The 144,179-nt window shown below is 39.6% G+C and overlaps 3 protein-coding genes and 1 pseudogene across 4 annotated transcripts; 1 reads left to right on the top strand and 3 right to left on the bottom strand.

Annotated features, from left to right (window-relative positions):
• Positions 1-13,820: 13,820 nt before the first annotated feature.
• LOC138070734 (large ribosomal subunit protein P1-like) lies at positions 13,821-14,171 on the bottom strand (annotated as a pseudogene).
• Positions 14,172-28,350: 14,179 nt separating this feature from the next.
• On the top strand, positions 28,351-51,141 carry PGK1 (phosphoglycerate kinase 1). The gene is made up of 11 exons (XM_068961948.1): positions 28,351-28,499; positions 34,804-34,854; positions 37,423-37,578; positions 37,689-37,833; positions 41,072-41,175; positions 41,820-41,939; positions 47,824-47,938; positions 48,187-48,366; positions 49,545-49,722; positions 49,987-50,085; positions 50,454-51,141. The coding sequence occupies exons 1-11, from the start codon at positions 28,435-28,437 to the stop codon at positions 50,492-50,494; spliced, it is 1,254 nt and encodes a 417-aa protein (XP_068818049.1). The 5' UTR covers positions 28,351-28,434; the 3' UTR covers positions 50,495-51,141.
• Positions 51,142-54,016: 2,875 nt separating this feature from the next.
• On the bottom strand, positions 54,017-64,143 carry TAF9B (TATA-box binding protein associated factor 9b). Of its 2 annotated transcripts, XM_068962303.1 has the most exons (8): positions 64,030-64,143; positions 63,100-63,181; positions 62,339-62,475; positions 62,129-62,263; positions 60,233-60,308; positions 58,019-58,129; positions 56,546-56,705; positions 54,017-55,406 (listed from the first exon to the last, which is right to left on the bottom strand). In XM_068962303.1, exons 1-8 carry the CDS (start codon positions 64,078-64,080, stop codon positions 55,256-55,258), a joined length of 903 nt encoding a protein of 300 aa, XP_068818404.1. In that variant the 5' UTR covers positions 64,081-64,143; the 3' UTR covers positions 54,017-55,255. The 2 variants fall into 2 exon arrangements, with proteins under 2 accessions (XP_068818404.1, XP_068818405.1); XM_068962304.1 differs by having other exon boundaries at positions 55,276-56,705.
• Positions 64,144-74,915: 10,772 nt separating this feature from the next.
• LOC138071759 (fibronectin type III domain containing protein 3C1-like) lies at positions 74,916-130,845 on the bottom strand. Its single transcript, XM_068963193.1, has 26 exons — positions 130,765-130,845; positions 128,649-128,768; positions 128,270-128,345; positions 124,349-124,425; positions 117,741-118,032; positions 116,307-117,161; positions 115,740-115,792; positions 115,260-115,402; positions 113,474-113,533; positions 112,987-113,125; positions 112,400-112,453; positions 112,173-112,294; positions 111,914-112,088; positions 111,093-111,179; positions 110,729-110,867; positions 110,060-110,128; positions 109,536-109,654; positions 109,242-109,347; positions 105,970-106,076; positions 105,652-105,765; positions 104,504-104,653; positions 91,064-91,338; positions 90,484-90,696; positions 89,869-90,035; positions 75,722-75,843; positions 74,916-75,254 (listed from the first exon to the last, which is right to left on the bottom strand). Exons 1-26 carry the CDS (start codon positions 130,843-130,845, stop codon positions 74,916-74,918), a joined length of 4,254 nt encoding a protein of 1,417 aa, XP_068819294.1.
• Positions 130,846-144,179: the final 13,334 nt, after the last annotated feature.

Below are 144,179 nucleotides of genomic sequence, written 5' to 3'. Positions count from 1 at the left end.
GGACCCCGCTGCCGCTTTAGATGAGATGGTCCAGACAGCCACCAATACCTTTTATAACAGAAAAAAGAGGCCAAGGCCCAGGAGAAGGAGAGAAAAAGAGACAAGGCATGCCCAGATGCTGGCCGCCCTCCAGAGAAGCCCTATGGCAAACCCCGAGGCCTTGAAGGACAAGGCATGAGACAAATGCCTGATCTGTAGACAGGTGGGGCATTGGGCCAAAGAGTGTCCAAACCATGACAAGTCTCCTAAAACGGCTTGCCACAAATGCCATCAACTGGGACATTGGGCAGCACTCTGCCCTGGGGACCCAAGAGCCTCAAGGTCAAGCGCCAAGCTTACCCTCATGATGGTTCAAGAGGCCTGAAGCGGCCTGCTCCAGCCAGCCCACCTGTCACAGATAACCATCATGGGGCTGGAGCCAAGGGTGCAACTGGATGTGGCAGGTAGGTCTGAGAATTTCTTGGTTGACACAGGGGCTACCTACTCTGTCATGATCTCCTACTCCGGACCGTTCTCCCAAGCCGGTACCATTTTGGGTGCTACAGGAAAAGCAACTACTAAAAGATTCACCGGAGCACTTCTTTGTTGCTGGGATGGACAAATATTTTCCCACCAGTTTCTGGTGGTCCCTGAGTGCCCTACTCCCTTATTGGGAAGAGATATACTCACTAAACTGGGGACCACCCTTGTGATGGGAAGTTTTTCACTCCTAGAGCCCTGCAGCTCCTGGTTACTACTGAAAAACCCATTGCACCTTCAATAGAGAGGGACCAAAAACTACAGGAGGACAAAATTAACCCCCAGGTGTGGGACCAGGGGATTCCTGGATGAGCTCACCAAGCTGAACCAGTCATCGTTGTCCTCCGAGATCCCACTCAGTTTCTTAACCGGAAACAATACCCTCTCAAAAGAGAAGCTTGGGAAGGACTACAGCCTTTAATAAATAAATTCCTTGCTTGTGGGCTATTGGTCCCCACCAGTTCACCATGTAACACCACAATCCTCTCAGTAAAGAAAAAAGACGGGACCTGGTGAATGGTTCAAGATCTCTGGATCATAAATGAAGCTGTAGTCCCCCTCCATCCCACAGTATCCAATCCCTATGTAATCTTGGGAGAAATCCCACCCAGTGCCAAGTGGTTTATAGTCTTGGATCTCAAAGATACATTTCTTTTGCATACCACTGGCTAAAGAATCCCAATATCTTTTTGCTTTGGAGTGGGAGGCCCCAGGAGAAAAACACCAACAGATGACTTGGACAGTATTACCTCAGGGGTTCAGAGATAGCCCCCACCTGTTTGGACAGGCCCTTAGCCAAGATCTCCTAGATCTGGACCTGGGACCTAATGGGAAAATATTACAATATGTATATGACCTACTAATCTGCTCTCCAGATGAGAAAAGTGCCCAACAACATGCAATTCAGGTTCTAAACTTCTTGGCGGAAAGAGGATATAAGGTCTCCCGTGCTAAGGCACAGATGGTCGAGACAAAGGTCACTTACCTGGGAGTTCAGATTACACATGGGTCCAGGAGGCTGTCCTCTGATCGGGTACAAGGAATCGTCCAGTTGCCCTCCCCTATGACTCGAAAACAATTGCGAGCTTTCCTGGGGCTAACTGGATATTGTAGAATCTGGATACCCAACTATGGTCTAATTGCCCAGCCCTTACATGAAAGCTTAAAGGAACGAGATGATTCAATCCCACTGATATGGGGAACTCCTCCAAAGAAGGCAGAGGCCACACTAAAACAGGTCTTAACTCAGGCACCTGCTTTGAGGTTACCAGGCCCAGAAAAAGCATTCCAACTTTATGTCCATGAAAGAGAGGGAATAGCCTTGGGAGTGTTAACTGAAAGGTTGGGATCTGAGCCCCAGCCTGTAGCTTACTTATCCAAAAAGCTCGATCCAACTACCCGAGGCTGGCCCCTCTGCCTTTGAAATCTTTCAGCTATTGCAATCATGATAGAAGATGCTTTAAAACTCTCCTTTGGGGGCAAACTAACTATTTTTACCAGCCATCAAGTAAAATAACTCCTAAATGGGAGAGGCCATTTATGGCTGTCTGATCAAAGAATCCTCAGATATCAAGTAATGCTGATGGAAAATCCAGGCCTCACTATATCCCCTTGTGAGGTTCTTAACCCAGCCACCCTCCTGCCTACCCCCGAGGGCTCTCTCCCCTTTCACTCTTGTCTGAAAACCTTGGACCACTGGACAAAACCCCGAGAAGGATTGTCAGAAGATCCTCTGACCAATCCTGAGGAAATCTGGTACACTGATGGAAACAGCTATGTCTTGGATGGAAAAAGAAGAGCTGGGTATGCAGTAGTCTCCAATTTTGAGACCATAGAGGCTAAGCCTCTGCCACCAGGTACTTCAGCCCAATTAGCTGAGCTCATAGCCGTGACTCGAGCTTTAGAGCTGGGAAAAGGAAAAAAAATAGCCATTTACACTGATTCCAAGTATGCCTTTCTGGTGCTACATGCACATGCTGCTATTTGGAAAAAAAGGGGCCACTTGACCACCCAAGGGTCCCCAATCAAATATGGTGATCAAATTCTTCGACTCTTGGAGACAGTCCATCTGCCCACTGAGGTTTCAGTCTCCCACTGTAAAGGACACCAAAAAGGGAGCACAGAAGTGGCACGAGGGAACCGAGCAGCTGATCAGGCAGCTAAGAAAGCAGCATTACAGAACCATGACCTAATAGGGGTTGCCACCTTAGTTCCACAGACTAATTTGCCAGAAACTCCTTCATATACTGAAGGTAAGATTCTTAAAGCTAAGAGCAAGGGCTTTCAAGATCATATGGGGTGGTTCCAAAAGGAGGGACTCCTTTTTCTGCCTGGGAATCTCCAATGGAAGTTGGTTAACTCCTAACATGCCACTACTCATTTAGGAGAAAAGGCCCTCCAAAGATTACTAGAAAGGTCCTTCAGAGGAACAGGCTTCCAAACAACTATAAGACAGGTGGTCTCCTCTTGTCCCACTTGCCAATTAAACAACCCCCAAGAAGCTCGAAGACCCCAGCTGGCCCAGCCCATCCAACGACGTGGGACCTACCCAGGAGAGGACTGGCAGATGGACTTCACCCAGATGCCAGTTTCTCAAGGGTATAAATACCTATTAGTCATGATAGATACATTCACAGGATAGATTGAAGGCTTTCCCACCTGGACTGAAAAGGCTGAGGAGGTGATAAAGAAACTGCTTCAAAATCATTCCAAGATTTGGTCTGCCCATGTCATTACAAAGTGACAATGGGACGTCATTTACTTCTAAGGTCACCCAAAGGGTCTCGAAAGCATTGGGCATTACTTATCTCCATTATGCCTGGAGGCCTCAATCTTTGGGAAAAGTAGAAAGAGCCAATCAATTCTTAAAATCAGCAATAGAAAAGATAACCCAGGAGACCTCCCTGGGATGGAAGGAGGTTTTACCGATAGCTCTCCTCCGCACCCGCATTGCCCCTAAGGAACAGCTTGGTCTTAGTCCTTATGAGATGCAATATGGGAGACCTTTTGTTTATGTCAATGACCTCTTCCTAGATCCAAGGGTCAGACCCTCCAGTCTTATACCATGGCCATTGGGCAATTCCAACAGGATATACACTTGTGGGATATAAACCAGGACCCAAAAGATTCTAAGGAGTCACCACTATATGCTCCAGGGACTCAAGTCCTAATTAAAGTCTGGAAAGATGGGTCCCCAAAAGTTAAACTCCAGCCCACATGGAAGGGCCCCTACCCTGTAATACTTTCTACCCCCACAGCAGTCAAGGTACAAGGACATGACACCTGGTTCCACTACTCACGAGTCAAGCTGTGGAAGAAAACAGAAGAGGACACTCAACACACCTGTGAGCCCCTGGGAGATCTCAGATACCTATTCAGGACTACCAATGAGTGCCATTCTAATAAACACCCTCAAAATCTAGTTTCTGGGGATAAGATTTCTCAAGATAGCTCTAAAGAGCCAACACAGCTTGACAGAGATTATACTCCAAAACAGACAGGAGATAGATCTTCTGATCCCTGAACAAGGAGGGACTTGAGCCATCTTGGCAATGTAAATTTACAATTGACTAGTCCTTGTTATGCTATATTGATGATGCTTATGATTATTCCATGTACTGTCAATTGTCTAACCTGTTTTGTCTCTGCCCAGGTCAACAAGCTACAACATACAGTGCCAGTTCAACAAAGATGTAAAACTACAGCCGACCATGAAAATATCACACACCCTTAGATGGACGCCGCTATAAGGACTCTGAGGCTTGAGACTAGCAAGAGGCGGAGGCCCAATACCCCTCGCCCCCCCCAGTTCAGCAGGAAGTAGCCAAAAAGACCTCGACGCCCCTATTCCCAAAGAACTGGGCCTCCCATCTCTTGAGGGGGGAATGTTAGGTAGGTAGAACAGGGAAAAGGAGTCCAAAATGGTGGTGGCTACAACACAAGGAAGGGAAAAGCCCTCAAAAATGAAACAAAAGAAGGTCTGAGGACTGGAGTGAGGACCTCAGGTGAAACAAACAACACTCCTGGCTGGCCCAGTTTACATAGGACAGGCCCAGGGAGAGATAAACACGTAAATAGAAGAGCCAAAGCCAGCTTGCTCGCTCGCTCGCTCTCCCTCTCTCTCTCTATCTCTCTCTCTTGCGCGTGCACGAGTGTTGGGGCGCTCTTCTCCTCGTGTCTTTAGATCGACGCGCCCTCACGCCTCAAAGATGGATTTTCCTGCTATCTTCTAAAGCAAATAGAGCTGTAACACTGAGCTGTCTAAGAGTTGATTTGTCTAAGAGCTATAACATGGTCCATTCGAGACCTGAGAGCTATAACACGGTCTATCCAAGACCTGAGAGCTGTGACACGCCTAGGGGGCTTTAATGTCTGTCACTCCAAATCTTTGTTGTGACGAGACAAAGAATCGAGGAACATACACTCGCGTGACATTATCATCTGAATTTTGATACATATTCGCTTTTGAGCACATTTAAAAAATATATTCTACAGCCAAACTGTGTGTGTTAATCTTTCAGTTGTGTCCAACTATGTGACTCCATGGATTGTAGCCTTCCAGGCTCCTCTATCCATGGAATTTCCCAGGCAAGAAAACTGGAGTGGGTTGCCATTTCCTTCTCCAGAGGGATCTTACCAACCCAGGGAACGAACCAAGGTCTTCTGCATTGCAGGCAGACTCTTCACTGTCTGAGGCACAGAGTGGTGAGCTTTAATTATGTGAAAGCTTGAATTATCTCTAAATATATATAATGTATTTTTCTTTATATTTCATGATAATATGGCTAATAGAGAAATGTAGTTGATGATTCATTGTGTGACCAATCATTATTTTAGTACTATGCATGTGTGAACAGTATCCTTCAGTTTGTAACTATAATAGTGTTGTAGCCACACGTTCCAGAAAACAAACTCACTCAGAAGGACGATGCAGATAGTGGAGTGCAGTTTATTACACTGGCAGGCCCAAGGAAGAGTCTCCTCTTAGCCAAGGACCCTGACCAGTTTTTGTGAAAACCTTATATGCCCTAAGTGTATGAGGACAAACCCACCTCCCCAAATTCGCTGACAATCAAAGTTAACCCGTGATTCATGTGCCTTAAACCTAGGTAGTTAACAGCGAACAGTTATCAACAGGCCTGTGGTCATACCCCAATAAGGATAATAGAATGAATAGAATAGAATAGAATTCTATTTGGTTACACAGATAATTAAGGTATTCTTTTAGGCGATGGAGAGCCCTGGGATTCTTCCTTCTGGGGGCCTGGTTTTCCAGTTGGTATGTCGTTTCCATAGATACTAGGGATATAGCTAAAAGTCCACAGTCCGGCCCAAGATGGAGTCCTGCTTTCAAGACAGAGCCTTTTCTGTTTCCTCCTTCATAGAATCTGTTGGCGTTTGTGGGTTTGTTGCTTCATCTTACGATAAGGCCAGTGTCTGCTCAAGTTTGGCCTGCTTCAAACTTTTCTTAAAGTGTTTCTTTTCCCTCTCTTTTTTTCACTTGCTTTAATTCCAGTCTTTGATCATGAACTATTAGAGTCCCCTAAAGTCACTGAGGCCTTAGGCATGTCCTAGGGTTGAATTCTTGTAGAATTGTCCAACCCTCCCCCCAAACCAAATTTAATTATTCACAATGACAGATACAACTACCATAGTGAATAGATTCCAGAAAACTGAAATTCTAAAATTTCATTGTGCATTAGATTCACCTGGGGTACTTGATAAAATTTTATAGCTCCTCTTTCAATTTGTATTACATTTTTGTATTGTATGAAGTTTCATCTACCATATAATCTAGTAAACCTTGGAGGAGCTCAGACATTTGTGTGGAACTAGACTGATTTTTGTCCTGGCCCATCCATTTCCCTGTCTAACTCCATTTTCTAAGCTCTCATGTTTCATCTTTTCCTCACAATCCCTATTATTGTGACTCACCCAAGCCTGCCCTCTTCTGGGTTCATTGCATCATTCCTTTTAGCTTTCTTTTCAGAATGAAAATAATAATTTCTTGTTCTCATTTTTCAGAACTCTAGTTTAATTCTTAATAAGATATTACTAGGTTCAGTTTAGTTGCTCAGTCATGTCCGACTCTTTGTGACCTCATAGATTGCGGCACACCAGGCTTCCCTGTCCATCACCAATTCCTGGAGCTTGCTCACACTCAGTTCCATTGAGTCAGTGATGCCATCCAACCATCTCATCCTCTGTCATCCGCTTCTCCTGCCTTCAGTTTGCCAGCATCAGGATCTTTTCCAATGAGTCAGTTCTTTACATCAGGTGGTAAAAGTATTGGAGGTCCAGCTTCAGCATCAGTCTTTCCAATGAATATTCAGGACTGATTTCCTTTAGGATGGACTAGTTGTGTCTTCTTGCAGTCCAAGGGACTCTCAAGAGTCTCCTCTAACACCACAGTTCAAAAGTCCAACTCTCACATCCATACATGACTACTGGAAAAACCATAGCTTTGACTATATGGACAAAGGTATAGTTAAAGGGTAGGTAAATGAAAATTGAGACACTAGCTTTCTCCTACCAATGAGTCTCATCACTGGCATCTGCCTACTTCCTGGTTTATCCCAAATGTAAATTGAATATTTGATGAAGTCTTTGTACTATCATGGAGAGACTTTAACATCCATGAAGATAAGTCATACAGAGCACCACTTGGCTCAACTTCAGAGACTTCCCCTGCACTTCAGTTGTCCACACTCATGGGCACATCCAGGGTCTTTTAAATCACTCATTACTGTTCCACTTCTAATATCTTAAATTTGTATTTGCAACTCTGGCTACTTTTTTTTTCCCATTTAAGGGATTATATTTCCTTATTCTTACTACTCCTAATCTTTGGTCTCATGTTTCCTCCCAATTTATCAGTCTCTTCCAGACTAATTTTCTTTCCTAACTGGCCTGGGCCCTACAATCCATTACTTCAACCACTATTTTCCATATTCTTGACTCACCACATTTTGATCTGATAACACCCAAAAAGTTTATAGTCTCCTGCTTCAATGAAGTTCTCAGTGCTATACCTCAATCTTTCCAAGAATTCCTGGCCAGCTTTATCTCCCATCCCTTCCTATTATCTTAGAAATCTCTTTCCAACAATCACTACTCTTACTTTGAATCTTTTCCCCTTCCCTCTCTGATGGTTCTTTCTCCTCTGCACAATATTAGGTAATCACCTAATACAACTCTAACTCCCTAGTTAGCCAAGGTTGTCCAAATTTTACCCAACATTGCCTTAAATGATTTAAGAACTTGTTAGTTTCAGTGTACCCAGAAATCTAAGCAAGGTGGCCACTTGAAGCCATTTGAAGATCCTTATCAAATCTCTCTGTTCATATAGCTATCTTTGTACATGACCAAATGGCTAAATGATTCAATAAAAATTCCTTGCATGCTGTGATCTCATTGTTGCTGATCCTCTCTGCCATTTTCCTATGTGACCTAAAGGGACTTCTCTTGAAACCATATGTGATGACTAGAAGAAGGACAGGAAGAAGTCTAACTGCTATATAGAATTCTGCACACATCACCTTTTCTGTGACTTCTACTGTAGTTTCATGGTATTTGGATTCTCGAGCCAATTTGCAGCCCAAAGACACACCAGTTTTCTTGATTTTGTCTTCTATAGGTATACTAGTAGCATGCTGGTGTTCACTGAATATGTATGTAGCAGGATTTAGTGATGGCTTTGGCATCTGAGTAAATGAAAACCTTGGGCTTTCATGATGCAGTTGATGGATGACTTTGTTTTCCTCACCCTAATTTTTTTTTCTTTGAAATTTATATTTGTTTGTTTAAAATAAGTAATATATCAGCATAGTTCAAAATGCAAATAATACATTTACTTATATAATAATACTTATTAATACTTGATAATAGTAATAATTATTACTTCAGTTCAGTTCGGTTCAGTCACTCATTTCATGTCCAGCTCTTTGCAACTCAATGGACTGCAGCGTGCTAGGCCTCCCTGTCCATCACCGACTCCCGGAGTATACTCCAACTCATGGTCATTGAGTCGGTGATGCCATCCAACCATCTCATCCTCTGTCACCCCCTTTTCCTCCTGCCTTCAATCTTTCCCAGCATCGGGGTCTTTTCAAATGAGTCAGTTCTTTGCATCAGGTGGCCAAAGTATTGGAGTTTCAGCTTCAGCATCAGTCCTTCCAATGAATATTTAGAACAGATTTCCTTTAGGATGGACTGGCTGGATCTCCTTGCAGTCCAAGGAACTCACAAGAGTCTTCTCCAACACCACAGTTCAAAAGCATCCATTCTTTGGCACTCAGCTTTCTTCACAGTCCAACTCTCACATCCATGCATGACTACTGGAAAAACCATAGCCTTGACTAGATGGACCTTAGTTGGCAAAGTAACGTCTCTGCTTTTCAATATGCTGTGTAGGTTGGTCGTAGGTTTTCTTTCAAGGAGCAAGCATCTTTTAATTTCATGGCTGCAGTCACCATCTGCAGTGATTGTGTAGCCCCCCCCCCCACCAAAATCAAGTCTGTCACTGTTTCCACTGGTTCCCCATCTATTTGCCATGAAGTGATGGGACCAGATGCCATAATCTTCATTTTCTGAATGCTGAGTTTTAAGCTAACTTTTTCAGTCTTCTCTTTCACTTTCATCAATAGGCTCTTTAGTTCTTCTTCGTTTCTGCCATAAAGGTGGTGCCATCTGCATATCTGAAGTTATTGATATTTCTCCTGGCAATCTTGATTCCCGTTTGTGCTTCATCCAGCCCAGCGTTTCTCATGATGTACTCTGCATACAAGTTAAATAAGCAGAGTGACAATATACAGCCTTGACGTACTCCTTTCCCTATTTGGAAACAGTCTGTTGTTCCATGCCTGGTTCTAACTGTTGCCTCTTGACCTGCATACAGGTTTCTCAGGAGGCAGGGAAGTGGTCTGATATTCCCATCTCTTTCAGAATTTTCCACAGTTTATTGTGATCCACACAGTCAAAGGCTTTGGCATAGTCAATAAAGCAGAAGTAGATGCTTTTGTGAAACTCTCTTGCTTTTTTGATGATCCAGCAGATGCTGGCAATTTGATCTCTGGTTCCTCTCCCTTTTCTAAATCCAGCTTGTACATCTGGAAGTTCACAGTTCACGTACTGTTGAAACATGGCTTGGAGAATTTTGAGCATCACTTTGCTAGTGTGTGAGCTGAATTATTACTTACATAATACTCAAATTTAGAACTCACATAACCATTCCTGTTCCCATCTACCCCACTCTTTCTACTCTCACAACTAACCATTTTATTAGTTTCTAATATGTCCTTTTAGTGTTTTTTAGTGGCTCAGAGGGTAAAGAATCCACCTGCAATACGTAAGACCTGGTTTCGATCCCTGGGTTAGGAAGATCCCCTGGAGAAGAGAATGACTACCCACTCCAGTATTCTGGCCTGGAGAATTCCATGGACAGAGGAGCCTGTCAGGCTACAGTCCATGGAGTTGCAAAGAGTTGGACACAGCTGAGTGACATTTCCTTTCACTTTCACTCTTGTACAGATATAAGCAAAAATAAATATATATTTTAATTTCTCCCCTAACTTTTACAAAAGGTACCTTATTACTATATACTATTCTGCATCTTGCTTTCTTCACCTAAGTACATCCTGAAGATATATCAGTGCTTACAGAGCTTTCCCATTCTTTCTTAAAACTTCATATATAGTATAGCATTCTATTGTATACTATAGTTTTTAAAATTTAATCCCCTATTGATAGACAGTTAAGTTTTTTCCTGTATTTTGCTATTATAAACAATGAGAAAATGTACAGACATTATCCATAAAATACAGGAGTGTCTTTATTGTGAATAAATTTGCATAAATAAAGCTGTTGGCTCAAAGGGTAAATCCATTAACTCTTTGTTCCACTTAGAGTTTTAACCCACCTTATAGTGTGAGGAAGGATTGAACTTTATCTTTTTCTGTAGTAACAGCTACCTGCTAGTATCAACACCATTCATTCAAAAAATAAAGTCCATGCTTACTGCACTGATTTGATTTTGTACTAATTTTCTCTATGTGTTTGGTTCTATGCTGGACTTTCTTTTTTGTCCCAGTGGTCTGTCTCCTCATATTGTAGTGACTCAGTGCGTACTTTTTAAATTTTGCAAGTTCAGCTCAGCATGGTTTTATTAAGGAGGGTGCAGGTACTGTAACAAAGAGACCCAAGACTGAACACAGGTAGTTTAACAAGATAGAGGTTGGTTTTTCTCATGTTAACAGTGTAGAGGTAAGTGGTCCAGGGCTGGTAAAGAAGCTCTGCCATGTGTGAGTCCAAGGTGGCTGCTTCATCTTTTATCTCCCAGCCAGCAGGATGGGGGAAAGGGCCAAAAGAGAACATGAACTTTCCATTTTAGTGTCATATGTGGAATGGCTCACACTGATTTTTCAGAACTTAGTCACTTGGCCACTCCAAGTGGCAAGGGAGATGAGGAAATGTAGTCTCTTGCTGGATAGCCATCTAGGTGGCTAAAATTTAAGAGTTCTATTAGTAAATAGGGGGAAATGGTTTCTTCTACAATGGTGACCTAATGCTAAGGACTGACATTGAAGGTATAGAGGCACTGTAACCTGAAGAATGGCATAAATTCTTCCCTTGTAGGGACCAGTGCAAAGGCGTCTAGGGTTCCTATAGGCTTTACTTACCTGCCCTCACAACATTGGTGCTTTTTTTTTCCATCAGAATCATTTACTATTTGCTAGGGCTGCTATCTCTGTGTGTGTGTGTGTGTTCTCATATGTGTGTAGGCTTTTTTCTTTTGCTTGTTCTTTTCTTATTGCTTTACTCACATGTACTTGGAGATAACAATTGTTTTCTGAGGCAACTCATGGGACTTGTTAATGAATTAATTGGCATAAAGTGGCCTCCCAGAAAACAAAAACAAGAACCTGTTTATATCTCTAAACTTTCCACATCACTTGAATGTGAAAAAGAATGGGTAGCTTAAGCGACCCAAATAAGTGACCCTTTTATATTTGCAGAAGGTGAAATTTACATATGACATGAGATCTGGGTTATAGAAACTGCCATGCTAAAGGATAGGGATGAAAACAAAAAGAAAGATCCTAAAGCCTTAGAGACCATATTAACTAGACTGGGATACTTTAGAGAGTGAAAGGAGGCGCTAAAGTAATTCAATATATATGAAATATTTACCTATTTATCAACAAATTGGCTTTATTATATTGGTAGACTGTAAAACAGTACTGTTAAAAACTAATTTCAAAAATAAAATTCTTTCTAAAAGTAAAAACATATGTCACTTCACATTAAAGCAAAAATGCTTATTGTATTGATTATTTGAACATTAAAAAGTAATACAAGCAGAAGAATTTTTGGTATATATCCACATACTTTAATTGGTTTCTTAGCCACACCTGTCTCTAACATCACACTGTCAATATTTCTCTGAAAATGTATTTTTCCATATGGTTGTGGTATTTTAATTTTTTTAATAAAATTGTCTGCAATTTGTTTCACAGTTGCATTTTTCATAAAATTGCCTGCAGTTTGTCTCATAGTTGCAAATTTTTATAAATTTGAAATGGCAAACATCTTCAATTGACTCTTCTCATCACAATGTTTTTATATGAGAAAACACCCTCCACAGAAGAAAAAAAAATTCTACTAAATGGAAGACATTCTCAATACTAATATTTTTTATTAGAAAAGGATATATACTTTAACTCAAATATATTCATAGGTTCTGTCTTTTTCTTCCATTCAGAGTACATTTCCTTGACTAATGTTTTTATAAGATAAAATCTTGTCCAATAAGTTATCTCTACTTTTAATTCCTTTGACTGTTTTGACAAATTTAGATACTGAAAAATTTTAGAATGTCTCAATTTCATTTCATTCTGGAGCAGATATCCATTTACCTAATTAAAAATATAATCCTCCTTTTTGTGCAAAATCTAAAAAGAAATTATACAAATGAACTTATTTACAAAACAGAAACAGACACAGACTTAGAGAACAAACTTATAGTTATTGGGGGGAGAGTAGGGGGAAGGGATAGTTAGGGAATTTGAGGTCTATATGTACTCACTCCTACAAAAACAAAGAATCCTTAACAAAAGATCTTCCCTACAAGTTGAGATATCTATAAGAAAAGTTACATAGTTTCAAAATCAAATGTTGAAGGGTTGTCAGTCTCCAGTCTTCCTTGACTGATTGTCAGTCTCCATACCTTCCTTTCTACAAGGTGTATGTATTATTTTTCTATTGCTGTGTAACAAATTTAACTGTTTAAAGCAACATCCATTTATTATCTTATAGTTTCTGTGAGTTAGGAGAATGGGCTCATCTTGGTTGGATAATCTGCTCAAAGTCTCATTAGTCTACCATCTAGGTGTTGGCCAGTCTCACCAAAGGTTCGGCTAGGAAAAGATTCACTTTTCTCAGAATGGTGGCAGACTTCATTTCCTTACAATTGTAGTACTGAGGTTCTTGTTTTCTTGCTAGCTATTTACCAAGAGCTTCTCTCAGCTCCTAGAGGCCACTTGTAGATCCTTGCTATATGGCTCTTTCCATAGTCCCTTTCACAGCATGGCAGTTACTTCAAAGCCAGCAAAAGAATCTCTCTGGTGTATGCCTGCAAGAAGCACTCATATCTACCTTGTAATCTAATTATAGGAGTGACATTCCATCAACTTTGGTGTATTCCATTGGTGAGAAACAAGTTGCAGGCCCTACTCACTCAAAGGGATAGGATTATATAGAGACGTGAATTCCAGAGGGTGAAGATCATGAGTGCCATCTTAGAATTCCTCCCAAGTTTCCCTGGGAAACACTCTGAGTTTGAGATTTGTGGATAGGTGGATTACTGGGGACTGCTTTTGGGAACAACTGTAAAGGAGTGAGGAGTAATGACCTATATGGAAAAAGAATCTAAAATAGAGTGGATGTGTATATATGTGCAACTGACTTACTTTACTGTACTACTGAAACTTAACATTGTAAATCAACTATATGCAAATAAAATTTTTAAAATTTTTATATATAAAAAAAGATTGGATAGAGAGGAAAAAGGTGCAATTTTGAGGTTGCAGTCTCACAGAGTAAGATAGTCCTTCATAAGTGCTCTGAAATGAAGCAAAGGAACTAGGCCTTTGTGACTTTCACTGAGCAACCACTGCATGTGGGCTGCCCCTGAGAAGGGGGCATAACCTTAAGCAAGGCAGGTTCAACACAGGACAATTTCTTTCTTTCTTTCTTTTTTAGCAGCAAAGAGCTCAGGATTTTATTGAATGTGTTACTAAAGAAGTTTAGTCAAAAAGACCAAAGCCCATGTCATCATCAGACTCTTAAATTTTTTCTTTCTTTGCTTCTACTTTCTTGTCCTCAGCTGGGGCAGCAGTGTGGATTGGGCAGGACCTCCTATGGGTGCAGCACCAGCTGCTGGCATCAAGTCCACCAGCCCCCATGTTGCAGATGAGGCTCCCAGTGTTGACATTGGCCAAAACCTTTGCAAACAAGCATGGCCAGAAATGTTCAACATTTACATTGGCTGCTTTAATGAGGGCATTGATCTTATCCTCAGTGACCTTGACCCTCACCTCATCACCACACAGGATGAGGACCGAATAGATGCAGGTGAGCTCCAAGGTGGAGGCCATAGTGCAGGCAAGTGCTAGATGGGGGCTGCTTGAAGCGGCGCTAGTCACCCAGATGAAGTGAGGTTCTCACCACAAAATGGCCTTAGCTCCCTCAGAAGGACCAAGCACCTAAGCAGCAGCAGAGGAAAGGGCAACGCAGGACAATTTCTGAGGAAGTACTCAGTCATGAGTGGTCAGCAACCAATATTTCCAGCAGCTAGGAATAAGTGTCTCATTTCTAAATTGGGAGATGAAGAGGTGAGGGATGGGGGTGGTGGTAGTTCTAAGTGACGTGTCACATGGCCACTACACTTGTTTAACCATAAAATCTCCTTAATTAGTACATATATTTCCCAAGTACTTTTAATAAGATTTAATTGAATTTATAACAATGGAAGTATTCTAAGGCTTCAGAACTCTATTGGTAGGTGGGTCAACAAGGGAAGGGCTACTCAGAAAAAAGTGGTGGTTTTGATATATGATGTCAAGGTTGGGTGAAGGGGATAGAGTTTGGTGGATGAAAGCTCTTTCATACCTTTTATTTTTTTAATCTCAGTTCAGTTCAGTCACTCAGTCCTGTCCAACTCTTTGCAACCCCATGGACTGCAGCATGGCAGGCTTCCCTGTCCATCACCAACTCCCGGAGTTTGCTCAACCTCATGTCCATCGAGTCGGTGATGCCATCCAATCATCTCATCCTCTGTCACCCCTTCCTCCTCTTGCCTTCAATCTTTCCCAGCATCAGGGTCTTTTCCAATAAGTCAGTTCTTCCCATCAGGTGGCCAAAGTATTGGAGCTTCAGCTTTAGCATCAGTCGTTCCAGTGGATTTGCAGGACTGATTTCCTTTAGGATTGACTGATTTGATTTCCTTGCAGTCCAAGGGACTCTCAAGAGTCTTCCTCAACATCACAGTTCAAAAGCATCAATTCTTTGGTGCTCAGGTTTCTTTAGGGGTTCCCTGGTGGCTCAGAGGTTAAAGCGTCTGCCCGCAATGTGGGAGACCCTGGTTCGATCTCTGGGTTGGGAAGATCCCCTGGAGAAGGAAATGGCAACCCACTCCAGTGTTCTTGCCTGGAGAATCCCATGGACGAAGGAGCCTTGTAGGCTACAGTCCACGGGTTCACAAAGAGTCAGACATAACTGAGCGACTTCACTTTCAAGTTCAGCTTTCTTTATGGTCCAACTCTCACATCCATTTTTAAACCTGGGGTGTATTTATTTATTTTTGGCTGTGAGTGGGGTTTCTCTAGTTGGGGCAAGCAGGAGCAACTCTCCTGTGCAGTGCCTGGGCTTATTTTGAGGGCTACTCTTTGTTGTGGAGCATGGGTTCTAGGGCATATGGGCTTCACTGGTTGTGACTGGAAGGCTCAGTAGGTGTGGTGCACTGGCTTAGTTGCCTCTCAACGTGTGGAATCTTCCCAGGCTGGGGATGGAACCCATGTTCCCTGCATTGGCAGGCAGTTTCTTTACTACTAGACTACCAGGGAAGTCCTCATACCTTTTAATAGCATGCAAAATATCATGCAGGTCCAGGCTAAGATATTAAATTTCCAAATCCAAAGATACATTTCAGTAAAATAGAATAGAATAAGAGCAGAAGCAGGATGAACTTTAATAGGGGGGAAAAATCTAAAGTCCTGTCTAAGCTTAGAAATTACTTGTATATATGAAGAAAAATGTTGCTATGTGTAAAAAGCAGTTCATGTGAAAAAATATCTAAGTTTAATTTACCACAGTTTTATCTCTATGACATGACTGAGAAAAATGATCATGTAACCTTTAAGCTGAATTAAGTCTATGCTACTGTAAATGACAGTTCTAGTGTATCTTGTGTTAACTAGATCTCATCTGTGCTCAGTTCAAAGTATTTTATAGCACACATATAGAAAAATGCATGAATCACAGCTCAATACAGCTCAATGAATTTTCACAAAGTGGACATGCCCACTGGAGTGACCAAATGTTCCAAATTCCCTAAAAGTGTCTTGGTTTCAGCACTGAAAGATTTGTTATTTTGAGAAATCCCTCTGTTCTGAACAAACTAGGTGGTTGGTTACCCTAATTCACTCAGATTAAAAAACAGAACATTATCAGCACCCTAGAAGCCCCCATATGGATTGTCAGTCACTACCCACCCCTCTTCCCCAAAGGAAATAACTATCCTGACTTCTAACACCATAGATTATTTTGAGGTCCTCTATTTTAGTATGAGCACTCCAAACTAAAGAGCAGAGGTTAAAACCTCATAGCTAATGGGCTGAATCCAGCTGGTAGATGTTCTGTTTGAGTTATGCAATACTGGCCTTTTCTTTCCCTCCACATACTTTATTTGAGGGACAGTGCTAAGAGTTTTAATACAAGTATAGATTCATGCAACCCCTACCACACTCAGTATACAGTGTGTTCGATTGTCACAAAAATCTTCCTCATGCATCTCCTTTGTAATCACATATTCCACTGGCTTTTAGTCCTTGGCAACCAATGATCTGATCTCTCTAGTTGTGCCTTTTCCTGACTGTCATACATTTGGAATCTTACATACCAGGTAACTGGTGAATGTGCCTTATTTCATTTAGCAAAATACCCTTGAGGTTCATGCAAGTTGTTACTTGTATCAGTAGTTCATTCCTTTGTATTGCTGGGCAGTATTTCATTGTATACACATACTTCTGTTTGCTTATCCATCCAAAGACTTCTGAGTTGTTTACAATTCTGAGCAATTATGACTAGAGCAACTATAAACATGTGTGTACAGGTTTTTTTCTGTGTGTGTGTGTGAACATGAATCTTCATTTCTTTAGTGAAGGAGTCTTTGGGGCCTAGGAAAGAAAACAACAGTTTCAAAGGCCCTTGCTGAATCATCTAACTTCGGAGAAAACAAAACAGAACTTTAGGTCCCGCCCTGATGCTCCAGGCCGGTTGCATCTATCTGGGACTTATCACCCCTTGTCCAGAAATCTTCCACCCCCTACACCTGCCCAGAAGACTTATCACCCCCTGCCCAACTACAAATGCCATCTCAACTAAAGAATACCCCAAACATCCTGCCTGATTAACCTTCGCTTTATCGCTTCCACAAACCTCCCTATAAATATGGAGCCTCCCTAATCCCTCTCCGTGCTCAGCCTGGTCGTTAGGCCGACTGTCGCCCCTCCTTGCCTGAATAAAGGTAACCTACTTCTGTTGAGGTCGTCTTTCCTCTTTCTGCCTCGGCCCAACTATGCCTTACATTCTTGGTGCCGAAACCTGGGAAGGGGCGAGGCATTCGTCTCACTCTCTCTCACTCTCCCTCCCTCTCATTGTTTTCCCTTTTCCTGGAGTCTGGGAGCGTGAACACCAGCCGAGCTCACTTTTCTGCCAGGGCTCAAGTTCCCCTCGGGGACGCCTAGTGTCTTCGTGAGCGGTGCAAGCCTTGGGGTAAGGCTTTATTTACGCTTTGTGTACCCCCAGGCCTTGGCTCTACCCCCTCTCCCTCTCTCTCTCTCTGACGACCTCTGGAATGGGGAACTCTCACCATTCGACTGCTCTACATGCAACACTCCACTCAAGCCGGCCCCTAGATTAAGGTAAGATACGGACGGTGTTCTAGAGGCGCGCTAGAACTCAGTCCTCTCATCCCAGGGCCACTCTTTAGGCAACGGTGGGGAACGCTCCACCTCAACACAGAGCTCTCTTCTCATAACTCCTATTGCGGCTATGGGTGATGATGACTCGAACTCTCAATGGGAGCCTATGCTTGCCTTTCAATTATGGGGTCTGGCCAATCCGTCCCAAAAGATTCCCCTCTGACCTGTTGTTCTCAAAAATTTCAAACCACTCTCACTCACTGAACACAGATTTGGCCTCAATACCAATTAGACAATCAAGACCGCTGGCCTTAAGCCGGCACATTTGACTTTAACATTCTTCAAAATCGCACCGACTTCCTTAAACTGAATGGCAACTGGTCGGAGGTCCCATATGCCCAAGCCTTTTGGGCCCTTCGGAGCAGGCCCTCCCTATGCAAGGCCTGCTCCACCCACGAGGTCCTTCTATGCACCTTGCCTCCCAAACAAAAGGGTTCTTCTTCCTCAACTAACCGCAGACTGCGACCTTCCACACCCCCAGAGTTTGACTCCTTCCACACCCCCAGAGTTTGACTCCATGGACAAGCCTTCTCCCTACCCGCCACCCAGCCAACCCTCTCCTTCCCCTTCATCCAACTCACCTACTGGTTCTACCTCTCCTAACTCCCCCTCAACCCTGCTACCCCATCTCCCTGACTCCCCCTCCCCCTTCCTCCCCCCCCCCCCCCGCCACGTGGTCACGTACCCAACACATGTTTCCCCTGAGAGAGGTGGCAAGACCAGAGGGCCCCACCCGAGTCCATGTGCCATTTTCATAGTCAGATATGAGCCAGATAGAAGAAAAGTTAGGATCATTTTCTGAAAATCCTACCAGATACAGAAAAAAATTCCTGAGACTCTCCCAGGCCTATAACCTCACATGGAGTGCCGTATATTATATCCTAAATGCCACTCTCACCCCTGACGAAAAAGACCATATCTGGCAAGCGGCAAAAGCCCATGCTGATCATTTACATAACCAAGGCCGGGATAGCCCAGTTGCTGAAGAGGCGTTGCCTCAGTTAGATCCCCATTGGACTTACCAGCCTGGTGACCCAGGTATCAGGAGACTCAATCATATGATTACCTGCATTCTAGAAGGAATGCAGAAAAATACTCATATCCATGTCAATTATGATAAAGTCAGAGAAATCACCCAAGGGGCAGACGAAAATCCAGCCTTATTCTTGGCACACCTCACAGAGGCAGTCCAGAAGTATACCAACCTAGATATCACCACCCCTGCTGGATTACTCTACCTTCACGTTCATCAGCCATTCCGCCCCTGACATCAGACGCAAGCTTCGACAACTAGAAAAGGACCCTGAGACCCCTCAAAGAGACCTTCTAGAAATAGCCTTCAAGGTGTTCAATAATAGGGAGGAGGAGGCTAGGAGAGAAAAAGAATGTGAGAGAAAAGCTAAATATGACTTTTGGGCGGCAGCAATTAAGGGAAGAGATCAGCCTGGCCCAAGTCATCCCAGAACGGGGCTTAGGACACCCCCCTCCCCAGACCCTGCTTCCAATGCAACCAGTCAGGACACTGGACAAAGGCATGCCCAAACTCATGGCTCCCACAAAAGCATGCCCAACCTGTGGCCACTGGAAGATGGACTGTCCCAAGGGACACCCTGGCACCCCTGGGGAGGTCCCCACTTCCCAGACTTGGAGAGTGGAATGTCCACAGGGATGCCCTGGCACCTCTGGGGAAATCCCCACTTCTCCCCAGAACCCAGCCCAACCCTACAAAAGTTGTTCCAATGACGGGGCCCAGGTTCCAGACCCCTGGCCCGTGTCCCAAACATGAGCTCGGAACTTAGGGTAGACGGGGTAGTGGCTGGAAAAAAAGACCTCTTTTATAGTAGACACTGGAGACACTTTCTCTCTCTTAACTTCCTACTCTGGCCCAACTCAAGACTCAGAACTCACAATCAAGGGGGTCTTTGGAGTTCCCCTAAGGCCAAAAATCAGCCCTCCATTACTCTGTCAATTTGGAAAACTGACCCTTATACACTCATTCCTCATAATGCCTCAGTGCCTGATTGCACTCCTAAGGAGAGATTTATTATCCAAATTGGGGGTCTTTATTATCATACCCCCCCCCCCCACGATACAGTCTCTATATTTTGCATGCAGATGGCACCTGGACGGTTCCTATCCCTCACCCCTGATCTTCCCTTGGATCTACCTGCCTTAGACCCCCAAGTCTGGGACACTGATCACTCTTCCATAGCCAAACATCATCCCCCAGTCCACATTACCTGAAAAGACCCTTCGACTATAATCACCCAACAACAATACTCTCTCACCCCGGAGGCCCACAAGGGACTTAAGCCTATCATAGACTGTCTTCTTCAAGCCTCTATCCTAATTCCTACCCATTCACCACAAACACCCCTATTCTGGCAGTAAGGAAGGGACAAAACTCTTGGAGACTGGTCCAGGATCTGCGAAAAGTCAATGAGGCCATCACATCAACATTCCCAGTAGTCCCTAACCCTTACACCCTTCTGTCTACCATACGCCCGACTGCAACCCACTTCACAGTATTAGATCTCAAAGATGCCTTTTTCACCACCCCTCTCCACCCCTTCTCCCAACCCCTTTTCGCCTTCACCTGGCAAGATCCCGAGACTCAAGTTTCCCAACAACTAACATGGACAGTTCTCCCCCAGGGGTTCAGAGACAGTCCTCACTTTTTTGGACAGGCTTTACAAAAGGACCTACAGACACTCGACCTAGCCCTGAGTCATCTCCTCCAATATGTAGATGACCCCCTCCTTTGTAGCCCAACCCGAAAACTCTGCCTCCAACATACTGCCAAATTCCTTGGGCCCCTGGGATCCTGGGGTTATCGGGTATCCCAATCTAAGGCCCAAATAGCCCAGACAAACGTCACCTACCTGGGGCTCTCCATTTCCCATCAACAAAGAACTATTCCCCCAGATAGAATCCAAGCCTTAATTAACTGTCCACTTCCAAAAACGAAAAGGGAACTCTTGTCTATCCTTGGCCTCCTAAACTTTTTCCGTATCTGGATCCCTAACTTCTCCTTCATTGCAAAGCTGCCCTATGAGGCAACTAAAGGATGTCTGGATGAACCCCTCTCTAATCCCTCCTCCCTGGCCAATCCTCTTCGCCAGCTCACCCAGAGCCTCCTCCAAGTGCCAACTCTCCACCTGCCAGATCACACCAGACCATTCTTTCTCTTTGCACATTCCAACCAAGGACAGGCCCTGGGACTTCTGTGTCAGCGGGCTGGAGACACCTGGGCTCCCATAGCCTATCTATCAAAACAGCTTGACATGGTGACCAAGGGGTGGCCTCCCTGTATACAGGCCATGGGTGCTATTGCAGCCCTCGTACCTGAAGCAAATAAACTCTCTAGACATGCCCCTTTAACAGTCTGTTCACACACCTTCCGAGACTTAGTATCACATCGGGCTTTCCTCTCCCTTCCCCCTTCCAGGGTACAGGTCCTACATGCCTTTCTCTTCGACCCTCAGCTCTCATTCTCCCCCTGCTCTTCCCTTAACCCCGCCAGCTTATTACCCATGTCCTCTACAGCAGACTCCCTCCTACATAGCTGCAGCCTAACAGTATATCTTACCCAAAACCCCTTCCAACATTTAACAAATCAGCCCATCCTAGACCCAGACACCCCACACTGGTTCGTTGATGGCAGCTCTCAAAAATCCCCACCCTTTGCCGCAGGATATGCCATCATCCAGGGGACCTTTGTCACAATCATGAAACCCAGACAATTGAAGCTTCACCTCTGCCACCTCACACCACCTCCCAACAGGCAGAACTGATAGCTCTCACCAGAGCTTTAACTCTGGCTAAAAATCTAAGGGTTAACATCCACACAGACTGCAAATATGCCTATAACATACTTCACTCAAACATCCTAATATGGAGAGAAAGAGGTTTCCTAACCCAAAAGGGATCCCCCATTATTAATTCAGACCTGATCCACAAACTTCTAGAGGCAGCACTCTTACCAAACAAAGCCGCCATCCTCCACTGTAGGGGACATCAAAAGGGAAGTCTCATATCAGCCTACAACAATGCTGCAGACCAGAAGGCAAAGAAGATAGCCCTGTCCCATCCCTCCCTCCAGTCCCCTGTCATCTTAGCTCTGACTCCACCTGACCCTCCCACCACCAGAGAAATCCTCTCTTTTCTACACTCACTTTTTCATCCTTCATCCAAGACACTCCAACAGTTCCTCCGTAACCACTTCCCCATATCCAATGCTGACCAACAATATTTAGATAACCTTACCCGCTCCTGTCAAACATGTCAACGTACTAACCCCAGTTCCAACCTTAAACCGACATCCTTTCCAACCCATCAAACACGAGGCAGCCTCCTAGCACAGGATTGGCAGATAGACTATACTCATATGCCCCCGGTCCGGAGAGTCAGATACCTCCTGGTCCTTGTGGACACCTTTTCGAGATGGGTAGAAGCATTTCCCACTACAAACAAAAGAGCCCACACCGTGGCCCAAATCCTCCTCACAGAAATTATCCCCAGGTTTGGCCTGCCTTCATCCTTACAGTCTGATAATGGCCCAGAATTTACATCCAAGGTCACCCAACAACTTGTCCAATTCTTACAGATACCCTGGAAAATTCACATTCCATACCATCCCCAGTCCTCAGGAAAGGTAGAAAGGATGAATAGAAAAATCAAAGAAACCCTTACCAAACTAACCCTCAAAGTACATCTGGATTGGACTAAACTTTTGCTAATTGTTCTCCTCAGAATATGGGCTTTGCCCAGAAAGCCTCTGGGGCTGAGCCCCTTTGAGGTGATGTATGGAAGGCCTATGCTCCCTCCTGGACTCCCCCCTGAACGTCCTCCCATACCAAGCTTCTTATACTCCCCTCTGCTGGCAGAACTCTGCAATGCCTTCTGGAAATACGTCAACCACAACTTGCCTGCCCCTGACCCCCAAGCCTCCCTGCCCCCTTTACAAATTGGGGACATGGTCTATCTGTCTGATAATCCCCAGGGTGACCTAACCCCAAAGTGGCAGAGACCATTCAAAATCATCCTCCTTACCCCAACTGCAGCTAAACTTGAGAAGGTCACCTCCTGGGTACACCTCTCTCACCTAAAACGGGTCACCTCTGATCCTGCGCTGCTCTCCTTAACTGACACCTATCAGGTCTCCCTCACAGGGCTCACCTCCTTAAAATTCACCTGGTGACAACCTCTGTCAACCATTCAAGAAGACACTGAATGACCTGGACTCTCTTCAATCTACGACTGTTCCTGACCCAACTACTACAAGACCTCTGGACCAGTGCCCCGACAGGAACCTCCTTCAAAGACCTGACTACACTGGTGTCTCAACTGTGGCTCCAGGGAATCTTCTATAACCTGACTCCAGACGAAATTGATTTCTTTACTCTCATTCTCTACATCATTCTACATCCTAAGGAACACTGTTCCTCCTCAGATTCAAACAACCACCAACTTGGGGCCTTTTCCCCCTTGCCCTGATTGGCCTCTCCCTGTCTCTCTAACTATAATAGCACTCTTAATCTTAATCCTTGCTATAGGCCTAGTAACTGTATCCCCTCAGGACTGGCCACCTATCCTTCGTCTTTCCATGGGTATTGCCTACATTGCTAGCTGGGTTCTACTCCTAGGGCGCTACTTCCTCTGCACTGCCTAACTAACAGCCCCATGACTCCTCTGTTCTTTATCCTTGCTGCACTCCCCAGCCTTCTGGCTACTCCCTGCCCCTGCTCTGACATTTATTCCTGTGTACATTCCTCATGTTATAATACAGCTCCAAAACCATGCACCATGAACCTCGGGGGTGGGAAGTCCAAATCCCTACTCACTGTTAAAGTACAAAAGAGAGGGAGTTTCCTGAGTACCTGCCATAAGCCAAATGGAAGAAACATATGATTCTATCCATTAACCACTGGGGGTACTCAGAGGGGGGCGGGGTACTAGATCAAAATCGGGAAAAGAAACAAGAAGAAGTCATAAAGAACATAATTTCCTGGTTACAGGCGACCCCTGAGCTTTATAAATGCCTAGACCTTCTTCCCCAATTACGGGCTCTCCTAAAACCTCCCTCTGGCAACCAACACCTTACCCGCCTTCTCAACTCTTTCTTCCAATTCTTCCAGTACACACAACACACATCCCAGTGTTGGATATGCATGTCACCGTCTCCTTTACTGCACATAGCAATTCCTTTACCTTCAACCTGGCTGTTACAGGGCAACAATACCCCCCTTTCCCAACAAAAAACTACACAACTCATTGGGCCAGTCTCTGACAATGTCCTACTCTCAGCCTCTTCAAACCTAACCTGTATTAACTACTCTAGTCCCAACTACACTGGTCTTACAAACTCTGCTCCATCCTTCTGTTCCACTTGGGTTTTCTGGAACAGGACAAATAATTGCACCAATCCGGGAATCTTTATTCTCTGTGGGACCTATGCATATTCATGTCTCCCGTTGGACCCGCCTGGACCTTGCATCTTGGTCTTCCTGACCCCAGGCCTAACATTCCTCAAAGAAGAAGAGGTAGAACAAATATTCTACCCCTAAGGGGAAATTTCCCATAGGAAAAGATGAGCTGTCATAGCCCCCCTCGTGATTGGGACTGGCATAACAGCAGCCCTAGGCACTGGGATTGGAGGCATCTTGACCTCTGCCCATTCCTACTACAAGCTGTCCCAAGAACTTAATGAAGACATGGAACAGGTAGTGGAGTCCTTCGTTTCAATTCAAAGACAAATTAACTCATTAGCTTCTGTGGCCCTTCAAAATAGGTGAGCCCTGGACCTTCTCACGGCAGAAAAGTGAGGGACCTACCTTTTCCTAGGAGAAGACTGCTGCTATTTTGTTAATGAAATGGGCATAGTCCAGGGCAGAGTCAAAGAACTTAGAGACATAACTGAATGCCGCTGAAAAGAGTTAGAAAACCTTTACAGTCCTCAAAACCTGTTCCAACAGGTCCTCCCTTGGTTGCTCCCTTTTCCTGGGACCACTGGTACTTATCATTCTATTCCTCTTATTTGGACCCTCTCTTTTCAATTTCAAAGGTTTCTCCAAGAATGGATTCGGGCCATCTCTCGAGATCAGGTCAAGACCACTCTTCTCAAGAGCCTCACCCCAATCTCAGGAAAAGGAGACCCTGGGCCCTGGGATGATCCTCCATTCCAGACCCAAAATTGTTGCCCTTATCTAGCAGGAAGTAGCCAGAGAGATACGGTGCCCTTCTCCCCATTTTTTTTTTTTTATGATTTCAGGGTCTGGAATAAAGGAGTCTTTGGGGCCTAGGAAATAAAACAACAGTTTCAAAGGCCCTTGCTGAATCATCTAACTTCGGAGAAAACAAAACAGAACTTTAGGTCCCGCCCTGATGCTCCAGGCCGGTTGCATCTATCTGGGACTTATCACCCCCTGTCCAGAAACCTTCCACCCCCTACACCTGCCCAGAAGACTTATCACCCCCCGCCCAACTACAAATGCCATCTCAGCTAAAGAATACCCCAAACATCCTGCCTGATTAACGTTTCCCTTATCGCTTCCACAAACCTCCTTATAAATATGGAGCCTTGCTTATCCCTCTCCGTGCTCAGCCTGGTCGTTAGGCCGACTGTTGCCCCTCCTTGCCTGAATAAAGGTAACCTACTTCTGTTGTCAGGGCGGTGGCTACAGACAAGGAAGGGAAAAGCCCTCGAAAATGAAACAAAAGAAGGTCCGAGGACCAGAGTGAGGACCTCAGATAAAACAAATAACACTCCTGGCTGGCCCAATTTACATAGGACAGGCCCAGGGAGAGATAAACATATAAATAGAGGAGCCAGAGCCAGCTCTCTCTCTCTCCTGCGTGCTGGGGCACTCTTCTCCTCGTGTCTTTAGATCGACGTGCCCTCACGCCTCAAAGATGGATTTTCCTGCTATCTTCTAAATAAAATAGAGCTGTAACACTGAGCTGTAACACTGATTTGTCTAAGAGCTATAACACGGTCCATTTGAGACCTGAGAGCTATAACATGGTCCATCCAAGACCTGAGAGCTGTGACTCGCCGAGGGGGCTTTAATGTCCGTCACTCCAAATCTTTGTTGTGACAAGACAAAAAATCGAGGAACATACACTCGCGTGACAAGGTTGTCTTTCCTCTTTCTGCCTCGGCCCGAACTATACCTTACATCTAGGGTGAATACCTGGGAGTGGGATTGCTGGGTCATATGCTAAGTATAGGTTTAATATGATAAGAAACTGCCACACTGTTTTCTAGAGTGGCTGTACCATTTTATTATTATTATTATTATTTTACAATATTGTATTGGTTTTGCCATACATCAACATGAATCCGCCACAGGTATACACGTGTTCCCCATCCTGAACCCCCCTCCCACCTCCCTCCCTGTACCATCCCTCTGGGTCATCCCAGAGCACCAGCCCCAAGCATCCTGTATCCTGCATCAAACCTGGACTGGCGATTCATTTCTTATATGATATTATACACGTTTCAATGCCATTCTCCCAAATCATCCCACCCTCTCCCTCTCCCACAGAGTTCAAAAGACTGTTCTATACATCTATGTCTCTTTTGCATTTCTACCAGCAATGTAGGAGAGTTCCAGTGGCCCTCCATCCTTGTCAACACTTGGTATTATTATTTTTATTTTAGCCACTTTAATAGATACAAAGTTGCATCTCATTGTGGTTTTAATTTGCATTTCCCTAATAGCAAATGATATTAAACATTTTCTTATGTGCTAATTTGTTATCTGTATATTGTATTTAGGGAAATGTCCATGAACACAGGAGCCTGGTGGGCTACAGTTCATGGGGTTGCAAAGAGTTGGACAGACTGAGCAACTAAGCATGCACACACTAAATCCTTTGACCATTAAAAAAAATTGTTTGTTTTCTTAACATTGAGTTTTGAGAGTTCTTTATATACCACGAATTCAAGGTAACAGTGGTCGCAACAAATAGCTTCTCATAGCTCTTTAGGATAAAAATCACATTTTTATCATGTTTGTTAAGTCCACGGGATCTGGTCTCCCTTTGCCTTGCCTCATGAGTATAATTTTAGACCTCTCTTCCTTCAACTCTATTTTCCAGCCACGTTGGACTTTTTATGTTGTCTCATGCTCTTTCCCATTTTAGGATCTTTGCCTATTTGATGGTCCTTCAAATCTGTAGTGGAAAAAGCTTCCTATCTTTTTTCAGCTTCCGTGTTCTCATCTGTAAAACAGAGATAATAACAGTACCTACTTCAGAAAGCTATTGTGAGGAGTAAATGGGTCAGGTATGTTCAATCCTTAGTACAGTGTCTGGCATAGAGCAAGTGCTCAATAATTGGGAACTGTTATTAAATTCAGCCTGTCAGATTATATGCTTTAGTTTCTTTGCTGATACCCTTGGTTGCTATTCTATCTTATGCAAAAGGAATTGCTTCCGACTACTACAGCAACCCAGGTGGAGTGAAATGAGTGCTAAACCTATGCAGAGCTGATAACCAGGAGGCCAGCAGGCTCATCTGGGTCTCAAATTCAGACTCAGTTAGAAATAACTCCATGGAGATTTCCCAAATATGCATTGACAGGATTGAAAGAAATGCATGCTTATAACTTTGAACTTGTGTCTTAGTACCAGTGCACTATGAATTAATATTTCCTACATCTTACCCAGATCTTGAGTGCCATGTGGAAAATTTTTATGTTTCTGACTCAGATTATTTCATTCCAGCCAACTCTGTAAGTATGTTGGACCTCAGTGCCTGGTCCTGAGCAGTGGTATCTGTACTATACTATAGTTAGGTGTATGAACTCTACATCTTAACTGTCTAGGTTTGAATCCACCATTTACAAGACCTGAAACCCTAAGCAACCTCTTTGTGCGTTAGTTCATTCATTTGTAAAATGAGGATTGAGAGTTTGTGAGCAATGTGAGTTAATATGTGAAAAATGTTCTATGTGTTTGCCATTAGCTTTGCGTTGTAATCAGATCACTGCACTTATTACAAAAAAAGGTAAGCAGGGGAGGAAGGGAGAAGCAGGGCCTTTCCCAACTTCTGAAAGGTCTCAATTCTTAAAGGCCCTTAGCAGTCTTATGGAGAATTCCTTTTGGGGGAGCCAGGAAAACAGAAAATTTCCACAAGGAGGTGTCATTTGCATCTATCCTGAATAGGGTTGCCGGGAATTCCATGGGGTGTGGGGTGACGTTTTCCCCCAGGCTGCCGTGGGTTTGCGGGGCTCTGCAGCTGCCCTCGGTATGGCCGCAGGAACCCGAGCCGTGTTCGCCCCTCGGCACCAACCGGCTTCCGATCCCGTTGCCGGCTCGCTACGCGGCACCGCTTCCGGCCTCTCGTCACGAAAGTTTCCAGCCGCTCGCTGCGTGCTGGACGTGACTGGCGGCAGCTGCACGTCCCACAATCGCGCTCGCTGACTGACAGCGCCTCGGTGCAATAGCAGCCAGCTGGCGCCTTCGGGCCGCGTTCTAGAGCGGCCACTGGGCGCCGAGAGCAGGGCGCAGCGGCCGGAAAGGGGCGGGGCGGGAGGAGTGGCGACCGGGCCCGCGAGGTGCTAGGCGTTTTCCACGCGTTCGGACGCTGAGTCGGTCTCATTCTCTGCCGGTGTCTCATCCTCTGGCCTCTCGCAGCAGCTGAATTACCAAGATGTCGCTTTCTAACAAGCTGACTCTGGACAAGCTGGATGTGAAGGGGAAGCGGGTCGTCATGAGGTAATCCTTGGGGTTCTCCCGCAGCCTCTCTGGCCGGGGCCGACTTCTTTCCCTCCTGCCTCAAGTGACCTTTAGCCCTACTCTCGGCCCCTAGGGCTCTCGCCCAGCAGGGGGAGGCTGGCTACCATTGTGGCTGGAGTTTTGCCCGGGTTTAACGGTTTCTGACCTCATTTCCCCAGCCCAGAAACTAAGCCGAATTTGCTCTTTGCAGGGGTGGATCCTCCATGGGAGGGTCAGATTGCGGGGATCCATTTTGCCCTCTTCTTATTTCTGAAGGGCAGTTCCGTCGCCTACAGTTCTCAGTTGGTGAGGTGGGACCTGATGCCTGCAGATCCCTAGGCCTCCAGTGAAGGGACCTTGAAAGGTCCTTTGGATAGTTTTCCTTCCTCCACCACCCTAGACCACCCAGACAAATGAGAAACGACCCACATTTCTAAGGTCCCTGCCCAAAGGGATAGCTTTCCCAGAGGATGTTGATTCCATTGTTCAGGAGTAGAGTCCACTAAAGCGTTGAGGGTAGGAGGGTGAGGTAGGGTGGGGCGCACCGAAGGAGGCCCTGCAGAGCTTATGTAACAGGCCTCTGCCGCCCTGTAGTGTCTTCAGAATACAGGCCTTGGGTTTTGCATCAGGATTGTGACACATACTGGGTAATGGTGGAGCAGGGTGTGGCTGCTCATTCTTGATGTTCTCTAACCTCACTCCCAGAGGTGGCTAGAGAAGCAGGATATTAGACTATTAGAAGTGGGGAAGGCTAGCCACCTGCCTTGGGGTCTCTTACTACAAACATGTGGATCCCTGGCCACATGGCTTCTCCCTTGTTTGCCAAAATTACTAGTATGATGTATGGAGTATTTACATTTCTCCTTTTTGTAACGTGTACATTCGTGTATGGCAGGAGCTAATTGCAGGAATTCAGTTAGGTATGTAACTGACTTGACCTTGATAGGATCCAAGGGTGGTGCTTTTGCCAGCTTAAGGGCTTGACAGCATTGGGTAGTCTTGTCCTTTTAGGGAAGTGGTTGATTGATGGGCAGGCATGTGAATGATGTGATCCTTTCCCAATTTGGGCTGGTTCAAGAGAGGGCAACTTTTCTATATTAACGGATTCAGAAAGCACTGGGGGATCTCCCTTTACTTAAGGCTTAAACTAGGTAGGTGCTGTGAATTGGTGTACTTTGTGGATGCCCTAAAAGTTAATGTAGCTCTCCCCTTCCCTCTAATTTCATTATGGCCACTATTAGTTTACAAGTGGCCTTCTCCGCCCTGCTATGGCAATAATCAGAAGAACCCAATGGCTTATGGCCATGAAAAACACCTGGTGTCCCCTTTTGCTAAATCACCTAGTCCTTTGCAATCTGAACAGAGTAGGAATCACAGCCATCCTAGTATTAGGTGATGGCCCTGTCTGTCCCTCAGATGCTTTTAAGAAAGATGGATAGACCTTATGAAAAACAGGACAAGTGGACAGTGGCGTGCAGCTAGATCTTGGCTGCTAAGTCACTTCAATCGTGTCCGACTCTGCGACCCCATAGACGGCAGCCCACTAGGCTCCCCCGTCCCTGGGATTCTTCAGGCAAGAACACTGGAGTGGGTTGCTATTTCCTTCTCCAATGCATGAAAGTGAAAAGTGAAAGTGAAGTCGCTCAGTCGTATCCGACTCTGTGACCCCATGGACTGCAGCCTACCAGGCTCCTCCATCCATGGGATTTTCCAGGCAAGAGTACTGGAGTGGGGTGCCATTGCCTTCTCCAATATCTTAGAGAACCTTCCTACAATTGCAGTCTGGGGCTTTATCTCCTCTTTTCCCAGGTTTGAGGAATTATCTGAGCTGGCTGAGAGTGAGACTGGAGGAGGTGCTTATCTTTTCTCCCTCTGGACCTAATCTGAAATATGTTTCTGCCTCAGGGCTCAAAGTTTCATTTAACACAGATTAACTGTAAGCCTTGAAATGATTGGCTAGTCCTGTTTTGCTGGTGGAAAATGACCTAATCAAGGTCACTGAATTAGCAAGTTGGTGGCAGAACCAGAACTAGAATCTGGGTCTCCTTGGCTTCCAACCAGATCCTCTAAATTCTTGGATGTAGTGAACAAGGACAGGTTAAAATAGACCTTTTGTCGGCTGAAGGTTGCAGTCAATAGTTTCCTCCTGTAATCTGGATAAATTCTACTTATCTGATTTGAGGACCGGAAGTTGCTTTTTCCCCAGATTATTAATGTAGCTCTTGAACATTGTAGGATTGCTTTTTGCAAGAGTCTAGGTAGCCTTGCATGTCAGCTCAAATTTCTTTTTGTTTTAATGCCTTTATGTAGTGGTTGCTGGCAGTGTTCCGGAAGTGGAGCCTCCAGAGTAGTGGCTGCTTCACTAGCCTCCTTTCTTTGTCTTGCAAAAGGGAGCTGTGATGTTTAGGGCCCCTGCTTTGAACTGCCAAGGGAAATTGACTGATTTGTTGAGGGAACTTCCTGATAGCCAGAAATTTCTGACTAGATAATTACCAGGTTGTACCTCAGTTTTTTAGGATTCCATTTGACTTTATAGACGTTGAGTAAATTTCGTGTTTAATTTTGTTGTGTCATTTCCTTTCTTCATAGGTTGCCAGTCATACTCCTTTGCTGACTGGTGAAGCACTTCCCTTTTGCTTGCTCTCCCTCCTCCATTTTTTAAAAACCTCACAGTTTTTCTCTAACCTGTTGTAACTTGTTAAGCAACAGCTACAAGTTGGTGTAGTGGAAGAAGAAACAGGGAGGAAAAACAGCAGAGAAGAAAAACAGTCTCTGAGAGAGTCAGTTAGTTATTAGTCGCTCAGTCGGGTCCAACTCTTTGTGACCATGTGGTCTCCCACGAGGTTTCTCTGTCCATGAAATTCTCCAGACAGGAATACTGGAGTGGGTTGCCATTTCCTGCTCCTGGGGATCTTCCTGACCCAGGGATTGAACCTGGGTCTCCTGCATTGCAGGCAGATTCTTTACTGTCTGAACCACCAGGGAAGCCCTCTAAGAGAGCCATAATACCCCTATTTCCTGATCAGGGACAGTGAAGTAAGGGTGGGAATGGTTTCTTGGAGAGCTTTTAATGGAACTGGGCCTGGACTTCTGAGATTTCAGGTGATAAAAATTTGATATCCTCATTACAACTAAATTAATATTTTTAAGATTCATTCTGAAATAGTTATATGTTCATAGAACATTGCAAAGATAATATAGAGAGGCCCTGTGTTCACCCAGTTTTCTTCATTGGATACATCTTACATAATTACAGTACAATATCAAGAGTAGGAAGGAAGTTGACATTAGAATAAAGCATATAGTTCTTTGCTGTTTTATAACGTGTAGATTTGTGTAACTCCCACCACTATCCAAGATACAAAACTAATTTTCTTTGAGCAGCACCAAGATCTCCCTATGTGTCATCCTTTAGCATCTTGGCCCCTCTCCCTCCATTCCTAAACTCCTGGTAACTACAAATCTGTCCTGCATTTCTATAATTTTATTTCAATATGTTATATAAGTGGGATCACACATGGCATTTTTTCACCCAGCATAATACCCTTGAGATTTATCCATATTGTTGTATGTATCAGTCGTTCATTCCTTGGATTGCTGAATAGTAGTTTTTGGTATGAGCTTCCTGGGTAGCTGAGCTGGTAAAGAATCCACCTGCAATGCAAGAGACCCCAGGTCGGTTCCTGGGAAGGTCCCCTGGAGAAGGGATAGGCTACCCACTCCAGTATTCTTGGGCTTCCCTGGTAGCTCAGATAGTAAAGAATCTGCCTGCAATGCCAGGGACCTGGGTTCAGTCCCTGGATTGGGACGATCCCCTAGAGGAGGGCATGGCAACCCATTCCAGTGTTCTTGCCTGGAGAATCCCATGGACAGAGGAGCCTGGCAGGCTGCAGTCCAGTGGGTCGCAAAGAGTCGGACATGACTGAAGAGACTTAGCACACATGCTTAACCTTTTGAGGAATTTCCAGACTGTTTTCCAAAGCAGCTGCATCATTTTACATTCCTACGGGCATATGAGTGATCAGTTTCTCTGCATCCTCACTAACGCTTGATGTCATTTTTTATTTCATCCATTATATGAGTGGTGTGTAGTGATATCTGACTTTGTTCCTGAGGCTGAGCTCAGGATTAAGAGAAATAGAAAAGGAAAGGGTGCAGATTTTACACAGGATAAGTGAAATGTGTAGGCCAGAGCAGTTTCTGTGGTGGAGTCCTCAGAGGGGAGATGTTAAAAGCAGAGTTGTTGTTAACAGTCTAGGAGATGATGGGGGAAGGTAATCCACAAGCAATGAGAAGAAAGTATAAGTCCTTTTCTCATCAGTAAGCTATGCCATGGCAGCATGGATAGATGAGATAGATTCTTGAGTGTTTCTAGAGAATTTCTTCTGTGTCATGGCTCTGGGATAGGGAACAGCACTGAAGGGGTGGCTTGTGCTCTGCCACTTGCTGTTAACCCTTTTGAATGTGGCCTTCTTGGAGGCTGCAGAGGGTGGGGGAAAATGATCCATGGTAATGAGATACTCTATCCTCTTTGGAATGCTCAGAGCCTTGCTCAGGATATTTAAAGAAGATGCTTAGAATCAGAATCAAGTAGCTTGAAATTAAGTAGACTGTTTCTTTTTTCAGAGGCCTACTACTTTTATTTTTCAAGATTTTAAATAAAATATTTGAATATAGAATTAATCCTTCAACTCATCTTTGGAAAGGTTATTCTTCAGTGAAGTAGAGTACAGGCCTAGGGGACATAAGGAAATTGGTGGTCTTCTTAGTTGGTTTAGGATTTCGTAATTGTCTGCCAAGCCTCAGCCTAAGAGAGGAAGGACTAGTGATGGAGCTTTATGGTCAGACGCAGCAACAAGTCTTTTTGAATCAGTCATACCTTCACTGTTTTCCTTTGGTGCGTGCTGCTAGCTGTTTTTAGTAATGGTTGATGTGCCTTTTAGATCACAGAATCATGTTTTGGAGAAGTCCTCACATGAATAATAATAGTTAGCACTTTTATGGCACTGTTTATCCGTTACTCTCCTAAGCACTTTGCAGATCGCTAACTCATTTAATTCTCACAATAACTGTGAAGTAGATACTATCATCTTCATTCTGTAGATGAGAAAGAAATCAACTTAAAAAGGATCTTGGCAGGTGAAACCTTACAGATAGCTAGCCACCACACATCATTGCTTTCTAGGGGATTGAGGTTCTAGTCTGTCTGGAAGAAGGGGGAAGGAATGACAAGTTCTTAAAAATGATAAAGCAGCAAGAAGTTGCATAAGAAAGGAAACTGCAGTAAATTGCTATCTTTTCCCCTGCCCTGGCCGTGCCGTGCCCTGTGGCTTTTGGGATCTTAGATCCCCAACCAGGGATTGAACTTGGACCCTTGGCAGTGGAAGCGCTGAGTCTTAACCACTGGACTGCCAGAGAATGCCCTGCCTGTGCTGTCTTGATCACTTCTCTTCTGATTGCCTGTTTGTTAGGTGGGCAGGGTCACATGTTCCATCCTCTCCTCTCAGTTTTTTTTTTAATTAAGTTTTTTTTTTAAAAAAATTGAAGTATAGTTGATTTACAATATTGTGTTAGTTTCAGGTGTACAGCAAAATGTCTTATCAGGCTTTTAGAAAGAAGCTATCTTATGGTTATTGACTGTGTTTTGCTTGAAGGATACTGTGTGAACTTGGTCTTGGACACTGGGTTTCTTTCTGGTCCTGAGGTCCCAGACTTTCTCCAAAAAGAATGATACCCTCTTGGTGTGTTTTATTTTTCCAGTTTTTTTTTCTTTTGAGAAATGTTTGCTTCATTTGGACCCAGAAATAATACCAGGGAAATCAGAATCCAGATGTGTTCTTTATAAACTTACCCTTCAGGCTACCACCATTATTAGATAGTAGCATGCTGGGCCCATATAGAAATCTTTTTAGATGGAACTAGTTTCAGCTTTCCAGGTCTTCAGGGCTTGTTCCTGTGATTTTGTATTTTTTAAAATTTCTCTCTTAAAAAGTGTGAGATACATACCTAAAAGGGCACAAATCAAAAGCTCAAAGAATTATCACAGAAAGAGCACATTTGTCACCAACATCAAGAAATAGAACAATATCAGAACCCCTGAAGCTCCCTCTGGTGTCCTGTCTAAGTCACTACTCCCGCTCTCTTCCGCATGGCTAATCACTATCTTCTAATACTGCTGATTATTTTTAAGGTGACTTTTGAACTTTCACTTATTTAACTGGTTCACTAAAAGTGCCTCTCATAATCTTTGAGGGAATGATAATTTGATCGTGGCTCTGAACTTGATGCTTTGTGTCTTTTTCAGAGTAGACTTCAATGTTCCTATGAAGAACAACCAGATAACAAACAACCAGAGGTAATGTCCCTGCTATACCCTGAGCTCGGTTTAAGATGTACATGGGTCTGAGTATATGTAATGAAATGGTTTTCCATTCTTATTGTAGAATTATGGCACCTTAAGCTGCATGATCTTGGCTTTCAACCAACCCACCATCTGGTTTGCTTTCTTATGACAATTTAGAAATTGAAAAAAATTCATTTTAAGAAGGTGATTTTTTTCCTCCTCTTTTTTTAATTTGAAGAATTTGGAGTTGTACATTTTAAAAGATTATCAAGGTTTAAGGTTACTTAGCTTTCCTGCAAAATGAAGAACTGTGCATGTAGTTTTACAAGCCCCTATTCTAGCTGGCCCCCATAAAATCAGTTTTTGAGAATTCTGATTTAAGGGAAAAGACTTCAGAAGTAATACTTTCAGTCAGTTTAGGCTCTCCACATGTCTTGTTTAGGCTCTCCACATGTCTTGGCTCCTAGATTCAGAAGCAGAAATTTTAAGTGATAATATTGTTCTTGCTTTTGATTAGATTCTAAAAGATTTTTATTTTAAATGAAGGGTTTGAGCTGGAAAGGTATGTTCTAATGATCTAGGCCTGTGCTGTCTAATAAAAATATAATAAAAGCCGCATGTAATTTAAGATTTTCTAGTTGCCCCATTAAAAAGTAAACAAACAGATTAACTTAATTTTAACATATTTAATCCAGTAAGTCCCAAATAATCATTTTAATATATAATTAATTAAAAATTAATGAAAGGAACATTTAACTTTTTTGGTATTAAGTATTTGAGATCCAATATGTATTTTACTCTTAGACAACATACCAATCTGGGTAACCACATATCCAGTATTCAGGAGGTCCCGGTGGCTAATGGCTACCATGTTGGACAGTGCAGGTATAGACCGAGAACATTTTTAGATATTGGCCCCAGAATAGAGCCTGGCATTCTGTCAAGCACATCCCTCCTGCACCATAGTGGAAGGTATAAGCCATCTCTGACACTTCTTGGCTTTTTTGTTATTTTCTGCAGCATACATAAAAGATTAGAAATATGCCTATCAAGGTATTTTATGAGTAGAAAGCAGAGAAACAAGTCTGAGTAGATCTTCATTTTCAGAAATCCATGGAGTTGATAAATAAAATGAAGCATTAGAAATAATAGAACTTGGCTGTTAAGGGAAAGTGCCAAAGATTAATTTGGTTTCATTGGGCAAATGTACCTGATGAAGGTTTCTTGTTTATTTGGTATAATTGAGTTTTTATATCTGCCAAATAGCATAAGATAGTTAGAAATATAACTTGGCTTTTTATTATTCCATTCTTTGCTGAAATGTCATCTTATTAGAGAGACCTTCCCTGGCTACCCTCTCTAAAATCCCCTCCACCACTATTCTCCAGTCGTTCTTGTCACTGTACCTTGCTTTATTTTCTCCATAGTTCTTATCACTTCTGTGAGAGCAGAAATTATTTTATTTACTGTTGTAGTCTCAGAATCTGATATAGTAGCTGCTACAAAAAAGTAGCATTCAATAAATATTTGTTGAATAAATAAATATTTTCTTTGTTATCAGGTTTAATTTCTTAAATACTGCCAAGAATGGAAAGTTAGTATTGGGTTTGTAACAAAAATTGAAGTGTTTAAAAAAGTTAAATAAAATTTTGATTAAACTGTAATTTAGTAAACAATGCATTATGTAAACCACATTTATATAATTTATTTATTTTCTCCTACATAAAAAGTGACTTAGGATTTTGTAATGGGTACTGAAAAGGTACGTTTTTTCAGTTTTCCCAAAATTTCTTTTAATGGTTTCAAGATTTGAGAATTTTATATTTCTTCCAAGGTCAAACACTTAGGATGTTTCAGGGGTCCCTAAAAGCACCCACATGTTTGATTCACTAGGATTCACTGCTAAAGTTTATTCAAGTGAAAGGATGCATGACAGGATCAGCAAGCGGAAGAGACACAGGCAGAATCTGGAGAAATCCATGCTTAGGTTTCCATGTTTTCTCCCTCTCATGACACTAAGTGTGCTCCTTTCTCCAGCAGTGACAATGCAGTAATTGTGTGTGATATCTTTGCCCAGAAAAGCCCTTCAGAGACTCAACTCCCAAGATTTTTACTGGGAGTTGATCACATAGGTACCCTCTGCCCAGCAGCTACCAAAATTCTTTACTCCTAGAGGGAAGCAGGTGTTGAATATAAACCTATTTGTATAGATGATCTAGGAACTGTGAACAGCCTTTGTCAGAACTGAAGGACCAGCTCAAAAGCCAAGTTCCCAGACACCATCCAAGGGCCAACCTTGCAAGCAGATCCTTCTGAAGACAGCAGTTTCAGTCCTGCTATATTAATTTTTTTCTGCACAAGGTGCAAAACATGATGAGATTGTATAACCCTAGATAGAGGGTTGACATCCTATTAATTTCTTCCCTTACATATGAACCTGAGGACCATCACTGAGTTGCTGACAGATTTGAAGGAATTTGGAGAAGAAAGGCTTTATATTTTATGAGGCCATGAATAAAATAGTTCTCACTAATTCTTAGGAGTAGCCTTGTTCTACTTGCTGTCTCTTCTTGGTTGCAGGATCAAGGCTGCTGTTCCAAGCATCAAATACTGCTTGGACAGTGGAGCCAAGTCAGTTGTTCTTATGAGCCACCTGGGCCGGCCTGATGGTGTCCCCATGCCTGATAAGTACTCCTTGCAGCCAGTTGCTGTAGAACTCAAATCTCTGCTGGGCAAGTATGTTTCAGGCTCTTGTCAACTCTGTGACAGGAGATGTTGTCAAGTATGTTGTTGCTGATTCTTAACTTTCAGACTGTTCAAGTGTTTCTGTGTCATAATCTCTCCAGGGATGTTTTGTTCTTGAAGGACTGTGTGGGCCCAGAAGTGGAGAAGGCTTGTGCTGACCCAGCTGCTGGGTCTGTCATCCTGCTGGAGAACCTTCGTTTTCATGTGGAGGAAGAAGGGAAGGGAAAAGATGCTTCTGGGAACAAGGTAGGACCTGTGATTTTGACATTAGTAGGGTGAGGAGGGCTGAATATATGAGGCTGTGATTGAAGAATAGAAGAAGCTCATGTTTATTTTGACACCTTTTTATTGAAATACATATAGAAATGCACAGCTTGATGAATTATCACAAAGTAAGCACACCTGTGTAACCACCACCGAGGTCAGAGAATAAGATATTGCCAGCCCTGGAAGCCCTCCTCATCATGCTTAAGTGGTTTTTGAAATAGCTTGGAAAGATGTGAACACCATTTGGGTGTAAGAGTATTTGGTGAACATGCTGCTTCTAATTGTCCCTTTGTTACACACCTGGCCTTTGATATATGAAGATGTATTTTTCTAATAGTATATGATAATATCCTATCAGAGTGTAGGCTGTCGTTCCCAAGTGCTGAGAGCAGACATTCACAGGTGATTGTGGGTAGTGAGTATCCATGATATACCAGGTGTTCCTCCAGCAGAGCCATTTCTAGATTTTTTTTTGTCAAGGCTAGAACAGTTTTTATAAGCAGCAGGCCCTAGTGTATTATGGAAGAATAATCTGTATTCTTTTTAGAAGGGGAATTAACTTAAAGCTTGAGCTTGGTACTTTTAAGACAGTAAATTAAATTTGATATCATTGGGATTTTCTTATAAAAGAATCATGTGACCAGAAAAAGTACTTTTCGTAAGTCAAGTGGAAAGGGACTATTTGGAACATTTGATTGAGTTAGGTAGATGATGGTCATGATATTACCTTGCGTTTAAGGCACTTTTCTTAAGTGTAAAGGATCTTTCTTTGAATTTCTTAAGATAAGGAATGACACGTACCTTCATTTTTTTTTTTTAAACCTAGGTCTCAGAAAGGTAGTTACTTGACTAAAGTTAGAAGTAGTAGTACTGTTGCTGGGCTTGATATATAGCTCAGTCCATCAATAAGCAAACTTTATGTAAAGGGTCAGACAACAAATATTTTAGGCTTTGTGGGTCAGACGGTCAGTCACAACCTTACATGGTCTCTGTTGGAACTGTTCAACTCTGCCATTGTTGTACAAAAGCAGCCATAGGGGAAAAAACCAAAAAAAATTTAAAAGGCAACCATAGATACCTACAAAGTAGATTACCGTGACCTGACAACCAGGATTTAAATATTAAATGATAGAGCTGGCTCTTTTGAGGATGATTTTGAAATTGCCTATTCATAGAAAGGAAGCTGGGCTTCTCACGTGGCTCAGTGGTAAAGAACCCACCTGCCAGTGCAGGAACCTTGGGTTTGATCCCTGTGTGGGGAAGACCCCCTGGAGGAGGGCATGGCAACCTACTCCAGTATTCTTGCCTGGGAAATCCTGTGAACAGAGGTGCCTGGTGGGCTACAGTCCATAGGGTCACAAAGAATTGGATACAACTGGGCATGCATGCTACTGGAGATCAGTGGAGAAATAACTCCAGAAATAACTGCCTTTCTGAGACCTAGGTTTTTTTTTTTTTTTAAATATGAAGGTACCTGTCATTCCTTATCTTAAGAAATAAGAAGGGGATCAGAAATCACCTTTTATACTTTCTACTCTTAATGTCTTTAGTATCTTGGGGAACAAGATGCTCTGAGGCAAGCATCTCAATCTCCTGTTACGCTTCTGACATTTCTTAAGGTCATCAGAGTGCCTGCTTTCAAGCAGTTTCTTTTCTTAGCACTGCAGGCTCAGGTCTTGCCATATCTTGCCTTTGGCATGGTCTTGCTACAGTAGTAGAAGTTAAATGCTGACCTAAAATTTGGTGCCCTTTTAGACTGAAACTCAAGCTGTTCAACTCTTAGGCTTAGAAATGGCAGGAAGCAAGTTGAGGCAAAACATTATATACAGTAAGTGATGAACCAACTGTGCTAGTCTATGTCTTTGTGGGTAGTTTACTTTACATTTAGTGTTCAGTGGCTTTTCATGCTTGAAATTTTTGGAACCAGCCATAAGTTCAAAGTGAATAAAAAACAAAGTGAGGCATGAAATTTTTCCTTTATGCAGGATACCTGCATTATCTTTTAGGAGCATTCTCTTCCTTCTGGTTCCTGGCAGATAAAAAATGAGAAATAGGTTCTGATTATTATTAATTTTTATAATACCTTTTTCATAGATAGCTTTTAATTTGTGTCATTTTCCCATGAACAGTTCTTAAATAGAGAAGTTATCTTCCCTTTTTAATAGATAGGAAAGGATAGAGAAAAACTTGACAAAGGTTACACAGTAAATTAGTGTCAGACGTGGGCCTAGAACCCAGGTCTCCTGCCATTTGGGCAGTGTTTTCATGACTACACATCTTGCAGTCACCGTTGGCAGATAATATTCCATTCTAAAGAGATTATGGGGGCTCTACACTTCAGTTTTAGCATTAGTGCCCCTGTATTCTTTGGGCCCCTAGAGGAAAGTCCATTCTTTGTGACAGCCTCCTTCACTTCAATGTATAGGAGAATGAGAGTGGACAGTGACTAAACATCTGCTTTGACACTTCTCTGCCATAATCCCCCTCATCTGGCTTTCTATGCATCTTTGCTTTGTTTCCTACTGGAGACTCATTGTTTATTCTGCTGTCCTGCTTTCTTTCCCCTATGAAAAGGGTAGTATCCCTGGATAGTGAGCTGACATTCAAAGCCATATGTTTGACATCAACTTTCTATCCCTCTATCTTTTTTGTAGAAGTGTATTGTTTTCTCAGATGCCTAACTTCCAGGGAAAGCTATATGAATTACCTCCTTTTTCTGAGGTGCTTTTCTGTTGTCAGGTTTCCATTTGCCTTCTCTGTCCCAGCTTGTCCTTGTTGCTTTCATGAGAAATATGTATGAGAGCTTTTTTCCGTTTGCAGAAAGGTCTTGGCAGCTAGCAGCTTGACTCAAGTATAATCCTAAATTTTACAAGGAGAATGTGTTAAAATGAAGCAGTGAGTCAAAGAGAGAGAAGGATAATTTGTATTTTGTCCTAGGAGCTGGAGAGAGACCAGTGGGATGTGATTAGAGGTTAAGCTGTGATTCAGGAATCTTAGGCTTGCAATTTGAGGGAAGGCAAAGGAGAGCAAAAACATACAGAAATGAGCAAAAGGTCTGGAATATTTGGAAGAAAGAACAGATCCTGTTGCTAGTTTTGAAAATTGCTATCCTGCCAACTCAGGGTCTTTAGATATGTTGAAGAGGACTCTTGGTATGAAATGCTTTTACAGTTTCTTTGGAATCATCAATGTCTCCCTGTTTTGTTTTTTTCTTCAGGTTAAAGCTGAGCCAACCAAAATAGAAGCCTTCCGAGCTTCACTTTCTAAGCTAGGGGATGTTTATGTCAATGATGCTTTTGGCACTGCTCACCGAGCCCACAGGTACTAAAAGTTTTTTGTTCATCGTCAAACTGAGAGCGTTATTTCTCTGTTTACTTAAACAGCCAAAGCTCTGGAATGGTTTTGGAAATTTCTGTGTTGTATTGTGATCTTTTTGGATTCTATCTCTAATTGGAGCTACAAATAAAACTGTGGTTCTTGTTGGGTATCCCTGATCTAAAGATGAAATAAAAGTAAAAAATGTTTAGGATTGTGGAACATTTTGTCGAGCTTTAGGAAGATGTTGTTCTGTCTTACTTCGGATATTTCATGGAGAGCTCTCTCCCTTTGTGATTGCTGTGGGAGCAGAGTCTTAGGCTATCAGTAGGAAGCAAACTGAGGAATCCTTCCCTGTTGTCATCGCCCAGCTGATAATTTATTGTGGTTAAACCCTTGGCCTGAAGACTATTAATTGGGTATCTTAAATTCTACTTGAGGTAATTGCTTTTCACTTGTTCTCCTTTATCCTGCATTATTAGCCAGAAACCTTATCTTGTACTTAGGTGTTTTGTTGTAGTTTGGGGATGAAAACCATGGTGTCCTGGAGTCTCAAAAGTGAAAGTATTTTAGTGATAAGGAGAAGGCCTCTAGAATTGGGAGAATTGCTAAGGATTGACTAAAATTTGAATGTCTCTGTTCCTTTCTAGCTCCATGGTAGGAGTAAATCTGCCAAAGAAGGCTGGAGGTTTTTTGATGAAGAAGGAGCTGAACTACTTTGCCAAGGCCTTGGAGAGCCCCGAGCGACCCTTCCTGGCCATCCTGGGCGGGTACAGAGAACTCTTCAAGATCATGCTTTAAGTAGTGTTTTATACCTGGTTCAGTTCAGTTCAGTTTAGTTACTCAGTTTTGTTCGACTCTTTGCAACCCCATGGAATGCAGCACGCCAGACCTCCCTGTCCATCATCAACTCCCGGAGTATACCCAAACTCATGTCCATTGAGTCGGTGATGAAACCAACCATCTCATCCTCTGTCGCCCCCTTCTCCACCTGCCCTCAGTCTTTCCCAGCATCAGGGTCTTTTCAAATGAGTCAGCTTTTTGCATCAGGTGGCCAAAGTATTGGAGTTTCAGCTTCAATATCAGTCCTTCCAATGAACACCCAGGACTGATCTCCCTTAGGATGGACTGGTTGGATCTCCTCACATTCCAAGGGACTCTCAGGAGTCTTCTCCAACATCACAGTTCAAAAGCATCAATTCTTCAGTGCTCAGCTTTCTTTACAGTCCAACACTCAAAACCATACATGACTACTGGAAAGACCATAGCCTCGATTAGACAGAGCTTTGTTGGTAGAGTAACGTCTCAGTATTTAAATATGGTATGTAGGTTGGTCATAACTTGCCTTCCAAGGAGCAAGTGTCTTTTAATTTCATGGCTGCAGTCACCATCTGCAGTGATTTTGGGGCCCCCCCAAAATAAAGTTAGCCATTGTTTCCACTGTTTCCCCATCTATTTGCTCTGAAGTGATGGGACCGGATGCCATGATCTTCGTTTTCTGAATGTTGAGCTTTAAGCCAACTTTTTCACTCTCCTCTTTCACTTTCCTCAAGAGGCTTTTTAGTTCCTCTTCACTTTGTGCCATAAGGGTGGTGTCATCTGCATATCTGATGTTATTGATGTTTCTCCCAGCAATCTTGATTCCAGCTTGTGCTTCCTCCAGCCCAGCATTTCTCATGATGTACTCTGCATATAGGTTAAATAACCAGAGTGACAGTATATAGCCTTGACATATCCCTTTTCCTATTTGGAACCAGTCTGTTGTTCCATGTCCAGTTCTAACTGTTGCTTCCTGACCTGCATATAGGTTTCTCAAGAGGCAGGTCAGGTGGTCTGGTATTCCCATCTCTCTCAGAATTTCCCACAGTTTATTCGGATCCACACAGTCAAAGGCTTTGGCATAGTCAATAAAGTAGAAATAGATGTTTTTCTGGAACTCTCTTGCTTTTTCAGTGATCCGGCGGATGTTGGCGATTTGATCTCTGGTTCCTCTGCCTTTTCTAAAACCAGCTTGAACATCTGGAAGTTCATGGTTCATGTACTGTTGAAGCCTGGCTTGGAGAATTTTGAACATTACTTTGCTAGTGTGTGAGATGAGTGCATTGTGTGGTAGTTTGAGCATTCTTTGGCATTGCCCTTCTTTGGGATTGGAATGAAAACTGACCTTTTCCAGTCCTGTGGCCACTGCTGAGTTTTCTAAATTTGCTGGCATATTGAGTGCAGCACTTTCAAGCATCATCTTTTAGGATTTGAAATAGCTCAGCTGGAATTCCATCACTTCCACTAGCTTTGCTTGTAGTGATGCTTCCTAAGCCCTACTTGACTTCATATTCCAGGATGTCTAGCTCTAGGTGAGTGATCACACCATTGTGATTATCTGGGTTGTGAAGATCTTTTTCGTATAGTTCTTCTGTGTATTCTTGCTACCTCTTCTTAATATCTTCTGCTTCTGTTAGGTCCCTACCATTTCTGTCCTTTATTGAGCCCATCTTTGCATGAAATGTTCCCTTTGTGGCTCTAATTTTCTTGAGGAGATCTCTAGTCTTTCCCATTCTGTTCTTTTCCTCTATTTCTTTGCACTGATCCCTGAGGAAGGCTTTCTTATCTCTCCTTGCTATTCTTTGGAACTCTGCATTCAGATGCTTATATCTTTCCTTTTCTCCTTTGCTTTTCACTTCTCTTCTTTTCACAGCTATTTGTAAGGCCTCCCCAGACAGCCATTTTACTTTTTTGCATTTCTTTTTCTTGGGAATGGTCTTGCTCTCTGTCTCCTGAACAATGACATGAACCTCCGTCCATAGTTCATCAGGCACTCTGTCTATCAGATCTAGTCCCTTAAATCTATTTCTCAGTTCCACTGTTTAATCATAAGGGATTTGATTTAGGTCATACCAGAATGGTCTAGTGGTTTTCCCCACTTTCTTCAATATCTGAGCCTACCTGCTAGTAAGGCCATAACTTGGGCTTCCTTGATGGCTCAGTGGTAAAGAATCTGCCTGCAATGCAGGAGCTTCAGGAAATGTGGGTTCAATCCCTGGGTGAAGAAGATCCCCTGGTGAACAGAATGGCTTAACCACTCCAGTATTCTTTCTTGGGAAATCCCATGGACAGAGGAGCCTGGTGGGCTACAGTCCATAGGGTCACAAAGTGTCAGACACAACTGAAGTGACTGAGCACAAGCATGAGGCCATAAATTGGGTGGTTTATTGTCATTAGCACAATCAAACTGGGTGACTGAGGAAAATTTAATAAAGGGAGTATCTGCAAAGGTGTGGTTGGGGTTTAGGGAAACACAAAACGGATAGTGCAGTCATCTGAGGAAACCATCATCACCATCCTTAGACCTGAAGGGCAAAAGGGAAGTGATGGTTACCAGAATCCAGAGAGGGTAGTTGTGTGGAGATGGACCTCTGATAAGAACTGTATAGCCTTTGGTCAAAGGATGGAGGATAGTCATCTAGCAGGGAAAGAGCCAGGGAAATAGATACTCTGATCTCATTTTAATGTCCTATTGACATATCCCCTCTTACCCACAATGGGCTGTAACCCAGCTGGACGTCAGAGGGCAAAGGACCTCCTTGATGCAGTCTATGCAGGTCAGCCTCCTGGGACAGAGAACAGGGCCAGAAAGGATAGAAAATGGTTCTGGGGGGAAGAATTGGAAAGATCCACTATTGCCCACTATTGCTCATCTAACAATTTTTTTGAAGCACTTGAGCCTTTCAGATATGAAAACCTCCTTATATGTGTTGAATATATTATTTGGAACTCATTTTTTCAGATCCCATACCTTTTTATATTTTTTCCTATGGGGAAAAGTACTCTGAATAGTGATATGCTACTGGCTTAGTTAAAAGTAGAAATTTCAGAAGTGTAGGTCAAGAGACTAGGAGGATACATTTTAGGTGATAAAGTAGGGACAGAGACCTGGGACTTCTTGGATAAGATCTTGTCACTTGGCATGACTATCTAGATAGCAGCCTCTTTATGGCTAGGTGCTCCTGACCCTTTTATGAGCAGGGTATTTTTTTCCCATGGGACTGAACACACTCAGCATTTCCCTATGAAAGCTGACTCTGGAGTTGGGTGTCAATTTCAGGTAGCATAGTTGCTCTCTAGGCTTCATGAGCCCAGTTTGAGGGTCCTAAAAATAGTTAAGGTAGGTACTTGTATCTGTGTCCTGGAAGCATTGTCACTCTTGTGCACTGGATTATAAAGGTCAGCCTCTGATCTTTGCTTCTCTGGAGACTAGGACTTGAGTTTTGTTCTCAGTCCTTCCCTAGACCTGGAATATGGGAGTGAGTGCTACCTAGTGCTTATGATTAGGCTTTGGACTCTGCCTAAAATTGCTATTTGGGGGAAGTTTACACAGAGGGGTTTTTTTGGCCACCTTTCTTGCAATGTAGTGTCCCTGAGAACATTAACAATATAGGGGAAGAATTTACATTTCATTAAAAAAATTATTCTGTTGGGAATTCCCTGGTGGTCCAGTGGTTAGGACTCCTCGCTTTCACTGCCCAGATTCTACCCCTGGTAAGGGAACTAAGATTCCACAAGCCATGCAGTGTGGCCAAAAAAAGAAAAAAACCCAAAACATTGTTGTAGAAACATTCAAACATTATAGAAGTTGAAAGAATAGTATAATAAACTCACAGGTACCTATTACCCTGTTCTAATAATTACTGGCATTTTTGCCAATCCAGTTTCATCGGTCCTCTAATCCTTTTTTTGTCAGCAGTATTTGAAAGCAAGCCTTAGATATCATATAATTTCATTTCTGATACTTCTGTATACATCTCTTAACTTGAGATTTCTTTTAAATAACCACCTGTTACACCTAACAAAATTTAATAATCTTATTATTAATACTGTCATCTAATACCCAGTCTGTATTCAAAAATTCTCCATCATTTCAGAAATGCCTTTTATAGTCAGTTTGTTTGAATAAGGATCCAGATGAAGTCTATGCATTTTTATTAGGTATATTTTATTTTATAATAGTTCCCTTATTATTTTCATTCTATTGATTTGTTGAAGAAACAGGGTATTTGATGTATAGAACATCCCATGTTCTTTAGATGTTGAATCTCTTCATTCTTTCTCTTTCCCTCTCACTCTCTGTGTGTGTATGTGTATGTTTTTGTATGAAGCAGTTAATCCATTTTTACCCTTGGTGGTGATCAGTCTTTACAAGTCAGAGATCAGTAGTCTCTTGCTAACCATTCTCCCACATCACTATTGTTTTGAACCTACATTTCACAAATCCTAGCATAAGGCCTCTTACAGAGTAGATATCATCTTGTTTATTGAATGAAGAGGCAAATAAGTCCAACGTGATTTGCTTATTTAAGTGGGATTTAGATATATAGGAATATTTGTGGAAGGCAAGCCATTACTTATGTGAAGGATTTTAAAGGTGCTTCAAGTGAGTTTGTTATTCTTCTGTTTAGATATGTATATTTCTCACAGGGAGGTGAAAGGTATATCTGTGTTTATTATCTTATTTCCCTTTTGTAGAATATAAGCTCCAAGGGGGTGGGGATCTTTGCTTTTGCCCAGTGATGTTTATGTTTCTTAAAGACCTAGAACAGTGCTTGGCACAGAGTAAGTATTCAGTGTTTTTTAAGATTTTTTTTGATGTGGACCATTTTCAAAGTCTTTATTGAATTTATTACACCATTACTTCTGTTTTACATTCTGTTTTTTTGGTAATGAGGCATGTGGGATATTAGATCTCTGACCAGGGATCAAACCCACACCCCCTGCATTGGAAGGCAAAGTCTTAGGCACTGGACTACCAGGGAAGTCCCACAACCAATATGTTGAATCAAGTGGTCCAATAGAATAATGAATGCCATAAAGCAAATGTTCCAGCAACTAAACATGGACCTAAGAGTGTGAATATCTTGTCTATTTTTGCTCAGTGTATATTTGTTTGGTATGTAATTTGATACCTGCTTTAGGGTTAGGACAGTTCTCAGTGAGCTTAGGGATCCCACAATTAGCAGCCTTTCTCAAGTATAATTACTAATCTTGACCTTTGATTTGGGGGCATAAGAGGGACAAAACAGATCTGTTTGGAACTTGTGATTTCTTTAGATGATTGCAAGTCTTCTAAGCCCTTCCTGGCCAAAAGCCACACCTTAAAAAGATTTCTTAGTAATGGATTGGCTTTTTGGTGTTGGAGAAACATAGGGCAAAGCTAGCCAGTACTTTTTAAAAATATTTTTTTTAAAAAATTGGAGGATAATTGCATAACAGTGTTGGTTTCTGTTGTGCAACAACATGAATCAGCTATTGCTGCTGCTAAGTGGCTTCAGTCGTGTCCGACTCTGCAACCCCATAGATGGCAGCCAACCAGGCTCCTCTGTCCCTGGGATTCTCCAGGCAAGAATGTTGGAGTGTGTTGCCATTTCCTTCTCCTGAATCAGCTATAAGTATACATATATCCCCTCCCTCTTGAGACTTCCTCCCACCACCCCCCCATCCTACGCCTATAGGTCTTCACAGAGCACCAGGCTGAGAGCCAGTACTTTTGTCACTTTGTGGGACATTTCTCTGTTCCTGTCCCTTGATATAAAACCTCAGGCTTTGTGTAATACCAGTTCTTTAGTCCTTTGTTCTTTTGGTGATGATTCTTGCTTTCCCTTCCAGAGCTAAAGTTGCGGACAAGATCCAGCTGATCAGTAATATGCTAGACAAAGTCAATGAAATGATCATTGGTGGTGGAATGGCCTTTACCTTCCTTAAGGTGCTCAACAACATGGAGGTAGGAAACCGATGCCAAGTAGATGTGAAATAGCTCTCCATGAGAAATAGGTTATGTAAATTTAAAAAGGAAATTAGCTTATGGCATGAGCCCTAAAAACTCCCATTTTTATTTATTTTGCAAGTTGTTTTTCTTTTGTCTTAGAATTATTCCTTTATATTGTGCTGTATTTCATACTGTCTGCTTTGTGAGGTAACCACATTCTTAGTATATAGGCTGATCTTCATCATCTTGACTTCCCTATATAGATTGGCACTTCTCTGTTTGATGAAGAGGGATCCAAGATTGTCAAAGACCTGATGTCCAAAGCTGACAAGAATGGCGTGAAGATTACTTTGCCTGTTGACTTTGTCACTGCTGATAAGTTTGATGAGAATGCCAAGACTGGCCAAGCCACTGTGGCCTCTGGCATACCTGTTGGCTGGATGGTGAGTCACTTGGGTGGTTGGTAGTATGAGAGAACAAATACATTTTGGTATCATTCATTCAACCAATAAAAAATTAAAGGAAGTGCTCCAAATATGGCAGTGAGCCCTTCTTTCAGGGAGAGTCCATGGGGCAAAAGCAGTGGTATCAGATTGCTGCTAAGACTTTTCATTTGAAAAGTGAGGGCAAAACTGCTTTTTGTTTCTTCATCTATTTAATGTTTATTAAGTACTTAACTGATTGCTGTGAATGATGCTATGTACTTTCATAGTTTGGGCTGTTCTGTTGGATTATGTTGGATTAAATATTATTATTTCTGTCTAGAAACTTGTATAAGAAATTTTTTGTATATGAAAACATTAAGGTAGTACAATTATTATAAGTAGGGAAAATCTATGTATATTCAGGACTTATTTAAATAGCTGATTGTAGTACTCTCCATTTGTTATCGTTCTAATATCTGTAGAAAATTGTTAATGTTGACATACTGCTTTGCTTAGTCATTGTCCTTTTGTTAGGCATGTGGCTTTAAGTGTGCTTCCAAGAACCGCAGCATCATTTTGAAGCTTGTTAAAAACTGAAAATTCCTGCCCCCTCTCCCAACCTGCTGAAGCAGAAACTCTGGGAGTAGGGCCCAGAAATTAGTGCTTTAACAAGCCATCCTGGTGATTCTGATGCACCACAAGGTTTGAGAACCACTGATCTAGTTTAGTGTTTTTCAACCTTGGAATTATTGATATCTCAGGTAGTTTTAGTTATGGAGGGCTGTTGTTGCATTGTAGAATGTTTAAGGACTGTTTGCCCACTAGATACCAAGTAGCAACTCCCTACCACCTCTAAATCATGACAGCCAAAAATGTTGAGATATTACCATATGTTCCCTAGGGAGGGGTGGAATTGACCCTAGTTGAAAACCACTGAACTAGTTAAAATCATAAAATAATGTGGCTAAAAATGTTTTTATCAAATAACTTTTGAGGTTTTCCCTTAGACTTGATCTTCCATAAAGGATATGAACAAGTTTGTAATTTTAAAGAATGAAATAAATCTTGTATCTTTTAGTTCTAGAAGACACTCTGGTATTCAGCCTTGAGTTCTGGTCTTGGTGGAGGTGTGGTATTTGTTCCTCTAAGTAGCTTTTCTTGGTAGCTCATCCTCTCTTTTTAAATCTGCCTCTTAGGGGTTGGACTGTGGTCCTGAGAGCAGTAAGAAGTATGCTGAGGCTGTTGCTCGGGCTAAGCAGATCGTGTGGAATGGACCTGTGGGTGTATTTGAATGGGAAGCTTTTGCTCGAGGAACCAAAGCCCTTATGGATGAGGTGGTGAAAGCCACTTCCAGGGGCTGCATCACCATCATAGGTAAAGGGTACAAAGCTAATGCCATGCGAGCTGGCAGAAGATCAGAGGAAAGTAGAGGAGAGATACTTAACTTTTCCTAGGTTCCTTGGTGCTGGGTGGATCTTGAGAGCTAAGTGGGTATATGATTCATGGAGAAACCTCTAAATGAGATGGAGTTGGGGGGTTATCAGCTTTTGGGCTTGAGAGCACAGTGCCTTATAATTTTGGTGCCAGTCTGTTTTCTCTTCTCTCCTTTCCCCTTTTTATTTGGCTTTCGTTCAACAGGTGGTGGAGACACTGCTACTTGCTGTGCCAAATGGAACACGGAGGATAAAGTCAGTCATGTGAGCACTGGGGGTGGTGCCAGTTTAGAGCTCCTGGAAGGTGAGGATCTTTAATGTTTTTGGCTTATTTGGAGGAATGACAGGGTTTATGCAGTAAGAGTTAAGTAGAATGGAGTGGAGACAGTAGGTGGTAGTGTTGTCATTAGAAGTCATGGGCAGTACAAATGGAGGAACGTCCAGTAAAGCTCCTGGGTTCCATTTGATGTGGGGAGGGCCAGATGGGAAGACCTTTATTCTCAAAGAGGTTGCACACTAGTATACCTGGGGCCCAGAATGTAGAAGTTACTCAACTCCTGGCCATATATCCTAGAGAAGAACTGCTATGTTATTAGGAAGATGGGAGGGAACAGATCTGGCTTAGTGGATCTTATAGTAATGCTGACCGTGTGTGTGTTCTCTCAAAAACAGGTAAAGTCCTTCCTGGAGTGGATGCTCTCAGCAGTGTTTAGTACTTTTCTGCCTTTTGGTTCCTGTGCATAGCCCCTAAGTCAACATAGCACTGTCTGCATCTCTGCTTGGCATTAGCTAATGTCTTCCCCTTTGTCAAGAATCAGCTAGTAGCCAAGGGATGTAGCGCCAGGAACCCTCAAACAGTTGCAGAACATCTCAGCTCACCTTTGCTGTACCTGGAAATTGCCTACATTCTTCAAGATCCCATTTGAATTTCTTAGAGACTAAACCGTTATGCATTCTTGAGTACATATATTTATATTACGCCTGTTAAAACAAAGTGGGCTGTGTTAGCTTAGTTCTCTTTCTGAAGTAGCTTATTCTGATTCGCTTTGTCATTGTTTCACCACTCAGCATGGAAACAAGATGAAATTCCAATTACTGGTACGGAGGGAGATGAAGTTGGTGATATATTAAATAAATAAAAAGATCCATTGAAACTGGATTTTTTTTCCTGTCCTATTTTGTTATTTAGGATGAGAATAGCATCTTGAGGAAGGGATCAGGTCATCATGTCCATGTTTCTAAGTAACATGCTTAAGCTGTTAACATCTCGATTTCCTAAACAAGGTATCTGTTAATTTCATACATGGGGAGATTTAGCACCCTTATAGCCTTTGTTCCATATATACTTCCCCTATTTGATTCTCCCAGTATAGTTTTGTCATAATTTGAGATTTAATTAATAGAGCCTACAGTGTGATTATAACTACAATTCACAGCTGAACTATGCCATGATTATTTTTCCTTATAAAGCTTTTTCTTTGGAGTTAAAAAATAGTTTTAAAAATTGGTGTCTTTTTTTCTGTGTATCTATCACTGATTCATTCCCAACATACTCAAACATACCAGTTGGTTCTTTTTTTCTTTTGGCCGCACTGTGTGGCATGTGGAACTTCCTAAGCAGGGATCAAACCTGGGCCCCCTGCAGCCAGAAAAGTTCCAGTTGGTTCATTTTTATTAGAGATGTCCCTTCTGGAGTCCTTTGTGTTCCTGTTCCAGTTTGTCCTGGATGCCCCCTAGATTGACTGTATAGCTGTTGCCCTGGGGTTTCTTCTTTTCAGAGGAAATCTCTCTGGGGTAACTATTGGGGATTCCTTTAAACTCCTGTGTTGGGCCTTCCCTTTCCTGGATCTCTTCCTCTCCCCACCCTTTCTTCTTTTACTCTTCCTTTTGTGAAACACAAGACACCACTAGCTTTATGAGAAATTGAGTGCCTAGGAGGTAAAATTTTTATATTTCTGAAGATATCTTTATCTAACTCTTATATTTGCCTATTTGGTTATATGTAGAATTTCAGCCTACACAGCAGTTTCTCAGAATTAGAGGCTTTGATTCATTGTCATTGCTGAAAATCTAATGACACTGTATGAAAAGATCAAAGTAATTCCAATGACATGATTCTTTTACTGTCCTTGTAATTGTCCCTCCTTTCTTGTTCCTGTCATTTTAATGGAATTTCAGGAATTAGCAGAGGTAAACATGTATTTTCAACAGGTCGTGTTTAACCAGAATTTTTCTACTGGGTGTTTTACATAGTAGAGTATATATTTCACCTTTATGGATAAAGAGATAGTTAAAATATTGGCCACAATCACAGAGCCAGTAAGTAACAGTAGGGATTAAAATCCAGGTTTGTCTGACTCCAAAGGCTGGTGATTTTTCATTGTGCCTCTCTGAGATGATTACTGTAGACTATTTTATTAATATTAATAAATATTATTTATTCTACCTTTCGCTTAACTCTGGAGAAAACAGCAAAAGAACATTTTGGTGGCTGCTTTTAAACAAATTTTGAAGGCTTGAATTTTCTTCTAAAAGCTCATTTGTATTTTAATACTGTTCTCATAGCTGTAGTTAATCTTAAAAAACACCATGTTTCTATATACCTCTAATAGTATGCTATAACCTTATTTGAAAAGCAGGAATTCTAGTACAATCTTTTTGTTGGTGAGGCCTAGTGATACTACCCATTGATCCAGTGAATTAATGTCATAGCAGGGCCAGAACTTCAGCCTACTGATGACTTTTTTCCCCTACTGATTACCTTTCCCCCAACATTTTATTTCAGATGTACAGAGGAACTGAAAGAATTGTAAATGCCCATAAACCTAAGACTCTACAACTGCCAATTCATCCATCCATCAACCCAATTGTATGAGTACTTTCTACTAGACTCTGTATCCAGGATCTTTCCCCATTTATTTCAGTCATTAATCCAGAAAATGAATGGGGAAATGCCAACAGCCAAATATTTCAGTACCTGCTATATGCTTAGGACATAATGGAGGCAATATAACACTTATGTCCTAAAGGAATTTACAACTGAGTTAAGGAAGGCAGTACATAACAACTTATGAGTACATAAGGTGGAATTGAACAAAGATGTGCTTCCTGGTTTAATATAGAGTTAGGAATTATTGATAAAATCACTGCAAAGGTTTAGGCTTAAGTGTAGCAAATTCACTTTTAACGTCCAGAAAACATGTAGGGTGGTATATAGAAAAAAAAAATTATGTCATAAATGAGTTCAGTCTTAGTTCAGTGTTTCCAGCTTCCCTTATTTTCCATTTTATGTGTAAAACTTCCTTCTAGTACATGATACGAAAGTCAAAAAGGGGCACACAATGAGAAGACCCCTTTCTACCCTAGCTGCCAGTTTCCCTTCTTAGAAACAATCAATCACTGTTAAGACTGGTTTCCTTCAATCTAGAGCTACTTAATGCATATACAACAGGTGTGTATCTGTGGGTTATGTATGGTGGTATGTTACACACTGCTTTGCACCTCTCCTGACTAGTTTTTTTTTCCTTACCTCTTGAGTACTTCTCTTCACTCTGGACCCCTTAGGCCACATCTTCCATTCCCTGAATTCTGACTGTATCCCTATATTCTTATTCCAATTAAAGACACTTGTTTCCTACTTGTAGAAGGAAGACTTAGGATGACAGTTACCTAATTTACTATAGTACATCTTCATCTTTAAAAAAATTCCACCTAGAAGTGCTTGTCTGATGTCATTCTTGATGCTGGAATGGGTGGATATAATTAGGAAAGGGAGATCTGCAAGATAAAGCAGTCTTTATCTGAAAGAGCAAACCACCCACTGGCTGGCTCAGTTAAATGTATAAATTCCCATTAAAGACAGCATGTGTAAATGGGAAGGATTAAAAAGGGAGATTCATTGCTGTGCAGCAGAAATACAACATTGTAAAGCAACTATATTTCAATAAAAGTAATTTAAAAAGAGCATGTTATGTTATTAACAGATTTAAACCCATATTTTCTTTCACATTTATTTTGCTTTCATTATGACGAGTCACATGCTGATTCCAAATAAAAGCAAGCTATTCCTTGATTTATAATTAACTCATCATTAAGCAAATCTTGTCTTTTGGATTTCAGAATTAATGGGCCTTGTTCAACCTCTTTGAATCCCTTCAATAAAATATGAGAAATAAGTTCAATTTTTTATTAATAATCTTAGAACAAATATGTTCACAATTCCTCAGAGTTATATAGCATTTTTACAATTTTGAAAGAACTTTAACATATACCAATTAAACCTTCACAACATCCCTGTGAGGTAGGCAGGGTTGGTGTCAGTTTCCTATTACTAGTGAGAACAAGGCTCATGGGTGAAATAAGGTCACACAGTTGGTTAGTGATGGAGCCAGGACTAGAACCTAGGCCTTTGACATGCTGCCTCCCTGAGAACATTAAAGTAATGACATCCTACGCTACATAATGAACATTTCTCCTATGATGATCAGATCTAATTTTATAAGTTTGATATCACCTTTTCCTATTATCCAAAAATACTGAATCACAGTTTTGATGAGACATATCTTCCATGTTATTGGACTATTTTTCTTTGATGTATCAAGCACCATCCTTAGATGAAATTTCACCTGTGTCTTAAGTTTTGAGGATCTTTGGCTAAAAGTTCTAAATTGTGATATGAAAACTTACTGTAGAAGTTTTACAAAAGTATTCCTATGTTGAATATATCAACTTACTTAACAAAAACAACACAAGCCTGTTTATGTTTTTGAAAGCTTTGTAGTTTTTCCCAATAAGGTGTTTAGATGTGTACAAATGGAAAGTAGGGAAAGGTGTTTAGCAATGGTATTGGGAAGCCTATACAGAGTACACCTGAATGCAAGTCACATCACACTAATTTGTTTGCTTTGGCCTTCTATAGGAAGGAAAACCATTAGAAAATGTTCAGGTGTGATCCCATCTTATGTGTGACATTCTCAGCGACAAGCTGAAAATTGATCTGCATTATACACAACATTCAGAAAACTAAGATCATGGCATCTGGTTCCATCACTTCATGGCAAATAGATGGGGAAACAGTGTCAGACTTTAATTTTGGGGTCTCCAAAATTACTGCAGATGGTGACTGCAGCCATGAAATTAAAAGACGCTTATTCCTTGGAAGGAAAGTTATGACCAACCTCGATAGCATATTCAAAAGCAGAGACACTACTTTGCCAACAAAGGTCTGTCTAGTCAAGGCTATGGTTTTTCCAGTGGTCATGTATGGATGTGAGAGTTGGACTGTGAAGAAATCGGAGCGCCGAAGAATTGATGCTGTTGAACTGTGGTGTTGGAGAAGACTCTTGAGAGTCCCTTGGACTGTAAGGAGATCCAACCAGTCCGTTCTAAAGGAGATCGGTCCTGGGTGTTCTTTGGAAGGAATGATGCTAAAGCTGAAACTCCAGTACTTTGGCCACCTCATGCGAAGAGTTGACTCATTGAAAAAGATTCTGATGCTGGGAGGGATTGGGGGCAGGAGGAGAAGGGGACGACAGAGGATGAGATGGCTGGATGGCATCACCGACTCGATGGACGTGAGTTTCAGTGAACTCCAGGAGTTGGTGATGGACAGGGAGGCCTGGCGTGCTGCGATTCATGGGGTCACAAAGAGTTGGACACAACTGAGCGACTGAACTGAACTGAACTGATACCAATAGTAGGGTTCAAGCAGTAGTGATCAAAAAACCAATACAGTATTGTAAAGTAAAGTAAAAAAAAAACAAACAAACATATATGCGAGTGGTAAAAAGGAAGAAAACACTTGCTCTTCAGTGGTTTTGCCTAGGTCCAGTGTAAATATACTTATCAAGGCAGATTTTATATTAAAAAAAATATACCATCTTCTGTGTTAAATTTTGAAATGTGAAATATGGTGGAGTTATCAACTTGGAATATATGGTTGAAACTGAATATAACTGACCCAGAAACTACCTGTCAAAAGCAGAGGAATGCTCAACAGGCATAAAAGGCAAGGGATAAAACAACTGCTCTGATATGGAGAGAAAAACAGCAAATGTAAACCTTCCAGTTAAAGTAAACCACAGACCATTAGGCATGTGAAGCAGGTTTTAAAAATGACACAACTATATTATCAAGAATTATATTCCTAACAGTCCAGTTTTAACCTTTTAAATTTAAGAGCAATAGGGAGAAACCTAAGCCTGTGGAGAGGAGGTAGTGCAGAAAACGAATAGGATGTAGAAATGGGGCTGAGGAGGTGAGAGGTTACAGTTTAAATATATTCAAAATGAATTCAGAATCCCTCTAAATCCATCCCCTCCAAAAAATGTTTGCTAAATTAAGAGATTTGATCAAAAAAGCTGGTGACGACAGAAGCGACTATTTTATCTTCAAAAGAACTATTTAAATATAGATTAGAAATTAGGTTGTTAAAGATTAGTCCATTATCAGGCTTAGAAACTGACATTTAAGTGCTACATCAGATACATTGCAGAAAGCTGTTTCCAAAAATAGAATTACTGTGGCAGGAGTCGACATTAATGAAACCATTAAAAAACAAGCACTTAGCTTTTTATATTTTAAGCCTAGTGAAAAAACATTGGTACCCTTAAGAAATCTAACAGTTTAAACTAACATGAAAAATACTGCAGTTACATTTAAGTTTTCTAAGATAAAACTTGAGATCAAGAATGTTCTAGTTCGGTATATGGATTCAGAACCAACTACAAGTTTGAAATGCATAGAGACTACATTGTATTTCTTACATAGTATTATTGTCATCATCATCTTCATGTTTTCTCTTCAGTGGGTTTGATTCATTGGCCGTGTTCTGTGATGAAACCATGTTGGTGGTAATAAGAATATTTTTGGGCCCAATCATTGAAGGATTAAGCAGAACATTTTGAACTGCAGTTGTTGCAGGAACTGTAAATAGGAGAAAACACACCCAAACTATGAACTACATAGAAACATATGGTAAAAAGTATTCAACAAAGCTGAATGTAATTCTCATAATGATTTCTTTTTTAAAAAAGGTTTTAAAAATAACATTTCTTAAAAGTTAACGTGCATAAAAGAAAATCAAAAAATGCAAGACACAAAAAACCAAGTCATCCATAATCACAAGCAGTTTACTGTTTGTGTCCTAGGTCTCGTTTGTGTATCTACAAAATTAAGCATCCACTTTTATATAATTAAGATACTAAAATTATGTATATGTTTCTTCATATATCATGAATATTTACCATTTCAGCATCCAAAAGCTATGAGTATTTTGATAACCAGGAATATACTATACCAACTCAATCTGGAAGGAAAAAATGTAATCCTGCTTTTCTTGGTGACAAAAATTTCATAAAAGATAAAAATGGCAACAGGCCTCTAGATAAAAATATTGGCAGAGTTATGATTAAAATACTACATTCCCTTAATGTTCAATTAAAAAATGAAACACAGAGCAACAGAGTACATTAAGTATAATGCTTTAAAGAGTAACAAGTATTCCACAAAGCTGAATGTAATTCTAATAATAATTTTAAAAGCATGAAGTAAAACTATCATAGAAGAAACTGAGGTGATATACTGCATTAAGAGTTAAACTACACTTTTTAATGTTTCAAAGTACTTAATATCTAGTATAAGGTGAAAGAAGTTCTGTTAGGTTTTTTTTTTAATTTACCTAAAATTTCAATTAGTACTTAGTCACGGGAAGCAGTAGACTGGATTCATCATGTAACATACTAAAGGCATATGTTCAAGGTCAGGATACATCCTTCCCTTACAGACCAATATTTTATATAAGTAGTTTATGGTACATGGTTAGTTTCAGAAGATGTGAAATCTAAACTTATTCAAGAATAAACTATGTTAGAATTCTACTTATATTCAAACTTCCTATCTATACTTCCATGAATTGAATAAACATACAGTTTTCATTTGATATACACTAAGTTGTATTATTTTCTTGAGATTAAACACTATGTTGTTTGAGAATCTGAGGATCATGTTGAAATCTCTCCCTTTCCCCCCCCAAATGTTACATATATAAAATTTCAATTTTAATGGGGTTACAGACCTCCTCTGATGAACCCTGATTTACCTGTTATGACAGTAAAACAATTCAATTATTGCTATGGGAATACAAACTGTTCAATAATGACAATCACTCACAAATTTTAAAATTCAGGAAAATTTAAAAGAACAACTTTCAACCCCCCATGCCCCATCCATCATGTTACCTGGTTTGACAGGTGTGGACTGAGAAGGTGGAATCTGCACCGTGAATCTCTGGCTTGTCACTGACACTGGAGGTACAACTTTATTTGGGACAGATGCTGTTTGTGGGGTTGCTATAGGTATAATTAACAGACCATGTTAGTTAGATGACTTATTACATAAGTTCAATTATTGCTTTCCTTTAACTTACTAGAAATTACCTTCAAAACACATGGAGTTAATGAAAAGTGAAAAAAAAATCATTGGAAATAAGCAAAAAGTAACTTCAAAAATGTTTACAAGTTCAGTAGTTTAGATGCTAAAAATTCAGGATAGTATAGTGGTAAAGAATGTAGGCTCTGGAGCCTACCTGCTTGAGTTTGAATCCAGGCTTTATCACTGAGTGACCCTGGGCAAGTTATTTAATGTGTTTGTGCCTCAGTTTTCCTATCTGTCAAATGGGGATAACAATACTTATTTCATAGCATTCTTGTGAGAATTGAATAATCCATGTAAAACTCTTCACACAGCATTTGGCACTGAATTTTAGCTACAAGAATTTGTGAAGTTGAGCATTTAAATAAACTGCAGAATTAAAGGCCCAAGTTTTCTATTAATTACCTTATATGGCACTTTAATCTCTGTCATTTGTTGGGTATAAGAAGGTGTCTATTATGCCCATGAAGCTAAATCAACATGCATCTAACAAAAGCCTAACATACCTCCATCTCTAGGCAAGTTTTCCCATATATTGAGGAGTGGCACAAAGACTTTGGTGATGGATAATGAAGCAATATTTCATTTTGTCAAGAAAATTCACAGCAGGTGAATGTTTCTTTGTCTGTTATAGATTATAAAATCTCTAAAACATGTACAATAAATGTCTAGGAATAAAAATCACAACTGATAACTAAAAGTGGTTAACTTGCCAACACATGTAACTGATAACCACAGCCTAGAGTTTTTAAAAAGTTCATATTCACTTTAGTAATATGAACCAACAGATAAACAGTATATGATCAAAAAGTTACAGAAATTATATATGCAAACTCCTGCCTATAAAGGACATGCACATAATCACAAGTGTACAATTAATACTGTACCAGGCTGGTTTTAAATGCCAAAATGTGAATTCACACCTTGAAAATATGAAAGACTGTCTACACATCTCAAAAATCAAATGCTGCTTACCCTACAGCTATACAACATCTATAGGATTCAAGTTATAAGCAATGAAAACCAAGAAATCACTACTGGTCAAAGAGAAGGGGATTTTTTTTCTGAAAAGACTGACTATGAAAGAAATCCAGCAGGAACATAGAACCAAAAAAACAGGAAATCTAGATCCATTATTTATGTGTTTCTTATTATCTAAATAACAATGACATTATGGTTTCTAAATACCATTCTATACTAAAAGGAATGAGGGTTCTTTGGAGAAAAGATGATTCTGGGACTGGCGTAAAGAAAATATAAGATGAGCTTGGAACATCTTGTGTCAGAAAGCAAGAAATGCTCAAAGAATGATGGAGGCCTGTTAAAACTGACATAGGAGACAGTTTGAAGGGGTGCTCACTGACCAATACAGGATAATAGTACTATTTTTGAAAAGGTTACATTAAAAATGATTTTCTTTGATATTCTTAGGGCTTCCCTTGTGGCTCAGCTGGTAAAGAATCAGACTGTAATGTGGGAGACCTGGGTTTGATCCCTGGGTTGGGAAAATCCCTTGGAGAAGGGAAAGGCTACCCACTCCAGTATTCTGGCCTGGAGAATTCCATGGACTTTATAGTCCATGGGGTTGCAAAGAGTCGGACATGACTGAGCTTTGTGTATTTTAAACTTCTTTTGATTGCATCTCTTCCCAATTTACTCAGGAATTTAATTTCTAATAATAGGTAGGCTACTGCCATGAGTGAGTTTGGCAACTTCATTTGTATAAAAGCCAGAAAGAACACAGCTTAAACTTTTGTTTTTGGTACCACAGTTAGTACATACAGTAATGTTGAATAACATCCAATTCTATTCTCATTTGGGATCAGATATTCCTTGTGGCTGTCTCATTTTGAAATCTGATAAAATATATGTTTACAGCTATACTAGAGGATGAGTAAATGTATTAATGGCAACACATATGGGAATTTCTGACTCTATTTTTGACTTGGATTATAGTTCAAAATCAAGTGCTGGGGCACTTCTTTACCAGCCGAAAAGCCATTTTTCTCTCTCTCACTTACATATGCTAGGAGTGGTAGGTCTGCTATTAACAGCTCCAGCACTTAACCGTGGAACTAGTCGTCCTTGGTTAGGTCCCTAGGGGATTTAAAACACAAATTAGTTTTAATGTTGTTCAGACTTGACACCTAAACTTACCCGGAAATGAAATTAGGATTTTTGATGTGAATTATCAATGGATAACTGATGGCAAGAATGCCTTTTTGTTCAGTGTTCTAATGCAACATTTAAACTAGGGGTTTCATAAATACATACACACACACACACACACACACACACATACACACCCACACACTCACATATAAACACAAGTAATAGAAATAATACATATCTATATCAACATGGATATGAATATATATATAATATATAATGCTATATAGTTTTAAAGTTTGAAGTAGAGTCTATTTGGGTATAACAGCTAACTTCTTTATGATTTTTGAATCTTAACTAGTTAATATCTTAATCCAAAAAGAAAGAAACTCCTTATGGTGGAATTTCAGAGGTACAAATGTAGCCCAATGTGGGGAGAACTTTCTCAGTGGTGGGAAAGCCTTAGGTCATATTTTAGAAAGCAAGTCCAATGCCTGATGGTTTATCATTTACTCTATTATGGTGTAGTGTAAAGATTGGGAGTTATGAGACCTGGGAATAAGCACAAAGTAACTTCAAAAATGTTTACAAGTTCAGTAGTTTAGATGCTAAAAATTCAGGATAGTATAGTGGTAAAGAATGTAGGCTCTGGAGCCTACCTGCTTGAGTTTGAATCCAGGCTTTATCACTGAGTGACCCTGGGCAAGTTATTTAATGTGTTTGTGCCTCAGTTTTCTTATCTGTCAAATGGAGATAACAATACTTATTTCATAGCATTCTTGTGAGAATTGAATAATCCATGTAAAACTCTTCACACAGCATTTGGCACTGAATTTTAGCTACAAGAATTTGTGAAGTTGAGCATTTAAATAAACTGCAGAATTAAAGGCCCAAGTTTTCTTTTTTAAAAAATTTGTATTTATTTTTTTTAAAAAATTTTTATTTATTTATTATGTACCAAACATTTAATTTTCCTGTCTTTTAAAACTTAAGAGTTATGAAATTTATATAATACAAGCTTTTATTTATTATTTTTAAAGTATAAATTTATTTATTTTAATTGGAGGCTAATTACTTTACAATATTGTAGTGGTTTTTAGCATACCTTCACATGAATCAGCCATGGGTATACATGTGCTCCCCATCCTGAACCCCCCTCCCACCCTCCTCCCCATCCCATCCCTCTGGGTCATCCCAGTGATGACCCAAGTTTTCTATTAATTACCTCATATAGTATTTTATTCTCTATATATTATTTTCTATATTTTCTATTATATACCTTATAAAGTGCTATATATGACACTTTAATCTCTGTCATTTGTTAGGTATAAGAAGGTGTCTATTATGCCCATGAAGCTAAATCAACATGCATCTAACAAAAGCCTAACATACCTCCATCTCTAGGCAAGTTTTCCCATGTATTGAGGAGTGGCACAAAGACTTTGGTGATGGATAATGAAGCAATATTTCATTTTGTTAGGAAAATTCACAGCAAGTGAATGTTTCCTTGTCCGGAAACATAAGGAAATTGTTAACATTTAAGTAAGCATGAAGTTTAGACTTTAAAACTGAACAGAGTATATGCTTAGGTCTTACACTTTAGAAAACTCGTTTTACTTTTTAAAAAAATTTTAAAACTTCCATCTTTAATAATGGTTTTCAGCAGCTCCCTCACTCTAGATTATAAATTTAGTATTTAACTTATCTTAGCCTTTAATTTCCTGCACTATTTACAGGAATTTGATCTCTACAAATTCCCCTAATGCATCTTACCCTTTTAAAAAACTAAAAAGACGAAAAATTCTTACCTTTTTAATTAAGGACTTTAGCCTATAGTTCGGAGCTGTCAAGCAGTATCTGTCAGGCGGCAGTCTGGGTCCTGCATATGGCTTAATCAGCGGTAAAGGGGTTTGATTTTTCTGCCTTGCAATATCCAGTAAGAACTAAAAAAAAAATGCTTATTATAACAACAATTAAAAACTATAAGTAAAATGAACTTCAAATAAAAGTTTGCTCACATCTCTTGGGGGAGGGGAGGTAAAAGATTGGTCAGCCCGACACTGGATTGCCAGTCTCACATCATCTGCATCAACATTAGGTTTCTTAGCATGGCTTGAATAAATTTTTGCATCATCCAGAATTGAAGTCACGTATCCTTTAACAACAAAACATTATTTTTTAAACATATGAAAATAGCTTCATATTTATGGCCACTTTTCTTAATAAAAAGTTTCACTAATTTCCAGAAAGTTTATGAATTTTGGTTTTAATGTCTAATTGTCCTATCTATACAATCAACTTTAAACAGATGATCACAATATAAATACTGTTCCCTAGCCTGAGCTCCTTTTTATTGCTTTCTGAATTTTATGACATTTTTTTCACATACTTTAAAACTTAATTTTTGTTGAGTAGTTTTAGGTTCACAGGAAAATTTAGAATACAGAGATTTCCCATATACTATCTGCAGCCATATATGCAGCATAGCATCCGCTATTATCAATGTTCCCTGCAGAGTGGCACGTCTGTTACAACTGATAGACCTACACTGACCTATCATAATCACTTGTCTGTTGTTTAGTAGCCAAGTCATGTCCGACTCTTAATCGGTAGTTTATATTATGGTTCTCTCTTGGAACTCGACATTCTGTGGGTTTGGATAAGTGTATATAATGACATGTTATGACGTTAACTGTTAAAAGTAATTTTGTTGAAAATGTTCTTACAATGAACGATTTTTCAAATTCAAAATTTAGGCAAATTTTTGATGTTAACTTACGGAAAGCAAATTCCAACATTTGATTTATAACCCTTGGTTCGTACTCCGTAATTCCCATATCCTTCAGAATCTGTGCCATCACCTGTGAATTCAAATAAAAATGTCAGATGCTTAACTGGGGTATAGGAATCAAGACTGGACCGAAGGTAATAACTATATTTGTGATACAAGGTCCCCCTTCTCTGGGTTCCAAACTTGTACTCATCCTTTTCCTCTCAAGCAAGTGTCATGCATGCATGTTAAGTCGCTTCTGTCTTTGCGACCCCATGGACTGTAGCCCGCCAGGCTCCTCGGTCTGTGGGATTCTTCCGGCAACAACACGTGAGTCGTTTGCCATACCCTCCTCCAGTGATCTCTTAACTCCTGTCTCTTAAGTCTCATGCATTGGCAAGAGGGTTCTTTACCACTAGCGCCACCTGTGAAGCCCCACAAAGACCACACCAAATGCCCTCGGAGTCCTCTTTGCTGAAAACTTTTTTTTTTTTTTGGCTGGGGGTGGGGGCGGGGGCAAAGAGAAGAAAAAGTCCCGGGTTGGCGTTCCCTCCCTAGACAGGGGTGCCTACAGCTGGTTGTCACTTTCAGATGTGGCTACCGGGGAAACTTAGCATCAAAACCCACCCTGGACGTACGAGTCAGGATTCGCAGACGGGGAGGGACGGCTAGGCGGCCGGGGCCCAAGGTCCAGGAGATAAAGCTGGGAGGCAGGCCTGCGCATTCGGAGGGCTCCAGCCTCCCTCCAGCCGGGCCGCCAGGGTGGCGGGAGAGAGCCCCGGGGTCCAGGACACGCCAGTCTACTACTCCTGGCGTCCCTGGCAGGACTGAACTCGGCCTGCAAGCCCATCACCAGGTTCTCCGTACCGACCCACCTCTCGGGCCCTGGAATATATCCTCGCGGAGGCTCGCACCCCGCCGCGCATCCTTCGCACTCACCAAGGCATCTCTCGGAGCGTTCTTGGGAGGCGCCATCTTCCCCGACTCCATGTTATCCTGCAGCTCGTCATCCGGGCGAGAGAAGGCTGCTCTCGGGTTCCTCGCTCAGGCCCCTCCCCTGCGGGCGCGGAAGGCGGAGTTACCGCGCGGGCCCTTGCTCTGCGGGCGGCCGTTCCCTCGCCTCCTCCCCTCCCGCGGAGGCTGAGGGCGGCCGGGCTTGCGGGGAGTCTATGGCGCAGGAGGCTTGAAGAGACGGGGAAGCCTCCCCTGAAGAGTCCTTGCCCAACGCTTGGACGAGCCGATAAGTTCGCCTTCCCAGAGCTGTTCCCCAGAAAAGTGCACAATATGGCCACCCTTGACTTTTCTGGGGCCCCTCGTTAGCTCCCCTGCCGCCACCCTGGCCCCTTAAGTCTTCTTGAAATGTCGGCAGACGCCCCGCCTCCACCTGCCTCTGGTAGGGCTGCCTGGTCAAATGCAGAAAACCCAGTTAAATTTGAATAAACGACGAACACATTTTTAGTCAGTTAGTTCAGTCGCTCAGTCATGTGCGACTGTTTGCGACCCCATGAATCGCAGCACGCCAGGCCTCCCTGTCCATCACCAACTCCTGGAGTTCACTCAGACTCACGTCCAGTGATTCAGTGATGCCATCCAGACATCTCATCCTCTGTTGTCCCCTTCTCCTCATGCCCCCAATCTCTCCCAGCATCAGAGTCTTTCCCAATGAGTCAACTCTTTGCATGAGGTGGCCAAAGTACTGGAGCTTCAGCTTCAGCATCATTCCCTCCAAAGAAATCCCAGGGCTGATCGCTTTCAGAATGGACTGGTTGGATCTCCTTGCAGTCCAAGGGACTCTCAAGAGTCTTCTCCAACACCACAGCTCAAAAACATCAATTCTTCGGCGCTCAGCTTTCTTCACAGTCCAACTCTCACATCCATACATGACCACTGGAAAAACCATAGCCTTGACTAGACGGCAAAGTAATGTCTCTGCTTTTCAATATGCTATCTAGGTTGGTCATAACTTGCCTTGCAAGGAGTAAGCGTCTTTTAATTTCATGGCTGCAGTCACCATCTGCAGTGATTTTGGAGCTCCCCCCCCCAAAAAAAAATAAAGTCTGACACTGTTTCCACTGTTTCCCCATCTATTTGCCATGAAGTGATGGGACCAGATGCCATGATCTTCGTTTTCTGAATGTTGAGCTTTAAGCCAACTTTTTCACTCTCCTCTTTCACTTTCATCAAGAGGCTTTGACTGTGTGGATTACAATAAACTGTGGAAAATTCTGAAAGAGATGGGAATACCAGACCACCTAACCTGCCTCTTGAGAAATCTGTATGCAAGTCAGGAAGCAACAGTTAGAACTGGACATGGAGCAACAGACTGGTTCCAAATAGGAAAAGGAGTACATCAAGGCTGTATATTGTCACCCTGCTTATTTAACTTTTATGCAGAGTACATCATGAGAAACGCTGGACTGGAAGAAACACAAGCTGGAATCAAGATTGCCAGGAGAAATATCAATAACCTCAGATATGCAGATGACACCACCCTTATGGCAGAAAGTGAAGAGGAGCTAAAAAGCCTCTTGATGAAAGTGAAAGAGGAGAGTGAAAAAGTTGGCTTAAAACTCAACATTCAGAAAACGAATATCATAGCATCTGGTCCCATCATTTCATGGGAAATAGATGGGGAAACAGTGGAAACAGTGTCAGACTTTATTTTGGGGGTCTCCAAAATCACTGCAGATGGTTATTGCATCCATGAAATTAAAAGATGCTTACTCCTTGGAAGAAAAGTTATGACCAACCTAGATAGCATATTGAAAAGCAGAGACATTACTTTGCCGACTAAGGTCCGTCTAGTCAAGGCTATGGTTTTTCCTGTGGTCATGTATGGATGTGAGAGTTGGACTGTGAAGAAGGCTGAGCGCTGAAGAACTGATGCTTTTGAACTGTGGTGTTGGAGAAGACTCTTGAGGGTCCCTTGGACTGCAAGGAGATCCAACCAATCCATTCTGAAGGAGATCAACCCTGGTATTTCTTTGGAAGGAATGATGCTAAAGCTGAAGCTCCAGTACTTTGGCCACCTCATGCAAAGAGTTGACTCATTGGAATAGACTCTGATGCTGGGAGAGATTAGGGGCGGGAGGAGAAAGGGATGACCCAGGATGAGATGGCTGGATGGCATCACGGACTCGATGGACGTGAGTCTGAATGAACTCCGGGAGATGCTGATGGACAGAGAGGTCTGGCGTGCTGTGATTCATGGGGTCGCAAAGAGTTGGACATGACTGAGTGATTGAGCTGAACTGAACTGAAGAGGCTTTTTAGTTCCTCTTCACTTTCTGCCATAAGGGTGGTGTCATCTGCATATCTGAGGTTATTGATATTTCTCCTGGCAATCTTGATTTCAGCTTGTGCTTCCTCCAGCCCAGCATTTCTCATGATATACTCTGCATATAAGTTAAATAAGTAGGGTGACAATATACAGCCTTGACGTACTCCTTTTCCTATTTGGAACCAGTCTGTTGTTCCATGTCCAGTTCTAACTGGTGCTTCCTAACCTGCATATAGGTTTCTCAAGAGGCAGGTCAGATGCTCTGGTATTCCCATCTCTTTCAGAATTTTGCACATTTTATTGTGATCCACACAGTCAAAGGCTTTGGCATAGTCAATAAAGCAGAAATAGATGTTTTTCTGAAACTCTCTTGCTTTTTCCATGATCCATCAGATGTTGGCGATTTGATCTCTGGTTCCTCTGCCATTTCTAAAACCAGCTTGAACATCTGGGAGTTTACATTTTTAGTGTTCCCTATTTTTATTTGCTAAATCTGGCAACTCTAACCTATAGCCTGCTCTCTACCCAGCAGGCATTTGGTCAGCTGTTCTCACACTCAAAGCCCTGTCATTTATTATTTTTTTATTTTAAAAATTAATTTATTTTAATTGGAGGCTAATTACAACATTGTGGTGGTTTTTGCCATACATCGACATGAGTCAGCCATGGGTGCACATGTCCCCCATCCTAAACCTTCCTCCCACCTCCCTCTCCACCCCATCTCTCTGGGTTGTCCCAGAGCATCGGTTTTGAGTGCCCTGCTTCATGCATTGAACTTGCACTGGTCATCTATTTTACATATGATAATATACATGTTTCAATGGTATTCTTTCAAATCATCCCACCCTCGCCTTTTCCCACAGAGTCCAAAAGTCTGTTCTTAATTTACATTTATGTCTCTTTTGCTGTCTCACATATAGGGTCATCATTACTGTCTTTCTAAATTCCACATATATGCATTAATATACTGTATTGGTGTGTTTTTTTCCTGACTTACTTCACACTGTATAATAGGCTCCAGTTTCATCTACCTCATTAGAACTGATTCAAATGCATTCTTTTTAATAGCTGAATAATATTCTATATTGTGAATATGTACCACAACTTTCTTATCCATTCATCTGCCGATGGACATCTAGGTTGCTTCCATGTCCTGGCTCTTGTATACAGTACTGCGATGAACATTGGGGTACATGTGTCTCTTTCAGTTCTGGTTTCCTCAGTGTGTATGCCCAGCAGTGGGATTGCTGGGTCATATGGCAGTTCTATTTTCAGTTTTTTAAGGAATCTCCACACTGTTCTCCATAGTGCCTGTACTAGTTTGCATTCCCACCACAGTGTAAGCGGGTTCCCTTTTCTCCACACCCTCTCCAGCATTTATTGTTTGTAGACTTTTAAAATATAAATTTATTTATTTTAATTGGAGGTTAATTACTTTACAATATTGTATCGGTTTTTGCCATACGTCAACATGAATCTGCCACAGGTATACACGTGTTCCCCGTCCTGAACCCCCCTCCCTCAAAACATGTATAATATCATATATGAAATGAATCGCCAGTCCAGGTTTGATGTTTGTAGACTTTTTGATAGCAGCCATTCTGACCAGCGTGTGATGGTACCTCATTGTGGTTTTGATTTGCATTTCTCTGATAATGAGTGATGTTGAGTATCTTTTCATGTGTTTGTTAGCCATCTGTATATCTTCTTTGGAGAAATTTCCATTTAGTCCTTTGGCCCGTTTTTTGATTGGGTCATTTATTTTTCTGTAAATGAGCTGCAGAAGCTGCTTGTATATTTTTGAGATTAATTCTTTGTCAGTTGCTTCATTTGCTATTATTTTCTCCCATTCTGAAGGCTGTCTTTTCACTTTGCTTATAGTTTCCTTCGTTGTGCAAAAGCTTTTTTTAAAAAATTTTAATTTATTTATTTTTATTTATTTTAAGTAGAGGCTAATTACAACATTGTAGTGGTTTTGCCATATAGAAATGCAAGAAATTTCTGTGTATTAATTTTATATCCTGCAACTTTACTATAGTCATTGATTAGCTCTAGTAATTTTCTGGTGGTATCTTTAGAGTTTTCTATGTAGAGAATTATGTCATCTGCAATGCAGACAGATTCTTTACTGTATGAGCCACCAGGGAAGCCCGGTCATATAGTAAGGTTGTTTGTAAATAACATTTTGAGGTGTAATTTACATAACATAAAATTAACTCATTTTAAGCATACAGTTCAATGTTTTTTAAGGTTTATTTTATTGAAGTATAGCTGATTTACAATGTTGTGTTAGTTTCTGATGTACATCAAAGTGATTCAGTTACACACATATATATTCTTTTTCATATTCTTTTCCATTATGGTTTTTCATAGGATATTGAATCTAGTTCCCTGTGCTATACAGTAAGACCTTGTTGCTTATTCATTCTATATATAAGACTTTGCATCAGCTAATCTCAAACTCTCAATCCATCCCTACTGCATCCAATTCAGTAATTTTTAATAAACTTACCAAGTTATGCAGTTATCACCTTAATACAATTTTGGAACAGTTTCATCACCCTAGTAAGATCTGTTGTGCCTGTTTATAGTTAACCCAGAAAGTGGGTTTTAATCTAAATCTGGTACATGTATTAAAGGGGAAGCAATGCATATCTGTGGGACAAATGTGAGAACCCCCAAGGGGCATGAACATGTGCTTGAGTTGGTTGTTGACATCATCTGATTTCTACCAAGAACTACTTTTCATGAGCTTTTCTTTGCTCACATCTTGGGCAATTATGTGCTTTAAGAAGAAAGACATTCACTGATGGGATCTCTTCACACTTCTATTTTCTCAGGTAGTGAGCAGTAAACAGTTCTTAGACAATCAAGAAGCAGCTATAGGTTTGCTGCATGGGTAAGAAAATAGCTGAAATGTTATGGAGATTTTTGGTTTTTCAGTGGTATAGAAGAAAGAAGATAAAAATAGGCAGGGCAAATCTGGGGTCCTCTAAAGAATAGGGACTCCAGTGAATTGGACCCAAGATGGTACCTATTAGGTGTCTACTGTTCTTCATGACTCTGCCTAATTGCTATTTGTCTACCTCTATGTGGGATTACTGACTTAATCTGCTTGAGTTTAGTATACCAGCATTATAGTTGATGTATCAGGATAGACTCTTAGATGTGAAAAGAACTTTAAAGATCATCTACCTGTAAGTTTTATTTATTAATATTTTATACAGTTGATGCTTATAGAGGGGAAAGGGTTTTCTTTTTTCCCTTTTAAAAATCAATTATAGGGACTTCCCTGGTGGTCCAGTGGTTAAGACTTTGCCTTCCAATGCAGGGGGTGCAGGTTCGACCCTTGGTTAGGGAACCAAGATACCACATGCCTTGTGGCCAAAACACCAAAACACAAAACAGAAGCAGTGTTGTAACAAATTCAATAAAGACTTTAAAAATGGCCCACATCAAAAAACTTAAAAAAAAATTGATTATAGTTCCACTGGATCACAAAGAGTCGGACATGACTGAAGTGACTTAGCATGCATACATAGTTGAATTACACTGTTGTGTTATTTACTGCTGTACAGCAAAGTGACTTAGTTATACACATACATATGCATACTTTCTCATATTCTTTTCCATTATGGTTTATCAGAGGATATTGAATATAGTTCCCTGTGCTATGCAGTAGGATCTTGTTGTTATTCCATTCTTTAAAAAAATTTAATTGGAGGATAAATGCTTTACAATATTATGTTGGTTTCTGCTATACAACAGTGCAAATCAGGTATAAGTATACATATATCCCCTCCCTCTTGAGTCTTCCTCCCAACTCCGCATCCCACCCCTCTAGGTCATCACAGAGTACCAAGCTGAGCTCCCCGTTTTATACAGAATCTTCTTCCTAGTTATCTATTTTACACATGGTAGTGTATGTATGTCAGTGCTACTCTCTCGATTTATCCCACCCTCTCTTTCCCCTACTGTATCCACAAGTCCATTCTCTATGTCTGTGATTCTATTCCTGCCATGCAAATAAGTTAATCAGTACCACTACTCTAGATTCCATATATATGCATTAATATACAATATTTGTTTTTCTCTTTCTGACTTACTTCACTCTATAACAGGTTCTAGGTTCATCCACCTCAGTTCAACTGATTGAAATTCATTCCTTTTTATGGCTGAGTAATATTCCATTGTATATATGTACCATAACGTCTTTATCCATTCATCTGACGATGGACATCTAGGTTGCTTCCATGTCCTGGCTATTGTAAATAGTGATGCAGTGAACATTGGGATCAGCTCAGTTCAGTCACTCAGTCATGTCCGACTCTTTGTGACCCCATGGACTGGAGCACACCACGCTTCTATGTCCACCACCAACTCCCGGAGCTTGCTTAAACTCATGTCCATCTACTTGGTGATGCCATCCAACCATCTCATCCTCTATTGTCCCCTTCTCCTCCTGCCTTCAATCTTTCCCAGCATCAGGGTCTTTTCCAAGGAGTCAGTTGTTTGCATTAGAGCCTAAGTATTAGAGTGTATCAAATAGACACATTGGGATGTATGTGTCTTTTTGAATTATGGTTTTCTCAGGGTGTATGCCAAGGAGTGGGATTGCTGGTCATATGGTAGCTTTATTCCCATTTAAAAATTTTTTTTTAAAATTGGAGGAGAGTTGCTTTATAATATTGTGTTGGCTTCTGCCATACATCAATATCCTAGTTTTTAAAGGAATCTCCATAGTGGTTTTATCACTTTACATTCCCACCAACAATGTAAGAGGGTTCCCTTTTCTCCACATCCTCTCCAGCATTTATGGTTTGTAGATATTTTGATGATGGTCATTCTGACCTGTGTGAGGTGATACCTCATTGTAGTTTTTATTTGTATTTCTCTAATAATGAGTGATGCTGAGCACTTTTTCATGTGTTTATTAGCCATCAGCATGTCTTCTTTGGAGAAATGTCTGTTTAGGTCTTCTGCCCTCTTTTTTATTGAGTTGTTCTTTTTTTATATTAAGCTGCATGAGCTGCTTGTGTATTTTGCAGATTAATCCATTGTCAGTTGCTTTATTTCCAAATATTTTATCCTATTTTGATTATTGTCTTTTCACCTTGTTTATAGTTTCCTTTGCTATGCAAAGCTTTTAAATTTAATTAGTTTTCATTTGTTTTTGTTTTCCATTACTCTAGGAGGTAGGTTAAAGGATCTTGCTGCAATTTATGTTAAAAAGTGTTCTGCCTATGTTTTCCTCTAAGAGTTTTATAGTTTCTGGCCCTACATTTAAGTCTTTAATCCATTTGAGTTTATTTTTGTGGGTTTTCTTGAGGTCATACAATTTGTTAGTAGCAGAGATGAGACTAGAACCTTATTCTTCTGATATTCAGAATATACAATGCCCTAGAATTAGAAAGAAGTCAGAAACAAGATTTATAAAACAATGTTGTAACAGCCAGTTAAAGACATCTAGATATATATGGACTCTAGAAAGATGGTACTGATGAACCTATCTGAAGGGCAGCAATGGAGATGCAGACAAAGAGAACAGAGTTGTGGACACAAGGTGGAAAGGAGAGGGTGGGAAGACTTGAGAGAGTAGCATTGAACAATATACATTACCACATGTAAAATTAGATATCCGGTGGGATTTTGCTGTATGATGCAGGGAGCCCAAGTCCAGTGCTCTGTGACAACCTTGAGGGGTCAGGTGGGTGGGAGGTGGGAGGAGGTTCAAGAGGGAGGGGACATATTTATACCTATGGCTGATTGATGTTAATTTATAGCAGAAACCAACAGAATATTGTAAAGCAATTATCCTTCAATAAAAATAAATAAATTTTTAAAAAGACATCTTGAATTGGTTTTAATTTTTCTAGTTTCTTTGGGTGGAGATAAATATGTAATATCAAGGGGATAATTATTCCAAATAAATAAACTTGTACAAGTCCCATTTCAAAAATAGCAGGGGAACAATTTTGTTATTTTTTATTGGTATTTAAAATTTTTCTTATGATAGTAATACTTTAATAAGTGTAAATTTTAGGTTCTACATTAGTTTGATGAACGTAGGTATATGGAATATACAAGCTGCAAAACATTTACTTTTAGCAGTAAAAAGTGTATTCAGTTTAATTAAAGTGTATTCAGTTTAATTATCAATCTCACAGTTCAATTCAGTTCAGTTCAGTTCAGTTCAGTTCAGTCACTCAGTCGTGTCTGACTCTTTCCAACCCCATGAATTGCAGCACGCCAGGCCTCCCTGTCCATCACCAACTCCCGGAGTTCACTCAGATTCACGTCCATCGAGTCAGTGACGCCATCCAGCCATCTCATCCTCTGTCATCCCCTTCTCCTCCTGCCCCCAATCCCTTTCAACATCAAAGTCTTTTCCAATGAGTCAACTCTTGACATGAGGTGGCTAAAGTACTGGAGTTTCAGCTTTAACATCATTCCCTGCAAAGAAATCCCAGGGCTGATCTCCTTCAGAATGGACTGGTTGGATCTCCTTGCAGTCCAAGGGACTCTCACGAATCTTCTCCAACACCACAGTTCAAAAGCATCAATTCTTCGGCTCTCAGCCTTCTTCACAGTCCAACTTTCACATTGATACACGACTACTGGAAAAACCATAGCCTTGACTAGATGGACCTTAGTCGGCAAAGTAATGTCTCTGCTTTTGAATATGCTATCTAGGTTGGTCATAACTTTTCTTCCAAGGAGTAAGCATCTTTAAATTTCATGGCTGCAGTCACCATCTGCAGTGATTTTGGAGCCCCCCCAAAAATAAAGTCTGACACTGTTTCTACTGTTTCCCCATCTATTTCCCATGAAGTGATGGGACCAGATGCCATGATCTTCGTTTTCTGAATGTTGAGCTTTAAGCCAACTTTTTCACTCTCCACTTTCCCTTTCATCAAGAGGCTTTTTAGCTCCTCTTCACCTTCTGCCATAAGGGTGGTGTCATCTGCATATCTGAGGTTATTGATATTTCTCCCGGCAATCTTGATTCCAGCTTGTGTTTCTTCCAGTCCAGCGTTTCTCATGATGTACTCTGCATAAAAGTTAAATAAGCAGGGTGACAATATACAGCCTTGATGTACTCCTTTTCCTATTTGGAACCAGTCTGTTGTTCCATGTCCAGTTCTAACTGTTGCTTCCTGACCTGCATACAGATTTCTCAAGAAATCAATCTCACAAGGTATTCTAAATTGAGAGAATTTTCCATTTTCCATTAAAAGCAAATTACTATATAGGTAAGATTTTAAATACACCTTTAAAATATTTTCCACTAGGTAAAACTTTAAGGAAATGTTTGCTTGTAGGTGAAGAAAGACTGATAAGATATATTTTTAAAATAGGGTTTAAATATTATTTCTGTGGTATATATAACAAGTTACTACATTAAAATTTTCATTTTTAGTATTCTTTAAAGTTAAAATATGAAGGTAATATTCTTTTAGAATGTGGATTAATATTGTATCACAATTTACTTTTGAAGAAAACTGTTTTATGTTTTTCATATTTAAACAATACATCAAGCTCTAAATTGAACAGCAACCACCTAAATAAATTTTCTGTAACATACCACATATCAGTGAAATGGGTATGCCAAAATTAGCTGATGTGAAAATGGGCCAGCTTATGATTTTCATTTTTGAAACACAAAGAGCAAACTGAAATAGAGATAATGTTTAAACATTTTCAATAAAGGTAAGAAATATTCTTTGGAGAGGGTGGCATCTCCTTTGCAAGATGGCCAAAACAGCTCCTGAAAGATTGTGAGAATAGAGAGAGATGCTTCATTTATAACTAGAAATAAATATGAATGCATCAATTTTGAGAATAAATCATTTAAATATTCCATGTAAAATATGAATAATCATATGTATCATGTTTAATTATTCCAGTTACAGAATAATCAGCACTGGGTATATTTGAAAGAGCTTAGAATGATATAAAATGGCTTCCTACTTCCCTACTTCTACTCCCAAAGTGCTGTAAATTACTACTTTCCCACTATCAAAGTAATTACCAGAGCACAAGCCAAACAGCTGAGTATGTTACCTTGAAAAAATTACAGTACAGTACATAAAGTTGGTAGATACTTTTTATTATTTCAAATGAATGTAAGTTGACATGTAGAATTGATTTTTACAACTTGGTTCTGTATAAAATTCTGAAATGCTTTTATCCTCTCATAACTCTTAAAACTTTGCAAAATATTCATTTGAAAAATTAAGACGGAATAGTTTTCAAGAGAGGTTTTAGGTCATTTTACATAATAGTGGAGTGTTGCTAAAATTCTCAAATTTAAAATATACTTGTTTTCTAAAAATGTCTCTTCTACTGCCACAATGAATTTCTCTTTTTTTTAAATTAAAAATGAATTTCTTGAAGGCAGTTCTTTTGATGTCAGATAAAAATTCATAAGGATTTCTACCCAATAAGATTTACTTTTAAGAACTGAGATGCATCTAGCAATTTCTATATTAGATGTAATTTGTTTTAGAACTTTCTAAAAAAGTAGAAAATGTGTAAAAATAGATTAGTTGATAAACAGGTACTGGATCATAGCAGCACATTGAATGGCAATTAGTGCAAATCCTATCACAAGCATCAGAACCAAGGTATCATCACTCATCTCTATCTTGGGCTTTTCATGTTTCTCTTCACTAGGGCTGCTTCCCTGCCTTCCTCTAACATCTTTGCCAGGCCCTGGCTGTTGCTTATAGGTTGAGAAGAGAGCACTTGGGCTACATTGTCCCCAGAGCTCTTGTATCCCAGCAGAATTCTGATATTGACGTCCAGCGCAGACTTTGAAGCGGTAATGTGAATTTGTGAGAAAGTTGGAAAAGGAGAACGATGTGTTTGGTCCTTTGTAAATCTAAATGAAAAAGACTCAAAATTAAAATTATATTTTCTTACCAAAAACAAAAAGTTTTTGACAACAGGAAACATTGCATGAATATGTTCACAACAAAATAAAAGTTTACTGTTACAGTCTCTAATATCTTGAGAACCCAGTACTATTTAGGTGTAATTTTCTTCAGTGTAACAAATAACAAAGACTTGTAACTGTTAAACTTTAAATTGCAGTTGGTTTGAAATGGCTTGGGCTTATGGTCAGTGGAATCTAAAAATAACTACATCCAATAATATTAAGTTAAATACATAAACAAGTTGTTCCCAAGTAAGTAGAATGTACATAAATATTTAGGACCAGATAGGATTTTTGGATAAGATTTAGTTACTTTCAACATCATAAAAGAATATTGTACTCTTTGACAAGAGCTCAGTCTCCAGAAGGATGTAAATCTACAAATTACAAAGACAAAATTTATAAGAATTTACCAGGTCAGTTCCTCTTCCACTGATGAGCTGAAGACTGTAAACTACGGAATCTCCATTTATTGGCTTCAAAGATTCCCATTTGACCTCACAAGTATTGTTATTCAACTGGTGAAATTTAGGTGCTAGAAAAAGAGAATTTCAGCTTAGATGGTTCCACTTTCCCCAAGTGGTCTTGAAAACGTTGAAATCTCTCATACAGTTCTATATGGTCACCAGGGGCGGCGGCTGGGAGGAGCAACCCCACGACCAAGGAGCGGTGGCTGTACGGGCACAGGAGGGCCTAGAGGAGCTATTCCACGTTAAAGGTCAGGAGGGGTGGCAGTGAGGAGATACCCCTCTTCCAAGGTAAGAAGCAGTGGCTGCGCTTTGCTGGAGCAGCCGTGAAGAGATACCCCATGTCCAGGGTAAGAGATACCCAAGTAAGATGGTAGGTGTTGCAAGAGGGCATCAGAAGGCAGACACACTGAAACCATACTCACAGAAAACTAGTCAATCTAATCACACTAGGACCACAGCCTTGTCTAACTCAATGAAACTAAGCCATGCCCATGAGGCCACCCAAGACAGGCGGGTCATTGTGGAGAGGTCTGACAGAATGTGGTCCACTGGAGAAGGAAATGGCAAACCACTTCAGTATTCTTGCCTTGAGAACCCCATGAACAGTATGAAAAGGCAAAATGATAGGATACTGAAAGAGGTACTCCCCAGGTCAGTAGGTGCCCAATATGCTACTGGAGATCAGTGGAGAAATAACTCTAGAAAGAATGAAAGGATGGAGCCAAAGCAAAAACAATACCCAGCTGTGGATGTGACTGGTAATAGAAGCACGGTCCGATGCTATAAAGAGCAATATAGCATAGGAACCTGGAATGTCAGGTCCATGAATAAAGGCAAATTGGAAGTGGTCAAACGAGAGATGGCAAGTGTGAACGTCAACATTCTAGGAATCAGAGAACTAAAATGGACTGGAATGGGTGAATTTAACTCAGATGACCATCATATCTACTACTGCAGGTAGGAATCCCTCAGAAGAAATGGAGTAGCCATCATGATCAAGAAAAGAGTCCAAAATGCAGTACTTGGATGCAATCTCAAAAATGACAGAATGATCTCTGTTCGTTTCCAAGGCAAACCATTCAATATCACCGTAATCCAAGTCTATGCCCCAACGAGTAATGCTGAAGAAGCTGAAGTTGAATGGTTCTATGAAGACCTACAAGACCTTTTAGAACTAACACCCAAAAAAGATGTCCTTTTCATGATAGGGGACTGGAATGCAAAAGTAAGAAGTCAAGAAACACCTGGAGTAACAGGCAAATTTGGCCTAGGAATATGGAATGAAACAGGGCAAAGACTAATAGAGTTTTGCCAAGAAAATGCACTGGTCATAGCAAACACCCTCTTCCTACAACACAGGAGAAGACTGTACACATGGACATCACCAGATGGTCAACACCAAAATCAGATTGATTACATTCTTTGCAGCCAAAGATGGAGAAGCTCTAAACAGTCAACAAAAACAAGACCAGGAGCTGACTGTGGCTTAGTTCATGAACTTCTTATTGCCAAATTCAGACTTAAATTGAAGAAACTAGGGAAAACTGCTAGACCATTCAGGTATGACCTAAATCAAATCCCTTATGATTATACAGTGGAAGTGAGAAATAGATTTAAGGGACTAGATGTGATAGACAGAGTGCCTGATGAACTATGGACAGAGGTTAGTGACATTGTACAGGAGACAGGGATCAAGACCATCTCCATGGAAAAGAAATGCAAAAAAGCAAAATGGCTGTCTGGGGAGGCCTTACAAATAACTGTGAAAAGAAGAGAAGTGAAAAGCAAAGGAGAAAAGGAAAGATATAAGCATCTGAATGCAGCGTTCCAAAGAATAGCAAGAAGAGATAAGAAAGCCTTCTTCAGCGATCAATGCAAAGAAATAGAGGAAAAGAACAGAATGGGAAAGACTAGAGATCTCATCAAGAAAATGAGAGATACCAAGGGAATATTTCATGCAAAGATGGGCTCGATAAAGGACAGAAATGGTGTGGACCTAAGAGAAGCAGAAGATATTAAGAAGAGGTGGCAAGAATACACAGAAGAACTGTACAAAAAAGATCTTCATGACCAAGATAATCATGATGGTGTGATCACTCATCTAGAGCCAGACATCCTGGAATGTAAAGTCAAGTGGGCCTTGGAAAGCATCACTACAAACAAAGTTAGTGGAGGTGATGGAATTCCAGTTGAGCTATTTCAAATCATGAAAGATGATGCTGTTAAAGTGCTGCACTCAAAATGCCAGGAAATTTGGAAACTCAGCAGTGGCCACAGGGCTGGAAAAAGATCAGTTTTCATTCTGGTCCCAAAGAAAGGTAATGCCAAAGAAATGTTCAAACTACCACACAAGAGCACTCATCTCACATGCTAGCGAAGTAATGCTCAAAATTCTTCAAGCCAAGCTTCAACAGTATGTGAACCATGAGCCTCCAAATGTTCAAGCCAGATTTAGAGAAGGCAGAGGAACCAGAGATCAAATTGGCAACATCCATTGGATCACCAAAAAAGCAAGAGAACTCCAGAAAAACATCTACTTATGCTTTATTGACTATGCCAAAGCCTTTGACTATGTGGATCACAACAAACTGTGGAAAATTCTTAAAGAGATGGGAATACCAGACCACTTGACCTGTCTCCTGAGAAATCTATGCAGGTCAAGAAGCAACAGTTAGAACTGGACATGGAACAATAGACTGGTTCCAAATCAGGGAAAGAGTACGTCAAGGCTGTATATTGTCACCGTGCTTATTTAACTTTTATGCAGAGTACATCATGTGAAATGCTGGGCTGGAGGAAGCACAAGCTGGAATCAAGATTGCCAGGAGAAATATTAATAACCTCAGATATGCAGATGACACCACCTTTATGACAGAAAGCGAAGAACTAAAGAGCCTCTTGATGAAAGTGAAAGAGGAGAGTGAAAAAGTTGGCTGAAAGCTCAACATTCAGGAAACTAAGATCATGGTATCCAGTTCCATCACTTCACGTCAAGTAGATGGGGGAAACAATGGAAACAGTGACAGATTTTATTTTCTTGGGCTCCAAAATCACTGCAGATGGTGACTGCAGCCATTAATTAAAAGACGCTTGCTCCTTGAAGAAAAGCAACGACCAACCTAAACAGTATATTAGAAAGCAGAGGCATTATTTTGCCAACAGAAGTCCATCTAGTCAATGCTATGGTTTTTCCAGTAGTCATGTATGGATATGAGAGTTGAACTGTAAAGAAAGCTGAACACCGAAGATTGATGCTTTTGAACTGTGGTGTTGTCAAAGACTCTTGAGAGTCCCTTGGACTGCAAGGCGATCCAGCCTGTCAATCCTAAAGGAAATCAGTCCTGAGTATTCGTTGCAGGGACTGATTCTGAAGCTGAAGCTCCAATAGTTTCACCATCTGATGTGAAGAACTGACTCTTGGAAAAGACCTTGATGCTGGGAAAGATTGAAGGCAGGAGGAGAAGGGGGCAACAGAGGATGAAATGGTTGGATGGCATCACTGACTCAATGGACATGAGTTTGAATAAGCTCTGTCAGTTGGTGATGGATAGGGAACCCTGGCATGCTGCAGTCCATGGGGTCAGAAAGAGATGGACATGACTGAGCTACTGAACTGAAGTTTACAACTTTTATTACTCTGGTTGAATCCCTACTGATATAATCTCTTGCACTGTATTTACATGATGTATCATACATTTGGAAGAATCCTCACAGTCATTAATAATTTTAAGATCACAAAAGTGTGTGAGGAAAGTAGGATGGAAACTGACTTAGGAAAGAAAAACAGAAACTTAGTAGGAATGTAGCATCTTTATTCCATGTTCTTAATCTTTCTATATTTGAGGAAAATGGGGCTTAAATATATAGAAAGAGAGCAAGGTATTGTTATCTAAATCATGTTTAATTGCAATATGTTCCAGTTAGTTTTACAGTGAAAACCATTTCATAACAGTGCTTGGACTCATGTGTGGATGGATTAAAGCAACTGAACTTCACAACTGGAAAGGAAAAAATCCTCAAAGCTTGAGCTTTCATGACTACTCGGCCTCGTTATGTATTACCGACAACACTTTATTTTACTCCTATAAGGAGAACTAAATTCAGAGTTTGAGAAATTATCAAATATGTTGTGTTTGTTTAGTCATTAAGTTGTGTCTGACTCTTTTGCAAACTCGAGGATCGTAGAATGCCAGACTTCTCTGTCCACGGGATTTTCCAGGCAAGACTACTAGAGTGGGTTGCCATTTCTTTCTCCAGGGGATCTCCTACAGTGGCAGGCAGATTCTTTGCCACTGATCCATCAGGGAACCCCTATCAAATATGTATTAATTACCAAATATGAAGCTAAAAAATTTGTACTAAATATGTACAAATATGTACCTAATACTAAATTTATGTGGGCTTTTCTCAGCTGTAATCAGTATAACCATGCCTATTAGTTGATGAACTTTGTGTACTAACCCATTTGAGAAAGTATAGATAAAATGGAAAGGAAACTATGATGGGAATCAGTAGCCTACAGTACTAATCTTGCCTTAGCCACTGGTTCATAGTGTTCTTTAGCTAAGTTACCATTTGGGGGACTCAGCTTCTCCCTCTCAAAATGGCACTAGTTGTAGTGTGATTGGCTGGATTAGTTTATCTCAAAATATTAAGAAAAATGTGATTCTGAAGAAGTAAAACTGTCACTGTTTGCAGATGACATGATACTATACATAAAAAATGCTGCTAGAAAACTACTAGAGCTCATCAATGTACTCAGTAAAGTTGTAGGATACAAAATTAATGCACAGGGGGCGGTCCTAAGATGGCAGAGGAATAGGACTGGGAGACCACTTTCTCCCCCACAAATTCATCGAAAGAACATTTGAACGCTGAGCAAAATCCACAAAACAATTTTTTAATGCTGGCAGAGTACATCAGGCACCCATAAAATCAACCCATTGTCTTTGAAAGGAGGTAGGAAAAATATAAAAGATAAAGAGAGAGACAAAAGAGTTAGGGTCAGAGATCCGTCCCGGGAAGGGAATCTTAAAAGAGGAGAAGTTTCCAAACACCAGGAAACCCTCTCACCGGCAGGTCTGTGGGGAGTTTTGGAATCTTGGAGGGCAACATAACCGAGAGGAAAAAAAATGAAGTAAAATAAACCCCACAGATTACATGCCTAAGGGCAACTCCCAGCAGAGAAGTACCCCAGACGCTCGCATCTGCCACCAGCAAGTGGGGGCTGAACGGGGAGGAGTGGGCTGCACTGCTTAGGGTAAGGATCAGACCTGAATTCCCTGAGGGCAATCTGAAGGAGCTAACATGAGATAGCAACCTAAACTGTGGGATAGCCAGAGAGAGAGAGAGAAAAAAAAAGAAGGGAGAACTATCTTGCAAAAAGCCCTAACCTAAGACACTGTTGGCCAGCTCACAGAACAAAGGACTGAGCAAATACCAAAGGAGAGCTAGAAGGCTGCGACCGGCCCATCCCCTGCCGGAGGCAGGGGGCAGGCGGTGCCAGCCAGAGCCGGAAAGGGGCAAATTTGGCCCCAGAGACGGCATCCCCTACCAAACTGAACGGGCTTGCAGTTTCTAACCAAGACTTCCTGGGATTCTGGATGGTTGATATCCACCGGGAGGGTCACAGTCAGAGATCAGCTTCCAGGAAGAGACACACAACACACCAGAGATGGGTGCGCCTGCTGCAACCCAGGAATCCGAGCGGCTGGGACTAGGGAGATAATGAGATAATAAGACGCACTCGTTGCTTGCGCTTGCCAAGCACCTGGTTGCCTGAGCTGCTCGGACCAGGGAAGGGCACAAAACGCAGGCCCAACAGAGTCTGCACCTTTGCGGAGTACCCGATAACCTTAACCTGGGAGTGGCTTAGACCTGGGAAGTGCATGCAACCCAGGCGGCACCCCCCCCCACCCCCGCCCCCGAGAGCAACTTGGAGCCTGAGCAGTGTAGACTGGGAAAGCACACAGGCCATGAGCGGGGGCATACCCAGTGTGGCCGAGACACTGCAAGTGCTTCCCACACACGCCAGTGATATTTGTTTGCCGTGTTCCTCCCTCCCTACAGCACAACTGAATAACTGAGCCTAAACAAGAGGCCACTTTTGCCCCCTTGTGTCAGGGCAGAAATTAGACACTGAAGAGACTTGCAAACAGAGGAAGCCAAAACAAAGAGGGAACCGCTTTGGAAGTGACAGGTGCAAAAGGTTAAAATCCCTGTAGTTAACACCGACTACATTGGAAAGGGCCTATAGATCTTGAGAAGTATAAGCTGGAACAAGGAACTATCTGAAACTGAACTGACCCCACACTGCACACAATAGCTACAGAGAAATTCCTAGATATATTTTTTACTATTATCTTTTTTTTAAATTAAAAAATATTTTTTCTTCTTTAAAGTCCTTTATTACTCCTTTAATTTTCATTTTTATAACCTACTATTACCTGGCAAAAACCCCCCTATCTTTAAAGCAAACTTCATATATATTTCTTATATTTTTGTAATTTTTTTTAATATTGTATTTTTGAAATTCTAAACTCTACTCTAGATTTTTAATCCTTGATTTATGGTATTTGTTATCAATGTTGTACATTTAAGAATCCAACCTTCAGTACCCATTTTTACTTAGGAGTGTGATTACTGGCTTGATTACTCTCTTCCCCTTTTGACTCTCCTTATTCTCCCCCAGGCCACCTCTATCTCCTCCCTCCCCCTTCTCTTCTCTACCCAACTCTGTGAATCTCTGTGTGTGTTACAGGCTGTGGAGAACACTTAGGGAACAGAGTCCTGCCTAGATCTATCTCTCTGCTTTTGACTCCCCCCTTCTCCTGCTGCTCACCTCTATCTCCTTCCTCCCTCTTCTCTTCTCTATGTAACTCTGTGAACCTCTCTGAGGGTTCCAGACTGTGGAGAGCACATAGGGAATTATTTACTGAGATATGGAGGAGATAGCTAGATTGCTCTCTCCCCTTTTGATTCCCCCTCTTCTCCTCCTGGTCACCTCTATCTTCCTCCTCCCTCTTCTCTTCTCCATGTAACTCTGTGAACCTCTCTGGGTGTCCATCCCTGTGGAGAATCTTTTTACCATTAAGCTAGAAGTTTCATCATCAGTGCTGTATGGATGGAGAAGTCTTGAGGCTACTGTAAGAATAAGACTGCAAACAAGAAGCAGGAGGCTTAAGCCCCAAACCTGAGAACACCAGAGAACTCCTGACACCGGGGAACATTAATTGATAAGACATCATCCAAAAGCCTCTATACCTACACTGAAAGCAAGCACTACCCAAGAGCCAACAAGTTCCAGAGAAAGATATACCACACAAATTCTTCAGCAATGCAGGAACATAGTCCTGAGCGTCAATATACAGGCTGCCCAAAGTCACACCAAACCCACAGACATCTCAAAACTCACTACTGGACACTTCATTGCACTCCAAGGAGAAGAAATCCAGCTCCACCCACCAGAACACCAATGCAAGCTTCCCTAACCAGGAAACCTTGACAAGCCACTCATCCAACCCCACCCACAGGGAGGAACTTCCACAATAAAGAGGAACCACAAACTGCTAGAATACGGAATAGCCATCCCAAACACAGCAATCTAAACAAGATGAAAAGGCAGAGAAATACCCAGCAGGTAAAGGAACATGACAAATGCTCACCAAACCAAATAAAAGAGGAGGAGATAGGGAGTCTACCTGAAAAAGAATTCAGAATAATGATAGTAAAAATGATCCAAAATCTTGAAAACAAAATGGAGTTACAGATAAATAGCCTGGAGACAAGGATTGAGAAGATACATCATGACCAAGTGGGCTTTATCCCAGGAATGGAAGGATTCTTTGCTGCTGCTGCTAAGTCGCTTCAGTCGTGTCTGACTCTGTGCGACCCCAGAGGCGGCAGCCCACCAGGCTCCCCCATCCCTGGGATTCTCTAGGCAAGAATACTGGAGTGGGTTGCCATTTCCTTCTCCAATGCATGAAAGTGAAAAGTGAAAGTGAAGTTGCTCAGTTGTGTCCAACTCTTAGCGACCCCATGGACTGCAGCCTACCAGGCTCCTCCGACCATGGGATTTTCCAGGTAAGAGTACTGGAGTGGGGTGCCATTGCCTTCTCCCAAGGATTCTTTAATATACACAAAACAATCAATGTAATACACCACATTAACAAATTGAAAGATAACAACCATATAATTATCTCAATAGGTGCAGAGAAAGCCTTTGACAAAATTCAACATCCATTTATGATAAAAACCCTCCAGAAAGCAGGAATAGAAGGAATGCATCTCAATATAATAAAAGCTATAGATTACAAACCCACAGCAAACATTATCCACAATAGTGAAAAATTGAAAACATTTCTCCTAAAGTCAGGAACAAGACAAGGGCCCCCACTCTCACCACTACTATTCAACATAGTTTTGGAGGTTTTAGCCACAGCAATCAGAGCAGAAAAAGAAATGAAAGGAATCCAGATTGGAAAAGAAGAAGTAAAACTCTCACTGTTTGCAGATGACATGATCTGCTACATAGAAAACCCTAAAGACTCCACCAGAAAATTACTAGAGCTAATCAATGAATACAGTAAAGTTGCAGGATATAAAATCAACACACAGAAATCCCTTGCATTCCTATACACTAACAATGAGGAAGCAGAAATAGAAATTAAGGAAACAATTCCATTCACAATTGCAATGTAAAGAATAAAATACTTAGGAATAAATCTACCTTAAGAAATAAAAGACCTATATATAGAAAACTATAAAACACTGATGAAAGAAACCAAAGATGACACAAATAGATGGAGAAATATATCATGTTCATGGATTGGCAGAATCAATATAGTTAAAATGAGTATACTACCCAAAGCAATCGATAGATTCAGTGCAATCCCTATCAAGCTACCAATGGTAGTTTTCACAGAACTAGAACAAATAATTTTGCAATTTCATGGAAATACAAAAAACCTGGAATAGCCAAAGCAGTCTTGAGAAAGAAGAATGGAACTGGAGGAATCAACCTGCCTGACTTCAGCCTCTACTACAAAGCCACAGTCATCAAGACAGTATGATACCGGCACAAAGACAGAAATATAGATCAATGGAACAAAATAGAAAGCCCAGAGATAAATCCATGCACCTGTTGTCACCTTATCTTTGACAAAGGAGGCAAAAATATACAATGGAGAAAAGACAATCTTTTTAACAAGTGGTGCTGGGAAGACTGGTCAACCACTTGTAAAAGAATGAAACCAGAACACTTTCTAACACCATACACAGAAATAACTCAAAATGGATTAAAGATCTAAACAAAAGACCAAAAACTATAAAACTCCTAGAGGAGAACATAGGCAAAATGCTCTCGAACATAAATCAAAGCAGGATCCTCTATGATCCACCTCCCAGAGTAATGGAAATAAAAGCAAAAATAAACACATGGGACCTAATTAAACTTAAAAGCTTCTGCACAACAAAAGAAACTATAAGCTAAGTGAAAAGACAGCCTTCAGAATGGGAGAAAATAATAGCAAACAAAGCAACTGACAAAGGATTAATCTCAAAAATATACAAACAACTCCTGCAGCTCAATTCTAGAAAAATGAATGACCCAATCAAAAAATGGGCCAAAGAACTAAACAGACATTTCTACAAAGAAGACATACAGATGGCTAACAAACACATGAAAAGATGCTCAACATCACATCATTATCAGAAAAATGCCAATCAAAACCACAATGAGGTACCATCTCATGCTGGTCATAAGGGCTACTATCCAAAAATCTACAATAAATGCTGGAGAGGGTGTGGAGAAAAGGGAACCCTCTTACACTGTTGGTGGGAATGCAAACTAGTACAGCCACTATGGAGAACAGTGTGGAGATTCCTTAAAAAAACGAAATAGAACTGCCATATGACCCAGCAATCCCACTGCTGGGCATACACACTGAGGAAACCAGAACTGAAAGAAACACGTGTACCCCAATGTTCATTGCAGCACTGTTTATAATAGCCAGGCCATGGAAACAACCTAGATGTCCATCAGCAGATGAATGGATAAGAAAGCTGTGGTACATATACACAATGGAGTATTACTCAGCCATTAAAAAGAATACATTTGAATCAGTTCTAATGAGGTGGATGAACCTGGAGCCTATTATACAGAGTGAAGTAAGCCAGAAAGAAAAACACCAATACAGTATACTAATGCATATATATGGAATTTAGAAAGATAGTAACAATAACCCTGTATGTGAGACAGCAAAAGAGACAGAGATGTATAGAACAGTCTTTTGGATTCTGTGGGAGAGGGAGAGGGAGAGGGTGGTGTGATTTGGGAGAATGGCATTGCAACATGTATAATATCATGTAAGAAACGAATCACAAGTATAGATTTGATGCAGGATACAGGATGCTTGGGGCTGGTGCACTGGGATGACCCAGAGAGATGGTATGGGGAGGGAGGTGGGAGGGGGGTTCAGGATTGGGAACATGTGTACACCCATGGCGGATTCATGTTGATGTATGGCAAAACCAATACAATATTGTAAAGTAAAATAAAGTAAAAAAAAAAAAAAGAAACATACATATCATATGTGAAACAGTTTGCTAGTCCAGGTTCGATGCATGAGACAGGGTGCTCAGGGCTGGTGCACTGGGATGACCCAGATGGATGGGATGGGGAGGGAGGTGGGAGGGGGGTTCAGGATGGGGAACACACATACACCCATGGCTGATTCATGTCAATGTATGGCAAAACCACTACAATATTGTAAAGTAATTAGTCTCCAATTAAAATAAATAAATTTTTAAAAAAATGAAAAAAAAAAAAAGAAAATTAACTCAAAACAGCTCATGGATTTAAATGTATAACCTAAATCTATGAAACCTTTGGGAAAACAAAACAAAACAAAACAAAACACAGTGGGAAAAATTCTTCAGGATTTAGAGTTTGGCAAAGAATTTAGACTTGACACCAAAAACACAATAAGGAAAAATAACTTCATCAAAATTAAAGTCTTTTGCTCAGCAAAAGACCCTGTGAAGAAAATGAAAAACTACAAAGTGAGAGAAGATATTATCAAGTCACATATCCAAAAAAAGGACTAATATCTAGAATGTAAGTGCTCTCAAAACTCAATAGTAAACAAAAAATCCAATTGGAAAATAGGAGAAATTATGAAGACATATCACCCAAGAAGATACCCAGATGGTAAAGAAGCACATGAAAAGACATTCAACATCATTAGCCATGAGGGAATGGCAAATTAAAATCAAAATTGAATACCAATACACACTTATCAGGCTGACCAAATAAAAAATAATGACAATCCCAAATGCTGATGAGAAAGTGTAGAGACTGGCTTGCTCATACATCACTGGTGGGACTGTATAATAAATTGGCACAGCCTCCTTGAAAACAATTTGGCAGTTTCTTAAAAAAAATTACATATGCAACTTCCGGCAATTGCATTCCTAGGCATTCATCCCAGAGAAATGAAAACTTGTGCTCAGACAAAAACCTATAAATGAATACTTATAGAAGCTTTATTCATAATAGCTAATAACTGGAAACAACCAGGTATCTTTCTTTGGGTGAGTGTTTAAAAAAATTGTGGCTATTCTATATCATGGAATACTGCTCAGCTGCAAAAAGAAACGAACTACTACTATATACACACCCAGCTGAATGAATTTCCAAAGAATTATGCTGAGTAAAAAAATTTCCAAGGACTAAAAAAAAAAAACAACCCCAAACTTAATACACAGAAATCTCTTGTATTTCTATACACTGACAATGAAAAATCAGAAAGAGAAATTAAGGAAGCAATCCCATTCACTCTTGCAACAAAAAGAATAAAATATCCACCAAAGGAGACAAAAAACCTGTACTCTGAAAACTGTAAAATCAAAAAATCAAATTTTGACTTGAGAAAAATCAAAGATTACACAAACAGATGGAGAAATATACTACATTCTTGGATTTGAAGAATCAATATTATGAAAATGACTATACTACCCAAAGTAATTTACAAATTCAATGCAGCCTCAATCAAATTAAAATAGCATTTTCCACAGAATTAGAAGAAAAAAATTTACAATTTGTATGGAAATACAAAAGACCCTGAATAGCCAAAGCAAGCTTGAGAGAGAAAAATAGAGCTGGAAGAATCAGGGTCTCTGACTTCAGATTATGCTACAAAGCAACAGTAATCAAAATAGTATAGTACAGGCACAAAAACAAATATAGATTAATGGAACAGGATAGAAAATCTAAAGATAAACCCATACTCCTGTGGTCACCTAATCTATGACAAAGGAGACAAGAATATATAATGGAGAAAAGACAGTCTCTTCAGTAAGTGGTGTTGGGAAAACTGAACAGTTGCATGTAAAAGAATGAAATTAGAAATTCTCTAATACTATACACAAAAATAAACTCAAAATGGATTAAAGATCTAAATATAAGACTAGATATTATAAAACTCTTAGAAGAAAATATAGGGAGAACCTCTTGAATGCAAATGGCAGCAATATCTTTTTCAATCCATCTCCTATAATAATGAAAATAAAAACAAAAATAAGCAATGGGACCTCATTAAACTCAAAATATTTTGCATAGCAAAGGAAACCATAAACAATATGAAAAGACTACCCACAGAATGGGAGAAAATATTTGCAAACAAAGCATCCAACAAGGAACTAATCTCCAAAATACACAAACAGCTCATGCAGCTCAATTCCCCCCCCCAAAAAAAAACAACCCAATAAAAAAATGGGCACAATATCTAAATACACATTTCTCTAAAGAAGGCATACAGATGATCAAAAAGCATATGAAAAGATGCTCAACATCAATATTTGTTAGAGAAATGCAAATCAAAATTACAATGAGGTATCATGTCACACCAGTCAGAATGGCCATCATCAAAAAGTGTACAAACAAATGTTAGAGAGAGTGTGGAGAAAAGGGAACCCTCCTACACTGTTGGTGGGGATGTAAATTGGTACATCCACTATGGAGAACAGTATGGAGATTCCTTTATAAACTAAAAACACAGCTACTATATGTTCCAGCAATCTCACTTCTGGGCATATATCTGGAGGAAACCATAATTTGAAAAGATATATGCACCCCAATGTTCATATCAGTGCTATTTACAGTGGCCAGGGCATGGAAACAATGTAAAAGCCCATCGACAGAGGAATGGATAAAGATGTAGTACATATACGATGGAGTATTGTTTGTTGTTGTTTAGTCACTTTGAGTTGTGTCCAACTCTTTTGTGACCCCATGGAGTGGGGCCTGCCAGGCTTCTCTGTCCATGGAATTTCCCAGGCAAGAATACTGGAGTGGGTTGCCATTTCCTTCTCTTCCTTCTCCAGGGGATCTTCCTGACCCAGGGATTGAACCTGAATCTCCTGCACTGGTGGGTGTGTTTTTTGACACTGAGCCACCAAGGAAGCTCATTCAGTCATAAAAAGAATAAAATAATGCCATTTGCAGCAACATGGATGGACCTAGAGACTGTCATGCTAAGTGAAGTCAGAAAGACAAATATTTTATAATATCACTCATATTATAAAAGACACAAATGAATTTATTTCAAAAACAGAAACAGACTTACAGATATGGAAAGCAGGCTTATGGATACCAAAGGGAAAACATGGGGGGAAGGGATAAATCAGGAACTTGAGATGAATACACACACACTACTACATATAAGATAGATACCCAACAAGGATCTGCTGAATAGCACAGGGAACTCTACTCAGTTTTCTGGGATAACCTATATGAGAAAAGAATCTTAAAAAAGAGTGGATGTATGTATATGTATAGCTGAATCACTTTGCTTTACACCTGAAACTAACACAACATTTTAAAAATCAACTATATGCCAATAAAATTAACATATAAAAAATCATGATTCTGGGACATCATTAAATTTTATCTTGCCCTTTTAATCTGTAATTAAGTAATTTTGGTGTTCTATTTTTGAATATTTAAAATAAACCTTACTGTGAAATTTTATATATGAGCTACTGGAACTCAAATTAACATAGTCTTCATTATCATGGCTTATAATACTTACCTTTAAGTGTGGCTGGTGGGGTTTTGGTTGTAGTGAAAGTATAGATACCAGACAGTGGCCCCTCACCAGCTTCATTACATGCTTGGATTTTAAATTTATATTGCGTATGTTCACTCAATCTTTGTACTTTGTGACTTTGACAAGGTCCATGATAAATAATAGAAAATCTGGAAGTGGGAATCAAGATGGAAGGAAGCAATATTATTAATCAACTGGCCTACAGGTACAAATAACTCTATATGACTGACTTAAAACTGTTTTTAAAACTACAATAAGCCTTAAATAAATAAACTCGAAGCCATAAAGGTAAAACACAAAAGAAAAAAAAAATCAAATTGTAAATATCACAATGTGAAAGTGCAGGCTTTCATATTTCTTTGGTAACTCTATATTCCATAGTATTAATATCTGTTGTATAAGGGAAGAAATGTTTTGAAAGAGGCAAAAATAGAGAGCTGCATTATCACTAAGAATTTAAGAAAGTAATAAAGTATTGCTAGCATGTTAAAGGGCTGCTTTATTAGTTCATTGAAACCACTTTGGATTATGAATTAAAATAGGAAAATTTTAAATATCTTTATTATAATACATGCTAAATAGTAAAAAATAGTTTACCTGTCAGATCGATCTCCCATTAATAAATTATAGCTTGTAAGGTTAGAAAGTAATCTTTTGCTTGAAGAGTTACCCCATTTCAGTTTGAGGCTCTGGTGCCCATAGACCACACAGTCAAGTTGTGGAGGCTCAGGTGGCAGTGGCTTGGTTTTGGTTCTTATTGATTGGCTAAAAGGGCTTAGTCCATAATGATTGATAGCTTGAATTCTGATTCTAGTGGTGAGAAAAAAAATAAACTGTATTAATCTAGATTTAGAAAAGAAAATACATTTCTACATTTAAGTTAACCCCCTAGTAACTCTATGTAGGATATTAACTATTCAGTTCAGTTCAGTTCAGCTCTATTATACTAATTATTAGAGACAAATTTCTGAAACAAAAATCTTGAATTTGCCTAGTCACTATTGACAATTATTAATGAGGAGGAGAAATTGACTTTTAGTAATGCCCAATTTTTCTAAAACAATAGAAATCCGTTTCAAAGAAAATGCTATGTAGATTGTATAAACCTACAAATGCAGAACTGCTCAAAAGTCTCAAAAAGCTTTCCATCTACCTAAGTAAGATATAAGCGACTTACCTGTATGTGGTATCAGGCTGTAGATTTTTCAGAAGACATTCTGTTACTCTACTAACAGTCACAATTTTTCTGTCTCCATATTCAATGTTATAGCCGGTGATTGCAGAACCATGGCAATCTGGTTCCTCCCATTGAATAGCGATGCAAGATGATGCCAATTTGACAGGAACTTTGTTTTTAAATTCTTGTAACACTGTTACTGCTGCTGGTACAGTTGCTGGTGTGGTTACTATGCCAGTTTCTCCAAACATTCCAACTCCAACTATATTTACAGCCTGAAAAAGTATATTCTGTTAGAGATTCATTATTACTTTGTTTTTGTACATAAATCATTTTGTTGCATAGAAACAAATTTTCTTTTTTTTGCGTGTGTATGTGGTTTGGATTTTGCTTGTGGCTTTATTTTCACATGTGAGATCTTCTCATACCCAAGAAACCAGGCCTTGCCTAAGTGACATCACATTTGCAAGAATGCATGCCATCTTGTCCTTCTTTACAATTTTCATGGATCTCTCTTAAGAGGAAGCAGAGAGAACGTTGGGAATGGGAGTAACAGGTGATTAGTTTTCTCATTTCTTTATATATACAAATTCACAAAATAAACTTTCTTAAACTCCAGTTCTAACAATATGGAATAAAAATTCTAGATATAATTGACACATAACATTGTGTAAGTTTAAGGAGTATAACATTGATTTGATACATTTATATACTGCAATATGAAACAATATGGTTCTAAAATGCTGACATATACACGGAAATCTGTAGGTTGCGTATTTAAGAAGGTGAAGAGTCTAAAAATGGGAAGGTAAATGAAGAGTGCTAATATGGACAGTTCAGGAAAAATATACCAAAACCAAACTCATTTATTCCATCAAGTTCAGTTCAGTTCAGTTGCTCAGTCGTGTCCAACTCTTTGCGACCCCATGGCCTGCAGCACGCCAGGCCTCCCTGTCCATCACCAACTCCCAGAGCTCACTCAAACTCACGTCCATTGAGTCAGTGATGCCATCCAGCCATCTCATCCTCTGTTGTCCCCTTCTTCTCCTGCCCCCAATCCCTCCCAGCATCAGAGTCTTTTCCAATGAGTCAGCTCTTCACATGAGGTGGCCAAAGTACTGGAGTTTCAGCTTTTGCATCATTCCTTCCAAAGAACACCCAGGGCTGATCTCCTTTAGAATGGACACCCGTGGTGGATTCATGTCAATGTATGGCAAAACCAATACAGTATTGTAAAGTAAAATAAAGTTAAAAAAAAAAAAAGAATGGACTGGCTGGATCTCCTTGCAGTCCAAGGGACTCTCAGGAGTCTTCTCCAACACCACAGTTCAACAGCATCAATTCTTCGGCGCTCAGCTTTCTTCACAGTCCAACTCTCACATCCATACATGACCACTGGAAAAACCATAGTCTTGACTAGATGGACCTTTGTTGGCAAAGTAATGTCTTTGCTTTTGAATATGCTACCAATCACCATCTTCAGTGATTTTGGAGACCCCCCAAAATAAAGTCTGACACTGTTTCCACTGTTTCCCCATCTATTTTCCATGAAGTGATGGGACCAGATGCCATGATCTTCGTTTTCTGAATGTTGAGCTTTCAGCCAACTTTTTCACTCTCCTCTTTCACTTTCATCAAGAGGCTTTTTAGTTCCTCTTCACTTTCTGCCATAAGGGTGGTGTCATCAAACTTTCTTCCTTTTCTTCAACTTGTAGTTTCTACCTCTGTTGGTGGTAGCCCCAAGTCCACATCTATTCAAGTTTCACCGACTTTGTAAAATTTTTTATTTTGAGATCATTGTAGATTCTATTGTATCCTTTACCCACTTTCCCCAAAGGTAATATTTTGCATAACTATAGTAAAATATTATAATCAGGAAATTAACATTAATACATTCTATCGATGTTACTCAGATTCCACCAATTTTACATATGCTCATTTGTGTGTATATTTATTTCTATGACATTTTATCACATGTTTAGCTTCATGTAATCATCAACCCAGTTAAGATAGAAGCTCCATCACAATTTACCCTTCTATAGCCTCAGTGATCTTTTCTCCCTCCCCCCTTTTTCTAAGCCCTGACAACCAGTAATTTGTTCTTCATAACTATAATTATGTTTTTTCAAAAACATTATTTACAAAAATGTAAATAGAATAAAGCAGTATGTGAATTTTTCTGATAGGTATTTTTTAGTCAGCATAATTCTGTGATCCATCAAAGCTGTTGTGTGCATCAATAGTTTGATTCCTTTTATTTTCAAATAGTTAGCCATGGTATGGATGTAGTACAGTTACTTTAATCATTTACCTGTTGAAGGACATCTGATCTGTTTCTAATTGTTTGTCCTTACAAATAAAAGTGCTATGAACATCCATGTACAGGTTTTTATTGTGGATATATATTTTTATTTGTCTAAGTGCCCAAGAATGTTGGAATATAGTTAAGTGTATGTTTAATTTTGTAAGAAACTGCCTTACTCTTTTACAGAGTGGATGTAATTCCCATCAGAAATATATGAGTAATCCAGTTTCTCCATGTCTTTGCCAGCATTTAGTGTTATCACTATATTTATTTATTTATTTATTTTACTATTTTTTATTTTAGCCATTCTGATAGGTGGGTCATGATATCTCATCATGCATTTCCCTAATGGCTAATGATGTTGAAAATCTTTTCATGTGCTTATTTACCCTCTGTATATTCTTTTCTGTGAATTGTATTTTCTAACTAGGTTGTTCAGGTTTAAAACTGTTGAGGTTTGAGAGTTCTTTATATATCCTAGATATTACTCCTTTGCCGGATATGTGTTTTGTAAAGATTCTCTCCCAGCCTGTAGCATAGCTTTATTATCTTCTCCACAGGGGATTATGCAGAGTAAGTTTTTAAGTTTAAGGAGCTCAAATTTATCAAATTTTCATTTTATGGCTTGTGCTTTTGATATCAAGTTTGAGAACTCTTTTCCTAGCTTCAGGAAATCCTGAAGATTTCCTCCTGTGATTTTTTCTAAAAGTTTTGTGTTTTAATTTTCAGTTTTCTGTGATCCATTTTGAGTTAGTTTTTATAAATATAAAGTGAGAGATTTATGTTTTTTTGGCTATATATTCAATTTCCCCAGCATAATTTTTTGAAAAGGGCATCCTTAACTTATTTGCATCTTGCCAAAAATCAGTTGGGCATATTTGTGTAGGTTGATTTCTTGGTTCTCTATTCTGTTCCATTGACTTATGTGTCCCTTCACTAATACTACACTGTCTTTATTACTATATCCATACAGTAAGTTTTTAACAGTAGATAGAGTGGTTTCTTCCACCTTAGTTTTGTTTTTCAAGATTGAGTGATCTATTTTAGATGCTGTGAATTTCCACATAAATTTTAGAATGAGATTGTATTTATCTATCAGTAATTTTGCTTAGATTTTGATAGGATTTGTATTAAACCTACATATCATTTTGGGGAAATTAAACATTAAACATCTTTACAATGTCATGTATTCCAATTTTTTAACACAATATGTCTCTCTAGTTATTTGGGTCTTTGATTAATCAGCATTTTGTAAAGTTCAGCACATATGTACAGTACATGTTTTGTTGGAATTATACCTACATGTTTCATTTTCTCTAGAATTATTGTAAACATTATTATGCTTTAAATTTCTGTTTTTACATATTTGTTGTTAGTATATAGAAATGTGATTGATTTGGGGGTGTTGATCTTGTGTCATGAAGATCTTGCTTATTTCACATATTGGTTCTATGAGGTTTTTTTGGTACTTTCCTTTGTATGGTCTGTGTAGATAAACATGTTATTTGCAGAATGTGATGGTTTTATTTATTCCTTTATAGCATGTATGTCTTTTATTTTCTTTACTCACCTTATTTCAGTGTTTGAAAATTTCTGGTTTTATGTTGGGTAAGAGTGCTGAGATTATCTTTGTCTTGTTCTTAATCTTGGGGGAATCATCTTTCACCATTAAATATGATGTCAGTTATAGGTTTTTTGTAGATGGCCTTTATCAAGTTGAGGAAGCCCCCATCCATTCTTAATTTTGAGATTTAAAAAAAGCATGAATGATTGTTGGATTTTGTCAGACATATTTTTGGTCAATTGATGTGATCATACGATTTTTTTCTTCTTCAACTTGTTTGTATAGTACATCACGTTGGTTGATTTACCAATTTTGAACCAGGGTTGCATACCGGGAATAAATTCCACTTGGTCAAGGTATATAATTCTTTTTATACAATGTCAGATTTGAAATGCCAACATTTTGTCAAGGGATTTAAAAAAAAATATGTTTCTAAATTAACAATCTATTAATAATCTGTCTGCAGATTCCTTTTTTTTTTTGTATTATCTTTGATTTTGGTTTTGGGGTAATACTGTCCTCATAAAATGAAGTGGGAGCTCTCTCATTTTCCATTTTCTGTAAGAGATTTAAAATTAATGTTAATTTTTCTTTAAATGCTTTGTGGAATTCTCCAGTAGAACCATCTGGGCCTGGATATTTCTTTTCCAGGGCTTCTTTATTTATGAATATTTCTTTGATGAAAACCTATAGGGGTATTCACATGGTCCATTTCATCTTGGCTCAGTTTTAGCAGATTGTGGTTTTCAAGAAATTGGTCCATTTATTCTATATTGTTGCACTTATGAGTGTAAAGTTGCTCAGTCATCCCTAATTATGCTTTTAATGACTGACAAATCTGTAGTGACATTTGATGTTTTGTTCTTTTAGTGATTTGTATCTGCTCTTTTTATCTTTGTCTTGCAAGTGGTTTATCAATTTTATTGATTTTTTTTTCAAAAACCAACTTCTTGTTTCACTGACTTTTCTCTATTGTTCTCCTGTTTTTTATTTCATTGACTTCTGATCATTTCCTTCTTTCTGCTTGCTTTTGGTTCATTTTACTCTTCTGTCTACTAATTAAGGTAGGAATTTAGATTATTGATTTGAGTCTCTTTTTTTCTTTTGCAAGATAAGTGTATAATGCTATAAATTTCTCTTTGGCACTGCTTTAGGTACATCCCACCTATTTTGGTATGCTGTATTTTCACTTTCATTCAATTCTATGTATTAAATTTTTTTCTTCTGACATTTCCTCTTTGGTAAATGGATTATTTAGAAGTGTATTGTTTAACTTCTGCCTCTTTTCAGTGACATTCCTGTTATTTTTCTGTTGCTGAGTTCTAGTTTGATTTCATTATGGCCAGAACACACACTTTGTGTGATTTCAATTATTTTGCATTGTTATGGCTCAGGATATGGCCTATTTTGGGGAATGTGCTATGGATACTTGAAAAGAGTATGTAATCTGATGTTGAGTGGTGTGCTAAATATGTCTATTAGATCCTGTTGGTTGATTGTGTTGTTCAGTTGTTCACTATCCTTGATCATTTTCTACTTAGTAGTTTTGTCAGTTGCTGAGAGAGGTGTTGAAGTTCCCTATTGTAAGTGTGTATTTGCCTAATTTCTCCTTTCTGGTTATCACTTTGTGCTTCATATATTTTAAGGCTCTGTTGCTTGATATATACAAGTTTAGGATGCTTATGTGTTTTGGTGTATTGATCCTTTTAGCATTACTAATGTATCTTTTGGTCTCCAGTAATTCCTTTGTTTTGAAGTCTTCATTATCTATATACATGTAATCACTCCTGCTTTTTTGTTTTATTAATGTTTACATGATATATCTTTTTCCCTTTTACTTCCAACTTTCTTATGTTATTGTATTTGAAGTAAGTTTCTTATAGACAGACTATTGGTCTGTGATTTTTTTGAGTCATTATGCCATTTCTGCATTTAATAATAAGTATAATTAGGCTGTTTTACATTGAAGTTAATAATTAGTATGCTACAGCTTAAGTCTGCCTTTAATTTTCCTGTTTGTTACTTCTGTTTCTCTTTCCTCTATTTCTTACTTGGCAGGTGGTGACCTAATTCCTCAAGGGACACCTCCCCCTAGGCTGGGGGTATTTCAGCTAATTCCTCAAGGGACACCTCCCCCTAGGCTGGGGGTATTTCAGCTCACTGTGTCTCTGGCCTCAGCAGATTTTTTAATGGCAAGGAGTGGGGATAGGGACTTGTGTAACTGAAGCCTGGTTAACAGACCACTTCCCTCTTCCCTGAACATTTCTGGAGTTCAAGTCACAAGTTCCTTGGCCAATTTCTAACCTTTCTATGGGATAACTTGAATACTTTTTGAAAAACTAATTTCATTTCACTTATTTACACTATTTTTGTGTATGTTACTCTATAGTTTTCTTAGTAGTTTCCCAGGTATTAAAATATACATATGTAAGTTATTAAAGTCTGTGGGTATTAATGTTTTACCACTTTGAGTGAGGCCCAGAAACATTATTTCAACTTATGTACCTTTACCTTCCTCATTTAAAAAATATGATTTTCTCAAGTATTTCCTCCCTGTTTATTGAGCACCACAATAGATGATGTTATAATTTTTGCTTCAAACATCAAATATATTTTAAGAACCTGTGAGAGGAAGGGTATTCTACTATATTTATTCCTGTTTTTAACCAATTACAATTTTACTTTTAAGGTTTATTGAGATACAAATGACAAATAAAATTAATTATTACAGTATTTAGATGGTATGCTGTGGTGATTTGATATAAATATACATTATGCGAGGATTCCTACACCTGCCACCTCACACTTTTTTCTTCTTTTCTGGAAAGGATATTTAAATTATACTGTTTTGGCAAATTTCAATTATATGATAGTGTTATCAAATATAGTCATTTTCATTTACATTCAGTTCAATTCAGTCAGAATCAGTTCAGTCGCTCAGTCATGTCCGACTCTTGCAATCCCATGAACAGCAGCATGCCAGGCTTCCCTGTCCATCACCAACTCCTGGAGTTTACCCAAACTCATGTCCATTGAGTCGGTGATGCCATCCAACCATCTCATTCTCTGTCGTCCCCTTCTCCTCTTGCCTTCAATCTTTTCCAACATCAGGGTCTTTTCAAGTGAGTCAGCTCTTCGCATCAGGTGGCCAAAATATTGGAGCTTCAGCTTCAACATCAGTCCTTCCAATGAACACCCAGGACTGATTTTCTTTAGGATGGACTGGTTGGATCTCCTTGCAGAGTCCCTTGGACTTCAAGAGTCTTCTTCAACACCACAGTTCTGTGCTCAGCTTTCTTTATAGTCCAACTCTCACATCCATACATGACTACTGGAAAAACCATAACCTTGACTAGATGGAACTTTGTTGGTAAAGAAATGTCTCTGCTTTTTAATATGCTGTGTAGGTTGGTCATAACTTTCCTTCCAAGGAGTAAGCGTCTTTTAATTTCATGGCTGCAGTCACCATCTGAAGTGATTTTTGAGCCCCCCAAAATAAAGTCAGCCACTGTTTCCACTGTTTCCCCATCTATTTGCCATGAAGTGATGGGACTGGATGCCATGACCTTAGTTTTCTGAATGTTGAGCTTTAGAGAGATGCAAATTAAAACTATAATCACGTCACACCAGTCAGAATGGCCATCATAAAAAAATCTACAAACAATAAATGCTGGAGAGGATGTAAATTGATATAGTCACTATGGAGAATACTATAGAGATTCCTTAAATAACTAGCAATAAAGCTATCATATGACCCAGCAATCCCACTCCTCAGCATATACCCTGAGAAAACCATAATTCAAAAAGACACATGGACACCAATGTTCACTGCAGCACTATTTACCATAGCCAGGACATGGAAGCTACCCATATGTCTATTGACAGATGAACAGATAAAGAAGATGTGGTACATATATAGAATGAAATATTAGCCATAAAAGGAATGAATTTGAGTCAGTTGAAATGAGGCTTCTGAACCTAGAGACTGTTATACAGAGTGAAGTAAGTCAGAAAGAGAAAAACAAATATTGTATATTAACACATGTATATGGAATCCAGAAAGTGCTACTGATGAACATATTTGCAGGGCAGGAATAGAGACACAGATGTAGAGAGTGGACTTGTAGACACTGTGGGGAAGGGGGAGAGTGGGATGAATTGAGAGAGTATCATTGAAACATATATGTTATCATGCATAAAATAGATAACTAGTGGGAAGTTGCTGTGTAACACAGGAAGCTCAGCCAGGTGATCTTTGATGACCTAGAGGAGTGGGATGTGGGGGTGGGAGGGAAGTTCAAGAGGGTGAGGATATATGTATACTTATGACTGATTCATGTTGTTGTGTGGCAGAAACCAACATAACAGTGTATAGCAATTATTCTCCAAATAAAAATAAAATAAAAGCAAAATACATCATTGGAGTATAACTGATTTATAATGTTGTGTGTTAGTTTCAGGTGTACAGCAGAGTGATGCAATTATGCATATACTTATATTCATTGTTTTCCAGATTCTTTATCCATATAGGTTATTACAGAATATTGAGTAGAGTTCCCTATGTTATATAGTAGGTACTTGTTGGTTATCTATTTTAAATATAGTAGTATGTATATGTTAATCCAAACCTCCCAATTTATCCTTCTCTGCTTCCTTTCCCCTTTGGTACGCATAGGTTTGTTTTCAGAATTTGTGAGTCTGTCTGTTTCTGTTTTGTAAATAAGGTCATTTGTATCATTTTTTTAGATGGCACATGTAGCTGTTATCATATGATATTGTCTTTGTCTGACTTACTTTACTGTATGATAACTTCTAGGTCCATCCATGTTGTACAAATGTCATTACTTCATTTGTTTTGATGACTCAGTGTTAGTAATACTCCATTTTATCTATAGCTATATCTATCTATCTACCACATCTTGTTTATCTTATTCATCTGTTGACAGACATTTAGGTTGCTTCCATGTCTTGGCTATTGCAGTGAATATTGGTATCCATGTATCCTTTTGAATTATGGTTTTCTCTGGATATATGTCCAGAAATGGGATTGCTGGATCATATGGTAGCTCTGTTTTTAGTTTTTAAGGAACTTCCATACTGTTCTCCATAGTGGTTGTATCAGTTTGCATTCCCACCAACAGTGTAGTTTATTCCCTCTTCTTCACACTCTCTCCAGCATTTATTGTTTGTAGAGTTTTTGACGATGGCCATTCTGACCGGTGTGAGCTAATACCTCATTGTGGTTTTGATTTGCATGTCTCTAAGAATGAGCCACATTGAGCACCTTTTCAAGGGCTTGTTGGTTATCTGTATGTATTCTTTGGAGAAATGTCTATTGAGATCTGCCCATTTTTTTGATTGTGTTGTTTGCTTTTTTGATATTGAGCTGCATGAGCTGTTTGTATATTTTTGAGATTAATCGCTTGTCAGTCCCTTGATTTACAAATATTTTTTCCCATCCTGTGAGTTGTTGTTGTTTTTTTTTTTTCCCCATGGAAAACTCTTGATCTTGCTTTCAGTTCTGAAGGATAACTTTGCTGGGTAAAACATTCCTGGACTTCTTTCAGGGAGAGTTGTTACTGTATAGCTATAGTTTTGGTGTGCCTGTGGGAGGGAGGTGAGCTCAGGACTCATATGTCACCATCTTGAGTCAAAATCCCAATGTTATTTATTTCCTGAAGTTCTAAACCTTATTCTGTCATCTTTTCCTTTTTATTTAGAGTACTTTCTGTAGATATTTTTTAGGGTAGTTTTGCTGGCAACAAATTCTTAGTTTTCCTTCATCTGAGAATGTCTTTATTTTCTTTTCATTCCTGAAGAATATTTTTGACTGGATATAGCTCGCAGTTGCCAATTCCTATCTACTTGAAAAATGTTGTGCCATTTCTTGCTGGTCTTCATGGTTTCAGGTGAGGTATCCTTTGTCATCTGGATTGATGTTCACCTATAAGTAGTGTACCATTTTTCTCTAGGTACTTTTAAGATATTTTTCTTTCTTTTTTGTTTCCAGAATTTAGTTAAGATGTGGCTTAGTTGTGTGGGTTTATTCAGGTTTATTTTGGATTTATCCAGCTTTTAAAAACTTTTGGATTATGTTTTTCCCCAAATTGTAATGCTTTTTATTGTTTTTTGAATAATTTTTCATTCCTTCTCTTTCTCTTCTCTCCTACTGGGGTTTAATGATATGGACATTAGGTATTTTGTTATTTCATATATCTCTGAAATCATTCATTTTTTTTTTCTAAATCCTTCCTGGTGTTGAGAATGGGTAAATTCTACTATCTGTCCTCAAGTTCACTAACTATCTTTTGTCATCTCAAGTTTACTATTAAGCCCATCCAATTAAGCTTTTATTTTGTTATTGTATTGTTAAGTTCTGTAATTTCCATTTGGTTTTCTTCTACAACTTCTATTTCTTTGTTTAGATTTTTAATATTTTTTTATTTGTTTCAGGATAACTCACAATTACTGGTCAGAATTTTTTTTGATGGCTGCTTAAGCCCTTTTCAGATAACTCAAACCTCTGACTTACTTCACAGAGTCTGTTGTTTTTTGTCATTGGAGTTGAGATTTTCCTGGTTCTTGTTATGACAAATGATTACTTATTCTGGGCATTTTGAATATTATACTTTGAGACCTGGATCTCATTTAATCATATTTTAGTAGACTATTTAAAAAAAACAAAAACAAAAACAAAAAACAGATGATGACTGCAGCCATGAAATTAAAAGAAGAAAAGCTATGACCAACCTAGATAGCATACTAAAAAGCAGAAACATTACCAACAAAGGTCCATCTAGTCAAAAGCTATGGTTTTTCCAGTGTCATGTATGGATGTGAGAGTTGGACTAGAAAGAAAGCTGAGCGCTGAACAATTGATGCTTTTGAATTGTGGTGTTGAAGAAGACTCTTGAGAGTCCCTTGGACTGCAAGGAAGTCCAACCAGTCCATCCTAAAGGAAATCAGCCCTGAATATTCATTGGAAGGACTGATGTTGAAGCTGAAACTCCAATACTTTGGCCACCTGATGCGAAGAACTGACTCATTTGAAAAGACCCTGATGCTCGGAAAGATTGAAGGCAGGAGGAGAAGTGGACAACAAAGGATGAGATGGTTGGATAACATCACCAACCCAATGGACATTAGTTTGAGTAGGCTCTGGGAGTTGGTGATGGACAGGGAAGCCTGCCATGTTGCAGTCCATGGGGTTACAAAGAGTCAGACATGACTGAGTGACTGAATTGAACTGAATTTAGTAGACTTTTTCCCTCCAGAGGTATAGTGCAAAAGTTGGGTAGGGTGGAAGTTCAGCTCTTGTCTAGGCCCCTTTGATTTCTTTCTAGCAAAAGTAGGGCAACTATTTATACTGCATCACTGTCTCTGAGTGTGGGTATAAACTCAACTCCTCACCGGGTTGTGCTGATACCATGGAGAAGGGAAGTGCAGGACTAACACCTCTATTTATTAAGGGTGGAAGTTTAAACTTGGCTACCAGCTAGGTCTTAATGACACCAAGGGAAGAGAATGGGGAGAATGAGGCACCAAGTAGCATAACTTTCTCAACACCTAGATCCCTCTCTAATGGCTGAGAAGATATGGAGACTGAGCTCTCCACTGGAACCTACTGACAGCAGGTGAAGGCGGGTGGGCCTGAGTGCTGACTAGCTCTGCTTCCCATATTGTCTTTCAGTCTCAGGGCTGGTAGGTGCACATGTAAGTTGAGCTTCACTCTGGGTCTCACTGACACAGGGACAGGAGGAAAGTAGAGAGCTAACTAGCCTGAATCATACCACTTTGTTCAGTACATTGCTGCTGGGTGGGGGTGGAGGCTGAGCTTGCCAACACTACCCTTACAGGGGAATTAGAGAGCTGCTGCCTGCTTCCATGAGAGAGGTGTGGAAGACTGGAAGCTCCCTGCTTGGCCATGCTGACACCAGTTAGCAGGGGAATGGAAGCAGAGTACTGTCTGCTTCTGCCAGGCAGAGGATGGAAGTTAATTACCTGCTTGGCCCTGCCAAAACTGATACCTCTGGCTAGGGAAATTAGAGCATGTTGCTTGCTTCTGGGGTAAATTGGATAGTCAGCTTCCTACTTGGCCTGTTGAAATTTCAGCGGTGGGGAAGGATAGGGATATGTGTAATTTTTCTGTTGATGTTTGGGTGGAGTAAAGTGGGTATTGTGAACAACATTTTCTTTTGTTAAGCCACCCTATTGCCAGTCATTTTGCTGGGGCTGAGGTGGAACAGGCTTTTCTTGGAGTTTTTGTTCTGTCTGTCCCTTTTGGAAATTTTGAGTTGGAGGCCTCTCACACCCTTTTTGGGCTATATGAGAGATGATAAGGAAGTCCAGGGGCTCACCACTGTGTTATTCAAGTTGTGAGTTCCCCAGGATTTTTTTTCCTTCCACATTTTTCTTTCTTTTCACCATTCAGAGTTTTCCTATGTTTGCTTGTTGTATTATGCTCAGGATTTTTTGGTTGTAAGAGGGAAGACCTGGGAATTATGGGGGTACTCTGTCTTGGCTAGAAGCTAGTCCATTGATTTTTACCTCTCTAATATCTTTTAAATTAATTAATGTCTCACCATTAATGTCTGACCCACTACAGCAACCTTAATGTTCATAAACTCCCCTATTCTTTGAACTATTGTGGTGGCTGTCTAATAAATGTATATTGTGAGAGCATTTTTATAATACAAAAATAAGAGTATCCAAAAATATTACAAAGGACTCTTTTCTAAAAGAATAGTTAAACACCACCCCCTCCCCCAACTTCCAGTTATGCAAGGCAATCTGGAACATGCAGCTCAGGTACCAGTATTAGGGTTCCTGGGATTTGATGGCTTAACACTATATGGACAACATATCAGGTAATTCTAAATGCGGGCTGTTTCCCCAAACTTCAAAGTTATAAATTTTCTAATTCTAGTAGAAGATGAAGGGATCACTTCTACCTGAGGTATTCAGGGAAGCATTCATGCAGAAGCTTGGCTTTATGGAACAAGATAGGCAAACAACCAATATGAACAAATGTACAAAACATACTTGGGGTGGCAGTAGACTTGTTTGGTATGGTTTGTGCAGTTTTTCCTAATTAACGATAATTATCACTTTGGGTGCTTTTATAATATACAGATTAGTAGATCTCTGGATTAAAAAATTTCATTCAGTAGGTCTGAGTGGAGGTTCAGAATTCAGTGTTTTATAAAAGCATTTCAAGTGAGTTCAGGGAAATTTGGGAAATATAGAACTGAAGAGAAAATAATGTCGGATCAAGTTGGAATAGAAAGTAGGTGCCATCATGTTGATGTTTGAAAGAAAACAACAAAATTATGTAAAGCAATTATCCTTCAATTAAAAAATAAATAAATTTAAAAAGAGAAAGTAGGTACCAGATTATGTGAGGCTTTAAAAGCAAGGTAAAGGAACCAAGAATGTTGTTGCTGGATATGATGAATATTTAAGATTTGGAAGTCTATGACTCCCTCTGGTCTTTACACTGGAAATGGTATATTATGAATGTGAATAGCATAGATTAATACTTTGCTTACATTGGAAGAACTGTTAGGATTACCTGAACTCTGCAAAAATACATAGTGGCAGGAATGAGACCTTTAACTTCATAGCTCAAACAAGGGCCAGTGTAAATCAAATGCATTGAATCTTCAGTTTGTCCCCACTCTAGTCTGTAATCAGTGATTTCTGCAACATTACATACAGGAATCTAGAAAATGCAACAAAAACAAAAAATTTAGCTCTTTCTATAAAGAGTCACTATACTCAATACTATGGAAAGTAACAATATGATCCTTTCAGTGTCAAAGCCTATAATCTATTAAATGGAATGAAATATAGACAAGTACAGAAATAAACATAATGTTGAACACTATAATTAACATTAAATGGCTCAAATAAAATTAAGAGGAATGATTGGATAATCCAACATACTAGTGGGATCAAACACAAAGCCCAGTACTGTCTGGCTTTTATACAGGGGTGTGAACAGATCAATCACTTATTATTATTTTAAAAAAAATTTTTATTGTAATACAGTTGATTTATAATGTTTCATTTCAGGTATACAGTAAAGTGATTCATATCTCTCTATATTTTTACATTCTCTTTCATTATAGGTAATCATTTATTATTATCAGACTAAAGGTTTTTTGTTAATGCTAAAAATTTTCTGCTAGAATTTGGGAAAAAGGGAAGAAAAAAATCAAAGATACCTAGGGGGCTTGATAACTAGGCCAATTCTTTTTGAGTTTGATTAGTTTGAAGGGGAAGATATTCAAATGGATGTATATTAAAAAAAATCTTCATTACTTCACAGTCACATTTCTTACGTGTCATACTGTGGGTATATGCAAAAAGACTACCAGAGGTTTCCCAATGAAACTTTAAAAAAACTATAAATATATTTAATTTTACTATCTCTTATTTTAGTTTAAAAAATTCAATTGGTTGCATATTGATTGTCTCTTTCGTTTTCTAAATTTATTATCCTTCAAAAATATAAGATTTGGAAAGCAGGATTACCATAGCCTTAGCCTTTCTAATAGCACTAGCAACAGGTCTTAGGTGTGTTCTAAAACCATGGTCCAAGATTTATGGAACCCTAATCTAGACTCTGAATCCTTAGGGAGTTATAGACTTTAAAAGCAATTTCTAAACCAATTATTGTGCTTTTATATCACCAAAATTAATAAACTGATAACGTACTTCCCAACTAACAACAACACAGGTTGGACTCTTGCAGGTTAGCACAGGTATACCACATTGAGTAGGAGGGCTTGGGACTGGAGCAGTTTCACATGTCACCGAATGAGATCCAGACTACAAATAAACACAAACAAACAAATAAGCAGACATATAAATGATTGTGCAGGTATGTTTACTCCCCACCTTGATAAGAAGTAGAAGCATGTATTCATCCAAAGTGAAATGAACTACAAATAGTTAGCTGAACAATTTAGTTTCCCCAGATTTATTTGTTGCTTTTAACCAGAAACTGAATTCTCTAGGAATGAATTTACTCACTGTGCCTCTCACTTCTGAGCCAGAGTGCCCTTGTGCATCATCTTGGTTACCATTTGCCTTTTTGATATTTGTAAGTGCTTCAGAGTTTCCTTTTGTAGGAGAATTGTCTGTAAAAATATACAATTTTTTAAATTTTTCTTTTTTAATGGATGAAAAACTACAATTTTGTGTTGATTTCTGCCACACAACAATGCAAATCAGTCATAATTATATGTTTTTCAGTTGCCAAGTCATGTCCAACTCTTCACGACCCCATGGACTGCAGCATGACAGGCTTCAGCATAATTATGCATGTACATATATATATATATACACACACACACACACACACACACACACACACACACACACACACACACACATGTATGCCTTTCTACTCTCTCCCCTCTCTCCTTTCCCCTCATTCCATCTCTCTGCGTCATCACAGAGTGCCAGACTGGGCTCCCTGTGTTATTTAGCAACTTCTTACTATCTGAAAAATATACAAAATTAGCTTAAAAATTGCAAATTTTAAGGATGGTACTTAAAAACACAATATAATTTAAGAAGATATGTTAAACATATAACAGTTACTTTATGCTAAAGTAACAAAAAGTTCAAATTATGCCAATTTGTGTTAGTTAACTTTTAATTCCCAGATATTTAAATTTATTCTGATCTTAATTACCAAGAAATAACTTTCTAGACATTATTTGATTTTACACTAAAAGAAAACCATTTATTCTGTTTTAATAGATTTAATATTGAGTTGGCCAAAATGCTCATTTATTTTCTGTAAGATGGCTCAAGTAGGGCTTCAGTTCAGTTCAGTTCAGTTCAGTCGCTCAGTTGTGTCCGACTCTTTGTGACCCCATGAATCGCAGTATGCCAGGCCTCCCTGTCCATCACCAACTCCCGGAGTTCACTCAAACTCATGTCCATCGAGTCGGTGATGTCATCCAGCCATCTTATCCTCTGTCGTCCCCTTCTCCTCCTGCCCCCAATCCCTCCCAGCATCAGAATCTTTTCAAATGAGTCAGCTCTTCGCATGAGGTGACCAAAGTACTGGAGTTTCAGCTTCAGCATCATTCCTTCCAAAGAACACCCAGGACTGATCTTTAGAATGGACTGGTTGGATCTCCTTGCAGTCCAAGGGACTCTCAGGAGTCTTCTCCAACACCACAGTTCAAAAGCATCAATTCCTCGGCACTCAGCTTTCTTCACAGTCCAACTCTCACATCCATACATGACCACAGGAAAAACCATAGCCTTGACTAGACGGACCTTTGTTGAGAAAGTAATGTCTCTGCTTTTCAATATGTTATCTAGGTTGGTCATAACTTTCCTTCCAAGGAGTAAGCGTCTTTTAATTTCATCGCTGCAATCACCATCTGCAGTGATTTTGGAGACCCCCAAAATAAAGTCTGACACTGTTTCCACTGTTTCCCCATCTATTTGCCATGAAGTGATGGGACCAGATGCCATGATCTTCGTTTTCTGAATGTTGAGCTTTCAGCCAACTTTTTCACTCTCCTCTTTCACTTTCATCAAGAGGCTTTTTAGTTCCTCTTCACTTTCTGCCATAAGGGTGGTGTCATCTGCACATCTGAGGTTATTGATATTTATCCTGGCAATCTTGATTCCAGCTTGTGCTTCTTCCAGTCCAGCGTTTCTCATGATGTACTCTGCATATAAGTTAAATAAGCAGGGTGACAATATACAACCTTGATGTACTCCTTTTCTTATTTGGAACCAGGCTGTTCCACGTCCAGTTCTAACTGTTGCTTCCTGACCTGCATATAGGTTTCTCAAGAGGCAGGTCAGGTGGTCTGGTATTCCCATCTCTTTCAGAATTTTGCACATTTTATTGTGATCCACATAGTCAAAGGCTTTGGCATAGTCAATAAAGCAGAAATAGATGTTTTCTGGAACTCTCTTGCTCTTTCGATGATCCAGCAGATGTTGGCAATTTGATCTCTGGTTCTTCTGCCTTTTCTAAAACCAGCTTCAACAAGAGCTTAGTTGCCTTTAATTTCATTGAAAACAATTTTGTAAGCTTGTATTGTAACAACTACCATGTCAGCATGCATTTAAAAAGATTTACTGAAATTGGTGAGTTTTTGTAGCTATTTTAATGTTGAAGATGGAAGAAAAAAGCAACGTTTCAGCACGTTATGATTTATTATTTCAAAAAAGGTAAAAACACCAAAAAAGATTTGTGAAGTATATGGAGAAGATGCTGTGGCTGATTGAACACATCAAAAGTGGTTTGTGAAGTTTCTTATTTGAGATTTCTTCCTCAATGATGCTCCATAGTTGGTAGATCAGCTGGAGTTGATAAGGATCGAATTGAAACATTAATTGAGAACAATCAACGTTATACCTTGTGGTATATAGCTGACATACTCCAAATATCCAAATGAAGTTTTGAAAATCATTCACACTAGCTTGGTTATGTTAATCGCTTTGATGTTTGGGGTCCACAAAAGTTAAGCGAAAAAAACCTTGATCATAATTCCTCACGTGATTCTGTATTTAAACATAGTGAAAACATTCTGTTTTAAAAACAGATTGTGATGGGTGATGAAAAGTGGATACTGTACAATAACGTGGAATGGAAGAGATCATGAGGTAAGTGAAATGAACCACCATCAACCACATCAAAGGCGTCTTCATCCAAAGAAGGTGATGTTGCGTACATGGTGGGATTGGAAGGGAGTCCTGTATTATGAGCTCCTCTGGCAAGCCAAACGATTAATTCCTATAAGTACTGCTCCCAATTAGACCAACTAAAAGCCACACTTGATGAAAAGCACTGGAATTAATAAACAGAAAACATATAATCTTCCATCAGTATAACACAAGACTACATGTTTTTTGATGACCAGGCAAAAACAGTTACAGCTTGTCTGGGAAGTCCTAATTCATCTGCTATATTTACCAGATATTTCACCTTCAGATTTCCATTTATTTCAGTGTTTATAAAATTCTCTTAATGAAAAAATCTTCAATTCCTTGGAATACTGTAAAAGACACCTGGAACAGTCTTTTGCTCAAAAAGAAAGTTTTGGAAGATGGAGTTATGAAGTTGCCTGAACAATGGCAGAAGGCAGTAGAAGAAAACGGTGAACATGTTGTTCAATTAAGTTATTGGTAAAAATGAAAAAATGTGTCTTTAATTTTTACTTAAAACCAAAGAAACTTTTTGGCCAACTGAATATATCAATATAAAAATCAGAAGTTATAAAACAGGAAATTTAAGTCAGCAATTCAAATCACAGAAGAAGCCTTACTGCATTGGATGTTGGTTTCTTTGGACTGCACTTTACCATTCAAGGGTGGAGGACGGCAAGATGCAGGAGAAAGATTAGGTGTCTGAACAGTCAATATATCTGAAGGCTAAGAAAAATATAAAGATTTTAAAATTAAAAAATAAAATAAAATAAAATAAAATGTTAAAAAAAAACAAAAAAAACAAAGTACCTTATGGCTACTGAATTCAAGTTTAGTTTTGTAAAACGTTTAGTAATATTATACAATTCATTTCAATACTCAATCTAAAAACTTTTCTTTCTCTCTTTTCTCACCTGGCTATGGCCTATAGGTGAAGTGCAAAAGACTCTTAATTTATATGTAGTACCAGGTTGCAGGTGATTGTATAGAAATTCCCTTGTGGTTCCTTTGTAGATTATGTTCCAGAAATTCACTGAAGGGATAGAAGTAAATTTGTCCAATTATTATAGGTAGCTTATACATCTTATCTCATGTATATACCATTTTGGAAGTTAACTACTGTCCAATCACCTATTTACAGTAATTAATTATATTCCCCATAGAATTAACCATAAAATCATACTAGATTAGTTAGTAAATATGATTTGTTATCAAAAACTGGAGAAATCCAAGTAAGTTCTGGGGTTTAGTTAATAGTATTATACCAGTGGCAATTTCCTGGCTTTGATAATTGCTCTATGATATTGCACTAAGATATTAATATTAGAAGAAGCTAAGTGAAGGTTGCACATGGGAACTCTCTATACTATTTTTTGCAGCTTCTAGGAAAGTCGAAAATTATTTCAGAATGAAACGTTAAAAAATCATGATGCCTTACCATCCAAATTCTCCCTAACTTCTAAACTGTAACTTGAAATGTTTGTCCCACCATTATCTTCGGGTGGTTCTGAAAAAGAGAAATAAAACTAAAATTATTCTTAAGTAAACTTAAAAGTCTTTCATTGCAATGTTATCTCATAAATTAAGATTTTTCATGGAAGAAAAATACAAACATCAAACTTAACAGGATATTAATATTCAGATATTAATAAAGATCATAAGAACATAATCAAATTACATTGTTAGAATGTTACTTTAGTAACATTTTAAAGTTATTTGCAAGAGACTGAAATGCTAATTGTATGTACCTTAAAGTGGATTTTTCCAGTTTAGAGGCAAAATAATTTGTATAATATCCTGTCAAGTTGATATTTACCATCAGCGTGTCCTAATTACTGCGTCTATATTAGATATAATCTTACTTGTAATAACCATAATTTTAAAGGCTCATATAAAGTTCAGTAATTTGTTCATATATGAATTAATGAGATAGCAATAGAGAACTAGAAAAAAGAACATAGTTTATAATGGAACATTTATATGGTAAAATATTTAACATACAAATGATTAAGAGACTACTTTGTAAAGCTGAGGGCAATTAGAGGAAGATTTTTTTCTCAATAGTTAATATTTAGAGTAAGTTTTAAAATAGAAAAACATTACTTACCCCATCCAATTTTTACTCTATGTGCATGGATCTTTCCCTTTATATATGGTTTTTTAGGGGATCCAGGCTTATCTGGACAGGTAGCATATTTTACTTCTCTACTAGGGTTGCTTATTCCTTCTGTATTGCACGCAAAGATCTGCTTGAGTAAAAGAGAATACTTTGGTTGACGATTGGAAATAAACGTGTGATTTGAAAATGTGCAGTTTGCAAATAACACTGTAAAGCAAGTTACTTGAAAATTTCTGAGAACTAAATACAAAAAGGTTTCATTTCAACCCCCAAAGACACTCATTTTTATCTTTAGTGAAGTGTATACTTTTATATTAAAATATGATACAAGTTATAAATTATATCCACATACCCTGAACTTGTATGTAGTACTTCTCTGAAGGTTTCTTATAGTGCATGAAAGATCTTCTCCGTTGTATTGAGGTTTAAAACCCAACCCCTGGAAATGAAAGACAATGGATTGAGGAATGAGACAGGCCTGGGTTCAAGTTCCAACTTCAACTTATTTTGCATCTGGGTGGTCCTGACAAAGCCCCTTAGACTCTGAAATTCAGTTTCTCTGTATTAAAAAAATAGACATAATTTCTACTTTAAAGGGCTCCTTTTTTCAGGATGTAACGAGATAATGCATATGAAGGCACTTAACGTATTACACAAAAATCTAATTAGTTATTTTATTTAAAATGTGGTAAAATATACATAACATAAAAGTTACAGTTGCTTTTTAAGTTGACTAGTCTATTCAGTATAGACTTGAAAGTTCGGAACGGAATGAAACAATTTGCCCTCCACCCACATCAAAGATTCAGGGAGATGAGGAAATGGCTTGCCCTGGTGAAGTATGTAGGAGAGCTGTGTGACCATGCAAGTTTGTCCAGGATAAGTGCAAAGTTGAAGAACTAACACTTCTCTGAGTCTCTGTTTTGTTGTTATGGCTGTTGCTGCTTCTAACTTATTTGTAGGAACTTGGGTACCTTAAGATCTTCCTGTATAGGCTTGCTTAACCTTGGCTCTGCACTGGTCCCATCCAGAACACTGAGACTCAGGAATCATGTACTTTGATCAAAGTAAGTTAATTAAATTAATAAAATCTTATTTTTTTCAGAGTAAAATGCATATAAAATATACCTAAGACTGAAGTTGAAGATTAAAGGATATGAAAGAAAAACTTACCAATCCTGCTTCCTCCATTTCTAGTACATAAGTAAGACTGTCATTTGGATTTGTGTTAGTTGGGGCACACCATTCTAGTGACAAATTACAGATTCCCGCTTCTTTCAGCTTAGGGGGTGAAGGTGTTGGAGGCATAGTTCCTGATGTGTGGAAGACTGCTATTTCACTGAAATCACTGAAAAGTAAATGAAGATGGAAAAATTAGTTTCAAGTTCTTATTGAAGTATAGACTTTTAAATATTGTAGTAGTTCAATGTACCTCAAGCCGAACTTATTTTTTGCAGCTAATCTGAATGAATATTTTGTAGAAGCACTCAGTTTAAGGATCTTGTGCTGTTTCATGGTACCTATATAGCAAGTTTTGAAGTCTTCACCTTCGCCCTTAATGATATACATAAAATATTAGAACATTATAAAATATTTCAAATAAAAATCATAATATTAATAATTTATGAATAAGTGCTTTAAAAAAGTAAAACTGCTTACCTCATCCCATTCCAAAAGGAAGCTGTTTATTTTGGAATCATTACCATTGGAACCCTAAAAATATCAGAAAGATAAAATTATGATGAGCTATTTTTACACAGTATACCCACCCACCCACAGACACGTATACATGACTAAAGTAAAAGAAATCACTGCAAAAGTAATCTGTTTGCATTTTATTTTTGAAGTAATTCAGATATTAAAATTAAAATGTACTTTTTACAGTCTATAGGACATGCCAAATTTTATGTTTTATTGTGCTTCCTAAATTTTATGCAAGGAAGAAAGTTAGTACTCAAAGTAAATTGAGAGGAAGACTTATTGGTAGCCACAATTACAAATGTATTTAGGTTATAGAAATTGACATTTCAACTTTCATTAGTTATTGAAATTCTGATTGACATTTATCATTTACTTGATGCTCTATATAGACAGAAAGAGAAAGATGATTATGGAGATGGAAAAGTGCTAGGGAAATAGGTCAGATGAAGCATGCAAAATTTCATATTTAACATTCAAGACAAAGTAGAAAGAATGTTTTTAAATTAAAAAACATTTTGAGGTAGTTTTGGCAATAAAAATCTTACTTTCCACTGTAAATTCAGGCTGCTCTTGGATCGGTTAATCAGTTTGGGTGCAAGTGGAGGGTCTGGTTTGCAACCTGGAGTTGTGAAGCTAACCACTTTAGACACAGTTCTGTGTGCTGAGCCTCTTACAGCTGTAATTCTAAAAATGTAATGACAATTGTTGTAAGCATTCAAATATTTATCCTAACATATGTACTAAATTGCATACTTGAGTTTCCAGATACATTTCTTAGGAGCTAATTATAAAAATTTTTCCAATTGAACAAAGCTATGTCCTTGCAAAGAAACCACCCTCTTACCTGTTTTAAATGAAAGACAGTGAACTAATGCTGGATTTGTAGGGGCTTGTTTTGAAACTTGAATGAAAGACCACTCTGTTAGCAAGTAGCAAGGCTGACTATAGGAATCATAGGTAGTGAACTGATACAGACTCAGGAGTGGGACTGGCTATATGATGGAGGGAGATTGTGTAGGGTGGAGTGCTTACCTTACAAAATACACCATGAATGGCTGTATATCAAGTAGAGTAAATGTAAATTCATCACCGCTGTGGAGATAACCTTTGATTATAACAGATTTCACACACATTTAAAAGCTAAGTAACAATCTTTATCTTATATATTCAACTGATAATGAAGCACAATTCTCCTTGAAGTTTAGATAATTTTAACAGATCTTATAAGAATGCAGAATATGTGATATTAATAATTCAAAATTCTTTATTTGCATGCCAAGTTAATATATCTCTAGAAAGTGGAATTTTATTTTATTGCTACAGCTTCTTCACACTGTAATAATACAGATTTGTCTTTAGCTTATTTTAAATTGTGTTCACATGAAAAGCCTCAAAGACACCATGCATCATGCAATTTATTTGTTCACACAGAGCAGTCTTTTCGGGGTGGCCACCTATCTGCTACAGTGGATAGAGTGGCTGTGCTCCTATAGCTACATCTTCCTGAGCAAATACTCATAAGAACTTTGGTGTACTCTACCACCTCAAGGAGCTTCCTGAGCTTCTAAACCCTGAAATAGCCTCTGAAAAGAGCTAAAAGATTATTACTTCTAAGCAAAGACCTATGCTTCTAAGTGAAGGTCTCTCAAGGTTGTAGGGTGATAAGAGGAATAGACAAAGTATATTTTGATAAAAACAATGACTTTTGTGGAATACATAATATCAGAAAAAGACTTATGTAAATTCATGCAAAACAATTTTATACATAGCTTTTCATCACATTTTACATCTTTTCATCACTCTACTCAATATAGAAGATTGTGTATTATAATTTTTAAATTAAAATTTCTAGTTGTTAATTATAAAAGAAATAAAACTTTACATAATTACATTTGAATTTTCACTTTGAGTCTCTGAATAAAGATGACAAATTCTAGCAAATAAAATTTAAGATGTTTATGATTTTTAAAGTGCTATAAGACAGCTCGAGATCTCTGACTTATGTCTTGCCTAGTTGTTTAGTAGGCAGAAGAACTTCTCTTTCTTTCCTGTGTAGGATTTCCTTTTCATTGTGCCTCTCTCATCTTGTTCTCTTTCAGACTTCATGTCCCTATCCAGTTGAGAAGGTGTTGGAAGTGTTTGGTTATGCTCCATTGTATCCTCCATTGTATTCTCTCTAGTACTGGTTCTGTCTTCTAAGCACTTTCCTAAACTCGTTCTCCTGTTATCATGTGCTGAGTGCTCAGTTGCTCAGTCATATCTGACTCTTTGTGACCCCATGAACTGTAGCCCATCAGACTCCTCTGTCTAAGGGATTTCCCAGGCGAGAAGACTGGAGTGGGTTGCCATTTCCTTCTCCTTATGCTACCATAGTTCCACATTATAATGAGCGCCTGTAATGAAATTCCCGGGAAAGCTCGAGTCTTATATTTCCATTGCAATGCAAATTCCTCCCTTGTGTACACAAAGGCCTACCATCATGCTTCCTTAAGTGAAAGAAGAGAAGGGAGAATTAGAGGAACTCTTTTCTTCCCCAAGTCTAAACTTGTCATATAAGACATCTGTAAACTGAAGAGAATGGAGCAGTTGATACCTGATTCCCTTCAGCTCTAAAATACCTATGATTCAACAAATTTTGTGAACTGACCCGGCAACCTACCACCACTTATAAAACTATTTCTGTAGAAAATTACACCCAAAGCTTGAAAAAAAAACCTGCAGAAAAATCTGTAGTACTTAGCTTAGGTATAAGCTAAGGTTTAGAGAGCATATTTGAATTGAATTATGAGAAACGAGAGATGATTAAAAAGAGACTTACGTATATACATTTATATATTCTCCATTTTTACCACTGTTAGATATTGCTAATTCAAATGTTACAGGGGATTTAGTATGATTGCATTTCTCAGAACCATGTGTCTTCCATGAAATAACAGCAGAGCTTGTCTGAATATCGGAAACCTAAAACAAATAACAAGAATTCAAGTAGGATACTTAAAAATTATAATTTGTAATTTATGGTGTAATCTTTCCATAAACCTTGTTTGATGCTAAGTATATCATTCTTTTCATATTAGGTGCTTAAATACTGTGACTAAACAATGAGCTATTAATATTATCTTTAACAATGCCACACTGGATCTTTATGTACTTAACAGCTAAAGAAGATTATGAAATTATATCCAGGTAAAGGCTTCAAATTAAAATTGTGCCAGGGAAGAATATCAGTGAATTTTCATGTTTTACAGTGACAAAGCAAATGAAAATAAATACTTAAATAGTCTCTTTAGTTACTTACTACAGGTTTCTCAATGCTGAAACAGCAAGACTTTCCACGTTCTGTTCTGCATTCTAAAAGTAGAAAAACAACCCCCCAAAAATATTACATTGGCAAAAACAAGATAAAGGTAGATGCCCATTACCTAACTACAAATATATCATCACCAAGAGATCTACTAACACCTATTAGCAATCTACATTAAAAGTTTTAAAAAAAGAAAGCAGTCTAAAACGTATGCAATTAAATAAACTCTAACAAAAGGTGAACTAAAGTTCTCAGTTTAAATAAAATCATGTGACCTTTTTAGGATGATAGAGTAATTTTCAATGTTTTACTGGCAAATAACTAGAAACAATTATGTGATATGTATATAAGATACCTGACATGTTTTGCATGAAGATGGTCATTTCTCCATAATTTAAAAAGGCAGCCTAATTGTGGTTTTATTAAGAATTGGGAAGTAAGGGTACAAAAAAGGCAACCGGAAATGGAAGCAGAAAATGGCCCTAGATATTTAAAATGCCCTGAGACTCCTAACATTAGGATGTCTCTTCACTGGCGACAGAACCAAAATCCTCACCTTACCTTTTTCTGCAGTATTTGATGATGGACTCTTGCTTCGTTTTCCACCTGGTTTCTGCTTGATGTCTTCGCTTCCTGGGTTGAAGCATTTGTTTCCATGACTAATTTCAACATGAGCACTAGCAGTGTTGGAAGTGCTGGTCGCATTGGCTATATTGAGAGCAACATCAGTGGCAGAAGTACTTGGAGCACTTTCAGAGATGGGAGGATTGGGAGCACTGTCAGGAATGGAAGAGCTTGGAGTACTGTCAATAGGTGGTGGTGTGGGAGTGCTGTCAGAGGTGGAAGTCTTGGAGGCATAATTAGTGCTGGAAGGGCTCTGAACATTATTTTCACTAGTGGAAGGGTGCAGATCAGTGTCTGTGGTGGAAATATTAGAAGTATGGTCAATGGAAGAATTCAAGGGAGTATTGTCAGTAATATAAGTGCTTGGAGGGTGGTCAACAGTGTCAGTACTGGGAGTATTGTCAGCAGTGTAAATGTTCAGAGCATTGTTCACAGTGCAGGTACTCAAGGTGTCTTTGGTAGTATAAGTGCATGGAACATTGTCTACAGTGTAAGTGCTGGAAGTATTGTCCACAGTGTAGGTGCTTGAAGTATTGTCCACAGTGTAGGTGCTTGAAGTATTGTCAACAGTGCAGGTGCTTGGAGCATAGTCCACAGTGTAAGTGCTCAGAGTACCAGGAATATTGGAAAAATCATTAGCTTGGTTCAAAAGCAGTGAGGTGTTGGTAATCATACAGCTATTTTTGTGTCCATCAATCTGGCTTTCTTGCATTTCTTTCTTCATATGTTCTTCCATTTCACCAGCCCTTTCATCAAGTTGGTTATAATTTGCTCTCCCATGGGAATAGGTTTCTAAAAGAATAATGAATACTGCTTAATAATTACAATAATTACATATCTCAAAATCTTTTAAATCTTTTTCAAACCACCAAAAGCACTCATAAACCATGCTTTACTTAAAAAAAGTCTACTTTGCTTTAATACAGATGTTAATGTGTGTATTTATTATGTACTGAAGTATACAGAAAGAAAACATGAGCAAATACAGATAGTATTTTCCTAGGGAGTAACTCTACTTCCAAATTTTAAGGTTTTAAGATGATTATAATGTGTCTTTTATAATACCACTGTATGCCATTAATAATGAAAACATTCCTTTATGATTTGTCAATATGATTCTATAGACCCAGTCAGTAAAATAAATATCATAAATTACATGCTAAGTCAAAGTACAAAAAATTTATAGAAAATTCTTTTTATGGACATTTTGCATAAGACATAAACCAATGCCTCTTATTATCCATCATAATATATATGCATGAAATGCAATTTATTGAAATATGTCTTCTACTTTAAAAATTTTAATAGTTGCCCACAGCTGTTAGTTTTAACAAACTAAAAAATCTCCTGTTTAAGAATATTATATACTACCATGCTGCTCATGATATATAAATGCTGCTGGTGGTGGTGGCAGTGGTGGTGGTGGTGGCAATGGTGGTGGTGGCAGCAGTGGTGGTGGTGGCAGTTGCTGCGGCACAGGCTCTTGAATGTAAGGTGGCAGAAATTCCCCTTGAGATGTGGGATATATCAGTTGAGTGGCTTGTGGATACATAAAAGTTGGTGCTATGAGGTCTGATACTTGTGCAGGAGCAGACGTGGTCATGTAGTAGTCGATTGTCTGAGGCACAATGATAATTTTTCGAATCCCATTCTCTTCCACCACCTAAGATGGAAAACAGAGTCATAAACATATTAGAATCCATAAAAATCAGAATTTTCCTACTATGTTTTAGATTTTTATTCTATGCTCTAAAACCATAAAGGATCAAACACCAATAATGAAGTAAAACTATGTCAAGCGGGAGGCAACATATTCCTTCCTTTTCCGTACATTTTTTAAAAATGTAACTTTTGACAATAGATAATATATTGTCATGGTTCAAAACCATAATGTATTAAAAATACATGAAAAGTTTCCCTCCTAAACCTTATTTCCCTCCAGTAGATTACTACTGTTCTTGGTTTCTTATGAAAACTTCCAGAATTTCTTTATGCCTAACAAGCAAATAAGGATACAGATTCTTGCTTTTCCTCCTTAAATTACATACAAGTAGCATTATTTGCACATTCTGTAGTTTGTTTTTTACACATAGAAATATAACTTGAAGATCTTTCTATATCATACATAGGGCTTCCCCCTCCCCTTTTTTTTTTTTTTTTTTTTTTGCATTGCTGCTTATTTGCTTAGTGCTCCATTATCTCGTTAGATGGATATACTTCAACAGTCCTCCAATGACAGGCTTGTGGGTTGTTTCCAGCCTTTTGTGATTACAAACAGTATTATAACAAATAATTCTTTTATTTGCTATTTATTTGTTACATTTTACATTTTATTTGTTACATTTATTATTCCACATTTATAAAAATACATCTTTGGATAAATTCCACAATGTAGAACTGCTGGATGAAAGGGTACATACATTTATATTTTTTTTAGACATTGCCTAAATAGATAATTCCATTTAGAATTAAACCATATTATATTGACTTTTGGGCTTCCCTGTTAGCTCCGCTGGTAAAGAATCTGCCTGCAATGCAGGAGACCCCCAGTTCGATTCCTGGGTAAGGAAGTTCCCCTGGAGAAGGGATAGGCTAACCACTCCAGTCAGTATTCTTGGGCTTCCCTGGTGGCTCAGATGGTAAAGAATCCACCTGCAATGTGGGAAACCTGACTTCGATCCCTGGGTTGGGAGGATCCCCTGGAGGAGGGCATGGCAACCCACTCCAGTATTCCTGCCTGGAGAATCCCCATGGACAGAGGAGCCTGCAAAGCTATAGTCCATGGGGTTGCAAAGAGTCGGACATGACTGAGTGACTAAACACACATACACATATTGACTTTACTATGTTCTTGATCTCCACAGCCAAGCAATAGAAAAAGACATATTCTCAATTGTAAAATTTCTGAGGCCATGTAATATCCTATTAATCTCTATAGGAGCCAAAGCCCTCTGCCCATTTTAGGTACTTGATAAACATTTGAGGAAGTTTTAAAAAGTGCCCATTGTAGGCTGCCATCACAAAGTCTGCAAGCAATAAATGCTGGAGAGGGTGTGGAGAAAAGGGAACCCTCTTACACTGTTGGTGGGAATGAAAACTAGTACAGTCACTATGGAGAACAATGTGGAGATTTCTTAAAAAAAACTGGAAATAGAACTGCCGTACGACCCAGCAATCCCACTGCTGGGCATACACACTGAGGAAACCAGAACTGAAAGAGACACGTGTACCACAATGTTCATTGAAGCACTGTTTACAACAGCTAGGATATGGAAGCAACTTAGATGTTCATTGGCGGACTAATGGATAAGCAAGTTGTGGTACATATACACAATGGAGTATTACTCAGCTATAAAAAAGAATGCATTTGAGTCAGTTCTAATAAGGTGGATGAAACTGGAGCCTATTATACAGAGTGAAATAAGTCAGAAAGAAAAACACCAATACAGTATATTAAAGCATATATGTGGAATTAGACAGATGGCAATGACAACCCTATATGCAAGACAGCAAAAGAGACATAGATGTAAAGAACAGACTTTTGGACTCTGTGGGAAAAGGCAAGGGTGGGATGATATGAGAGAATGGAATTGAGAGGTATATTACCATATGTAAAATAGATGACCAGTGCAAGTTCAATGCATGAAGCAAGGTGCACAAAGCTGGTGCTCTGGGACAACCCAGAGGAATGGGGTAGGGAGGGAGGAGGGAGGGTGGTTCAGGATGGTGGGACACATGACATATACACCCATGGTTATTCATGTCAATGTATGGCAAAACCCACCACAATATTGTAAAGTAATTAGCCTCCATATAAAATAAATAAATGAATTAAAAAAAAAGTGCCCTTGTAGTCTGACAACTGACAATGAAATACTACTGAACTAAAAATACTAAGTAATTTTAGGGAATAATGCCCACAACTGTCAGAAGCCTTTACAGTAGCAATTGTAATAGATAATTAAGACTGGTTAAAATATATAGAAACAAACAAAAACAATGAAGTATTAATGAATATGAAGAGATCCAAATTTATTAGATGAATAAGGCATTATTTACAAGACAGTCTAGAAAGTGGTCATGGTCAGGAGTGGTGGCTGAGAGGAGCTACCACATGTCCAGGGTCAGGAGTGGCAGCCGAGAGGAGCTACCCCACATCCAGGGTCAGGAGCGGTGGCCGTGAGGAGATATCCAACGTCCAAGGTAAGGAGCAGTGGTTGTGCTTTGCTAGAGCAACTGTGAAGAGATACCCCATGTCCAAGGTAAGAGAAACCCAAGTAAGACTGTAGGCTCTGAGAGAGGGCTTCAGAGGGCAGATAGACTGAAACCACAGTCACAGACAACTAGCCAATCTGATCACATGGACCACAGCCTTGTCTAACTCAATGAAACTAAGCCATGCTGTGTAGGGTCACCGAAGACAGACGGGTCATGGTGGAGAGGTCTGACAGAATGTGGTCCACTGGAGAAGGGAATGGCAAACCACTTCAGTATTCTTGCCTTGAGAATCCCATAAACAGTATGAAAAGGCAAAAAGATAGGGCACTGAAAGATGAACTTCCCAGGTCGGTAGGTGCCCAATATGCTACTGAAGATCAGTGGAGAAATAACTCCAGAAAGAATGAAGGGATGGAGCCAAAGCAAAAACCACATCCAGCTGTGGATGTGACTGGTGATAGAAGCAAGGTCCGATGCTGTAAAGAGCAATATTGCATAGGAACCTGGAATGTCAGGTCCATGAATCAAGGCGAATTGGCAGTGGTCAAACAGGAGATGGCAAGAATGAACATCGGTATCCTAGGAATCAGCGAACTAAGATGGACTGGAATGGGTGAATTTAACTCAGATGACCATTATATCTACTACAGTGGGCAAGAATCCCTTAGAAGAAATGGAGTAGCCATCATAGTCAACAAAAGAGTCTGAAATGCAGTACTTCGATGCAATCTCAAAAACGACAGAATGATCTCTGTTAGTTGCTAAGAGCAGCAAACCATTCAATATCACAGTAATCCAAGTCTATGATCTGACCAGTAACACTGAAGAAGCTGAAGTTGAACAGTTCTGTGAAGACCTACAAGACCTTTTAGAACTAACACCCAAAAAAGATGTCTTTTTCATTATAGGGGACTGGAATGCAAAAGTAGGAAGTCAAGAAACACCTGGAGTAAAAGGCAAATTTGACTTTGGAGTACAGAATGAAGCAGGGCAAAGGCTAATCGAGTTCTGCCAAGAGAACACACTGGTCATAGCAAACACCCTCTTCCAAGAACACAAGAGAAGACTCTACACATGGACATCACCAGATGGCCAACACTGAAATCAGATTGATTATATTCTTTGCCACCAAAGATGGAGATGCTCTATACAGTCAGCAAAAACAAGACTAGGAACTGATTGTGGCTCAGATCTGCTGCTGCTGCTAAGTCACTTCAGTCGTGTCCGACTCTGTGTGACCCCATAGACGACAGCCCACCAGGCTCCCCCGTCCCTGGGATTCTCCAGGCAAGAACACTGGAGTGGGTTGCCATTTCCTTCTCTAATGCATGAAAGTGAAAAGTGAAAGGGAAGTTGCTCAGTCGTGTCTGACTGTTAGCAACCCCATGGACTGCAGCCCACCAGGCTCCTCCATCCATGGGATTTGCCAGGCAAGAGTACTTGAGTGCGGTGCCATTGCCTTCTCCAGTGGCTCAGATCATGAACTGCTTATTACCAAATTCAGACATAAATTGAAGAAAGTTGGGAAAACCACTATATCATTCAGGTATGACCTAAATCAAATGCCTTTTGATTATACAGTGGAAGTGAGAAATAGATTTAAGGGACTAGATCTGATAGACAGAATGCCTGATGAACTATGGACAGAGGTTCATGACATTGTACAGGAGACTGGGATCAAGACCATCCCCAAGAAGAAAAAAATGCAAAAAAGCAAAATGGCTGTCTGAGGAGGCCTTACAATAGCTGTGAGAAGAAGAGAAGTTAAAAACAAAGGAGAAAAGGAAAGCTATATCCATTTGAATCCAGAGTTCCAAAGAATAGCAAGGAGAGATAAGAAAGCCTTCCTCAGTGACCAGTGCAAAGAAATAGAATGGGAAAGACTAGAGATCTCTTCAAGAAAATTAGAGATACCAAGGGAATATTTCATGCAAAGATGGGCTCAGTAAAGGACAGAAATGGTAGGGACCTAACAGAAGCAGAAGATATTGAGAAGAGATGGCAAGAATATACAGAAAACTGTACAAGAAAGATCTTCATGGCCCAGATAATCATGATGGTGTGATCACACACCTAGAGCCAGACATCCTAGAATATGAAGTCAAGTGGGCGTTAGGAAGCATCACTACGAACAAAGCTAGTGGAGGTGATGGAATTCCAGTGGAGCTATTTCAAATCCTAAAAGATGATGCTGTGAAAGTTCTGCACTCAAAATGTCAGCAAATTTGGAAAACTCAGCAGTGGCCACAGGACTGGAAAAGGTCAGTTTTCATTCTAATCCCAAAGAAAGGCAATGCCAAAGAATGCTCAGACTACCACACAATTGCATTCATCTCGCATGCTAGCAAAGTAATGCTTAAAATTCTCCAAGCGAGGCTTCAGAAATACATGAACGGTGAACTTCCAGATGTTCAAGCTGGTTTTAGAAAAGGCAGAGGAACCAGAGGTCAAATTGCCAACATCTGCTGGATCATGGAATAAGCAAGAGAGTTCCAGAAAAACATCTATTTCTGCTTTATTGACTATGCAAAAGCCTTTGACTGTATGGATTCTAATAAACTCTGGAAAATTCTGGAAGAGATGGGAATACCAGACCCCCTGACCTGCCTCCTGAGAAACCTGTATGCAGGTCAGGAAGCAACAGTTAGAACTGGATATGGAACAACAGACTGGTTCCAAATAGGAAAAGGAATACGTTAAGGCTGTATATTTTCACCCTGCTTATTTAACTTATATGTAGAGTACATCATGTGAAATGTTGGCCTGGAGGAAGGTCAAGCTGGAATCAAGATTGCTGGGAGAAATATCAATAACCTTAGATATGCAGATGACACCACCCTTATGGCAGAAAGTGAAGAAGAAATAAAGAGCCTCTTGATAAAAGTGAAAGAAGAGAGTGAAAAAGTTGGCTAAATGCTCAATATTCAGAAAACTAAGATCATGGCCTCTGGTCCCATCACTTCATGGCAAATAGACTGGGAAACAGTGGAAACAGTGTCAGACTTTATTTTGGGGGGCTCCAAAATCACTGCAGATGGTGGTTGCATCCATAAAAGCTTACTCCTTGGAAGGAAGTTTATGATGAACCTAAACAACATATAAAAAGCAGAGACATTTCTTTACCAACAAAGGTCCGTCTAGTCAAGGCTATGCTTTTTCCAGTGGTCATGTATGGATGTGAGTGTTGGACTATAAAGAAAGCTTAGTGCAGAATAATTGATGCTTTTGAACTGTGGTGTTGGAGAACACTCTTGAGAGTCCCTTGGACTGCAAGGAGGTCCAATCTGTCCATCCTAAAGGAGATCAGTCCCTGGTGTTCATTGGAAGGAATGATTTTGAAGCTGAAACTCCAATAGTTTGGCCACCTGATGCAAAGAGCTGACTCACTTGAAAAGACCCTGATGCTGGGAAAGATTGAGGGCCGAAGTAGAAGGGGATGACAGAGGATGAGATGGTTGGGTGGCATCTCTGACTCACAGGACTTGAGTTTGGGTAAACTCTGGGAGTTGGTGATGGATAAGAAGGCCTGGAGTGCTGTAGTTCATGGGGTCACAAAGAGTCAGACATGACTGAGCAAGTGAACTGAACTGAGCTAGGGAGGTTTGGTTAAACATCACTGCAATTGCTTTTTAGCATTCATGATAACAATAAATTGAATAAATAAATGGTATTCTAGAATTTCTCTTATCATACAGTAATGTACAAAGAACTGTTAAATGATGGCCTAGTGCTAAATACCAAAGAAAGCTACAGTAGTATACCTGAGACATGTAACCAGGAGGAAGATATATTGGTGGCAAAGTACCACTTGGTGACATCAAAGGTACATCAGCAGGTCCTAAAAGAGAATTATTATTAATAAAATTTTAAATAAATTAAAAAAAAATCCATTTAACTTTGCACAGTGGAAACTAGTTCCAAGTGTTAACAAGTCAGCCATTTTGAAAGTGTATTTTGTTTACTTACATAGGAGACTAGGTAGGAATGCAGATAAATCAATACAAATTCATCACTATGATGAAAAATAACCAAGGCACATAATGGGGATTGGGTGAAATTTATATCATAAAAATTTTGTCCAAATACACAGCTAGTGTGTTTACTTCCAGTATAATTGATTTTGCACTTTTCAGGTGGTGCCAGTGGTAAAGAATCTGCCTGCCAATGTAGGAGACACAGGAGACATGGGTTTGATCCCTGGGTTGGGAAGATCCCATGGAGGAGGCCATGGCAATCCACTCCAGTATTCTTGCCTGGAGAAACCCATGGACGGAAGAGCCTGGTGGGTTACAGTCCATAGGGTCGCAAAGAGTCGGACATGACTGAAGTGACTTAGCACATACACATAATTGTCTTTTACTTACCCATTTTACTCACCTATCATAGTTGTATGTTGAATAATAGAAGTTTTACTCTGTATCATAAAATATATTTTATAGTGATATTATATAAAAAACTTAAATCAATTTTAACATGAAGGCTTTTAACTAATATTAGCAAAGTGAAATAATTTGGGAGGAACAACATAACATAAAGGACCCAATGCTACTCATGTGATGCCTTATATTTATACTAGGTATTCTTACTATCTTAAAGACACACTACATAGGAAATAAAAATACAACACAGAATAGAGGCATTTATATGTCATCATTCTTTTGTTTATCTGAAATTATTATAATTAGTGTTTAGTTGTAAAAGTATATGTGGCTTTTTTTCAAGGCCTAGAATGGTAATTAGCTGTTAATAAGGGGGAAAATAATAAAGATGAGTTTATGGTAAACTGTATATAGCAGCCATATGGAACCCAATGCTAAATGATGTTTCAAAGCATTTTGAGACATAGCTCAAAATCACCTTCAGATGCAAAATAATTGGCATAAAAACAGAAACAATCACTGCACTTTGAAATAATTAGTGGTAAATCTTTTTAAAAAGTTATTATTATTACTTATTTATTTATTTTATCTGTGCTGGGTCTTTGTTGCTGTGCAGGCTTTTCTCTAGTTATAGCAAGCAAGGACTACTCTCTAATTGAGGTGTGTGGGCTTCTCATTGTGATTGCTTCTCTTGAGCACAAGGTCTAGGGTGTGCAGACTTCAGTAGTTGCAGCACACGAGCTCTAGAGCACAGGTTCAGTAGTTGTGGTGCATGGGCTTAGTTGCCCTGTGGCATGTGGGATCCTCTGGGGCCAGGGATCGAATCTGTCTCCAGCATTGGCAGGCAGCCTCATTACCACTGAGCCACCAGGGAATCCCCAGTAATAAATCTTAAATGAAGTAAATATTTATTAACTTTGTACTACTACTGAAATAATTCTGTATGCTGCACACTTGCTATATACACATGTATATAGATATCAAACTTTTAATAGTTATATATAAATAATTTCCCCATTTTTATACATTTTTCTATCTTAAATGTTTAGTGTAGTGCTGGAATGGGCTTCCTAGGTGGCTCAGTGGTGAACAATCTGCCTGTAATGCAGGAGTCGCAGAAGCAGGTTCGATCCCTGGTTAGGGAAGATCCCCTGGAAGAGGGTATGGCAACTCACTCCAGTACTCTTGCCTGGAGAATCTCATGGACAGAGGAGCCTGGTGGGCTACAATCCATAAGGTCACAAAGAGTCGGACATGACTGAAGCGACTTAGCTTAGTGCTGGAATAAGCTAGGCATTAATGAAATACTTGTTGAATGTATGAATGAATAAGTTGTCTGAAGCACTCACCAGTCTTCTATCAGAGGATAGTCTAAAACTATCAGTGGTTGTTCAATTCAGTTCAATCACTGAGTCATGTCCGACTCTTTGCGACCCCATGAATCACAGCACGCCAGGCCTCCCTGTCCATCACCAACTCCCGGAGTTCACTCAAACTCATGTCCATCGAGTAGGTGATGCCATCCAGCCATCTCATCCTCTGCCATCTGCTTCTCCTCCTGTCCCCAATCCCTCCCAGCATCAGAGTCTTTTCCAATGAGTCAACTCTTCGCATGAGGTGGCCAAAGTATTGCAGTTTCAGCTTCAGCATCAGTCTTCCAAAGAACACCCAGGACTGATCTCCTTTAAGATGGACTAGTTGGATCTCCTTGCAGTCCAAGGGACTCTCAAGAGTCTTCTCCAACACCACAGTTCAAAAGCATCAATTATTCTGCACTAAGCTTTCTTCATAGTCCAACTCTCACATCCATACATGACCACTGGAAAAACCATAGCCTTGACTAGACGGACCTTTTTTGGCAAAGTAATATCTCTGCTTTTCAACATTCTATCTAGGTTGGTCATAACTTTTCTTCCAAGGAGTAGATGTCTTTTAATTTCATGGCTGCAATCACCATCTGCAGTGATTTTCAGTTCAGTTCAGTTCAGTTGCTCGGTTGCGTCTGACTCTTTGCGACCCCATGGATCACAGCACGCCAGGCCTCTCTGTCCATCTCCAACTCCCGGAGTTCACTCAGACTCACGTCCATCGAGTCAGTGATGCCATTCAGCCATCTCATCCTCTGTCATCCCTTTCTTCTCCTGCCCCCAATCCCTCCCAGCATCAGAGTCTTTTCCAAAGAATCAACTCTTTGCATGAGGTGGCCAAAGTACTGGAGTTTCAGCTTTAGCATCATTCCTTCCAAAGAAATACCAGGGCTGATCTCAGTGATTTTGGAGCCCCCCAAAATAAAGTCTGACACTGTTTCCACAGTTTCCCCATCTATTTCCCATGAAGTGATGGGACCAGATGCCATGATCTTAGTTTTCTGAATGTTGAGCTTTAAGCCAACTTTTTCATCAAGAGGCTTTTTAGTTCCTCTTCACTTTCTGTCATAAGGGTGGTGTCATCTTCATACCTGACGTTATTGATATTTCTCCCAGCAATCTTGATTCCAACTTGTGACAATATACAACCCTGATGTACTCCTTTTCCTATTTGGAACCAGTCTGTTGTTCCATGTCCAGTTCTAACTGTTGCTTCCTGACCTGCATACAGGTTTCTCAAGAGGCAGGTCAGGGGGTCTGGTATTCCCATCTCTTTCAGAATTTTCTACAGTTTATTGTGGTTCATACAGTCAAAGGCTTTGAATAGTTCCAAAATCTGGACCTTTTCAAATGGAATTCTTCAATTAATTGTTAATTTTTATAAATACTTTACATGAAGGTTTGTAGTAACACTAGCAAGATGAGTCCTGGTTGTTCTGTTGATATTATGCTCCTATGAGGAGATCCAGCCAGTCCATTCTGAAGGAGATTAGCCCTGGGATTTCTTTGGAGGGAATGATGCTGAAGCTGAAACTCCAGTACTTTGGCCACCTCATGCGAAGAGTTGACTCATTGGAAAAGACTCTGATGCTGGGAGGGATTGGGGGCTGGAGGAGAAGGGGATGACAGAGGATGAGATGGCTGGATGGCATCACTGACTCAATGGACGTGAGTCTTAGTGAACTCCGGGAGTTGGTGATGGACAGGGAGGCCCACTGTGCTGTGATTCATGGGGTCGCAAAGAGTTGGACATGTCTGAGCTACTGAACTGAACTGAACTGAACTGAACTGATGAGGAGTATATAAACTTAAGAGCACTCAATATGGCTCAAGCGAAAAAGGATATTAGGGAATTAGATTACTAGTAAAATCATCTCACACCAATATTTAAATTCACCTCTATTTGATATCAAACAACATATGTACTTTTACTGACCTTGAATATTTTGAATGCTCCCATCATTGGACTTGATGGTGAGGATCTCCCCAGGGTTAACGTGCACCAATATAATCTAGAAACAAACCATTCTTTAATGGCATATTTTCTATTAATCTATGAAAAAATCATTATTATCTTTTTGAAAAAATATTCAAAATCACTAATTGGGGTCGAAAATGCTCAAGGAGTAGAGTACAACTAGGCACTATGTAAGAGCAGGTCCTCCCTCACCCAAGTAAAACTTAATATAATAGGATAATAAGAAATAGGTATATTGAGATGGAGGAACCAAATTCCACCCCTCAAAAAAAATCTGCAAAAAAAATAAAAAAAAAACAGAAAACTAAACTTATCTGAAGGAAAAATTCAGACATACTTGTTGTACCCAGTATTGAGGACAAGAAGGCCATCTGGTATATCTCTTGGGATGAGTCATCATTTGTGAATAATTAGTAGTACACTGTGTTCCAACAGTGGTATCCAGGTAACTCTCCATCTAGTAAAAAAGTAATTTTAATTTTAATAAGGTCATTTTTATACTGGCTGCTTTTGATATGGTGATGTCAAAATGATAAGCTAGAAGTACAATATTTGCTCATTTTTTTTAAGCTCTGAAGAAAAACAGAGACCTTTTCACATTCAGTTCAGTTCAGTTCAGTCGCTCAGTCATGTCCAACTCTCTGCGACACCATGGACCGCAGCACGCCAGGCTGCCCTGTCCATCACCAACCCCCAGAGTTTACTCAAACTCATGTTCGTCGGGTCAGTGATCCAACCATCTTATCCTCTGTCGTCCCTTTCTCCTCCCGCCTTTAATCTTTCCCGGCATCAAGGTCTTTTCCAGTGAGTCAGTCCTTCCCATCACGTGGCCAAAGTCAGGTAGTCTGGTATTCCCATCTCTTGAAGAATTTTCCACTGTTTATTGTGATCCACACAAAGGCTTTGGCATAGTCAATAAAGCAGAAATAGAAATCTTTCTGGAGCTCTCTTGCTTTTTTGATCCAGTGGATTTTGGCAATTTGATCTCTGGTTCCTCTGGCTTTTCTAAAACCAGCTTGAACATCAGGAAGTTCACAGTTCACGTATTTCTGAAGCCTGGATTGGAGAATTTTGAGCATTACTTTGCTAGTGTGTGAGATGAGTGAATTTGTGCGGTAGTTTGCGCATTCTTTGGCATTGCCTTTCTTTGGAATTGGAATGAAAACTGACCTTTTTCAGTCTTGTGGCTAGTGCTGAGTCTTCCAAATTTGCTGACATATTGAGTCAGCACTTTCACAGCATCATCTTTTAGGATTTGAAATAGCTCAACTGGAATTCCATCATCTCCACTAGCTTTGTTCATAGTGATGCTTCCTAAGGCCCACTTGACTTCACATTCCAGGATGTCTGGCTCTAGGTGAGTGATCACACCATTGTGATTATCTGGGTTGTGAAGATCTTTCTTGTACAGTTCTGTATATTCTTGCCATCTCTTCTCATATCTTCTGCTTCTGCTAGGTCCGTAGTATTTCTGTCCTTTATTGTGCCCATCTTTGCATGAAATGTTCCCTTGGTATCCCTAATTTTCTTGAAGAGATCTCTAGTCTTTCCCATTCTATTGTTTTCCTTTATTTCTTTGCACTGGTCACTAAGGAGGGCTTTCTTATCTCTCCTTGCTATTCTTTGGAACTCTGCATTCAAATGGGTATAGCTTTCCTTTTCTCCTTTGCTTTTCACTTCTCTGCTTTTCACAGCTACTTGTAAGGCCTCCTCAGATAGCCATTTTGCTTTTTTACATTTCTTCTTCTTGGGGATGGTCTTGATCCCTGTCTCCTGTACAATGTCATGAACCTCTGTCCATAGTTCATCAGGCACTCTGTCTATCAGATCTAGGCCCTTAAATCTATTTCTCACTTCCACTGTATAATCAAAAGGGATTTGATTTAGGTCATACCTGAATGGTGTAGTGGTTTTCCCTACTTTCTTAAATTTAAGTCTGAAATTAGATTACATATGTAGATAAGACTTTTCTTCAATAGATTATCTTAAATGGGTAAATGCTAAATCTAAATCACACCCTCTTTCTTTCTGGAGACCAAGTCTGTGGGTAGATGTCATTGTTGCTCAAAATGATACTTTTAAATATTAGCAAGTTGAACTTACAGGTATGAATGAGTATGAATGAAATTGAATCTACTTTAGAGTCATATTTAAAATCATTCAACAGAATAAACTCTGGGCCGTATAACTTTGAGACACATTGCCAGGACTTCTGAGCCAGCCAGTGGAGGCTACAAAGGAATCTAAATCCACCCAAAAGGAGGTTAAATATCACTCAAGCAGTTTTAAGAAGAAGATAAGTAGATGTTGATAAAAAGACTAAAAGCTTACAAGATAAGTGACCAATCATTAAAAGTGACACAGTTCTTCTAAATAAAAGCTAATACTGAATTCAATAAAAATTTGAACAGTTTTAATGAAAAAAAAAAAAAAAAAAGCAAAACTACCCTTACCTGATGTATAGGATCTCCGCTGATCAGTGGAGTTAAAAGAGGCATTTCAGTAAGAGTAGATGCAAGCCCATGTTCAGTCATGTCTAAAAAGTTTGGCTTTCACAAAAAGTGATATTTCTAAAAAGGGAGTGAAAACTTAGATTAATCAAATTAAATCACAGTGATTTTATTTTATTTTTTAATATAAATTTATTTATTTTAATTGGAGGTTAATTACTTTACAATATTGTATTGGTTTTGCCATACATCAACAAGAATCCACCACAGGTATACACGTGTTCCCCATCCTGAACCCCCCTCTCTCCTTCCTCCCCGTACCATCCCTCTGGGTTGTCTCAGTGCACCAGCCCCAAGCATCCAGTATCATGCATCGAACCTGGACTGGTGATTCATTTCATATATGATATTATACATGTTTCCATGCCATTCTCCCAAATCATCCCACGCTCGCCCTCTCCCACAGAGTCCATAAAACTGTTCTATACATCTGTGTCTCTTTTGCTGTCTCGCATACAGGGTTATCATTACCATCTTTCTAAATTCCATATATATTCCTTAGTATACTGTATTGGCGTTTTTCTTTCTGGCTTACTTCACTCTGTATAATAGGCTCCAGTTTCATCCACCTCATTGGAACTGATTCAAATGTATTCTTTCTAATGGCTGAGTGATTTTAAATGACAAAACCTGATGAAATATTCCTAGGAAAATCTATCAAATAATTTTTCTCTCCAGAAATATTTACTTAACTGAAATTGTTTTATGGCTACATTTCAAAATAATCATTTGTTTTCATAAATGAAAAAATTGAAAGTTAAGAGTAGAGCTTTGAGTGTTCACTCTTCACTCATTAAATAAAGATAGCTTCATTTTACAGTGTGAAGAATGATTTAAACAAGTTATTGGTCATTTGATTCACTCAGATCAAGTTCAGTTAATTTCCAATCTATGATAACTGCCAAATAAGACTTCATATTGCTTAGAAGGCTTTAAAAATTAACTAGATCCCTTTTAAAATGATAGGACCACAGATATTTATCTTAACTGTTTCAGATACTAAAATCAAGTATCTTAAATATAGCTCAAATCTTTAAATCCAAACCTTTAAACTTAGAATACTTTCCAGGTTCAAATACTGCATGTGTAGATGGAACCAAGTGATAAAATATGGTGTAACAGTCCAGATCCTTGGGTCCATATACACCTGGACAAAAATAAGAAAGAAAAATATGATTTTTTGAAGGTGGAGAAAGAGGATACTCAAGAAGAAACCTCTTGGAGCTAGGCAGGTCTCCAAATGAAGTGTGTTGCTGTGGTTCTACATCTCCGTGGTAACTACTGATGCAAAAGAATTTTCACTATGTCATAATTCTAGTCACTGCTTACATCATTTCCTTACCAAGTGTTTTTTTTTTTTTTTTAATGCAGTCTTTGGAGACTTTTTACTTGTGAATATAGCTTTTCAAAAATGAAAGATTTAAAGAAGTATGGAATGCATCTAGCAGGAAAATGCATATATTCTCTTAGCTTAGGATTATAAGAAATAGTTACAAACTTAATGTTTTAAATACTACTCAACTGTGAAAAGCACCTTAGACTAATTTATTGTTTTTTTTTTTTTCGTGTTAGCTATGATATCATTGTATTCATGTAACATGTCAAAATCTGGATCGGTTTGACTTTTTAAAACAATTTATTTTTAATTGAAGGGTAATTTTTTTTACAATATTGTGTTGGTTTCTGCCATACATCAACATGTATAGCCAAAAATTTGTTTCATTCATGACTAGTAATTGTTTTCTTAGGCCATTTTAATGATGGAATTGATCAAGATTTAAAACAACCTACAATGACATTTAAAAAATGGAGACTGGCAATAAACTATTTATGTGTGTGTGTGTATGTGTGTGTGTGTGTGTGTATATATATATATATATATATATATATATATATCCTCCCATTCCTACTGTTCATTTCCACTAGAACTTACAATTATTGGTGCTCATGGTATGTCATATTAATAGAGTTTGTTATTCACTTCTTTATCTTTGCTATATCTCTGCACCAACTTAGACCTAGGATTAATTTAATCATTGAGTCAATCTTGGGTGACATCCATTCATTAACAGATTCTAAGCAGACGGATAACTATCTCTCAGTAAAAATTGAGAAGGGAGTTTTAATTACTTTGAAACTAAAATTTATTGGAATTAGATTGCCTAACGTATACGTGTTTTAAATATTCTTATTTGTTAATAAGTTAATGTTACAGATGATTAAATGCCCCATTTAGATAGATTGTTTTAAGTATTTCGGTATTTCAGTTTCCACTGTTTCCCCATCTATTTCCCATGAAGTGATGGGACCAGATGCCATGATCTTTGTTTTCTGAATGTTGAGCTTTAAGCCAACTTTTTCACTCTCCTCTTTCACTTTCATCAAGAGGCTTTTTAGTTCCTCTTCACTTTCTGCCACAAGGGTGTTGTCATCTGCATATCTGAGGTTATTGATATTTCTCCCCGCAATCTTGATTCCAGCTTGTGTTTCTTCCAGTCCAGCATTTCTCATGATGTACCCTGCATATAAGTTAAATAAGCAGGGTGACAATATACAGCCTTGACGTACTCCTTTTCCTATTTGGAACCAGTCTGTTGTTCCATATCCAGTTCTAACTGTTGCTTCCTGACCTGCATATAGGTTTCTCAAGAGGCAGGTCAGGTGGTCTGGTATTCCCATCTCTTTCAGAATTTCCCACAGTTTTTTGGGATCCACACAGTCAAAGGCTTTGGCATAATCAATAAAGCAGAAATAGATAGTTTTCTGGAACTCTCTTGCTTTTTCCATGATCCAGCAGATGTTGGCAATTTGATCTCTGGTTCCTCTGCCTTTTCTAAAACCAACATAACCAGGAGGAAAAATAAATAAATAATTAAAACCCACAGATTACGTGCCCAACAATAACTCCCAGCAGAGAAACAGTGCAGACACCAGCATCTGCCACTAGCAAGTGGGGACTGGGCAGGAAGGCTCAGGCTGCCTTGCTTAGGGTAAGAACTGGGCCTGAATGCCCCAAGGGCAATCTGAGGGAACTAACTTGAGATAGCAAACCAGACTGTGGGATAGCTATCCCATGAAAAGCCCCAACCTAAGACACCACCAGGCCTGCTCACAGAACAAAGGACTGAGCAGAGCTAGCTGGCTGCGGACTGGCCCATCTCCTGCCTGAGACAGGCAGGCAAGGGCAGCCAGAGCTAGAAGGGAGCAATCACTGCCACAGAGAGGCATCATCTACCAAACTGCAAACAGGCTTTGTTGCTAACCAAGACTTGGGATTCTGGATGGTTGACATCTGCCGGGAGGGTCTCAGACAGAGGTTAGCTCCCCAGAACAGACACATGGCACACCTGAGAAGGCACGCCAGTTGTACACCCAGAAAACCGAGCAGCAGGGACAGGGGAAGTGATAAGTCGCAGTGACCGCACTTGCCAAGCTCCTGGTTACCTGAGCTGCTTGGACCTGGGAAGGACACAAAACGCAGGCCCAACCAAGTTTGCACCTTTGTGGAGTACCTGAGTACCTGAATCTGAGCAGCGTAGACCTGGGAAGTGCATACAACCCAGAACTGGCCTCAGACATTTCCTGGCAAAGCAACCTAGAGCCTAAGCAGTGTAGACAGGGAAAGCACACATGCTGTGAGTAGGGGCAAACCCAGTGTGGTGAAGACACTGTGTGCATACACCAGTGTTATTTATTTGCAGTGTTCCTCCCTCCCCACAACACGACTGAACAAGTGAGCCTAAAGAAATGTCCACCACCACCCCCTTGTATCAGGGCAGAAATTAGACACTGAAGAGACCAGCAAACAGAAGAAGCTAAAACAAACAGAGGGAACCCCTTGGAAGTGACAGGTGCAATAGACTAAAACCCTGTAGTTGGCACCGACTGCATAGGAAGGGGCCTATAGATCTTGAGAAGCATAAGCTGGATCAAGGAACTATCTGAAAATGAACTGACCCCACACTCTCCACAACAACACTGGAGGAAGTCCTAGATATATTTTTACTATTATCATTTTTTAAATTAAAAAAAAAACTATTTTTAAGTCCTCTATTACTCCTTTAATTTTCACTTTTATTACTTACTATTACTCTGCAAAAAAGAATCTATTTTTTTAAAGAAAATTCATATATATATTTTATAATTTTTGTTACTTTTTTCTTTAATATTGTATTTTTGAGAATCCAACCTCTACTCTAGATTTTTAATCTTTGCTTTTTCATATTTGTTATCAATTTTGTACCTTTAAGAATCCAATCTTCAGTACCTATCTCTACTTGGGAGTGAGATTACTGGCTTGACTGTTCCCTCCCACTTTGGACTCTTTTTCCTCCACCAGGTCACCTCTATTTCCTTCCTCCCCCTTCTCTTCTCTACCCAACTCTGTGAATCTCTGTGAGTGTTCTGGACGGTGGAGAACACTTAGGAAACTGATTACTGGCTGGATCTGTCTCTCTCCTTTTGATTCCCCCCTTTATCCTCCTGGCCACCTTTGTCTCCCTCCTCCCTATTCTCTTCTCTATGTAACTCTGTGAACCTCTCTGAGTGTTCCTGACTGTAAAGAGTACACAGGGAATTGATTCCTGGCTAGCTTGCTCTCTCCTCTTTTGATTCCACCTCACCTCATCCTGGTCACCTCTATCTCCCTCCTCCTTCTTCTCTTCTCCATGTAATTCTGTGTACCTCTCCGGGTGTCCCTCACTGTGGAGAAACTTTTCATCTTTAACCTAGATGTTTTATCAATGGTGCTGTATAGATGGAGAAGTCTTGAGGCTACCGTAAGAATAAGACTGAAAATTAGAGTCAGGAGGCTTAAGTCCAAAACCTGAGAACACCAGAGAACTCCTGACTCCAGAGAACATTAATTGACAGGAACTCATCAAACGCCTCCATACCTACACTGAAACCAAGCACCACCAAAGGGCCAACAAGTTTCAGAGCAAGACATACCATGCAAATTCTCCAGCAACACAGGAATATAGCGCTGAACTTCAATATTCAGGCTACCCAAAGTCACACCAAACCCACTGACATCTCATAATTCATTACTGGACACTTCATTACAGTCCAGAAAGAAGAAATCCAGCTCCACTCACCAGAACACAGACACAAGCATCCCTAACCAGAAAACCTTGACAAGCCACCCTTCCAACCCCACCCACAGCGAGGAAACTACACAATAGAGAACTCCACAAACTGCCAGAATACAGAAAGGCCACCCCAAACACACCAATATAAACATGATGAAAAGGCAGAGAAATACCCATCAGGTAAAAGAACAAGATAAATGCCCATCAAACCAAACAAAAGAGGAAGAGATAGGGAATCTACCTGATAAAGAATCCTGAATAATGATAGTGAAAATGATCCAAAATCTTGAAAACAAACTGGAGTTACAGATAAAGGGCCTGGAGACAAGGATTGAGAAGATGCAAGAAAGATTTAACAAGGACCTAGAAGAAATAAAAAAGAGTCAATATATAATGAATAATGCAATAAATGAGATAAAAAACACTCTGGAGGGAACCAACAGTAGAATAACGGAGGTAGAAGATAGGATAAGTGAAGTAGAAGATAGAATGGTAGAAATAAATGAAACAGAGAAGAAAGAAGAAAAAAGAAAAAAGAATTAAAAGAAATGAGGACAATCTCAGAGACCTCTGACAATGTTAAACGCCCCAACATTCGAATCATAGGAATCCCAGAAGAAGACAAAAAGAAAGAACATGAGAAAATACTTGAGGAGATAATAGTTGAAAACTTCCCTAAAATGGGGAAGGAAATAATCACCCAAGTCCAAGAAACCCAGAGAATCCCAAACAAGATACAGAAAGAAAGAAAGAAAATGAAGTCACTCAGTGGTTTCTGACTCTTTGTGACCCCATGGACTGTAGCCCACCAGGCTCTGCCATCCATGGGATTCTCCAGGCAAGATACTGGAGTGGGCTGCCATTTCCTTCTCCAGGGGATCTTTCAGACCCAGGGATCAAACCCAGGTCTCCCACATTGCAGGCAGAGGGTTTAATCTCTGAGCCACCAGGGCAGACCCCAATCCAAGGCAAAACACCCCAAGACACATATTAATCAAATTAACAGAGATCAACACAAAGAACAAAGATTAAAAGCTGCAAGGGAAAAGCAACAAATAACACACAAGCAGATTCCCATAAGGATAAGAGCTGATCTTTCAATAGAAACTCTTCAGGCCAGGAGGGAATGGCAAGACATACTTAAAGTGATGAAAGAAAATAACCTACAGCCCGGATTACTGTACCCAATGCCCCAAGCAAAAGACACAGACTGGCTGAATGGATTGAAAAAAAAAAAAAAGACCTCTATATATGTTGCCTACAGGAGACCCACCTCGAAACAAGGGACACTTATAGACTGAAAGTGAAGGGCTGGGAAAAGATATTCCATGAAAATAGAGGCCAAAAGAAAGCAGGAGTAGTAATACTCATACCAGATAAAATACTTTAAAGCAAAGGCTGTGAAAAGAGATAAAGAAGGACACTACATAATGATCAAAGGATCAATCCAAGAAGAAGATATAACAATTATAAATATATATGCACCCAACATATATATGCACTGCAATATGTAAGACAAATGCTAACAAGTATGAAAGGGGAAATTAACAATAACACAATAATACTGGGAGACTTTAATACCCCACTCACACCTATGGATAGATCAACTAAACAGGAAATCAAGAAGGAAACACAAACTTTAAATGATACAATAGACCAGCTAGATCTAATTGATATCTATAGGACATTTCACCCCAAAACAATGAATTTTACCTTTTTCTCAAGTGCACGCAGAACTGTCTCCAGGATAGATAACATCCTGGGCCATAAATCTAGCCTTGGCAAATTCAAGGAAATCAAGAGATACCTGGAGAAATGGGCAAGTTTGGCCTTAGAGTACAAAATGAAGCAAGGCAAAGGCTAACAGAGTTTTGCCAAGAGAACACACTGGTCATACCAAACACTCTCTTCTAATAACACAAGAGATGACTCTACACATGGACATCACCAGATGGTCAATATGGAAGTCAGACTGATTATATTCTTTGCAGCTGAGATGCTCTATACAGTCAGCAAAAATAAGACCTAGAGCTGACTGGCTCAGTTCATGAGCTGCTTACTGAAAAATTCAGACTTACATTGAAGAAAATAGAGGAAACCACTAGGCCTTTCAGATATGACCTAAATAAAATCCCATATGATTATACAGTGGAAGTGATAAATAGATTAAAAGGATTAGATCTGGAAGACAGAGTGCTAGAGAACTATGATGGAGGTTCAAAACATTGTACAGGAGGTGGTTAGCAAAACAATCCCCAAGAAAAAGCAATGCAAAAAGGCAAAATGGTTGTCTCAGGAGGCCTTACAAAAAGGCCTACTGAGAAAAGAAGAGAAGGAAAAGGCAAAGGAGGAAAGGAAAGAAATATTCTTCTGAATGCAGAGTTACAAAGAATAGCAAGGAGAGATATGAAAGGCTTCTTCAGTGAACAATGCAAAGAAATAGAGGAATGCAATAGAATGGGAAAGACTAGAGAGCTCTTCAAGATTAGAGGTACCAAGGGACCATTTCATGCAAAGATGGACACAATAAAGGACAGAAATGGTATAGACCTAACAGAAGCAGAGGATATTGAAAAGAGGTGTCAAGAATACACAGAAGAACTGTACAAAAAAGATCTTAATGACTGAGGAAAACACAATATTGTGGTCCCTCACTTAAAGCCAGACACTCTGGAGTGTGAAGTCAAATGGGCCTTAGGAAGCATTACTATGGACAAAGCTAGTGGAGGTGATGGAATTGCAGCTGAGTTCTTTCAAATCCTTAAAAATGATGCTGTGAAAATGCTACACTCATTATGCAAGCGAATTTGGAAAACTCAGCAGTGCTACAAGACTAGAAAAGGTCAGTTTTCATTTTAATCCCAAAGAAGGCAATGCCAAAGATTGTTAAAAGTACCACACAATTGTGCTCTTATCACACGCTATCAAAGTAATGCTCAAAATCCTTCAAGCCAGGCTTCAACAGTATATGAACCAAGAGCTTCCAGATGTACAGGGTGGATTTAGAAAAGGCCGAGGAGCCAGAGATCAAGTTGCCAACATCCGTTGGATCATAGACAAAACAAGGGAATTCCAGAAAAACATCTACTTCTGCTTCATTGACTACGCTAAAGCCTGTGACTGTGTGGATCATGACAAATGGTGGAAGATTCTTAAAGAGATGAGAATATCAGATGGCCTTACCTGCCTCCTGTGAAACCCATATGCAGGTCAAGAAGCAACAGTTAGAACCCTACATGTTACAATGGACTGGTTCAAAATTGGGAAAGGAATACATCAAGGCTGTATATTGTCACCCTGGTTATTTAACTTATAGGCAGAGTACATCATGCAAAATGCTGGGCTGGAAGAAGCACAAACTGGAATCAAGATTGCAGGGAGAAATATCAATAACCTCAGATATGCAGATAACACCACCCTTATGGCAGAAAGTGAAGAGGAACTAAAGAGCCTCTTGATGAAGGTGAAAGAGGAGAGTGAAAAAGCTGGCTTAAAACTCAACATTCAAAAAACTAAGATCATGACATCTGGTCCCATCACTCCATCACAAATGGTTGGGGAAACAATGGAAACAGTGAGAGACTTTATTTTCTTGGGCTCCAAAATCACTGCAGATTGACTGCAGCCATGAAATTAAAAGACACTTGCTCCTTGGAAGAAAAGCTATGAGAAAGCTTGACAGCATATTAAAAAACAGAAACATCACTTTACAGACAAAGATTCATATTCAAAGATATGGTTATTCCAGTAGTCATGTACAGATGTGAGAGTTGGACCTTAAAGAAGTCTGAAAGCCAAAGAATTGATGCTTTCCAACTGTGGTGCTGGGGGAAGCTCTTGAGAGTCCCTTGGACTGCAAGATCTACCCAGTCAATCCTAAAGGAAATCAACCCTGAATATTAACTGGAAAGACTGATGCTGAAGCTGATGCTCCAATACTTTGGCCACCTGATATTAAGAGGGTAACAGGCAGGAAGGTCAGGGGTCTCCAAAGAGAGGAAATAGGCTTCAAGTGTCAGACATTTTTCTCTCTCTTAAATTTAAAAGGAGGTTTCTCTTAAAATACTGTGTTGCCATAATGACACCTGGTTCCACCTGAAGTTAACTATTCTCAAACCTTGAGTTAACCAATGCATTTTTCTTATGGAAATGTTTGTCTTAAGCTATGTTAATGTACTGTGTATTTACCCCAGACTCTGTCTTCAAGTCAGTTGCACCTAATGGCTCAGAACCTACTTGACAAACCATTATGTTATACTCAGACATTGTTCCCCTAATCTATGTAAACGAAACTATTTGTATATTAATCTGCCCTTCTACAAGATTCAAGTCAATCATTTTATGGCCCGGGATGACTCGTCTGGTGCAAGATTATCCCCAAATACATCTTATGGATGAGGGGCCTGGTGCCATTTTGAGTTTTAAGACATTACTTTCTTTCATTAACAAACTGCTAGTGACTATATAACATCCAGATAAAGACTAGCAGGGGGGTACTCTTTCTGCCCCCTTCTGATGCCTATGTCAGAAGCTTTCTCCATCTCCTTTATACTTTAATAAAACTTTATTACACAAAAGCTCTGAGCGATCAAGCCTCATCTCTGGCCCCAGACTGAATTCCTCTCCTCCAGAGGCCAAGAATCCCGGCATCATTTCATGGTTCAGCAACAACCTTTCATCTTGGGGGCTCACCCGGGATCCTTCAGGACAAGGTAAGAATGCTTGGAGCTCTAGTTCTTTGTTCTCCTAGCGAACACGTTTTCTGCTGTACTTTACCAACTCTATGGTGTGGTTGTGTGAATGAATTACATGCCCTGTGCGAAGCAAGTGAGGAGCCCTGCTCTGCGGTTCCACAGTGATCTCATATGGCTTATGGCAAAAACTTGTCGGGGGTTTATACAGACCTGCCAATGCCAAGAGGCACCCAATGTCTCCTTCAGGGACAGACCAGAAATGGACAAAGCGTGTGGACCGAACTCTCCTTTCTCAGTCAAACTTTTTGATCTCTTTGACCATTTCATAACTCCTTGGGAATTAGAAGTACTAACCTAACCTATCAGATCATAGACTTTCAAGGGACTTGTGATCTATGCTGTTACTGTGTACTGTGACTTAGGTCCCAAACTTAGATTGGTAGTTAGGAAGTGCCTAGCTTTGCTAGGAATCAAAAGTTCAGAAGCTAGATGGAGCTCTAGCTCCAAGAGCATCTCTGAGGTTAAAGGTTTCTCAGATTGGAACTACAATGTTTTTTTTTTTTTTCCTTTGGTAACGCTGGCTCTTAGTGGACCAGAGGAGGCTCTTATACTGATGTGATGATGCTTGAAAGAAACATCTCAGTTTTATGTTTGTATCGGTCTTATTGTGGTCAAGAATATACTCAGGGTCATGCACAGGCACTCAAGTGACAAATGTTTCCCTCAGTGGTCTTAGCATGAGAGGTATTTTGGAAGGTTACTCTGATTGCACCTCGGGTGGCATCAGAGACAAACAAGGTTTTAATGGTGAGGAGCTGGACGTCAGTCAGGGATGCCATCAGGCCTACCCCTGGTGCATCCCCACCCTGTCTTGGTGATAAAACCAAGAGGGATGAGTATGACGCCTGCATTGGTAAGAGATGGACTAAGTCTGACCAGAAAAGAAAAGCTTTGGTGTAAAGTCTGTCTACACCCCTATCTAAAACAGGGAGGGACACCTCTGATAAACAAATGGCGCTGGTCGCTTTTTTCCTCTCTTACAGAAGGGAGCTAACAATTCCAGCCTCACTCCTTTGAACTGTATCCTGAAAAGCTGGGATATATTTGATCCCCAGGGCTTAAAGAAGACTCACCTGGTTTTCCTATGTGATACTACATGGCCGTGGTAGCCACTGGAAGATGGCGAATGGTGGCCAGTTGGGGGGTCTCTTAAGTATAATACTGTTTTACAATTAGATCGGTTCTGTAGAAAACATGGGAAATGGGTAAAAGTAACATATGTATTGCCCTTTTTCTTTCTGTGAAATATGCCAGACTTATGTTCTAAGGGTACAGATTTGGGTGTGACACCTTCAGCTCACTCCTGTCCTCCTACTTTGCCCTTGTACCCGGGGCTCCCAACTGAACAAACTAAAAGCCAGAAACACCCCCCCCCCAAAAAAAAAAAAAAAAAAAGGATTGCCTTGGTCTCAGTGGAAACCCAAACTGAGATTCAAACTGCCCAAGTAGGGGTCCAAACAACTCCTGTCTCAGTACGACCTCAGAATTCTCTGGTTTTGATAGAGACTCAGACCATTAAAGTAAGAGATGAGATGGAGGACAGGAGACAAAGAGATAAACAAACAAACAAACAAACAAACAAACAGGTTTCTCCAATCTATCCCCGAGATCATATGTGCAGAGCAGCCAGAGAGACTGAGGAACAGCCATACAGGCTGTTGCTTCTTCATGAAGCACCCACTGAGAGAAATAATCAGTCTATGAGAGTTAATAAACATTTTTCTTATCAAAAAATACAAAGAATCAAGGAAGATCTGGGAGACTATTTAGAAGACCCCAAAAAATACATTAGAGCTTTTAAAGGTGTTATTCTGCTTTATGACCTTACTTAGAAAGATGTGATGTATATATTGGGACAAACGCTGACTCCTGACTCAAAAAGTCGAGTTTTGGGAAAAGCGGTTGCCTACGGAGATAAATGGCTTGGTAATGAATCAGGAAGAAAGAGGGAGGATGAGATAACCACCCGCCCACTGGAAATCAGGCAGTCCAAATTACAGAACCAGAGTGGGACAACAACATAGCTAAAGGAAGACGAGATCAGAGTCATTTTGTCAGATGTATTCTTGAAGGACTCAGGCAGGTGTGTGCTAAGCCTTTCAGTTCAGTTCAGTAGCTCAGTTGTGTCTGACTCTTTGTGCCTCCATGAATTGCAGCTGGCCAGGCCTCCCTGTCCATCACCAACTCCCGGAGTTCACTCAGACTCATGTCCATCGAGTCGGTGATGCCATCCAGCCATCTCATCCTCTGTCGTCCCCTTCTCCTCCTGCCCCCAATCCCTCCCAGCATCAGATCTTTTCCAATGAGTCAACTCTTGGCATGAGGTGGCCAAAGTACTGGAGTTTCAGCTTTAGCATCATTCCTTCCAAAGAAATCCCAGGGCTGATCTCCTTCAGAATGGACTGGTTGGATCTCCTTGCAGTTCAAGGGATTCTCAAGAGTCTTCTCCAACACCACAGTTCAAAAGCATCAATTCTTCAGCGCTCAGCCTTCTTCACAGTTCAACTCTCACATCCATACATGACCACTGGAAAAACTATAGCCTTGACTAGACGGACCTTTGTTGGCAAAGTAATGTCTCTGCTTTTGAATATGCTATCTAGGTTGGTCATAACATTTCTTCCAAGGAGTAAGTGTCTTTTAATTTCATGGCTGCAGTTACCATCTGCAGTGATTTTGGAGCCCAAAAAATAGTCTGACACTGTTTCCACTGTTTCCCCATCTATTTCCCATGGAGTGATGGGACCAGATGCCATGATCTTCGCTTTCTGAATGTTGAACTTTAAGCCAACTTTTTCACTCTCCTCTTTCACTTTCATCAAGAGGCTTTTTAGTTCCTCTTCACGTTCTGCAATAAGGGTGGTGTCATCTGCATATCTGAGGTTATTGATATTTCTCCTGGCCATCTTGATTCCAGCTTATGCTTCTTCCAGTCCAGCGTTTCTCATGATGTACTCTGCGTATAAGTTAATTAAGCAGGGTGACAATATACAGCCTTGACATACTCCTTTTCCTATTTGGAACCAGTCTGCTGTTCCATGTCCAGTTCTAACTGTTGCTTCCTGACCTGCATACAGATTTCTCAAGAGGCAGGTCAGGTGGTCTGGTATTCCCATCTCTTTCAGAATTTCCCACAGTTTATTCGGATCCACACAGTCAAAGGCTTTGGCATAGTCAATAAAGCAGAAATAGATGTTTTTCTGGAACTCTCTTGCTTATTCCATGATCCAGCAGATGTTGGCAATTTGATCTCTGGTTTCTCTGCCTTTTCTAAAACCAACTTGGACATCTGGAAGTTCATGGTTCACATATTGCTGAAGCCTGGCTTGAAGAATTTTGAGCATTACTTTACTAGTGTGTGAGATGAGTGAAATTGTGCAGTAGTCTGAGCATTCTTTGGCATTTCCCTTCTTTGGGATTGGAATGAAAACTGACCTTTTCCAGTCCTGTGGCCACTGCTGAGTTTTCTAAATTTGCTGGCATATTGAGTGCAGCACTTTCACAGCATCATCTT

This window comes from Capricornis sumatraensis, chromosome X, assembly GCF_032405125.1.
Source record: "Capricornis sumatraensis isolate serow.1 chromosome X, serow.2, whole genome shotgun sequence".
In the NCBI taxonomy this organism is placed as follows: domain Eukaryota; kingdom Metazoa; phylum Chordata; class Mammalia; order Artiodactyla; family Bovidae; genus Capricornis; species Capricornis sumatraensis.
Note: the sequence above shows the minus strand (reverse complement) of the source record. Positions and strands in the feature narration are given on the sequence as shown.

What these genes read in the sequence shown, in the direction of transcription:
- PGK1 (XM_068961948.1), top strand. Translation starts at nt 28,435, where the DNA reads ATGTCGCTTTCTAACAAGCTGACTCTGGACAAGCTGGATGTGAAGGGG. An exon ending in ACTGCTCACCGAGCCCACAG is followed by an intron (nt 41,176 to 41,819) that starts GTACTAAAAGTT and finishes GTTCCTTTCTAG; the next exon opens with CTCCATGGTAGGAGTAAATC. An exon ending in CAGTTTAGAGCTCCTGGAAG is followed by an intron (nt 50,086 to 50,453) that starts GTGAGGATCTTT and finishes TCTCAAAAACAG; the next exon opens with GTAAAGTCCTTCCTGGAGTG.
- TAF9B (XM_068962303.1), bottom strand. Translation starts at nt 64,080, where the DNA reads ATGGAGTCGGGGAAGATGGCGCCTCCCAAGAACGCTCCGAGAGATGCC. An exon ending in ACGCTCCGAGAGATGCCTTG is followed by an intron (nt 63,182 to 64,029) that starts GTGAGTGCGAAG and finishes TTGAATTCACAG; the next exon opens with GTGATGGCACAGATTCTGAA. An exon ending in GTCCACACCTGTCAAACCAG is followed by an intron (nt 56,706 to 58,018) that starts GTAACATGATGG and finishes TCCTATTTACAG; the next exon opens with TTCCTGCAACAACTGCAGTT.
- LOC138071759 (XM_068963193.1), bottom strand. Translation starts at nt 130,845, where the DNA reads ATGACTGAACATGGGCTTGCATCTACTCTTACTGAAATGCCTCTTTTA. An exon ending in TAGAGTAAAAATTGGATGGG is followed by an intron (nt 110,129 to 110,728) that starts GTAAGTAATGTT and finishes TCTCTTTTTCAG; the next exon opens with AACCACCCGAAGATAATGGT. An exon ending in AGTTAGGGAGAATTTGGATG is followed by an intron (nt 109,655 to 110,059) that starts GTAAGGCATCAT and finishes CTATCCCTTCAG; the next exon opens with TGAATTTCTGGAACATAATC.